At 45.2% G+C, this 144,179-nt stretch overlaps 6 protein-coding genes across 8 annotated transcripts; 4 read left to right on the top strand and 2 right to left on the bottom strand.

The window, feature by feature from the left end:
• The first annotated feature begins 5,524 nt into the window (after nt 1-5,524).
• On the top strand, nt 5,525-14,964 carry LOC306757869 (uncharacterized protein). Its single transcript, XM_079243042.1, has 6 exons — nt 5,525-6,151; nt 6,518-6,578; nt 6,704-7,425; nt 9,808-10,723; nt 11,190-11,247; nt 13,841-14,964. The coding sequence occupies exons 1-6, from the start codon at nt 5,756-5,758 to the stop codon at nt 13,872-13,874; spliced, it is 2,187 nt and encodes a 728-aa protein (XP_079099168.1). The 5' UTR covers nt 5,525-5,755; the 3' UTR covers nt 13,875-14,964.
• A 1,469-nt stretch (nt 14,965-16,433) lies between these two features.
• LOC306758579 (uncharacterized protein) lies at nt 16,434-19,113 on the bottom strand (the record flags this gene model as incomplete). Its single annotated transcript, XM_079243906.1, has 4 exons — nt 16,434-16,480; nt 16,672-16,813; nt 18,455-18,872; nt 19,106-19,113. 4 exons carry the CDS (start codon nt 19,111-19,113, stop codon nt 16,434-16,436), a joined length of 615 nt encoding a protein of 204 aa, XP_079100032.1.
• Nucleotides 19,114-25,622: 6,509 nt separating this feature from the next.
• On the top strand, nt 25,623-60,321 carry ano8a (anoctamin 8a; the record flags this gene model as incomplete). Its single annotated transcript, XM_079243905.1, has 18 exons — nt 25,623-25,797; nt 32,591-32,701; nt 34,437-34,569; nt 39,747-39,885; nt 39,968-40,064; nt 47,282-47,398; nt 49,044-49,171; nt 49,287-49,448; nt 50,568-50,720; nt 50,823-50,949; nt 53,828-53,883; nt 53,972-54,046; nt 55,049-55,519; nt 55,596-55,748; nt 56,863-57,054; nt 57,133-57,264; nt 58,510-58,620; nt 59,674-60,321. 18 exons carry the CDS (start codon nt 25,623-25,625, stop codon nt 60,319-60,321), a joined length of 3,180 nt encoding a protein of 1,059 aa, XP_079100031.1.
• A 738-nt stretch (nt 60,322-61,059) lies between these two features.
• LOC306758360 (DET1- and DDB1-associated protein 1-like) lies at nt 61,060-65,465 on the bottom strand. Of its 3 annotated transcripts, none has more exons than XR_013771379.1 (6): nt 64,576-65,465; nt 63,972-64,052; nt 63,840-63,891; nt 63,476-63,537; nt 61,946-63,401; nt 61,060-61,860 (listed from the first exon to the last, which is right to left on the bottom strand). XR_013771379.1 is itself a non-coding variant. In XM_079243673.1 (6 exons), the coding sequence occupies exons 2-6, from the start codon at nt 64,582-64,584 to the stop codon at nt 63,303-63,305; spliced, it is 303 nt and encodes a 100-aa protein (XP_079099799.1). In that variant the 5' UTR covers nt 64,585-65,234; nt 65,332-65,452; the 3' UTR covers nt 61,060-63,302. The 3 variants fall into 3 exon arrangements, 2 of the variants coding, with proteins under 2 accessions (XP_079099799.1, XP_079099798.1); XM_079243673.1 differs by having other exon boundaries at nt 61,060-63,401; nt 64,576-65,234; nt 65,332-65,452; XM_079243672.1 differs by having other exon boundaries at nt 61,060-63,401.
• Nucleotides 65,466-73,788: 8,323 nt separating this feature from the next.
• abhd8a (abhydrolase domain containing 8a) lies at nt 73,789-84,703 on the top strand (the record flags this gene model as incomplete). The annotated part of the gene is made up of 4 exons (XM_079243904.1): nt 73,789-74,579; nt 76,104-76,274; nt 76,391-76,607; nt 84,491-84,703. The coding sequence occupies 4 exons, from the start codon at nt 73,789-73,791 to the stop codon at nt 84,701-84,703; spliced, it is 1,392 nt and encodes a 463-aa protein (XP_079100030.1).
• A 4,721-nt stretch (nt 84,704-89,424) lies between these two features.
• Nucleotides 89,425-129,287, top strand: LOC306758576 (lysine-specific demethylase 4A-like). The gene is made up of 23 exons (XM_079243903.1): nt 89,425-89,559; nt 90,996-91,157; nt 91,241-91,416; nt 91,499-91,613; nt 93,400-93,593; nt 93,676-93,725; nt 93,793-93,896; nt 93,967-94,104; nt 94,191-94,414; nt 95,343-95,500; nt 97,892-98,520; nt 104,584-105,393; nt 105,479-105,596; nt 105,697-105,872; nt 106,359-106,566; nt 107,606-107,685; nt 112,926-112,981; nt 115,558-115,666; nt 125,612-125,803; nt 126,679-126,849; nt 126,951-127,070; nt 127,155-127,247; nt 128,419-129,287. The coding sequence occupies exons 2-23, from the start codon at nt 91,017-91,019 to the stop codon at nt 128,554-128,556; spliced, it is 4,200 nt and encodes a 1,399-aa protein (XP_079100029.1). The 5' UTR covers nt 89,425-89,559; nt 90,996-91,016; the 3' UTR covers nt 128,557-129,287.
• Nucleotides 129,288-144,179: the final 14,892 nt, after the last annotated feature.

Raw genomic sequence — 144,179 nt, 5'->3', positions numbered from 1 at the left:
AATATGTTGACTTATGAACAGTTTCCTGCACATTATGGTTTTCCAGTAACTCCTAAAGATTTTAACCTCTTACTGAAAGCTATTCCTCCTGGATTCATTTTAAAATTATTTATCCTTTGGATCTCATATAGCTATACAGCCCACATTACTTGTGAATGGTATAACTATAACAGACAGAAAGTGTAATAACAAACATATTTGTCAGACATTTAAAATGAAAAGAAAAATCACTCCATACGGTAAATTTCTTTGGGGATCTCACATTCCAGATGTTAACTGGGAGAAAGCTGATAAATACTGCATTTCCAACAAAACTAAAGAAATTCATTTTAAGATCCTCCATAATATTTACCGGGTTAACGCTGACATCTGCAAATATTTAATATAACCAATAAATGCTCCTTTTGCGAGGCAGAAGAGGAAACTGTAACACATTTATTATTTTATTGGGAAAGAAATAAATGTTTTTTAACTCTTCTCTAAAGTCACCTACCTACGAACCTTGTGTACTCCTTTAAACTAATAGATATAATTTTCTATTATGAAAACCCCAACAATAAACCTCTTGAACATGTAGATAACTATTTCAATTTACAAGCCAAATTTTTATTCATAAACAAAGATTTCTCAAACAGCTGCTGTTTCCCTGATTCCAAATGGAAATTAACTCATGTTTTAAATCTCTGAAACTCATTAAAACAATATGAAGAATATGAGGCTTCTTAATTTTTATGAAAATGTTTTTAATTGTGTAGATCCCTCCTCTTCATAATTTATACATTATATTTTATTGTCACATAAAATTGTATCTCTCATGTTTTTGTTCTTGCTTCAAGCTGAATTCTAATTAATTTGTATAAAACCTTGTTTGTCTTATCTGTATTGACTTATTGTACCTATTTTGTTCAATATTTTATGTATTTTTTGTGGCATCACTGAAGTTTTGTTGAAAAGAAATCATTAAATATAATCTATAAATGTATTTACTGCTGTGTTTGCCATCTTGTTTCTGTTTAAAGTGTAAAACTATGATATTTATCTCTCTACTGCTTCCAAAACTAAAGCTTTACTAAATTACATAGACAGAACAGTAATCAGTACATATAATTAGGCAATACTGAGGGAAAGTTGGGAGGAAAACGGATGTATTTGCACTGTTTCACACCAGAACCCATTCAAATCGACTGAAGTGTTGGGAACTTTTAAGGGCCACATTAACCGCGTGAAGTTCAGAGTGTCATAACTGTTTTATTAAATGGCACTGGGTGAAAGGTCAACTGGCTGCTCACAGCTGCTCGTTAGTTGTCATGACAACAGCCTCCATTGCTCATTCCATTTTAACTGACCACTTTGGAGGACAAGAGCAAGGCGTGCTGTACTGTGCCTCTACAAACCCCCTGAACTTCTCACCGCTGAGAGAAAACCATAAGACACACCCAAATAATTCTTTCACCGTGAGCGGCACAAAGCTTGGAGGAACACGAGGATGTCGTTTATGTCATCCTACTGTGAACAGAATTTAAACAGTGGCTAGATAAAAACAGTGGAGTGAAGGAATCCTGATGCTCTGTCTATAATGGAAGGCTAAAGGGAGAAAAAGTAGAATTTTAGTTGCTTTGAGGAGCATTGCTTAAAATCTGTAGGTCTCCGTTCAAATTAACCCAAGTTTAATTTGAAGCCAACAAGATTTTTGCTGTATAATATATGTCTGCAGGGAGAAAACATTCACACAATTGTTTACATGACAACTTGACAAAACACATTTTATGTGACAAAGCCACATAATGTTGTGTCGTCCCGTCCACATAACTGTGATAGCTGATGTTAAGGTCCTATAGTAATTGACCCAAAGGGAGCAGATACAAAAAGAACAGAAAAGGTTCAAGGACTGACCCCTGAGGTACTCCAAAGTGGCTAACTCCGGCAGTTAAAATGGAAGCCTATGTGGAAGTGCATAAAACTGCAGTTCCCCCTTCATCCTTCATTCATACAACATATTTAGGGGCGTGTCATTTTGATTGACAGGTACCTGATCTCCCGCTTCAAGTCAGAAAAACATAGAACAACCGCGGTTTTTAGCGGGTTAACAACTTGACTTAGCTTTAGCCCACTTACCTCCGTTAGCTGGTTAGCTCCTGTTATCTCCGGGTTAGCTCGGTTAGCTCTTAGCAACAGAAAGCTCAGAGTTCGCTTGACGTCAATCATCCACCATGACAATCACAGCCCCCCTCTCAGCTCCACCTCTTTGCTCATATTTGTATTTTCCGGGTCAGATGCCCCTGCCAAGATGGTGATGGTAGGAACCGCCCACCGAGCTTCAATTCAGCTCTTCAGAAACCTACGGGTGATATCACAGAGGCCCCGTCCATCTTTTTATATACAGTCTATGGGTACTCCACAATATACGGCCACTCGTTTAGGTTCAAAGTAAGCAGCAACCTTCGGCAGTAAAAAGTGAAGCCATCCGCCATGACACTCACAGACTCCCACCACCTACCCCTAAACTCCATGCCTGAACTTTGATTCAGCTCTACAGAAACCTAGGGGTGATGTCATGGAGGCTTTTTTTCACTCTGGGTGAAGTGGTTCCTCGTCCTGATAGTAGTCTATACATTTTGTAATCATGAACAATAAGAAATATAGTTAGACCCCTCAGTTTACTGTAAATGTGTAAAAACTCTGACCAATCCAAACGTTCAGACCCAAATGGAGATGTTCATTTCTTATATTTCGTGAGCTTCTTCTCCCGGTTCCCCTTCCCCCTCCAGCAGAACATACCTGAGAGCCACACCCTGCATATAAACAGCGTGTTAGGATGAAAATACAAAGTAGTGAAGAAGAAACACGGAAAGCAAACATGGCTGAGAAAATGCAGGAAGGATTTCCTGACCTGGCTCGGTCTATTTGCCTCCTCCTGCTAAACAGCCGTGAAAGAGAAAATCTTTGGTGGAAAAAGCTGCGAACTAGAAAAACACTCTGAGATCGCCAACCTCTGCCACTGTCTTAAAAAAACATAACTTTCTTGGTGAAGGTAAGAAAAAAGCCTTGGATCACGCAAGGAGCCAAACCAGAAGGGGAGGAGCCAAGACAAGGCGCTACTTTCACATCTTGCTAGCTCCCCAACATCACCTACCCCGGCTTTAAAAGGTCTTTTCTCAATAAATCAACATGTTAACTTTTAACTTATCCTGCTTTTTATTTAAGATCTTAGTCATTTGTTGCTTCACTTTAATCTTTCTTTACACCATCTGTTATGCTTTTAATGTTTTAAGTAAAACACTTTGAACTGTCTTGTACATGAAATGTGACCTACAGATAAACAATAATAATAATCAGCATCACTAAACTTTAAATTTGTTTTGCAAATGGACCCACTAACTGTGTGCTTTGTCAGGTTTCCAGGAGTCATTGTGTGTCCTCCTGAAAAAAACTAAACAAATCCAAATAGAGAAAAACAAGACACTTCAAGCTAAATAAACACTGTAATCATTTAAATCCTTTTATTTGTCTCTGATATCCTGCATTTGTTGGTGCCTTTTATCTATGATCTTGTGTAAAGACAGTGACAGGTTTGAACATCATTATTTCCACCATGACTTACTGCTTCCTGTCATGGTGGGACCTGGCACGCCAACAATACACGGCAGGAAAAGCTGCGAATGTTGCTGTCAGACCATTATATTTCACTTGAGACGGAGTGTCTGTGTACGGGATTGTCTGAAGTCACAGAGGAAACTTTCTGGATGTCATGACGTTGGACAGTTTTGCAGCATCAGACTCTGAAAGAAGAGAAACATCAGCTATTGTCTTTCCTCACAGCTTCACTCTGGAAAAAACACAGTTCATTTCCATAAAAAGTCGTTTTTGACAGGTTTATGGAAACAATGAGGGGTAAACTCCTACTGTAGGATGTTTTACAACTAAAGTTTCATATCAGTAAAACATGCAGCGTTTATTTGTCCGTCAGTCTCTAGGAAAGTTAAATGACATTCAAGAGAGAAAAAATGAAATTTCAGGAAAAATACAAGATTTTTAATAAAACATAACACCAAACTGAAAACTAAGAATTTCTTACATAAAAAAAACAAAACAAAATCCAGTAAAACCAAGAAAAGATTGTTTAAAATATATATTTTCTAAACATAAACTGGAAACACACAATTATTTTTTTAAAAAAATTGTGAATTTCGATTTTGCTCGTTTTTAGGACATTTTATGCTTTGTAAAATTTTTATTTAATATGTTTTGTCTTTTTTTGACACATCTTTATGTTTTCTAAAGAAAGAGTGACTGAAACGTGTGTGTGTGTATGTGTGTGTGTGTGGTTGTGTTCTGTGTTTTTCTGGCTTGATTTCTGTTTGTGTTGTACGATCGCATCGACGCTGGAATGTTACAGAAACTAAAATGTTTTTGGTGTTATTGTGTTTTCTGAAGTTCCATTTTTCCTGTTGTGGAAATCTATTTTCCTGTGTCGGCACTTTTTGCTTCGTTCTTTCATTGTCTCTGTGATACACAAAAAGGTTTTCTGAAAACAGTTAGTTTTCTTTTCTCTGTTTTTCTGAAACATCACTGGTTTTCCAGAAATCTACCTGTGTGTTTGGTTGTTTTAGTTTGTTTTATGTTTAATACTTTTGTCTTGTCATCTCTTAAATGTTTTTGCTTGTAAATATAAGTAATACAAGTGTCCATTTTTAGGTTTCAGAAAAAGCATCATGTTTTCTTCTGCTGTTTTAAACAGTTTTATTTCTGTCTTTTATGTTTTATATTGATAAACATGTTCCCTTTTGTACAAATATTCTATTTTTTCCTTTATGTTTAGTCGTTTAGTGTTTCAGTTGATTTTTTAAATTTTTTTTTATTGTGTATTAGGAGATTTGGGAATTTTTTTGTAGTTTATTTTATATGTAAAATTTCTTGTTTTGTTGTTTGTTTACTAATATTTTGTTTTTCTTTAGAGATATTGTGTCTTTATTTAGAGAACTTCCGTTCATGTGTTGAGATATGTGTTTGTTTAGAGATATGGTGTTGATTCTCCAAAACATTGTTAAAGTTATTGTGGTTTTTTTGTTTGGGTTTTTTTTTCTGACATGTTTTTGGGGAAATTTGTATTTTCTCTGTTCTTCTTTTTATTAGATGTTCTATGTTTGGTTTGTTACCTTTATTTGTTTTTAAATGTATTTGTTTCTTTGTTGCTTTGTCTTTTGTAAAATTCTTTTTGATGTATTTGTTGTGTTTACAGTGTTTTTTTATTATTAGATGTTCTGTTGAGGAATTTTTCAGTTGTCGTTTTAAAATGTTGTTTTCTGTTTGATGATTTTCTTCTTTCAGACCATAAACCAGTGAAAAAAGACAGAACACCAGTAAAGTGTAAAGGGGTGTGATTGTGTGTCTTTCTGCGAAGGGAGGTGCAGCTAACAGGGGGAGGAGGATGAAACCATAACCCTTCCCATCGAGGGAATGTGTGTCCAGAGGAGTTTATAAATTCTTGCTCATGTTTAGTCCTAATCCACAATCAGTTCTCTCGCTGTCAGCAGTGCGTGAGGAAACTTTTGGCCACGTTTGACATTTCAGAGGAAGGAGATTCATAAGACATGGACTGTTAAACCTGCAGGCTGCTCAGCTTCGTTATCTCTCTTCATTTGCCTTCTACATCGCTTGTGTTTGGACATAAACTTTGTGTTTGACCTCAGCTGAAGGTCCTTCGTCCATTCAAACCTTGGGCCAGACTGTACACTGTTCCTCTCCATCTGTAAACATGTACAGCAGCGGCTACTCCCAGGTCAGCAAATACAGCCCACAGTCCCAGAAAAAGATGCAGTACCGCTCAAAGGGCAAGAGTTGTGGCTACTACATGCGAATCATCTTCTTCTTTTCCTCACTCATCCAGTCTCTCATCATTGTCAGCCTTGTGCTCTTTCTGGTCTATGGAAATACACAAGATTCGGCCTCTGAAACGCGAATCCAGGGCCTGGAGGAGAGTTTCAGTCGGCTGTCGTTAGAAAACGTTGCCCTCAGACTGCAGAGGAAAAACCTGACCAACATCCTCAATGCCACCCTCATTGAAAAGGCTCAAAATGACTTCGACCTGGCTACGCTTCGTCGACTCTGCAACATTTCATTTCATCATATTGGAAACTTGGAGAGGAAGCTGGTAAGAAACTTTTTATCATAATTAACTGAATGAATTGTTAGGGTCTGCAGTTCACACTAAATCTCAAGATGCTGGACTTTTTACAACTTTAACAGAGATACAGCTGCATCGTTCCGGGGAAATATTCATTTTCTTTCTCTTGTGCTATGTCTCATTTTCATTTCTTCTCCAGTAACACATATTCTGTTTGCCAAGACCCGAGCAGTGTTCAGTAACACCTCGTGGCTCATTCTATTTTCATGATTACTCACAGGGTTAATAAAGGTTTAACACAATCAATACTGACCAAAAACCTGAAGCTGAAATGACAGATTTTCATTCTTTTCTTCAGTCAAAACTAATTTTTTTTTTCCATCATACAAACAGCAAATGTGCACCCTGGAAGTGGTGGCCTTAAAGTCCAGAATCACCACATGTATAGTAGATCGTAAGTATATTGTTTAAGACAAAAAACCTTGGATCCGTGTGTGAATGACACATTATTAATTTCTCCAAACATTTAAAAAAGCTGACAGTTATTAAGTAAATCTTTCTCTTTACATTTCTTAAAAGCACCAATAAATCCTGGTGGCTGTAACTGTGGGCCACTGTTTGCGGAGCTGAAAGCTCGCTATGACCTTCTGGAGACCAACTTCACCCAAACAGTACGGCGGATGACAATGGAAATGGATCAGATTGTCAAAGAGAGGGACAACCTCCACCTGGAGACCATCCGTCTGAGGAGAGACAAATCCATCCAAGAAAAGGAGTTAGATGAATACAAGAAGAATTCAAAGGAAGCCATTTCTAACAACTTTGGTTATGTCAAAAACGTCACTAGAGCTCTCCGAGAGAAGATTGAGTCTTTCTTTCCCAGACACATTGCCTTCCAGCTCACCTGTCCAAAGCAGAGGGAACACCTGGAGCAGATCCACACCAACTGCACCAACCTGTCCAACGAAGTGGAGGACAAGCTCCAGCGCTACCTGGACACTGTTGGAGAGCAGATGTCAACCATCTACTTTGACAACAACCACCTGAAGGCAGAAAACTGGCGACTAAATGACGACTACCGCTGGTGCAGCCAAAACCGCACAGCGATGGCGGAGCAGCACCGACGAAGCACCATGGAACTTCAGGCGAAATATGACAAGGAGAAGGAACAACTCCTGATGGACAAGATGAAACTCAACGGAGACAAAGAGGTCCTGCTGAAACAAGTCAAGTATTTGAACGCAGAGGTTGATCATCTCAAAGAAAAAGTCAGGCAGCTCAACATGTCCTGCATGATGAAGGTAAGGCTGAAATAAAAACAGTCATCTGAAAATGTCACCAACTCTCAAGTGGTTTCCATTGTTTTCCATTAACATGACTGGTCACACTGGTGTTGCTCCACATAGAGCAGGGATGTCAAAGTCAAATACACAGAGGGCCAAAAAAACAAATTGGCTATAAGCCGAGGGCCGGATTGGTTCAATGTTTATTAAAACATATTGAAATTATTGCACGTAGCCTATTGAACCAAGACCTAAAACAGTATATTATTTAATGATTAAATGAATAATCAGGAAAACATTTTTCAGCAGGCACACAGACAAGAACAAACTGCCTTCAAAGAAAAATCACATGTCCTGTACATTAAATGAATAAATATTTTCTTATGGCTCTGTCAGTAAGTTAAAGAGAAAACATTTTCAACAGGCAAACAGCAAAAAAGCAATTTTCCTTCAGAAACAAAATAAGTTCCTTATATCAAGATAAATGCATAAATGAAACTGCATGCATTATAAACTGAAAATGCAATATTATGCTGCTCTATTATCCTACCAATTACTGCTTCAAATAGTAAAATGAGAAAATATAGAATAAATCAAATCAGTTGTGTTCTTTCTCATGGCTCTTATCTGCAGTTCCCCCTGAGTCCATTAACTGAAAAATAAATATAAATAAATAAATAAAATACAATAAAATAAAATGCAAAAATATATGGCACACAGACAAAACAATACTTTCTGTGTGTTTCTTAGACGTTTCATGGTGCCTTCTTAGATTGTATTCTTTCATTACAGCCAAACTCTCTCCACACAGAAGACACACAGGTTTGCCATTTACCTCAGTGAACATGTACTCTGCCTCCCACCTAGCTTGAAACCCCCTGTTCTCAGCATCCACCTTCCGTTTAGCCATTTTTTGGGGAGGAGGTAGCTGAAAGTTGACATCTGCTCTGACTGCTAATGAATGATGAAGCCGAGGTCCGCTTGCTGCGCTGCAGTGAGTTCGCGGGTTACCGTTGCATTGTGGGAAATGTAGTATTGGTGCGTGCAAAACACCAGCGGGTGGCTACAGCCTGCGGGCCGGTTCTAATACTAATCAAATATCATCCCGGGGGCCATCGGGCCTTGACTTTGACATATGTGACATAGAGCTTCCCTTCCAGAAGTACCTGGAGGGAGCAGGAGGGACTGAAGTAAAGTACAGCCAGAGTTGAAGTTAGATGTTAGTTTTGTTTTCAGTGAAACTCTGCAGAGGCAGGGGTCCTACCTGTCTACACACCCTGACATATATATACCACAAAAACACCATGAAGCCCCCACTGCTGTTCGCGAGAAGCTTCTGTCTTACGTAAGATGGAGGCGATCAGGGCTGTTATTGGAAAAGATCCAAATTTAAGAGCAGAACACAAGAAAGAGACCAAATGGCTGGCAGGAGGGCAGAGGGATGGAACCATAGACTGTATATAGATATGGACGTAGCCTCCATGACGTCACCCGTAGGTTTCTGAAGAGCTGAATTGAAGCTCGGTGGGCGGTTCCTACAATCGACATCTTGGCAGGGGCATGCACGTCGTCTCGCCTGGAAAATACAAATGTGGGCAAAGAGGTGGAGCCGAGAGGGGAGCTGTGAGCGTCATGGTGGATGATTGACATCGAGCAAACTCTGAGCTTTCTGTAGCTAAGAGCTAACCGAGATAACAGGAGCTAACCAGCTAACGGAGGTAAGCGGTCTAAGGCTAAGTCACATTGCTAACTGGCTAAAAACTAGTTCTACGGTCTTCTTCCTTAAAGCGGAAGATCGGGTACCTGTCAATCAAAAGGACACGCCCCTAAATATGCCGAACTTCGAGATTAAATTACTTTTAAACAGACGAGTTAGAAAAAAATTCACTCCTCCCACAGTTGTAAAGGTAAAGCCGGGAGAAGAAGCTTACGCAGTTGAAGGTAAACCTGACCTATTAACCAAAAGTGGATTTTTGAACCAGGCTCCGCTGTAAACATGTGTATTTCTGCCGTGAAGTTGGTCTTTTTAACATGGGAGTCTATGGGGATTTGCTCTATTTTGCAGCCCCTAGTGGATGAAGGGGGAACTGCAGTTTTATGCACTTCCGCATAGGGTTCACTTTTAATCGCCGTAGTCTCCGTACAGCTTTCATATCTATGGGTAGAACTTGGCCAACATTTCTCTGTGTTTGCTGTTATGTAAGAACAATGACTCCAACCTGGATTATAAACTCTTTGAGGAGTCGGTCTGAAAGCAGGACATGTTTGCATCATGTCTTCGTGCATCTCATTAACACATGTTAATTATATTAATTGTTAATTATGTTAATTATACTGATTTTAATCCAAAGACAATGATTGCTGGATTCCTGCTCTAACATTGTTTTCTCTTCATTCCAGCCAGGAGGTGGGGGACTCCAGCCAAACACTAATGTTGGGTGGAAGGTAACGGGTGGTGGATCCAGTCCTTTCAGCTCTACTGGTTTTGGTCAGCAAGGTAGGACAGGGTCAGGTTCAAGCTTAGGCTCAAGCTTTTCTCTCAGTAAGCCAGGATCAACTGGAACCGGCTCATTGGCTTCATCATATTCATCCTCTGGGTCGAGCTCCAGCCAAAGTAATACTGGTTTTGGAATGAATAAGCCCGGATCAACTGGAACCGGCTCATTGGGTTCGTCATATTCATCCCCTGGGTCGAGCTCCAGCCAAAGTAATACTGGTTTTGGAATGAATAAGCCAGGATCAACTGGAACCGGCTCATTGGGTTCGTCATATTCATCCTCTGGGTCGAGCTCCAGCCAAAGTAATACTGGTTTTGGAATGAATAAGCCAGGATCAACTGGAACCGGCTCATTGGGTTCGTCATATTCATCCTCTGGGTCGAGCTCCAGCCAAAGTAATACTGGTTTTGGAATGAATAAGCCAGGATCAACTGGAACCGGCTCATTGGGTTCGTCATATTCATCCTCTGGGTCGAGCTCCAGCCAAAGTAATACTGGAGTGAATAAGCCAGGATCAACTGGAACCGGCTCATTGGGTTCGTCATATCCATCCTCTGGGTCGAGCTCCAGCCAAAGTAATACTGGAGTGAATAAGCCAGGATCAACTGGAACAGATTTTCTGAGTTCATTATTCCTGTCCTCTGGGTCGAGCTCCAGCCAAAGTAATACTGGGTTTGGAATGAATAAGCCAGGATCAGGAACCAGTAACTCAGGGCAAAGTAAGACAGGAAGCACAGCAGGGAAGACATCAAGCGGGAGCAGTTATGGAGGAACTGGATCTTATGGAGGACGGAGCAGTGGATTCGTAAGTGGTCCAGGTAAGAGCCATGCAGTGGATGAAGCTGTACATCAGCGCTTTATCATTCCCATTCTGCCATGTTTGAAGATAAATTTACTCTTTTCCCCTCATTCCTCTTCCATGCTGATATTTTTCCTTTCATAGCCTGAAATTTGAGACCTCTTCATTTTCTCTGGTTCTTGAGCAGGATCTGTTCAGGATTTCAGTTTTCTCTGGAAGCTTAGCCAACAAGAGTCTGACACTTGTAATAAAGTGTAAATATAAATAAAGATGTTTTCTACAAGCAGCTAGCCCTTTGCATCCAACCAGACATTACAACCAAACAGGTTTTAAAGTCTTGTTTTAATCCTTCATTTCATGTTTATGGATATAAATGTAGGTTTTAGTTCAAATTCGGACATGCTTTAATGTTACAGGATTAAAGATTGTCGTGATTGATTATCCTCAATGACAAACACCCGTTTCTCCCTGTGTTTGACCAACAGGCAGCGTCTCCCAGCACCTACAAGATCTGCAGCGCTACCTCAACCCTCCTGGTCCTCAGTGAGTCTTGACTTCTTTTTTTTTTTTTTTAGCTGGGACACCTTGAGACATGAACTTATCTGAAACTCATGTTTGCGCATGTGTGGAAAATATTTTCATTGCTGACTTACACATAGACCAAATTATATTCATAACCAACAGAGGAGGCGGACAAAACTGTCCGTTGTTCTGCATGTCCATCTTCAGAACAACTTTATAGTGCCAGAATTTTGTACATTAGACACACTACAGAACCTTTGCCATATTCCCGTCACGCACCTCCCATCGACAGCTAATCCAGCATCCATCTTTCATCCTACCTGACCTGTTAGCTCTCTCCAGCCAGCAGAAGACCATCTCACCATGACTCTTGATTTGTCTTTTGGTCTCTTTTAATCTTGTGTTTCTTTGCTGAATCAGCAATGTTGCGTGTTCAAAACAGCCAATTCTTTATTTTACTGTGAGGCGAAGCGTCACGTTGTGTCTCGGATGTAAACGTTGTATAGTGTCGGTTTCTCAGCCTCGGGACGCTCCTGGGCAGCAGCAGCTCTAGAAATACACGATAGATTTCATTGTGATATCAAACAAGTCCATTTTGCAGAGTTTTATGGTCAGAAAGTGACGTAATGCGTCTTTAAATCAAATAGCAGATCTATTCAACCGTCTTCCCTTGTTCTTTATTAACAAGCCTATTTCAGATCATACCTGTGATATCTACAGAGGTCAATAGTCCAGGTGCCATACAGTAAAAGTCCAGTCCGGCAGCAGTTCCAACCAGTCACTAAACCAGCTGAATGTAATCAGCTCAGCTCCACTCCTGTTGGTGAAAACACCAGTTCTGCATGCAGGTAGATCCAAAAACACGGCGGGACTTTGACTTTATGGTATCTGGATTGTACACATCTGGATATCTACATCACAATATTTGTATCTGCGACTAAATTCTCACTTTAGTTTTGTTCATGTGTTTCTTCAAACTGAGAATTTTGCTCTTTTCTGTGTTGAAAATCAAAGTCTTTAGTGGCAAAGTAACTTAAACATAATAGAAGCTGTTCGGGTCACTCTTGCAGGACGTGAGGTTTCTGACTCGTGACAAAAACGAAGCAAACTTAAACAAGCAGTTAAAAAAAAAACTTACGTGTTGCGTCCAGAAAACTACAGCAACTACTTTAACAAACAAAATATAAACAAAAATATTTTCTTCTATTTACGGTCAGAAACACTGGAGCTCTTCGCCCTGCTGTATTTACAAACCACTGAACGTGCGCTCTCTCCTCCCGGTCCTGATGCAGGACGTTAAAAGCAGCCTAAAATAGTCAATTTAACTATGACATATAGAGATAAAAATATTATTAAAACTATACAAAACCAAACAAAATTTTCCAAAGCAGGATAAATAAGACATTACTAATAAGAACAAAAATGGTTCCATTATGATGTTGTGTACAAAAACATACAAAATAAACAGAACTTTTACATGTTCTAACAGTCATTTACAACTACAACCTTATTCCAGTCCACATTTCTGTCGTTCCACATCCGTGTTATTATCAGCAGAAACCGCAAATTATTCATGGATCAGTCAGGAAAAAAGACACGAGTCAGCTGGGGGGTGGGATTACATTCTTTACTGGTTTTGGTCTCTTTAACAAACTTTCAGTCATACTTTAACCTTTGCAAAAAACTCAGGCATGTTGAGGAGAGATGTGGCCAAACTGGGCCTAACTGGGCCTAACTGGGCCACACTGGGCCAAACTGGGCCACACTGGGCCAAACTGGGCCACACTGGGCCTAACTGGGCCACACTGGGCCACACTGGGCCAAACTGGGCCTAACTGGGCCACACTGGGCCAAACTGGGCCACACTGGGCCTAACTGGGCCACACTGGGCCTAACTGGGCCACACTGGGCCTAACTGGGCCACACTGGGCCTAACTGGGCCACACTGGGCCTAACTGGGCCACACTGGGCCAACCTGAGACCTCTCTTATTTAGTTCTCTTTACTTCGTCAGAGTTGCTCTGTGCAGTGACGATGATCACATATTGATCTGTGATCTGAGGTTTAGAGCCACAGCTGCATTGTTCCACATATTCAGACTCAACGTCGGAGTTTGGCTTTTCAGCAAGCCTGAAACTTTTTTCATTTGTGTGTGTGTGTGTGTGTCTTCCTTTCTGCTCACACATAATGATTTCCACATGTGAAACTGTTCCCACAAACCATGCAGACAAAACCTATTCTATTCTATTCTATTCTATTCTACAGTCATTTAGACACTTTTATCCAAAGCGACTTCCATATGAGTGAGAACAACACAAGCAGGAAGTCAAACAGTAGAAACCTCACTTCATTACGGGTCAGAGGACAGAAAAATAAGACAGATTTATGTTTTTCGGTTTGTAATATTTCTGAGTAAGCTGCAGTTGGCACTTTTCACAGATGAAATGAGTGAAATCCATAAATGAATAAAGTAATTGTAAGAAACGATAAGAAATGAAACTTGTATAAACGGATCCACCGACAGCGGCAGCTCAGCCAGACGGAAGTTTAAACTGAGACGTGAAGCACATCTTTAATGCTCTTTCTGCCATTGTCTGTCTTTCTTTTCTTTCCAGGGAGAAGCAGGATCTCTCCAGAATGCTGGGTTAGATCAGCTTTTAGAGAAGAAGACATGACATAGAATAAAATAATCATGTTGTGTGTATGCATCACGTCACAGAAGACTGACATCCAGCCTTCACCATATAGTCTGTGGTTACCAGTAAGGTCTCTTCCAGTATACATGCATGAAGGAGTGAATTACGAAGTTTGTTCACACCATCTTCCAGCTGTCACCAATAAAGCACACGTTGTATTTTTACTCTGTAAATACATGAAAATTAAAGAACTTTGTTAACGTCAGCAGATCTATTGAACCGTCCCTCCTTGTTCTTTATAAACAAGCCTTCATACTCCTCTCAGACCTGGAAGCTGCTGTTTATCCTCTCGTGCGTCACCTATTGTGTAGCTAATTGTCTTGAAACGCCCCCCCCCCCCACCTCCTCCGTGACAATTTGCTGGCACCACCATTTAATTCTTCTTACATGTTTATGTTTACCTGCCAACCTGTCGGCGGACCAGAGGAGACACGGGAGGGGACTTCTTCACCCTGGAGAACACGGATATCCATCAGCTAAATAAAATCTGTACATGTCTGATGAAGATGAAGAGCTGCTTTTATCTGATGAAGATGTTTGGTGAATGTTGCAGATGTAACAGAAAAGGGAGTTTTACCGATAGATTAGGGAGGGAAAATGGTGCAGGGTGGAAAGAAAAAGGCACGATGAGAACAGACAAACATCCTGATGGCTGCGTGGCGACGGGATGGAGGCTCAAGCTATATCTGAGAAGCAGAAATGTTTTGTATTGATGCCAACAACTCGCTGTGCTCCAGTAACGGCAGTCTGAAGGATTTCCTTTGTTTAACATCAAGTGTTTTTCTACATTTGGGATGTGCAGCTTGTTGCAGGAGGAGCGGGGAGGATATTAAAGGTCAGCAGCTTGGATGCTTCAGGGAACCATTTTATTAATCCAACTGAGGCAGAGGGGAGCCATTAAAAGCCTTTTTCTGGAAAATAATTAACGATGCTGCTCTGAGAAAACGTATTTCCTTCCTACTCATCGCATTGTTCCAGCTCATGCCATGGCTGTACTCCCCATGTTCCTCACTTCCCCGCTGATCACTGCAACATTTCAACATGCCCACAATACAATTATGCTATAATTGTTCACTAATGAAATTCTACCAGTCCCAACATGGGGCGGAAATAAAAACAAGTATAATGAAACTGCTAAAAGTGAAGTTTTTCCAGCTGTTTCATGGCTCGAACACATTATCGTTTGTCCAAATTCATATTTCAAACAAAAGAAAAGTTTTTGTCCTAATTATCAGTCACTACATGTTGAATGAAGAGCTTCACGCTGTGCACACAGCGTTGACTTTCTGACAGTAAACACAACAGTTAAGAAGCTGCACCTGAGCTCAAAGTCAGGTTACACCGAATCACAAGCAGCATTGTCATAGTTTTACTCTCTTATTCGCTGTTTTTCACCGCATGCACCGCCGTCCATGTTTTAACTGTTCAGACGGCATTTAGGTGAGGAGTAAAGTCATTTGTCAGCCTGCAGAGGCTTGAACATATTGACCCTCACCACTGTTACGACCGCTGATGAAGAGTCGGGCCATTGTACTGCAGTCTGCTTCCCTACTCTTCCTTCAGCAGGAAATTGAACGGCTGGTTATGATTACAACCTCCTTCCTAATCAGGGTTTGCAGAACTGTCGCCTCTTCTGTGGGTGGCTTCTAATGTTCCCACTTCACTGTGCTCCTGATTGTGTTTCCTATCCTCTGGGCCTCCCTCAGCATCATGCTGCTGCCCGGTGTCCTAAAGACAGCTCAGAACAAAACCCTTTTTCTTCTTGTGGAGGAACAAAAGTGATGAGAGGGAAGTTAATTGTTGGAAACAGCTTGGGGTCCTTCAGTGCAACCATGACTTTCACCTTGACCTCGTTCGGCAAGATTGTTTTCCAAAGGAAAGCCATGGATCATTTTAATTGCTTAAAGAGGAAGTTTCTGTCTGAGAAACTACACTTTCACAGGTTTACAAACATAATTACACATAATAAAATTAGCCAAAAAATCCATTTTTTCCATTTTTATTGTAAATAGAATACTTTAACAGCTGCAGTTGTTACGTTAGGTCTTGCAAGTGCTCTCTGACACTGGGGCTCTAAAGCTCTCTGTCAATGAAATTAGGAAAAATAAAACCAAATAGAGATGTAAAGGACTGGGCTAACCACTGATAATGTCCATTCAGTTGGGTAAAACATGGGAACCGGGGGCATTTCATGGATTCTATCCATGAAAAGTGCTTTACAAGTAAATGCAACTCACTAAGAAACATCACAAACTGAAAAATAATTAACTCTGTCTTATTTTTTCAGTTCTCTGCTGCATAATAAAGAGGTTTCAGTTCAGGTGGTTCTGAAGAGGTCTTCCAGATGGCGATTTTGTTCCAGTTTGGCCACATCTATCCTCAGCGTCCCCCAGTTGTTAGCAAAGGTTAGAGTTAGTTAAAGACACCCAAGCCAGTAAAGAATTATTCTTACTAACCTTACTTACCAGATTTGTCATGAAGACCAAGCTTATTGGCTGAGTTGTGTCTTTTTTCAGAATAATCCATGAATTATTTTGGGTTTTTGCAGATATCTCAGATCTGGAACACAGAATATGTTCACAGATACAGATCACAAAGAAACTCAGTTTTACTGTCGGATGTTTGAGATATCATAGGTAGACATTTTATTTCATGTGAAAAGAAAGCTGAACACAGCAAAAGCATCTTCTGATTGGACAGTTTGAAATATGATGAAGCCAATGAGCCGGTTCCAGTTGATCCCGGCTTACTGAGAGAAAAGCTTGAGCCTAAGCTTGAACCTGACCCTGTCCTACCTTGCTGACCAAAACCAGTAGAGCTGAAAGGACTGGATCCACCACCCGTTACCTTCCACCCAACATTAGTGTTTGGCTGGAGTCCCCCACCTCCTGGCTGGAATGAAGAGAAAACAATGTTAGAGCAGGAATCCAGCAATCATTGTCTCTGGATTAAAATCAGTATAATTAACATGTTAATGAGATGCAGGAAGATGTCTGCATGATGCAAACATGTCCTGCTTTCAGACCGACTCCTCAAAAAGCCTACAATCCAGGTTGGAGTTATTGTTCTTACGTAACAGCAAACACAGAGAAATGTTGGCCAAGTTCCATCCCTCTGCCCTCCTGCCAGCCATTTGGTCTCTTTCTTGTGTTCTGCTCTTACATTTGGATCTTTTCCAATACCAGCCCTGATCGCCTCCATCTTACGTAAGACAGAAGCTTCTCGCGAACAGCAGTGGGGGCTTCATGGTGTTTTTGTGGTATATATATGTCAGGGTGTGTAGACAGGTAGGACCCCTGCCTCTGCAGAGTTTCACTGAAAACAAAACTAACATCTAACTTCAACTCTGGCTGTACTTTACTTCAGTCCCTCCTGCTCCCTCCAGGTACTTCTGGAAGGGAAGCTCTATGTCACATATGTCAAAGTCAAGGCCCGATGGCCCCCGGGATGATATTTGATTAGTATTAGAACCGGCCCGCAGGCTGTAGCCACCTGCTGGTGTTTTGCACGCACCAATACTACATTTCCCACAATGCAACGGTAACCCGCGAACTCACTGCAGCGCAGCAAGCGGACCTCGGCTTCATCATTCATTAGCAGTCAGAGCAGATGTCAACTTTCAGCTACCTCCTCCCCAAAAAATGGCTAAACGGAAGGTGGATGCTGAGAACAGGGGGTTTCAAGCTAGGTGGGAGGCAGAGTACATGTTCACTGAGGTAAATGGCAAACCTGTGTGTCTTCTGTGTGGAGAGAGTTTGGCTGTAATGAAAGAATACAATCTAAGAAGGCACCATGAAACGTCTAAGAAACACACAGAAAGTATTGTTTTGTCTGTGTGCCATATATTTTTGCATTTTATTTTATTGTATTTTATTTATTTATTTATATTTATTTTTCAGTTAATGGACTCAGGGGGAACTGCAGATAAGAGCCATGAGAAAGAACACAACTGATTTGATTTATTCTATATTTTCTCATTTTACTATTTGAAGCAGTAATTGGTAGGATAATAGAGCAGCATAATATTGCATTTTCAGTTTATAATGCATGCAGTTTCATTTATGCATTTATCTTGATATAAGGAACTTATTTTGTTTCTGAAGGAAAATTGCTTTTTTGCTGTTTGCCTGTTGAAAATGTTTTCTCTTTAACTTACTGACAGAGCCATAAGAAAATATTTATTCATTTAATGTACAGGACATGTGATTTTTCTTTGAAGGCAGTTTGTTCTTGTCTGTGTGCCTGCTGAAAAATGTTTTCCCGATTATTCATTTAATCATTAAATAATATACTGTGTTAGGTCTTGGTTCAATAGACTACGTGCAATCATTTCAATATGTTTTAATAAACATTGAACCAATCCGGCCCTCGGCTTATAGCCAATTTGTTTTTTTGGCCCTCTGTGTATTTGACTTTGACATCCCTGCTCTATGTGGAGCAACACCAGTGTGACCAGTCATGTTAATGGAAAACAATGGAAACCACTTGAGAGTTGGTGACATTTTCAGATGACTGTTTTTATTTCAGCCTTACCTTCATCATGCAGGACATGTTGAGCTGCCTGACTTTTTCTTTGAGATGATCAACCTCTGCGTTCAAATACTTGACTTGTTTCAGCAGGACCTCTTTGTCTCCGTTGAGTTTCATCTTGTCCATCAGGAGTTGTTCCTTCTCCTTGTCATATTTCGCCTGAAGTTCCATGGTGCTTCGTCGGTGCTGCTCCGCCATCACTGTGCGGTTTTGGCTGCACCAGCGGTAGTCGTCATTTAGTCGCCAGTTTTCTGCCTTCAGGTGGTTGTTGTCAAAGTAGATGGTTGACATCTGCTCTCCAACAGTGTCCAGGTAGCGCTGGAGCTTGTCCTCCACTTCGTTGGACAGGTTGGTGCAGTTGGTGTGGATCTGCTCCAGGTGTTCCCTCTGCTTTGGACAGGTGAGCTGGAAGGCAATGTGTCTGGGAAAGAAAGATCCTTGGCCTGCTATCAACTATCAGCTGCTTCCAACAGTCTCACAGGCCAATTAAATCCTAATAGGATGCGTTCTTCAGTTTGTTGGTGTCTACCAAAGAGTCCCAACAGGTGCCCACCACTTAATGGCCACGCCTCTCGTTGGCCGCCTCAGAAATAGAAGCAGAAAACAGACTCAGACTCATTTCTAAAACTCTAAAATCTGGTGTTTGTTCTGCACCGCACCATTTTTCCTGGAAACGAACTGGTCAGGACCCCCCACATCACGTCCGAGGAAACGTAAATACAAAAATAGTGTTTCCATTATACTTTTGCTATATATTTCTATGTAGAAATTTCTGAAGAACCACCTCATGAGAGCGTAATTTTTTTAGTGATATTTTACGCTTTTTTCAAAATGTGTTTCCATGTTTTTTTATTGCGATATCTAGTATTTTTTGCAATTCTAGGTGTGTTGGAAGCGCATTTGTGTCCCTCACCTCAGTCAGGACATGGTTCGAGTTTTCTCTTCAGTGGGAACTGAAAGTACTTCTGACTGGGGAGCAACAGACCCTCATGCATGTTTGGGGCAGACAGACATCCTCCCCCACCATCTGAGCCAACTCACCACCAGGTAGATGTCAGCTGGAACTCCGCCCCTCTCTACACCTGATGAATCCAGCCGCAAGTCCAATGATATGACTGCAAAGCTGATTCAACTGTAAGGGTGTTTTGACAAAACATAATTTGTGTACTGTTTTGAGGTGTGGTTCCTCCTAATTGCTCCCCTTCAGCCCTCACTGCCCACATGAGCATTGGAATCCCCAAACTGAAGGAAGGCATCCCAGCAGGATCACCCTCCAGCACCCATTCCCAGGATTCCAGCAAGGCTGGGCACTCTGAACTGCTGTTTGGGACAGAGGCACAACAACACCCCCACCCCAACTGGGGGCAGTAGGAGGGTACCCAGTGGCTTACTAGTGTAAACCCCAACAAACAAGCCCCATGCTGAGGGGCAATGTGTATTCCCATTGGCTCAGCACCACTCTCTGGGACAAACACCACAGTGGAAGAAAGTCCAGTGCTTCTTTTTTTTGTCCAGCATTAAAGTAAGCAGAATGATTATCTGGATGCTGTGTTTGTCATGAGGTTATGCTTTCCTGAATGGTTTCCTGTTTTATTTTGTATTTTGTTCCTGTTTTGCCTTTGTTTTTGTCTTGAGTTGCTGGTCCATTGTTGTGGCTTTTTGTGCTGGAGTTTAGTCCTCTGCAACAGCTGAATAAAATGAGAACCTCCACAGCATTCTGCCTCCGTTCTCTGCAATTGGGACCACCACCTCCCCATGACAGTGTTTTGCTGGGCAAATTTACTTTGCTTTCTTATTTTATTTTTCTATTTATTTTGCACAATCTTTTGTATTGCAAAGTTTGTATTGCTGCACTGGACCGGAGAGGATAGAAGAGCTTTCTGAAGAGCTGAATTGAAGCTCGGTGGGCGGTTCCTACCATCACCATCTTGGCAGGGGCATGCACGTCGTCTCACCCGGAAAATACAAATATGGGCAAAGAGGTGGAGCTGAGAGGGGGGCTGTGAGCGTCATGCTGGATGATTGACATCGAGCGAACTCTGAGCTTTCTGTAGCTAAGAGCTAACCCGGAGATAACAGGAGCTAACTACACAAGCACACTCCATCATACACACACCCATCACATTGTGCCCCCCAAACCCTTCCCCTTCCCCAGCCATCCTCATCTGCCCACCCCTCCTCCCCGTCCTATCACCCACCCACTTACCTTAATTATTCCCCAAACATTTAGATAGATAGTTTATGATTGAACAACAGTTTCCTCCCTCTAAGGACGCTCGAGTTGAGTCGACCATTTAACTTCCAGATACATTATCTCAGTGTTATTGATTGCACACCCACAAAGACAGAGGAATGGAAGAGAGATCAGTGGCTTATTGAGCTGAAAGTCAGAGTTTCCAGAATCACAAAGTTGGCTCTCCGACACTACTGATCGTCATGGTAACTGATAAAGAATAATTTTCTGCATATTTGTGTTTGTTTGCTGAGAAGGATCAAACCAGAGGCAAGCAGAGAGTCAACGTCTGTGAAACATCCTTAACTCATCTCAGAGTTCAGAGATCATTTTCCTAAACTGATAGTGTCCAGTTGGAAGGTTTTCTGCATGAATCATTAAAAGCAGGTTTCACAGAGGTCCATGTGAAACAAAGCAAGTCACTGATAACCCATCCATCCATCCATTTTCTGCCGCTTATCTGGGTTCGGGTCGTGGTGGCAGCAGTCTAAGTACACACTCAAAAGTAGAGGTACCAGCTTGTACCTAAAAAGGTACAAATGCTTGTCGCTGGGGGTGTACTCTTTTGAGAGACATTTCTGTACCCTTCAGTTCTGGTCTATTTTTGTACCTTATCAAGTTCAACCTCACCTTATCAAGTAATGTTTTTATGTTTCCACAGCATTAGGCCTGGTCCATTCCACCTAGCAATATTATTTTATCTTTAATCTAGAAATAATCTTCAAAAACTCAAAATACCGACCAGCCATACACTTAGTTTGCAGCATCTGACCTTCATTGTCTGGTGTAGTAAATGACTGTTAGTAGTACTACTGTCATCACTCAACTCTGCTCTAGTTTGTAACATTACAGCCATTAACTTTACATTTTTCAATGCTGCAGGTACCCTTATGGTCGAAATGGTACAAATTTGTACTTTATGTCACTTTGAACCCTTTTTCATACTCTGAAGGTGTTTCTGGTCTCTTAAAGACCAGTATTGTACTTTTGAGAGAACATTTCCTTAAAATGTACCTATAGGTACAGAAATGTCCTTATCTTGTACCTCTATTTTTGAGAGTGTAGGGAAGCTCAGACTTGAATCCCAAGGTGTTCCCAGGCTAGCCAAGAGATATAATCCCTCCAGCGTGTCCTGCGTCTTCCCCGGGGTCTCCTCCCACAGGGACATGCCCGGAACACCTCACCCATCCAGGAGGCATCCTGACCAGATGTCCGAGTCACCCCAACTGGCTCCCCTTCGACATAAATCGCATTTCAATGCCAGGAAATAAAAATAAGAATGCTTAAAGACAATGTGAACCTTGGCGATGGTAACGTGATGGGGTTTTTTTTATTAGGCATTATTAATTCAGAACAAAATAATTCAAATTACTAATTCTGCTACAAGTTTACATGGAACTAATAACTCTGAATGGAGGTTTACATAAAACACATTCCTACTTCATTCAGCTTTAGAGCGGTGGTTTGGGAAGGGTTCTGATTGGACGAGGCCGAACGTGTCATATGACGTATACCGGAAATAAACAAAGTTTGCTCCGTGCTTCTTGTCTTTTCTGTCCTAACTTGTAAAAACTACATAATAAGTATCAGTTTTGCCAATTGTAACAAAATAACTCCAGCCTTCTAAATAGGATCTGAACCAGTTATGGGTCGCTCCACAAAGTCCAACCCAGTTTTCCAGCCTGTGCAACAGAATCCTGTGATCTACAGTATCAAACACAGCACTGAGATCCAGGAGAACCAGAACTGATACTTGACCAGAATCCACCTAATGCCATTTAACACTTTGACCAGAACTGTTTCAGTGCTGTGATGAGTTTAAAAGCCTGACTGGAATTTATCAAGATTTCCACTTTCATTTAGGAAGTCATGAAGCTGGTTGAAAACAAATTTCTCACTTATCTTGGATATAAAAGATGTTAGCGACATGTTAGTTCAGTTAGTCCACATAAGTCCTATTTACAGTAATGCTGCTCAATATAAACAGCATTTCTATAAAGACAATAATTCAGCAGCAGTAATGAGAATTAAACGCACTTTGTCTCCATCTAGTGTCTGTTAGAGTCACTGCTGCTCACTGACATGAGTGGAATTCATCCCATCAATCTGTAGGTTAAAATCATCATTTCTCTTTTAAGAATTGATGTTCTAGATCTGAAAAATGATCAAGCATCAAAATATGGAGTTTTCACAAAAGAATATGTTAAATATGTAAATATTTCAACATATTGCATTCTGATTTGCAGTATTAAAGAACAATATGGTACTAACACTGGAACATTATTGACTTTCTAAACCAGAATGGCTCACTTCAGTTCTACCAAATCTGCAGTCCTACCAGGTCTGTAGTTACCAGATCTGCAGTTTTACCAGATCTGCAGTTTTACCAGGTCTGCAGTTATACCAGGTCTGCAGTCCTGCCAGGTCTGCAGTCCTACCAGGTCTGTAGTTACCAGATCTGCAGTTTTACCAGGTCTGCAGTTTTACCAGGTCTGCAGTTATACCAGGTCTGCAGTTCTACCAGGTCTGCAGTCCTGCCAGGTCTACAATTCTACCAGGTCTGTGGTCCTACCAGGTCTGCAGTTCGACCAGGTCTATTGTTCTATCAGGTCTGCAGTCTTACTAGGTCTGCAGTGTTTCCAACACACCTGAATAATGAGTCACTTTTGCACAACTTCATCAGCTATTGGAGGTCTCAGTGTGGTCCTGTCCCAACCTCATCCTGACCGTAGCAACCACACAGTCTAGATGGGGACCAGGTCTCAGTGTGGTCCAGTCAGAGTCCAAACTTCATCCTGACAGCAGGAACTGGACAGACTGGTATGGTCAGCTTCCACAGATTTCAGAGCAACATCTGCTCCCATCCAGAGAACATCTCTGTCAGGGAAGGTTTTGCAAATTTCAGCAACTTGAAGAGCACACTAACACGGAAAACGAAAATAATCATCACCCTGGAACTACTTTTTACACAGGCCGACAGCTGCTAGCAATGCTAAACATCACCCTGAAGCTACTTTTTATACACACTAGCTGCTGCTTATGATCCTAAACATCACTCTTTTTATCATAAAATGTATATAAAATATGCCTCCGTGACGTCACCCGTGGGTTTCTGAAAAGCTGAAGTGAAGCTCAATGGGCGGTTCCTACCATCGCCATCTTGGCAGGGGCAGGTATGTCATCGCTCCTGGAAAATACTAAAATTGACTGACTTCTATCAAAGCTTGACTTCTATAAACTAAGCCGAAGCGAAAGGAAGCTAACCAGTCAACAAAAGTAGACAGGCTAAAGCTAAGTTAAACTGTTAAACAGCTAAAAACGCCAGTAGTACCACAGTTTGCCTTCATGAAGCGGGATATTGGGTACCTGTCAATCAAAAGGACATTCCCCCCAATTATGCTGAATTTCAAGATTAAATTACTTAATGGGTGAGTTATAAACAAAAAAAAAAAAAAAAAAAAATCTAAGGCTGCAAATATGTTTATTTCTGCTGTGAGGTTAGCCTTTTTATATGGGAGTTTATGAGGATTTGCTCTATTTTGGAGCCCCTAGTGGATGATGGGTGACCTTCAAACTGCAAGTCTTCATACGGCAAGTTAAATCACTGCATTATCACTCTGTTAGGTGCATCACCATAGCAACACGTTAATAAACTGATTCAGATCAACTGGCTTTTAACAGGTGAAGGAGAGAAACAAGCTGTAGCTTGACAGCGGTTGTTTAGCAGAAAAACTACTTTGAAGGCAACATAAAATGGTTCCAATACTTTAGCAAATTTAGCAAGTTTTGTAGAAAGACAATAAATATTTTTTATGAAATGTATACCGTGTGGGACCATGGTATAAGTGTGATTTTCTAGACTCCCCGTCATGTATTATAACCGTTTATACCATGGTCTGGGTGAATACTCGATTCTGATCGGTTGTAGGGTGTCCGTTAAGTCATGGATAATGCCCGACGAAGTGTCCATTATCAGAAATTTATGGATGACACAGAGGCGTAAACCGTCTGACACAAAATTGTCTGTTAATTTCTGATGATGGACACCTCATCAAGCATTATCCATTACTTAACTATCATAAACATCACCCTGGAACTTTTTACCCAAGCTAACAGCTGCTGATGATGCTAAACCACCCTGAAATGACTGTTTACACACACTAGCAGCTAGTAAAGATGCTAAATATCACCCTGAAATGACCTTTTGCATGTTAACAGCTGCTAACAATGCTAAAAAATCACCCAGGGATGAATTTTTACACACACTAACACCTGCTAGTGATATTAAACATCACACTGGAATTTCTTTTTTGGAACTACTTTTTATACAAGCTAACAACTGCTAACATGGAACTACTTTTTACACATGCTAACAGCTACTAACCGTGCTAAGCATCAAAGTGGAATTAATATTCTGGAGCTTCTTTTTACACACACTTACGGCTGCTAATGAGGATAAACATAACCCTGGAAGAACTTTTGACACAAGCTAACAGCTGAAAAAAATGATAATCCCCTCCAGCAACTTTTTGTGTGAATAGTTACAAATGTATTTCTGCATCTGATTCATAATCAGCTCATATTTTCTATCAGGTAATAATAAAATGTCTCAGTTTCTTCAGTTTACTTTACACAAAGTCCCGACTTTAATGGAATTAGGGCTGCAACCCATCAGTCCTGTCTGGTCCACATAGTTTTATATGTGATGGAGCCTGTGTGTCGTTTTGTTTATGAACCTGTAGGTGTTCCATAAACTCTGTCGTCACACAGTCACGACTGGTGTACGTAACGTGTAGATGCCATGATCATGATCCTCCTCCTTCCTCTCATCCTACTCTGTTAGACACATTGGAGGATCGGCTCTTTGCCATCCACGTCCATGCATTAACAGCGTGCACTGCGGTCTTCCTCCACCGCCTGGAGCGTTCGTGCACCAGCATGCAGGCGGCTGCTGATCCCGACGCTGCCGTGGACGGTGGCAGCAGCGGCACCGCAGACGTCGACGGGACAGGAGAGAGGATGGAGAAGACGGTGCCAAGCGAGCAGCAGGACAGAAACGACACCCACCAGCAGCACCAGCAGCAAACGTCCTTAACACCGTCCGGAGTGCTCGGTGAGTTTTACTGAAAAAATGGTCTAATCTGTGATCAGAGGACGCTGGATGTTTGTTTACCCCCCCCCAAAAAAACGATCGGGATAGAGCCGCTGATAGGCCACCGTTCTCCAACAGCATGCAGCAGAGAGGCTCCATCCACAGGCTGAGAACACTGGAGGGTCAGTCATCTGTGAAGTGTGTCTCTGCAGCTGTCCCTGCATAAATTCCATGTCCGATAGCTCCAGGGACAACGTGGTCCACAGGGGCATGCAGGATGGTCCTGCGTGGACCGAATGGTCCTGCTTGGATCGGATGGTCCACAGGCGCATGCAGGATGGTCCTGCGTAGAAGGAATGGTCCACAGGTGCATGCAGGATGGTCCTGAGTGGGCAGAATGGTCCACAGGTGCATGCAGGATGGTCCTGCAGGGACAGAAATGTCCACAGGTGCATGCAGGATGGTCCTGAGTGGGCAGAATGGTTCACAGGTGCATGCAGGATGGTCCTGCGGGGACAGAAATGTCCACAGGTGCATGCAGGATGGTCCTGAGTGGGCAGAATGGTCCACAGGTGCATGCAGGATGGTCCTGCGGGGACAGAAATGTCCACAGGTGCATGCAGGATGGTCCTGCGTAGAAAGAATGGTCCACAGGCGCATGCAAGATGGTCCTGAGTGGGCAGAATGGTCCACAGGTGCATGCAGGATGGTCCTGCGGGGACAGAAATGTCCACAGGTGCATGCAGGACAGTCCCACGTGGACCGGATTGTTATGCGTGGACCGGATGGTCCTGTACAGACAGAGTGGTCCTGCTTCTCTGAACAGATTAAACAGACAGCACACTGGATGTCTTTGTTCCAGGTCTTTGGACTGAATAGAAGACTAGAGCAGTGATTCAGTAAATAACACGTTTCAGGATCTCTTTCATGCGTTTGTGGGTTTTTTCTGATCTTCTCTGTTTTCTGTATTATTCATGAATTTATCTCCAGAATCGCTAACTTTTCCAACAAATACCTTACCTGATCGTCTCATCATCCATTCAGACTCCAGTGAAAGATTTTTGAAACAAGGTGGTCATGAAGACACCTCAGGGAAGAGAGACCCATGTCACTCCATAAAACCTGTAAACACTGAACTAAAGGAGAAACAGCTGATCAGTCTGGGAAGTCAGCAGGTTCACGACCCTCCAGTGAGAAACAGACTGAACCAGTTTGACTTGTTGGGAAGGTTGCAGAAAAAACAAACCTTTTAGCATGGTGCAGGTTAGAAAAACTGCATCTGGACAAACCACAACATGTCTGGGACAATGTCTTCTGGACAGCAAGACAGTCTGGCTGCAGATCTCCACTGTGGGGACAGTTCCAGTGCAGGCTCCTCTCTTAGGCCAGCTACACCACAGGGCAGGAAGAGGCAAAGACTTTCAAAATAAGTTGCATAACAGAACTGAAGAAGATTTTTCTAAATAAAAGGCAGACAATGTGTTGGAACACCGTGTCTCTGCCTGGATCAGGATATAAGTAACATGAAGCTCACTGATCAAACAAGCGTACGATGGGACCACTAAGTACGATGGGACCACTAAGTTCGATGGGACCACTAAGTACGATGGAACTAGGGCTGGGCGATATATCGAGTATACTCGATATATCGCCCAGCCCTAGTTCCATCGTATACTCGATATATCGAGCGATATATCGAGTATACTCGGGCGATATATCGAGTATACTCGAGATATCGTGGCTAGTCCCCTGTACGATATAGAAAATGCCTATATTCGTCATATTTGAGTATCCTGTGGTCACGCAGGTGTTTTTAGCTGTGGGCGGGGTTTCCTCCCTCTTCCTCGACTCTCCACCGCTTTGCACAGAGAGTTAAAGCAAGCGCACCTCGTTACGTACATAACGTGAGCTACGTGCTACGTCATGAGAGGCAGCGTGGAGCCACTGTTGCCAACTTGATGACTTACTCGCTAAATCTGGCGACTTTTTTGTGAAAAGCGACTAGCGACAAATCTGGCGACTTTTACAGGAGTTATTAGAAACTTTCCTGGTGTTTTGGCGACTGACTTTAAAGCGCATATTGTAAAGTTATTATCAGAAGGAGAGTCTCTCCCCGTCCTAAAGCACTCAGTCGCTCCGGCTGCAGCTGCAGCCAGTCAGAGGAGCAGAGAGGACACCTGCACGACTCCACCTACAGTCACAATGAACAGCCAAATCCGCCACTGATCCCGCTCTGGATTACAGAGTGGGACATAAATTGCAAAGTTTTTCACGTCACGCAAAGATAATTCATTCTATTTGATTACATTCACAGCCTCTGTCACTTACTCACCTCATCCACTGTGTGTGACACAAGCATATTTATCTAGCTTGTCATGTCTCTAGAAAGTACAGAAAGCAGTGGGAATCAAATCCTGAATTAAAAGCTGGCTGAAGCCGTTTATTGGAGACGATACGAGGACATTCTGCGTCTAAAAAAACCCCCCGACAACTCAAAAACGTATCCATAAAGCAAAGCCTTATAATAGTTCATCATTTGAAAATCCACCCCCTAGAGCCCCTTTTTTCATATGTTGCATTTATTACATCATGCAAAGTCACTTTATTTTGTTTTAAAATGACATGTTTCTGCCACTGCTTTAACTGTTCAATAAATGCGGTTTTGATCAGTTTGCTTCGTTACAATTTCATCCTTTTGGCATAAATGTTTAAAATCAACATATCTTAATGCAGTATGAACAATTGTGTTTTAATGGAGACACAAAATCATCTTACGGATGTGATTGTATGCACCAAAGCATTCATTCAAGGCTGAGGTAAATATCGAGATATATATCGTATATCGTGACATGCCATAAAAATATTGGGATATTATTAAAAGGTCATATCGCCCAGCCCTAGATGGAACCACTAAGTACATTGGGACCAAGTACGATGGGACCACTAAGGACGATGGGACCACTAAGTACGTTGGGACCACTAAGGACGATGGGACCACTAAGTACGATGGGACCACTAAGTACGATGGGACCACTAAGTACATTGGGACCACTAAGTACGTTGGGACCACTAAGTATGATGGGACCACTAAGGATGATGGGACCACTGAGTACGATGGGACCACTAAGTACGATGGAACCACTAAGTACGATGGGACCACTAAGTACAATGGGACCACTAAGTACGATGGAACCACTAAGGAAGATGGGACCACTAAGTACAATGGGACCACTATGTACGATGGAACCACTAAGTACGTTGGGACCACTAAGGACGATGGGACCACTAAGTACGATGGGACCAAGTACGATGGGACCACTAAGGACGATGGGACCACTAAGTACGTTGGGACCACTAAGGACGATGGGACCACTAAGTACGATGGGACCACTAAGTACATTGGGACCACTAAGTACGTTGGGACCACTAAGTATGATGGGACCACTAAGGATGATGGGACCACTGAGTACGATGGGACCACTAAGTACGATGGAACCACTAAGTACGATGGGACCACTAAGTACAATGGGACCACTAAGTACGATGGAACCACTAAGGAAGATGGGACCACTAAGTACAATGGGACCACTATGTACGATGGAACCACTAAGTACGTTGGGACCACTAAGTACGATGGAACCACTAAGGACGATGGGACCACTGAGTACGATGGGACCACTAAGTACGATGGAACCACTAAGTACGATGGGACCACTAAGTACAATGGGACCACTAAGTACGATGGAACCACTAAGGAAGATGGGACCACTAAGTACAATGGGACCACTATGTACGATGGAACCACTAAGTACGTTGGGACCACTAAGTACGATGGAACCACTAAGGACGATGGGACCACTAAGGATGATGGAACCACTAAGGATGATGGGACCACTAAGTACGATGGGACCACTATGTACGATGGAACCACTAAGTATGATGGGACCACTAAGTACAATGGGACCACTAAGTACGATGGAACCACTAAGGAAGATGGGACCACTAAGGACGATGGGACCACTAAGGATGATGGAACCACTAAGGATGATGGGACCACTAAGTACGATGGGACCACTATGTACGATGGAACCACTAAGGACGATGGGACCACTAAGTACGATGGGACCACTAAGGATGATGGAACCACTAAGTACGTTGGGACCACTAAGTACGATGGGACCACTAAGGATGATGGGACCACTAAGTACGATGGAACCACTAAGTACGATGGGACCACTAAGTATGATGGGACCACTAAGTACGATGGAACCACTAAGTACGATGGGACCACTAAGTACGATGGGACCACTAAGTACGATGGGACCACTAAGTACATTGGGACCACTAAGTACGATGGGACCACTAAGTACGATGGGACCACTAAGTACGATGGGACCACTAAGTACAATGGGACCACTAAGTACGATGGAACCACTAAGTACGATGGAACCACTAAGTACGATGGGACCACTAAGTACATTGGGACCACTAAGTACGATGGGACCACTAAGGACGATGGGACCACTAAGGATTATGGAACCACTAAGTACGATGGGACCACTAAGTACGATGGGACCTCTAAGTACGATGGAACCACTATGTACGATGGAACCACTAAGTACGTGTACCTGAGCAGTAAGACTTGAGATCTTTTGCTGAATGTTCTGTTTATGTTTTTTACCAGTGACAACACAACATAGTTTTCTTTTTTATTGTTGCTTTCTTTTGTTTAGTTTCAGTTACCATGGTGACGTTCCGCTTATTGCAGTTTAGTTATTATTATATTTAACGTTACAGAAGCGTAGAGCTGTCACCAGGGTTGTGATTTTTTTGTAACCCTGCATTTTATAATGTTATATAAAAACCACTGGAACTGTCAACAGATGGCTGGAACAGCACAAGTTATGTTGCACTGCTGCCATGTTGCTAGCAGTGAACCTGCACTGATCTTACTACGTCATATGAACGCTTTAAGTAAGATTTGTGTCTGTATTAGAGTTATTCTTAATGCTTGTTTGCATTTTTTGTACCTGAGTAAATGTTTGATTCGGTCATGTTTAGTTTCCGACTGCTCGTACCGGAGTAGCCATGATGAAAATGGACGGGTTTCCACCTTCCACGTCGGCAGGTCGTAGATGAACAGCTGAAAGTTGTTTGTTTCCGTCGTTCCAGGACATGCGATGTGACGACTGCACACGTTGCGATGACGCAGCTCTAGCTGTCACCCAAATATAAAAGGGACCTTATCGCGTTATAAACTGATAGTTTTGTTGTTAAACGAGAAACTCATAACGTTTCCCGTTTTTACAGTAAAACTACCTGGTAAGGTCCCTTTTTGTTTTAACCTGGATGACAGAGCTCCACTTCTGTACAATGTCAGCTGTTTGCTGTATCTTCGTCTTTTTCTTCTTTTGCCTATGTTTTATTGGCGGTTGGCAAACCTTCTTCTTCATCTGATCGCCTGGGCAGGGGAGGGGTGGGTCCAGGAAAGTTTGTTTCTTCTTGCTCTGTGGTGCAGGTGGTCTGACTGTAGAGAACTGACAGCCAGAACCCACTGCTGGACAGACCACACCAAAGTGGACATGTTTGGTCCTTTAACACCTCATAGTGGAATAGGAACTCCTATGGATACCACAGGATTCTAGAGTCACATGTGATCCTGACTGGTGGACCAGGCAGAGTTTTCCAGGACCACTTCGCCAGCTGTGATGTAACTATCAGAGAGCATCGTCAGTATGAGATATTCTGTTTAACATCTTCAGGTCTAGGGATGAAAGACTGGAATTTATAACCGTCTGACAGGTGTCCATCATTCTGAGTGCAATGTTGGAGAACTTGCTACCAACGTGCACAAGACCACCCATGACCACGAGGCTAGCCTGTAAAGCTGCCATACTGGTCAGAGTTCATTCTGGGAAAGGTTGGATTTTTCTCTCATCACATTAGTCACAGTCCTGAACACAATAGCAGGGATTCGTTACTTGATTGATCGAGTTGATCAAGGTTTAATGGATGAATTACTGCTGCCTTGCTGAGATCTGCATGTTTAAAACATCTACATGTCTCATGGAGGATCTTTCATCCTTAATAACTCTAATTATGCCACTGGAGCGCAGAGAGACCACCACTCTGATGGACCCAGGAACTGTGAATGTAGGGCAGAGAAGAAGCAGAAATGTGCCGGAGGTTTGATTCCAGTTGCGCTATTGTGCCAAAGGCGAAGAAATTTGCAGAAATACTGAAGGTTTCCAAAACATTTCAGGATGAACAGACTGTGTGCTGCTCGGCCGCAGGATAACAGGCAGAGAGGAAAAGGTTTGCAGAGATGAGAGCAGCACAGATGGTCCTCAGTAAGAGGGATAATACGTGCTAAAAGCAGAGATTTGATAATGCACAATGTGAAATCCATGAACTGACAAAGTCACGTTATAATTCAGTGAAGAATGAGGAGCTGGGTCTGTTAGTCCAGCTTCTGTCAGCGTGGCACAGAGTGAGACGATGAGGACAAACGTGTGAATGAAGAGGAAGCAGAAATGATGACTTCAGTCACAGAGGCTGGTTGCTTTGCCTCTACGATGGCCGTACAGTTTACACATCAGTCATGTGACCACTGCAGCTCAGACAGCAGTCTCACTGAATGAATCAGTAAATAATGTCAGTGATACTGATGATCTGCCAGTCATCATGCTGAGATAATATCACCATCTCCTTTTAATGCACACACACATAAATACACACACGCTTCCCAGCCTCATTTTCTGCAGACTTGATTTATCACCATGAGCCTTACCCCCCCCCTCCCCTCTCATTTCAGATAAATTGTTTGGGAAGCGACTTCTGCTGGCCCGGCACTATATCATGTCTCGCAAGTCCTGGTTAAAGATGGTTCCCACCGAAAACTGTGACATCCTGATGACATTTCCAGGTACGACGTGCTCTCCTATGTTAATCTCTTCCTGTAGAGAGAATCCCGTTGCAGCTGAGAATATCTCTGGGGACAGTTTACAGTCCAGTTGGTAAACATTTCTGTTTTGCAGAGTAGATCCCTCTGCAGCAGCGTCCAACGGAGATGCATGCACAACAAGCCAGCCCACATCTATGCAGCAGGATTTGTTTTCATTGTCAGTAAAACCTGGTCTTCAGTGGTCTCGCAGTAAAATAGCCTACCTGTCCTAGTGAGTCAGACTGGTTCAGTAACATCGTACCAGTCCCAGAGGACTCAGTCATACAGAGTCTAGCAGACTATCCCGTCTCCCAGCTATAGAGCCTAGCGGACTATCCTGGCCCACAGTCATAGAGTCTAGCGGACTATCCCGTCCCCCAGCTATAGAGTCTAGCGGACTATCCCGTCCCCCAGCCATAGTTTAGCAGACTATCCTGACCCTCAGTCATAGAGTCTAGCAGACTATCCTGACACCCAGCCATAGTTTAGCAGACTATCCTGACCCTCAGTCATAGAGTCTAGCAGACTATCCTGACCCCCAGCCATAGTTTAGCAGACTATCCTGACCCTCAGTCATAGAGTCTAGCAGACTATCCCGTCCCCCAGCTATAGAGTCTAGCGGACTATCCCGTCCCCCAGCCATAGTTTAGCAGACTATCCTGACCCTCAGTCATAGAGTCTAGCAGACTATCCCGTCCCCCAGCTATAGAGTCTAGCGGACTATCCCGTCCCCCAGCTATAGAGTCTAGCGGACTATCCCGTCCGCCAGCTATAGAGTCTAGCGGACTATCCCGTCCCCCAGCCATAGTTTAGCAGACTATCCTGACCCTCAGTCATAGAGTCTAGCAGACTATCCTGACACCCAGCCATAGTTTAGCAGACTATCCTGACCCTCAGTCATAGAGTCTAGCAGACTATCCCGGCTCCCAGCCATAGTTTAGCAGACTATCCTGACCCCCAGCCATAGTTTAGCAGACTATCCTGACCCTCAGTCATAGAGTCTAGCAGACTATCCCGTCCCCCAGCTATAGAGTCTAGCGGACTATCCCGTCCCCCAGCCATAGTTTAGCAGACTATCCTGACCCTCAGTCATAGAGTCTAGCAGACTATCCCGTCCCCCAGCTATAGAGTCTAGCGGACTATCCCGTCCCCCAGCCATAGTTTAGCAGACTATCCTGACCCTCAGTCATAGAGTCTAGCAGACTATCCCGTCCCCCAGCTATAGAGTCTAGCGGACTATCCCGTCCCCCAGCTATAGAGTCTAGCGGACTATCCCGTCCCCCAGCTATAGAGTCTAGCGGACTATCCCGTCCCCCAGCCATAGTTTACCAGACTATCCTGACCCTCAATCATAGAGTCTAGCAGACTATCCCGGCTCCCAGCCATAGTTTAGCAGACTATCCTGACCCTCAGTCATAAAGGCTAGCTATCTAATTTATTTTCACAATGAGCTTCTTTCTTCTTTCACTCTTTACAGCTGAGCTACCAAAGCAGACAGGTGTGATTACGCTGCAGTTTGTTAATTAACAGGTAGAATACCTGGAATTAACCTGTAGATGAGCAGGTTGTTACCCACCCCTCCCCCGCATCATGGCTCTCTGACATGACAAGACATGTCAGAGAGCTACATGTCTTGTCTGACAAGACAACATGTAGTTTTAATGTTAATGACGATAAACATGCCATGAAAGTTGAAAGTATTTTTTTTCTTCCTCAGATACAATAGACGACCACACGCTGCTGTGGCTCCTAAATCAGATTCGTGTTGGAATCCCACAAGTCAGCATCCAGATCCGCCAGCATAAACACACCCAGGCTCACGCCTTCTTCATCACCACCTCCTTTGAGAAGTAAGGTCCACTCTCTCTTCCGGTCGCTGCAGTTCTTCTGCTCGCTGAGCTGATAGTTAAAGTCACAAATCCGACTGACTGCACATGTGTGTGGTGAAGGAACATAGTTTAAAATTATTATTTTTTTGATTTTGTGATAATGTCTTTCTGCTTTTTTTTTCTTATTCGAGGAAATTCCACATCAAAGGACAATATTGTGCTGATGCTGCAAAAGGAAAGAAATTAGAGGCACTGGGTTCATCCTGTTCTAGAAAAGAGAGGAGAACATGTTTGTTTCAGAAGCAGACACTTCACGATGGACTTTAGGACGTCCATGGGACAATATGAAGATCTGCTTCAGCAGCTAGCATTAGCATGGCATTCACTCTAAAAAAATATCCCCATGCAAATTATTCGGACAAAATATTCAGAGGTGTGTAAGGTGTATGTGGATGAATTAAAGGAATAGTTTTATATCATGGGAGATAACTTGAACTGCTAACTGATTGGATTAATTGCCTTTACTTTTTCCGGAAGAATAGAATCATGTTGAGTTGTTATGATTACTTTTTATTGTAAAGCGTCTATGGAATTATTTTCCTGATCCTGGTTCTGCTTGGGTTTCTATTCCCAATGTCAATTTCTAACAAATATGCTGCTATTTATAGCATCAAAATCCAGAAGCAATTTAAACAAAGATAAAAAATGTTTACATTTACAGAGTCCAGTCTGCTAACAACCTAGCATAGCGCTAGTTAGTTTATTTAGCATTTAAGTCATATATACATAGCAGCTTTCAACACAGATAAGGGAAAACACCAGGAAAATATAAAGGAATCATTGAATCATTTTCATTGAAAATAGTTTTAGAAAGTTATAAATATTCGCCATTGTTGGTGGGCATGGTCATGGTCAGTGTTGGCTAATGTTGCTAGCATTGCTAACATTCTGGCTACAGTGTTTGGTAGCTGTGGGAAGAAAATTCACAATCTTTTCATAAGTTTTTTCTTTCTGTCATGACTTTAGTCTGCAGAACATTTTGTCTCGGTTGTAGCTCCGTCCATGAATATGTGGTGAAAGAGAACTATTCACCACTTGCCAAAGTGTTCAGTCCATCTACAGCATCATCAGTGTCCTTCGTCTGTTTTTATTGATGAGGCTGCAAATCCAGACTCGACAAATTCCACAAAACTCACAAAAGTAATGGAAGCATGTCTTCAGCGTTCTGCTTTGAGATGAGGTCCAGTACTTCTTCACGTTTAGCAGTTGACTGCTGACATATAGGTAGACTTTCAGTTGGATGCTTCTCTCTCAAAAGTATGGTCATGGTAGAATTATGATATCTCATAGCCTTGCCTTAGTCACGCTTTAGTAGAACTGTGATACCGGCCAAACTTTGCTTTTCTTACAATAATGGGTCACTTTGCGTCATTGCCTGTAAAACCTTAAAACGTGACTTTGGCATTTATGCTAACAGGCTAACGCCATGCAAGCTGAACTGAATCTCATGTTTATTCGATTTTCTTGGATTAAGGATTTTTACCAGTTGTAGCTTTTTGCACGTTTTTTATATAGTTGTACTCATGGTGGTGGTAACATATTACTACAAGGTGCTGGTTAAACAATACTGTCATATATCAAGATAACAGTTATAAACTATTCTATTTCTTTCATCGGTGTCTATTTAAAATGTTGAAAATCATTACTCATCTTTGAAAGCAATTAACACACATCAGCACTGGAAAAATGGTAAATACAAAACCTTAGGGGTGCGTAGTCTTCTGAGAAACTCACCCAGCTTTCTGTTTATTGGGAAAAGGTACTTTAATCTTTCACTTAACCTCATTAGCAAATTCCAATAATGTGGCTGAAGCTAGCGGAGGTGGAGCAAAAGCAGATACATGTTTTTATCATCAGCATCAACATGTGAGTAACCAGTAGAGGCAGTGTAGGGACCAAGCGGCAACCTCCGGCGGTTAAAAGTGAAGCCTATGCGGAAGTGCATAAAACTGCAGTTCCCCCTTCATCCGCTAAGGACTTCAAAACAGAGCAAATCCCCATAGACTCCCATGTTAAAAAGACCAACTTCACGGCAGAAATAAACACGTTTACAGCCTGGTTCAAAAATCCATTTTCGGTTAATAGGTCAGGTTTACCTTTATGACAACTGTAGTGGGGGGGAGTGAATTTTTTTCTAACTCGCCCGTTTGAAAGTAATTTAATCTCGAAATTTGGCACATTTAGGGTTGTGTCCTTTTGATTGACAGGTACCCAATCCGGCTTCAAGTAAGAAGAGTGTAGAACAACCGCGGCTTTTAGCCGGTTAACAACGTGACTTCGCTTTAGCCCTCCTACCTCCGTTAGCTGGTTAGCTCCCGTTATCTTGGGGTTAGCTCGGTTAGCTCTTAGCTACAGAAAGCTCAGAGTTCGCTCGATGTCGATCATCCGCCATGACGCTCACAGCTCCCCTCTCAGCTCCACCTCTTTGCCCATATTTGTATTTTCCGGGCTAGACAACACGCATGACGCTGCCAAGACCAGCGCAGGGTCCACATTACTGCAGACACCGCACCGATCTGTCTGTCCATCTCACACTCCATCCTTCCCTCACTCGTGAACAAGATATTTAAACTCCTCCACTTGAGGCAGGACCTGACTCCCGACCCGGAGAGGGCAATCCACCCTATTCCGGCTGAGGACCATGGTCTCAGATTTGGAGGTGCTGATTCTCATCCCAGCCGCTTCACACTCGGCTGCGAATCGCTCAAGTGAGAGCTGGAGATCACGACCAGATGAAGCCAACAGGACCACGTCATCTGCAAAAAGCAGGAACCCAATTCTGAGGCCACCAAGTCGGATCCCCTCAACACCTCGGCTGCGCCTAGAAATTCTGTCCATATAAGTTATGAACAGAATTGGTGGTAAAGGGCAGCCTTGGCGGAGTCCAACTCTCACGGGAAACGAATCCGACCTACTACCAGCAATGCGGACCAAGCTCTGACACCTGTCGTACAGGGACCGGACAGCTTGTACAAGGGGGTCCGGTACCCCATACTCCCGGAGTACCCCCCACAGGAGCCCCCGGGGGACACGGTCGAATGCCTTCTTCAGGTCCACAAAGCACATGTAGACTGGTTGGGCAAATTCCCATGCCCCCTCCAGGACCCCAAAGAGGGTATAGAGCTGGTCCACTGTTCCGCGACCAGGACGAAAACCACACTGCTCCTCCTCAATCCGGGATTCGACTATCCGGCAGACCCTCCTCTCCAGGACCCCTGAATAGACCTTACCAGGGAGGCTGAGGAGTGTGATTCCCCTGTAATTGGAACACACCCTCCGGTCCCCCTTCTTAAAAAGGGGGACCACCACCCCAGTCTGCCAATCCAGCGGTACTGCCCCCGATGTCCACGCGATGCTGCAGAGGCGTGTCAGTACCCATCAGCTACCTCCAGAGTCTCACAGGCCAAGAAGGCCCGATAGGACTCCTTCTTCAGCTTGACAGCATCCCTCACTGCTGGTGTCCACCAACGAGTCCTGGGATTACCGCCACGACAGGCACCAACGACCTTACAGCCACAGCTCCGGCTAGCCGCCTCAACAATAGAGGTACGGAACACAGCCCATTCGGACTCAGTGTCCCCCACCTCACTCGGGACATGTTCGAAGCTCTGCTGAAGGTGGGAGTTGAGGCTCGCTCTGATGGGGGACTCAGCCAGACGTTCCCAGCAGACCCTCACAAAACGTTTGGGTCTGCCAGATCTGACTGGCTTCCTCCCCCACCATCTGAGCCAACTAACCATCAGGTGGTGATCAGTTCACAGCTCCGCCCCCCCCTCTTCACCTGAGTGTCCAAGGCATGTGGCCACAGGTCCAACGATACGACTACAAAATCGATCATCGAACTGCGGCCCAGGGAATCCTGATGCCAGGTGTACATATAGACACTCTTATGTTGGAACATGGTGTTCGTTATGGACAATCCATGACGAGCACAGAAGTCCAATAACAAAACACCATTTGGGTTCAGAGGGGGGGACCATGCCTCCCAATCACTCCCCTCCAGGTCTCACTGTCATTGCCCACGTGAGCATTGAAGTCCCTCCAAGGACTCCAGAAAGGGTGGGTACTCTGAACTGCTGTTCAGCGCATAAGCACAGACAACAGTCAGGACCCGTCCCCCCACCCGGAGGAGGAGGGAAACTACCCTTTCATCCACCGGGGTAAACCCCAACTTGCAGGCATCAAGGTGGGGGCTTATGAGAATGCCCACACCTGCTCGGCGCCTCTCACCATGAGCAACTCATGTTGCTCATGGTGAGAGGTCACCATGAGGACTTTCTTCCTCATGGTGGAAGAAAGTCCAGCCCCTCTCGAGGGTACTGGTTCCAGAGCCCAAGCCATGCGTCGAGGTGAGTCCAACTATATCTAGCTGGAACCGCTCAACCTCGCGCACAAGCTCAGGCTCCTTCCCCACCAGAGAGGTGACGTTACACGTCCCCAGGGCCAGCTTCTGCAGCTGGGGATCAGACCGCCAGGGTCCCCGCCCCTTGCTGCCGCCCAGCTCACATTGCACCCGACCCCTACGGCTCCTCCCGCAGATGGTGAGCCCATGGGCGGTGGGGCCCATGTAACCCTTTCAGGCTGAGCCCGACCGGGCCCTATGGGTGAAGGCCCGGCCACCAGACGCTCGCTCTCGTACCTTACCTCCAGGCCTGGCTCCAGAGGGGGGGGTCCCGGTAACCCGCATCCGGGCAAGAGAACATTTCTGCCCGAGTTTGTGTTTATCATAGGGGTCTTGTGAGCCGTACTTGGTCTGGTCCCTCCCCTAGACACCTGTTTGCCATGGGTGACCCTACCAGGGGCATAAAGCCCCAGACAACATAGTTTCTAGGATCTTTGGGACACACAAACCCCTCCACTACGATAAGGTGACGGCTCAGGGAGGGGATCAGTTAGTCACCTTCTGAATTTATTTATGCAAAGCAAATAACCACGCCAGGCTGATGTAAACCTTATTTCATTAATGGCAGGAAGTCAAACCAAGTTTTTCCTCCAAAAGGATGAAAAACTACAAGTGTAGAAACCTGAGTCAGAACTGTGTGTGTTGCAGTTTGTTGTGTAAAAGCTTTTAATCCGTCCAGCAGCCTCTGCACATCGAAGTGCTGCAAGTTGAAACCGCCTGTTCTGCTCGTCCACAGCTTACTGCGGGGAGCTGAGCAGATGGGCATGTACAAGACTGTTAAACCTCAGTTTGGTGGGGGGATGCGGCGCTTCTCCTGCGAAGAGGACAACATCTACGAGAACATAGAGAGCGAGCTCTGCTTTTTCACATCTCAGGTTAGCCATCAGCTGCACGTTTACCATGCTGTCGCCGCGGAAAGTTTGTCGCATTCATCTACCTGTCTGTGTTTGTGTTCAGGAGCGTCAGAGCATCATCAAGTACTGGCTGGACAACCTGCGCGCCAAGCAAGGGGAGGTGCTTCACAACCTCCACTTCCTGGAAGGGCAGCCAATCAGTATGCACCTGCTTTTTATTACAGACTTTTGTTTTCAGCTTTTATGTTTCGACTTTTTATATTAAAACTAACTTCTGACATGTTTCTAATGAAGACCTCAGTGTTTTCTGATTTGAGGGGACATTTGTTGGCTTGTCCACCTCCTGTTAACAAATGAACGCTTAACCCTCCATCAGTTACCTGAGGTTTACCTGTGATGGATATCTGACCCTTTAGTTGATCTATGGAAGTTTTCCAGCCTTCCTATCCAATCCAGGATGTCCACAATCCACATGTAGTGTTTATTCAGAGATGGTGAGTCCATATTGGTAGCATGATGGTGTTTGGTTTAGCCCTGTTGCCTCACAGCTGGTTGCTGGTTCAAGCCTCAGCTGGGGGGAAGTTTGAGCAGTAGCCTTTCTGTGTGGAGTTTACATCTTGTACATGTGTGGTTTCTACCTACAAGGTGTTTGGGTAGCCAATTCATACATATCCTATAATAGAAACCAACTGATTGCATTGAGTCATGACTTGGATCCAATCCCCCATCCTGGGCTGCACGTGGCGACAGTGGGAAGGAAAAAACTCCCCTTTAACAGGAAGAAACCCTCCTGCAGAACCCGGCTCAGGGAGGGCAGCCATCTGCCTCGACTGGTTGGGGTGGAGACGACAGGAAAGACAGAACAACATGTACAACTGCACTTATTCAGGAAGACCTGCGGAAAAAAGGAGAAATAAGTTAGAGACGGCAATATTGTCATATATTTATACATTAATACATTAGAGAAATAGAGCGATGTACTACTCAGTACTTCTCATTGCTACAAAAGTAATGGATGGCTAGACTACCCATAACTATAAGAGCAATGAGCATAACCTGAACAGTTGGGTTTCCGTACATGTAGACTCTAACTCAGGAGATGCTCATATCCTAACTATAAGAATCATGGAAAAGGAAGGTTTTCAGCTCCATCTTAAAGGTGTGGAGGGAGTCTGCCTCCCGAACCCACGGTGGGAGCTGGTTCCATAAGAGAGGAGCCTGATAGCTAAAGGCCCTTCCTCCCATAGTACTCTTTGAGACTCTGGGAACCACCAGTAAACCTGCAGTCTGAGAGCGAAGTGCTCTATTTGGAATATATGGAACTATAAGATCTTTTATGTACAATGGAGCTTGGTCATGGAGAGCTTCATATGTGAGGAGAAGAATTTTTAAACTCTATCCTGGAAATACAGAAATAGTTTCTACAGCTTCTACAGGATGTCTGAGATTAAAAAACAAAACAAAACTCTACTGACTTGTTGTACAAACTCTACAATTCAAACAATAATACAAAATAAATATAGAAATAAAATAAGGGGATCATTATATCTGTAAAGCTTCCCTTGGCAAAGAAAATTTGCTCAGCAGAACACAGCAACCAGACCATCATTCTGCTTGCCTAAATGCTGGACAAGACAAAAAAAAAAAAACGAAAAAAAAACCAAACAATCTGGTCAAAAACAGTAAACACCTGGAGTTTTGAGGAATTAAAGAGTTAATGTTCATTGTAAAGAAAAAAAAAGAATCTTTATTGCAGAATAATCATGAGTTCATGTTTCTAATGTCTGGTAGATTCACATCAACGTCATCAGGGTCTGATTATAGGCATCATCACTTCAAGCTGCTTCTCCGTGATCCAGTTCAGATCAATGAGTCCACTTTATAAGAACTTCATTCCCCCAGACAGATTCATGAAAAAATCCAGACAGATTCATGAAAAACAAGCGTCTCTCTGTGGAGGAGATGGAGATGGGTTGGTACAAACCAGGCAGAAGAAATAATGTTCTCCCCCTGCTCATCATGACCTGGTTGGATCACACCAGCTCTCACTGCATCACACCCTTCATCAGGCACCTCAGCAGCGACTGCAGCTCAGAACGAAGCTGCTCAGTTGATTGAACATGATCACATGACCTATTTGTACTGGCTTCCTGGCAGTTTCAGGACTCCGTACTGAATTTTATTCCTTATTTTTAAAGCCTTAAGCAGTTTGACTCCCTTAGAACTGATCCACTGGCACCATATTTTAACTGGCTGAAGCACCAGCAGGCTCCAGGAGCACCAGCACGCTCCAGGAGCACCAGCAGGCTCCCGGAGCACCAGCAGGCTCCAGGAACACCAGCAGGCTCCAGGAACACCAGCAGGCTCCAGGAACACCAGCAGGCTCCAGGAACACCAGCACGCTCCAGGAACACCAGCAGGCTCCAGGAACACCAGCACGCTCCAGGAACACCAGCAGGCTCCAGGAGCACCAGCACGCTCCAGGAACACCAGCAGGCTCCAGGAACACCAGCACGCTCCAGGAACACCAGCAGGCTCCAGGAACACCAGCAGGCTCCAGGAACACCAGCAGGCTCCAGGAGCACCAGCAGGCTCCAGGAGCACCAGCACGCTCCAGGAACACCAGCAGGCTCCAGGAGCACCAGCAGGCTCCAGGAACACCAGCAGGCTCCAGGAACACCAGCAGGAACACCAGCAGGCTCCAGGAGCACCAGCAGGCTCCAGGAGCACCAGCACGCTCCAGGAACACCAGCAGGCTCCAGGAGCACCAGCAGGCTCCAGGAACACCAGCAGGCTCCAGGAACACCAGCACGCTCCAGGAACACCAGCAGGCTCCAGGAACACCAGCACGCTCCAGGAACACCAGCAGGCTCCAGGAACACCAGCACGCTCCAGGAACACCAGCAGGCTCCAGGAACACCAGCAGGCTCCAGGAACACCAGCACGCTCCAGGAACACCAGCAGGCTCCAGGAACACCAGCACGCTCCAGGAACACCAGCAGGCTCCAGGAACACCAGCAGGCTCCAGGAGCACCAGCACGCTCCAGGAACACCAGCAGGCTCCAGGAACACCAGCACGCTCCCGGAGCACCAGCAGGCTCCAGGAGCACCAGCACGCTCCAGGAACACCAGCAGGCTCCAGGAGCACCAGCACGCTCCAGGAACACCAGCAGGCTCCAGGAGCACCAGCAGGCTCCAGGAGCACCAGCAGGCTCCAGGAGCACCAGCAGGCTCCAGGAGCACCAGCACGCTCCAGGAACACCAGCAGGCTCCAGGAACACCAGCACGCTCCAGGAACACCAGCACGCTCCAGGAACACCAGCAGGCTCCAGGAACACCAGCACGCTCCAGGAACACCAGCAGGCTCCAGGAGCACCAGCACGCTCCAGGAACACCAGCAGGCTCCAGGAGCACCAGCACGCTCCAGGAACACCAGCAGGCTCCAGGAGCACCAGCACGCTCCAGGAACACCAGCACGCTCCAGGAACACCAGCACGCTCCAGGAGCACCAGCACGCTCCAGGAGCACCAGCACGCTCCAGGAACACCAGCACGCTCCAGGAGCACCAGCACGCTCCAGGAACACCAGCACGCTCCAGGAGCACCAGCAGGCTCCAGGAACACCAGCACGCTCCAGGAACCCCAGCACGCTCCAGGAACACCAGCAGGCTCCAGGAACACCAGCAGGCTCCAGGAGCACCAGCAGGCTCCAGGAACACCAGCACGCTCCAGGAACACCAGCACGCTCCAGGAACACCAGCACGCTCCAGGAACCCCAGCACGCTCCAGGAACACCAGCAGGCTCCAGGAGCACCAGCAGGCTCCAGGAACACCAGCACGCTCCAGGAGCACCAGCACGCTCCAGGAGCACCAGCACGCTCCAGGAACACCAGCACGCTCCAGGAACACCAGCAGGCTCCAGGAACACCAGCACGCTCCAGGAACACCAGCAGGCTCCAGGAGCACCAGCACGCTCCAGGAACACCAGCACGCTCCAGGAGCACCAGCACGCTCCAGGAACCCCAGCAGGCTCCAGGAACACCAGCAGGCTCCAGGAGCACCAGCAGGCTCCAGGAACACCAGCAGGCTCCAGGAGCACCAGCAGGCTCCAGGAGCACCAGCACGCTCCAGGAACACCAGCAGGCTCCAGGAACACCAGCACGCTCCAGGAGCACCAGCAGGCTCCAGGAGCACCAGCACGCTCCAGGAACACCAGCAGGCTCCAGGAACACCAGCACGCTCCAGGAGCACCAGCACGCTCCAGGAGCACCAGCACGCTCCAGGAACCCCAGCAGGCTCCAGGAACACCAGCAGGAACACCAGCAGGCTCCAGGAGCACCAGCACGCTCCAGGAACACCAGCAGGCTCCAGGAACACCAGCAGGCTCCAGGAACACCAGCACGCTCCAGGAACACCAGCAGGCTCCAGGAACACCAGCAGGCTCCAGGAACACCAGCAGGCTCCAGGAACACCAGCAGGCTCCAGGAGCACCAGCAGGCTCCAGGAACACCAGCAGGCTCCAGGAACACCAGCAGGCTCCAGGAACACCAGCACGCTCCAGGAACACCAGCAGGCTCCAGGAACACCAGCAGGCTCCAGGAACACCAGCACGCTCCAGGAGCACCAGCAGGCTCCAGGAACACCAGCAGGCTCCAGGAACACCAGCACGCTCCAGGAACACCAGCAGGCTCCAGGAGCACCAGCAGGCTCCAGGAGCACCAGCAGGCTCCAGGAGCACCAGCAGGCTCCAGGAACACCAGCAGGCTCCAGGAACACCAGCACGCTCCAGGAGCACCAGCACGCTCCAGGAACACCAGCAGGCTCCAGGAACACCAGCAGGCTCCAGGAGCACCAGCACGCTCCAGGAACCCCAGCACGCTCCAGGAGCACCAGCAGGCTCCAGGAACACCAGCACGCTCCAGGAACACCAGCAGGCTCCAGGAGCACCAGCAGGCTCCAGGAACACCAGCAGGCTCCAGGAACCCCAGCAGGCTCCAGGAACACCAGCAGGCTCCAGGAACCCCAGCAGGCTCCAGGAACACCAGCAGGCTCCAAGAGCACCAGCAGGCTCCAGGAACACCAGCACGCTCCAGGAGCACCAGCAGGCTCCAGGAACACCAGCACGCTCCAGGAACACCAGCAGGCTCCAGGAACACCAGCAGGCTCCAGGAACACCAGCACGCTCCAGGAGCACCAGCACGCTCCAGGAACACCAGCAGGCTCCAGGAACACCAGCAGGCTCCAGGAGCACCAGCACGCTCCAGGAACCCCAGCACGCTCCAGGAGCACCAGCAGGCTCCAGGAACACCAGCACGCTCCAGGAACACCAGCAGGCTCCAGGAGCACCAGCAGGCTCCAGGAACACCAGCAGGCTCCAGGAACCCCAGCAGGCTCCAGGAACACCAGCAGGCTCCAGGAGCACCAGCAGGCTCCAGGAACACCAGCAGGCTCCAGGAACACCAGCAGGCTCCAGGAGCACCAGCAGGCTCCAGGAACACCAGCACGCTCCAGGAGCACCAGCACGCTCCAGGAACACCAGCAGGAACACCAGCAGGCTCCAGGAGCACCAGCACGCTCCAGGAACACCAGCACGCTCCAGGAGCACCAGCAGGCTCCAGGAGCACCAGCACGCTCCAGGAGCACCAGCAGGCTCCAGGAGCACCAGCACGCTCCAGGAACACCAGCACGCTCCAGGAGCACCAGCAGGCTCCAGGAACACCAGCAGGCTCCAGGAACACCAGCACGCTCCAGGAGCACCAGCACGCTCCAGGAACACCAGCAGGAACACCAGCAGGCTCCAGGAGCACCAGCACGCTCCAGGAGCACCAGCAGGCTCCAGGAGCACCAGCACGCTCCAGGAGCACCAGCAGGCTCCAGGAGCACCAGCAGGCTCCAGGAACACCAGCAGGCTCCAGGAGCACCAGCAGGCTCCAGGAACACCAGCAGGCTCCAGGAGCACCAGCAGGCTCCAGGAACACCAGCACGCTCCAGGAGCACCAGCAGGCTCCAGGAGCACCAGCACGCTCCAGGAACACCAGCACGCTCCAGGAGCACCAGCACGCTCCAGGAACACCAGCACGCTCCAGGAACACCAGCACGCTCCAGGAGCACCAGCAGGCTCCAGGAACACCAGCACGCTCCAGGAGCACCAGCAGGCTCCAGGAGCACCAGCACGCTCCAGGAACACCAGCACGCTCCAGGAGCACCAGCACGCTCCAGGAGCACCAGCACGCTCCAGGAACACCAGCACGCTCCAGGAGCACCAGCAGGCTCCAGGAACACCAGCAGGCTCCAGGAACACCAGCACGCTCCAGGAGCACCAGCACGCTCCAGGAACACCAGCAGGAACACCAGCAGGCTCCAGGAGCACCAGCACGCTCCAGGAGCACCAGCAGGCTCCAGGAGCACCAGCAGGCTCCAGGAGCACCAGCAGGCTCCAGGAACACCAGCAGGCTCCAGGAGCACCAGCAGGCTCCAGGAACACCAGCACGCTCCAGTCAGGGTTGAAGATCTTCCACCAGCTTCTTCTGAACATGCCTCCTTCAGGAACTGTACGGTTGCTGCTCTGAAGCTGTGGAACAGTTTGCTGCTCCACATTAGAGCGGCCCAGTCTGGTTCTGGTTTTGACTTCTTGCTTTGAACGCAGATGAGCTCATAGTGTCACTTTTTATGCCATTTTTGGAATTTACTCCCATCATGATGACTGTTCCTTGGCTCAGTGGCCTTTCTGTGTGGAGTTTCAATGTTCTCCCCGTGTATGCGTGGGTTCTCTCCAGGTAATCTGGCTTCCACCCACCATCTAAAGACATGCATGTAGGCTTAAATTGACCGTAGGAGTGAGTGTGAGTGGTTGTTTGTTTTTTTGTGTTGTTCCTGCAATGGACTGGCGACCTGTCCAGGTTGTACCCCACCTCTGACCCAGAGACCACTGGGATGGGCTCCAGCTCCCCCCCCCCACCGTTGATCAGACTTAGCGGAGCAGATAATGGATGGATGTGGAATTCTGCAGTACTTCTTGCTTGTGCGGTTCTAACAGCATCGTTGCTATATGTGTTTGGTTGGAACATTCGTCACCTCACCATGTTGAACATGTTGTCGGCTTTTGCTTTGCAGCTGCAGCTTTTACAAACTTTAAGCCAGCTCCACTGCAGCAGAAACTAACGGAGAAGGGCTATACCCAAACTTTACAAACCTTTAAGCAAGACTCAGCTTCAAGGCTTACAGGCTACTTGTGCTGATGTGAAATCCTCAGCTGGCTCTCCCTAAGCAGGACATCATAAGAAACACCAGCCAGTTTCAGGGCTTGAGACGTTTCTGTCCAGGCTCTGGTCCACTGTGAGCTTCATCCCCACTATGAGGACCAGAAATGTGACTGTTGTATTGTTAACGTGTGGAAACGTGTTATTTTGTCCCATTAGTTCCTGAGCTGGTGGCTCGGGGAGTGATCCATCAGATGTTTCCTCTCCATGAGCAGAGGATTCTCAATCAGCTGATGACGTCCTGGGTCCAGGCCGTGTGTGAAAGACAGCCGCTCGGTATGAAACGCTAAGATTTTACCTCACAAAAATACATCAAAAACACTGCAGAGGAAACTTTCCACCCACATGTGTGAAATTTGTACCGGGTCACCTGTCTGGTAACCCACCCAGTTCTCCGGTCCACACTTCCACTTTAACCAGTTGCACCAGTGTTATGTGACATGATTATTTGGCCAGGCTCGTCTTCCACCAGCGCAGAATTGTGATTGTCTTATTTCTGTGACGTCGATGATCAGTCAGACCATGTCCACACAGATCAGATGTGGATCTGGTTTAGGACCGCATATGAAAGGGACCTGGGTCGGATTTTAAAAAAAAAGTCTGATAGAACTCACATATGTGTAAAATAAACCTGACTTTTTGTCTACCACCAAACGGAACAGCAGCCTCCATGTTTGTGGTTTGTTTCTGCACCTAACTCCAGGAGAGGGTTTTGACCAAACGGCCAAAAGTGAAGCCTATGCAGAAGTCTATAAAACTGCAGTTCCCCCTTCATCCACTAGGGGCTGCAAAACAGAGCGAATCCCCATAGACTCCCATGTTAAAAAGACCAACTTCACAGCAGAAATAAACATGTTTACAGCAGAAATAAACATGTTTACAACCTGGTACAAAAATACTTCATGACCACTGTGGGGGGAGTGAATTTTTTTCTATCTCGCCCGTTCTCTCAAAAATCTCGAAGTTCGGCATATTTAGGGGCGTGTCCTTTTGATTGACAGGTACCCGATCTCCCACTTAAAGAACGTAGAACAACCGCGGTTTTTAGCCGGTTAACAACGTGACTTAGCTTTAGCCCACTTACCTCTGTTAGCTGGTTAGCTCCTGTTATCTCTGGGTTAGCTCATTTAGCTCGGTTAGCTCTTAGTTCGCTCGATGTCAATCATCCACCATGACGCTCACAGACCCCCTCTCAGCTCCACCTCTTTGCCCATATTTGTATTTGCTTGGCGAGATGACGCGCATGCCTCTGCCAAGATGGTGATGGTAGGAACGACCCACTGAGCTTCAATTCAGCTCTTGAGAAACCTACGGGTGACGTCACGGAAGCTCCGCCCATTTTTTTATAAACAGTCTATGGTCTTGGCTGCAGTATGGTGAATGAGGCGGGGCTGAATGTCAAACCCCGCCCCCTCAACATTTTGATTGGTGGACATTGCTAACCCCTAACACCCATTCCTGTTTAACCACGTCCATTTGACATCTAACGCCGCCCAACATCCAGCCCCGCCCCATTCTCCAGGCTGCATCTGGGGCTTATTGGACTCCAGCAGCTTTATGAGGTCTGAGTTCTCTAAGGTGCCCCCTGCTGGAATCCTCAGGTGCCAAACAGTACAAAAGCAGCTGTGTGGATGCGGGAGTGTAATCATCGGCCATTCGTCTTCCATTCGTCTTCTTTAACTGTTATAGGGCCCAATGGGGCATGGGTGAGGGAGGTGGTGGCTGTAAGGGGACTGTGGATGTATGTGAGTGTGTGTTTTATCTATTTGATGTAAATTGTTTTATTATGTGAAGCATTTGTATTTTTTAAGCACGAAATGCTATAGAAATAAAGTTTGATTTGCTTTGATTTGGTTTAATCTTAGCTTTAGACTTTTTCATCCTCACGGTGTGGGGTAAATGCTTTTCCTCTCCTCTCTAGATGATATCTGTGACTACTTCGGGGTGAAGATTGGGATGTATTTCGCCTGGCTGGGCTTCTACACCAACTCCATGCTCTACCCCGCTGTGATCGGCTTTCTGCTGTGGATCCTCGCTGAGGCTGACCAGGTGCTAAAACCTGTTCTCCACCTACCTCTAAAGGCCTCCTAGTATCTCTGAAACACTTTATTAAGAAGTGAACCATCGAGTTTGTGGTGTTGATCTTGATATTTTATCTGCACAGACCAGTCAGGATATCTGCTGTGTGGTTTTTGCCCTCTTCAACGTTGTGTGGGCAACTTTATTTCTGGAGCGCTGGAAGAGGCGAGAGGCAGAGCTGGCCTACCGGTGGGGCACTCTGGACACCCCCGCAGAGTCCTTGGAGGAGCCCAGGCCTCAGTTCAGGGTGAGGATTGCTGCAGATAGAAGCAGCGTCAGCTTGTCTGCATCGCTGCACGCAGCGGATTTCCTCACAGCAGCAGGAAACATCATCAGTGTGTTTACAGCAGACCATGTGCTCTCTGAGGGGGGTTGGTGTCAGTTTTACCCCTCCCCTGCAGAAAGTCTTCTTACAACAAGCCTGGCTAGCTCAGTCATGAGACTCTTAATCTCAGGGTCGTGGGTTCGAGCCCCACGTTGAGCGCAAAGCTTTTCAAGTGTAAAACTGATGGGACTTCATGACATAGCAGGGCCATGTGGGTTTGTACTGATAATCTATGATGGGATCAGCAAACAGTAGCAAGAAAGAAAACCTCCTATTCAAGTCTTGAAATAAACTTTCAGACCCACTGGACCAGGACTAATCAGACTCCAGGTTTTCTGTCTGGCTGGTAGACATTCCAGGACTAGAAAAGTGTTGGGTTTGGTTTGGTCCTGTTAACCCGGTCTGATTTGGTAAAGCCATTTTGGTCCAGTAAACAATATGGCATCAGAAGATGAGGTCTATGTTGTGGACCAGAACCATTCAGGGCCTTGGAACCCCTACAGCAACATTTCCCAGTGAAGTCCAGCATAGACAGAGAACTGGACCGATCTGGTGAGTTTTTAGAGAGACCTGTAAAAGTCCACTACATTGGTCCAGACTACTGAAACCCCCTTACTGAGTCATCGGTTTTATTCTGAATCTGTTCTTCAGGCTGATTTGGTTTCTGCTGGACGTTAAAATGGATCCTAGAGTCCAAGATCTCTGGATGCTTCCGTCAGTAATGTTAAAACTAAGAAACCATTGATTCCAAACACGCAGGTTTCAGACTCACCTGGATAAACTGCGAACAACATGCTCATATTGATGTGACTGAGACATGAACAGAAGCATTGTCAGCGACCGCAGTCCGCTGGTGAGTCTGTAACGTAGAGCTGAGTGTCATCTGCGTAGTTATGATCAGATATTTGCTTTGTTTACATGATCTGAGCTGCAAAGCAAACATTTGTAAAAGGATGAAAAATATTAAACTAGTGAAATGATAGTTATTGAATAAAAGTTTTGCACTAAGAAGGTGAATCCAGCAGGCATTCTGCTCCGCAGGGCGTGAAGCGCTGCAGCCCCATAACTGGCTGTGAGGAGTTCTACTACCCTCCCTGGAAGAGAGCTGTGTTCAGATGGCTGGTCAGCCTCCCCATCTGCCTCCTCTGCCTCTGCTTTGTCTTCCTCGCCATGCTGCTCTGCCTGGAATTGCAGGTATGGTGGAGAAAAGGGGCCGATAGTGTGAAGTTAGGGAGAAATACCAGCTTAGCCATGAAGTATGGCTGTAAAGACGATGCGTGTTATGTCACCTTGCAGGAGGTGGTGATGGACATCCAGGAGCTTCCTGGTGTGACCAGATTCATCCCTAAGATTCTGTTGGCCGTTACTGTAACTGTATGTGATGAAGTGTACAAGAAGATCGCCTACTGGCTCAATGACATGGGTAAGACACACAACCAGTTACCTGCTGGACTCGTCCAGAGGCTGCTGCAGGGATGTCCTCTGTTCTGTGAAGCTGAGACCTGCCCTGTCCTGTCTTGTCTTGTCTTGTCCTGTCTTGTCTTGTTCTGTCTTGTCTTGTCCTGTCTTGTCCTGGTTGTCCTGTCCTGTCCTGGTTGTCCTGTCCTGTCTTGTCTTGTCTTGTCCTGTCTTGTCTTGTTCTGTCTTGTCCTGTCTTGTCTTGTCTTGTCTTGTCCTGTCTTGTCTTGTCTTGTCTTGTCTTGTCCTGTCTTGTCCTGTCTTGTCTTGTCTTGTCCTGTCTTGTCCTGGTTGTCCTGTCCTGTCCTGTCTTGTCTTGTCCTGTCTTGTCTTGTCTTGTCTTGTCTTGTCTTGTCCTGTCTTGTCCTGGTTGTCCTGTCCTGTCCTGTCTTGTCTTGTCCTGTCTTGTCCTGGTTGTCCTGTCCTGTCCTGGTTGTCCTGTCCTGTCTTGTCTTGTTCTGTCTTGTCCTGTCTTGTCTTGTCTTGTCTTGTCTTGTCTTGTCTTGTCCTGTCTTGTCCTGGTTGTCCTGTCCTGTCCTGTCTTGTCTTGTCCTGTCTTGTCCTGGTTGTCCTGTCCTGTCCTGGTTGTCCTGTCCTGTCTTGTCTTGTTCTGTCTTGTCTTGTCTTGTCTTGTCTTGTCCTGTCTTGTCCTGGTTGTCCTGTCCTGTCCTGGTTGTCCTGTCCTGTCTTGTCTTGTCTTGTCCTGTCTTGTCTTGTCTTGTCCTGGTTGTCCTGTCCTGTCCTGGTTGTCCTGTCCTGTCTTGTCTTGTCCTGTCTTGTCTTGTCTTGTCCTGTCCTGTCCTGTCTTGTCTTGTCCTGTCTTGTCTTGTCTTGTCTTGTCTTGTCTTGTCTTGTCTTGTCCTGTCTTGTCCTGTCTTGTCCTGGTTGTCCTGTCCTGTCCTGTCCTGGTTGTCCTGTCTTGTCTTGTCCTGTCTTGTCTTGTTCTGTCTTGTCTTGTCTTGTCCTGTCCTGTCTTGTCCTGTCTTGTCCTGTCTTGTCTTGTCCTGTCTTGTCTTGTCTTGTCCTGTCTTGTCTTGTTCTGTCTTGTCTTGTATTGTCTTGTCCTGTCTTGTCTTGTCTTGTCTTGTCCTGTCTTGTCCTGTCTTGTCTTGTCTTGTCTTGTCCTGTCTTGTCTTGTCTTGTCTTGTCTTGTCCTGTCTTGTCTTGTCTTGTCTTGTCCTGTCCTGTCCTGCCTGTCTTGTCTTGTCCTGTCTTGTCCTGGTTGTCCTGTCCTGTCCTGGTTGTCCTGTCCTGTCTTGTCCTGTCTTGTCTTGTCTTGTCTTGTCCTGTCCTGTCTTGTCTTGTCCTGTCTTGTCTTGTCTTGTCTTGTCTTGTCCTGTCTTGTCTTGTCTTGTCTTGTCTTGTCCTGTCTTGTCTTGTCTTGTCTTGTCTTGTCTTGTCTTGTCTTGTCTTGTCTTGTCCTGTCTTGTCTTGTCTTGTCCTGGTTGTCCTGTCTTGTCTTGTCTTGTCTTGTCCTGTCTTGTCCTGTCTTGTCCTGTCTTGTCCTGGTTGTCCTGTCCTGTCCTGTCCTGGTTGTCCTGTCTTGTCTTGTCCTGTCTTGTCTTGTTCTGTCTTGTCTTGTCTTGTCCTGTCCTGTCTTGTCCTGTCTTGTCCTGTCTTGTCTTGTCCTGTCTTGTCTTGTCTTGTCTTGTCCTGTCTTGTCTTGTTCTGTCTTGTCTTGTATTGTCTTGTCTTGTCTTGTCCTGTCTTGTTCTGTCTTGTCTTGTATTGTCTTGTCCTGTCTTGTCTTGTCTTGTCTTGTCCTGTCTTGTCTTGTCTTGTCTTGTCTTGTCCTGTCTTGTCCTGTCTTGTCTTGTCTTGTCTTGTCTTGTCCTGTCTTGTCTTGTCTTGTCTTGTCTTGTCTTGTCCTGTCTTGTCTTGTCTTGTCTTGTCCTGTCCTGTCCTGTCTTGTCTTGTCTTGTCTTGTCTTGTCTTGTCCTGTCTTGTCTTGTCCTGTCTTGTCCTGGTTGTCCTGTCCTGTCCTGTCCTGTCTTGTCTTGTCCTGTCTTGTCTTGTCTTGTCTTGTCTTGTCTTGTCTTGTCCTGTCCTGTCCTGTCCTCTCCTGTCCTGTCTTGTCCTGTCTTGTTCTGTCTTGTCTTGTATTGTCTTGTCCTGTCTTGTCTTGTCTTGTCTTGTCCTGTCTTGTCTTGTCTTGTCTTGTCTTGTCCTGTCTTGTCCTGTCTTGTCTTGTCTTGTCTTGTCTTGTCCTGTCTTGTCTTGTCTTGTCTTGTCTTGTCTTGTCTTGTCCTGTCTTGTCTTGTCTTGTCTTGTCCTGTCCTGTCCTGTCTTGTCTTGTCTTGTCTTGTCTTGTCTTGTCCTGTCTTGTCTTGTCCTGTCTTGTCCTGGTTGTCCTGTCCTGTCCTGTCCTGTCTTGTCTTGTCCTGTCTTGTCTTGTCTTGTCCTGTCTTGTCTTGTCTTGTCCTGTCTTGTCCTGGTTGTCCTGTCCTGTCTTGTCCTGTCTTGTCTTGTCTTGTCTTGTCCTGTCCTGTCCTGTCTTGTCTTGTCTTGTCTTGTCTTGTCTTGTCTTGTCCTGTCTTGTCTTGTCCTGTCTTGTCCTGGTTGTCCTGTCCTGTCTTGTCCTGTCTTGTCTTGTCCTGTCTTGTCTTGTCTTGTCTTGTCCTGTCTTGTCTTGTTCTGTCTTGTCCTGGGTTGTCTTGTCTTGTCTTGTCTTGTCCTGGTTGTCCTGTTCTGTCTTGTCCTGTCCTGTCCTGTCTTGTCCTGTCCTGTCCTGTCCTGTCCTGTCCTGTCCTGTCTTGTCCTGTCCTGTCCTGTCCTCTCTTGTCATAAAACCGTAGACCTTGACATCATGTTCAGACCGTCTCATGGTTTCCTGTCTTTTCCAGAGAACTACAGACTTCAGAGTGCCTACGAGAACAATCTCATCATCAAGATGGTTTTTGTGAGTTGAGCTTCTTATCAGCCTCAAACACACACAAAGTCTGCCCTGAAGTTTTTAGTCCCCGCAACGGTTTTTCATTGTCTTGTAGTTTGAGTTCATCAACTCCTACCTGAGTCTTTTCTACATCGGGTTCTACCTTAAGGACATGGAGCGACTGAAGGAGGTAATGCAGCTGGGAACGGTGCTTCTATTAGACGTGTCCAACCTGCTTTACTGCAGCTTCATCACGAGCCTTTCAATACTTTCATGGTTTTTGGTTGTTCAGTCCAGTCCAGTCAAATCCAGTCCAGTCTAGTCCAGTCCAGTCAAATCCAGTCCAGTCCAGTCCAGTCCAGTCCAGTCCAGTCCAGTCAAATCCAGTCCGGTCTAGTCCAGTCCAGTCAAATCCAGTCCAGTCCAGTCCAGTCAAATCCAGTCCAGTCTAGTCCAGTCCAGTCAAATCCAGTCCAGTCCAGCCCAGTCCAGTCCAGTTTAGTCCAGTCCAGTCCAGTCCAGTCCAGTCCAGTTCAGTCCAGTCCAGTCAAATCCAGTCCAGTCCAGTCCAGTACAGTCTAGTCTATTCCAGTTTAGTCAAGTAGAGTCCAGTCCAGTTTAGTATAGCTCACTTCAGTCCAGTTTAGTCCAGTACACTACACTACAGTTCTGTATACTGCAGTCCAGAACAGTCTACTCCAGTCCAGTCGAGTTTAGTCCAGTAGAGTCCAATCCAGTTTAGTATAATCCACTTCATTCCAGTACAGTGCAGTTCAGTCCAATTCAGTCCAGTCCAGTCCAGACCAGTCCAGTCTAGTCTAATTCAGTTCAGTCCAGTCTAGTACAGTCCAGTCTAGTCTAATTCAGTTCAGTCCAGTCTAGTACAGTCCAGTCCAGTCCACAACTGGAAAAGAGTAAATTTGTTCTCACGGTGGTGGATTCATGGTCTCTCATGTTGCTCTTTTCTATTCATGAACTCTTGGATATACACTCATGTGTGCGGTTTTCTGCTGCTCTGGACCTGAATGTGTCCAACAGTAACATCCTGCAGGTTTATTTTATAGAAAACTCATTAAAACCAACCAGCTTTAACTGGTCCGAGCCGGGAGTGGACATTTTTTATCTGTGTGTGTGCAAACATGTGATGTGTGTTTTCATGCTATGTTACAAAAAATCCGTCTTTTCTTTACAGATGCTCGCTACTCTGCTGATTTTCCGCCAGTTTCTGCAGAACATCAAAGAAGTCCTTCAGCCTTACCTGTACGAGCAAAGCAAGCTGGGTGTCTTCACCCCTAAGGTGCTGTGGGAGCTCCTCCAGGCCATCATGCTGAAGTACGGCCGCCTCGCTCTGGGAAAGGCCCAGGCCTCAATCACGTCTTATTCCTTTTTGGGTCCCAGAGGTCAAGTCGGCGACTGTGACGCGGAGCCGAAGAGAAGAGGTGACCTGAAAGCCGGCTTTAGGCTGACGGAGGAAGAGTGGGACATGACTGACTGCGTCTTGAAGCAACGGAAAGTCAGCTTCACCGAGAAGGTGGACTACCAGGACGTCACACAGGGCGTGGACGAGACGTTCCTGGAGGACAGTCCCACGCTGGTGGAAGACGGGATGGACCCGTCCAGTATTTTTGACAGCTGCGATGAGGACAGTGATTGTGAATCATCAGTATGTAGTTTGATTCTCCATCACCAGTTTTCATTCCTCGCTTTGTATCTCGGAGTTTACAGGAATGTTTACTCAGCAGGACGCCGGCGTGTCCCTCCCAAACCACGACTCCAGTCTGGGAAGAAAAAACGCAGGAGAGGGGAAGAAGTCATGGATCGACCCACCAGAGGAGCCCAAAGCGGTCAGTCTGACCCAGGCAGAGATCGAGAGCTGCATGCAGACGTACGAGGTACGGAACTCAGTCCAACCTCCATGTTTATATCTAATGATCCTTTTATATACCATGGTAAACATCCAGAAACCACCTGATACTGGTCTACCACCTCCAGATCCCCTCTGATACTGGTCTACCACCTCCAGATCCCCTCTGATACTGGTCTACCACCTCCAGATCCCCTCTGATACTGGTCTACCACTTCCAGTCTCTCTATGATACTGGTCTACCACCTCCAGATCTCCTCTGATACTGGTCTACCACTTCCAGTCTCTCTATGATACTGGTCTACCACCTCCAGATCCCCTCTGATACTGGTCTACCACCTCCAGATCCCCTCTGATACTGGTCTACCACTTCCAGATCCCCTCTGATACTGGTCTACCACCTCCAGATCCCCTCTGATACTGGTCTACCACCTCCAGATCCCCTCTGATACTGGTCTACCACCTCCAGATCCCCTCTGATACTGGTCTACCACCTCCAGATCCCCTCTGATACTGGTCTACCACTTCCAGTCTCTCTATGATACTGGTCTACCACCTCCAGATCCCCTCTGATACTGGTCTACCACCTCCAGATCCCCTCTGATACTGGTCTACCACTTCCAGTCTCTCTATGATACTGGTCTAACACCTCCAGATCCCCTCTGATACTGGTCTACCACCTCCAGATCCCCTCTGATACTGGTCTACCACCTCCAGATCCCCTCTGATACTGGTCTACCACCTCCAGATCCCCTCTGATACTGGTCTACCACCTCCAGATCCCCTCTGATACTGGCCTGGAACCTCCAGCCCCTCTCTGATACTGGTCTGGAACTACCAGTGGACCAGCCGTATGACAGTGTAGCACGCTGCTGATTGGTGGAGAAGTCTTGTGGTCTGTTCTCTGTAAAGCAACGCTGTGCGGCCATGTTGTTTGTTCTGCTGCAGACCTTTGAAATTCTCAGCTTCAGTTTTTTTCTTGTTTTTTAGCATCTGACCTTTGGCCTTACTGGGGCACGCAGTTCTGGGAGGATCTCCGGCTGTTTTTCCCCCTCTGCAGAGGCGGATTTAGTTCTCCAGAGTTGTTTTACGGAGTGATATTTTATATGTATTGGTGGTATAATACCATCTGACCTCCTCAGGGAACCCTGCAGGACTACCAGGAGATGTTCATTCAGTTCGGCTACGTGGTGCTCTTCTCCTCGGCCTTCCCCCTAGCGGCCATGTGCGCCCTTATCAACAACATCATTGAGATCCGCAGCGATGCCCTGAAGCTGTGCACCGGCCTGCAGAGACCGTTTGGACAGCGGGTGGAGAACATCGGCCAGTGGCAGGTCTGCTTGCTTCTCGGTAGGAAACCTTCCAGTCTGCCTGGCTTGTAAATGTCTCCATCCATCTCTGTCTCACTCCAGACCGCCATGGAAGCCATGGGCTTAATCGCCATTATAGTAAACTGTTACCTGATTGGTCAGTGTGGACAGCTCCAGCGTCTGTTCCCGTGGCTGAGTCCTGAGATGACCATTATCTCCATCGTCTTATTGGAGGTACGCATGGTGCCATACATCTTTTATCCTATTATTTCTGACTCTTGGTTCATTATTGAACATATGTCACAGATCAGGGGAATCAGACTCATTTCGGATCAGAGCAATCTGGTCTCCAGTATGCCAACATAATACCCCAAAAAATAACACGTAAACAAGATGTTTATGTGTTATAAACCATCATTTATGATCATTATAGAGAAAATAAGTGAAGTTCTTGAAGTTCGTGTTGTTCTCACTCATATGTAAGTCGCTTTGGATAAAATGACTGTAGAATAGAATAGAATAAAAAGATTCAATAATATTTTGCTTCAGTTATACATTTATTTGATGTTTTTATTTAATTTACTCAATACATTTAAACAAAAAAAATATTTTACATTTATTTAATGTATTTGTAATTACAGATATAATTATAAAAACTGCTTTTCTTGAAATTTTGAATTTATCATCATTTAAAACATTTTATTCATAACATGAACTGAAGTTTAAATTCTTTATATACATTACATTTGATTACATATTTCATTCCAGGTTTATTCCAGCAGCTACATCATCAGTAAACATTTAATCCCAGGAAACGTCCAGCATTTCAGAGGACAGGTTCCAGATGTAGAGGTTACTTTACATCAGGGGTCACCAACTGCAGTCCTTGAGGGCAACCATCCTGCAGGTTTTAGTGTTTCCCTTGTACAACACATTTGATCCAAGTGAAAAGGTTCTCCAAGAACTTGTTGTCATCTTCTGCACCTGCCTGTTAATGAGCCATTGGTTTGGGTCAGGTGTGTTGTACCTGGAAAACAATAAAACCTGCAGGATGGTAGCCCTTCAGGACCGGAGTTGGTGACCCCTGCTTTACATACATGTACATTTCCATGTGTGTGTCGTAACCCTGAGCACCTGGTCCAACTCAGCTTATCGTAGGAACTATCGTCGGAAAGAAAAGATGGAACAAACTCGCCGCCTGACTTTAAATGGCTGCAGCCTCTAGTGGATGAGTTGGGAATGACATGCTTTTCATTAAAGCATCTGTTAGTATCTGTCATTTTCACATGTACTAAACTCATCCGTTAGGCCAGATTGGACCCTCCGGTGGGCCGGTTTTGGCCCCTGATGTGTGTTTGACACCCCTGATCTATTACATGTATCTGACCACAGAAATAGAAACAAGTATGATGTAATAGAAGTATGTGATTGTGCTTCAGTCTGTTGAGTTTGTCCCTTTGTGGTCTTGGTGGTTTTCAGCACTTTGCAATCCTCCTAAAGTACGTCATCCATGTTGCCATCCCTGATATCCCTGGCTGGGTAGCAGACGAGATGGCCAAGCTAGAGTACCGACGAAGGGAAGCTTTCAAGGTATAGCTACGTCATAGCTTGAAAGACCTTCTGCCAACATCCGACTTGCTGTTGGCTGCACGTTGTGTTATGGTAGTAAATGTGTGTTCATACGTGTCACGTGTTGTCTCTGGGTATGCATTAACCTGATGTGTTCCGTGTTGCAGACTTGTTCTGTTTCGGTCGTCTGCAGACAGTGTGATTGTGTTGTGTGGTGCCAGGTTAGACGAAAACAACCGTAAAAGCTGTTTAAAGAGTCAAATGCAATGATTTCTACTAGCAAAACTTGTCATAATGGTCCAGACAGATGCAGCCAAAGTGAACAGGTTCAGCATTTCATGCAGCTTCAGCCTAAAACTTTGAATTGCAAAAGAACAGCTGATGGCTGATGGCTGTTCCTGACCCAGTAAAGCTGTTACATGTCTGTATGTCAAACCTTGGACGAGCTGGCTTGAACCTTGAATTTGAAAGTATGAAAAAAGTATCTTTGATTTGATTTGATTTGATTCAACTGTTGCCGTCTCAGTTCCCAAACAGATGAGATGTAAGACAGGTAAACATAACTGTTCCAGCGTTACTGGAACCTGCTGCAGGCACAAAACATCAGGTTTCAGTTTAAACATTGCCGTGCAGTCAGCTGACGCTGCGGTTAGAAGCTGCATGAACAGCTGACTGGAAAACTCCGAAACGTTTCTACAGGAAGACAGAAAATGCTGTTGTGCTACTATTTTCTAACACATATATGGCTTAAACCAGGAGTCTGCAACCTGCAGGTCCACCAGGCAGGAGTCTGCAACCTGCAGGTCCACCAGGCAGGGGTCTGCAACCTGCAGGTCCACCAGGCAGGGGTCTGCAACCTGCAGGTCCACCAGGCAGGGGTCTGCAACCTGCAGGTCCACCAGGCAGGGGTCTGCAACCTGCTGCTCGCTGCAGGGTTCGGGCACTTTCCTGGAGCAGCAGGTTGCAGACCCAACCTGGATCAAGTGTTTGTGAACAGACAGCTTAGGATGTGTAGAAATGTGTTGTTTCATCTGTCTGTTTCTCTCTCTGACTCTGTTTGTCTGTATTTGTTAGAAGCATGAGCTGCAGGCCCAGCAGCACTTCCAGCAGCAGCTCAGGAGGCGACGTGAGGAAGAGGAGCTTCACCGTCAGGCTGAGCTGCAGGCCGAAGCCCGTCAGGAGAATGACTACCACAAGGCGGACCCCCAGCACCAGCACCACCACGACAAAGCGCAGGGCAGCAAGGCGGGGGACAAGCCCAAGAGGCCCAGCTCTCTGCTGGGGAACAACAACGTGATGAAGCTGAAGCAGATCATTCCTCTGCAGGGAAAGTTCTCCTCCAGCTCCTCCCGCTCGCCGGCACAGTCTCCAACAGGAGGCGAGGCCAAGCTCCCCGGGTTCCTCAAGTTCCTGAAGTCCCCCGAGGGGAAGAAAGAGCCGGCTGCTGCAGTCGGAGCGACGTCGGGATCAACGGCAACATGCTCAGCGCCCCCTGGTGGCCAGGAGAGGTCGCAGTCCCCCACCAGGACCTTCAGTCCAGGGAAACTCTTCAGTTTCAGTAAATCTGAGGGAAGCGTGGTGTGTGCTAACGGGACCCAGCAGCCAAACCAGACCACTACCACTCAGTCCAGCAGGGCGGATGTCAGCACATCCGCGGAGGAGTTGCCCTCTAACGAGCCCGATAAACAAGTACCCGATGCAGAAACCCCAAAGACTTTATAAACAGAATTAAATGAGCGCGCCGTACAGGTGCTAGGACGTGCTGACCACAGGGAGCATGTGCACGGTGATGCACATGACAACACTCCCACCTTCCATGTAGACCATGTACAGTAGGTGTAACACCTCCAGTAACCTGCATGACTGCCTGGTTCTGGACCTGGGATCATCGATGCTGATGGGTTTTCCTGTCAGCACCAGCTTCCGGGTCCTGGCTCGTCCCGCTACGGCGCCAGCACCAAATGCATGCTGTCATGTGCCTGCATGACACCTCACTCCTTTTATTTTACTGCATTTTAAAGCCATCGTATTCTCCTGCAATCGGTCAGATAAATTCACTGTGACCATGAAAAATATTCTATTTTTCCAAACTTTGATTTTCTATAAATTATTTTACTACATAAGTTAGTGAATGTTACTATGATGCAAATAAATCTCACTTGAATCAGCATCACCACCAGTTAATGTAGAGGAGTAAATACTGCTGAATGTCGGCTGGTTTGGCTCCTGGACACAGGGCAGGTATGAAAACACAATTCCTTATAAATAAATGTCAGAGTGGAGTTTCCTACAACTTGTATTCTGGAAACAAGTCGATATGCTGTTTAACATGTAAATAAAAACAGAATAAATTATTTATAAGCCTCATATAGTCATATTTTATTCCCAGCAGAAGATAAACAACATATCGGATGATGAAACTGAGACAGGGTGCGTACAGGGATTCCTCCAGAATCTTCTGATGATGTTCTACGTCGTAGATCATGGAGCTTCACGGTCTGAGGAACATTTTTCTGAATGTTTGTATCAGTTTGTCTCAGATTGGTGGGTCCATCCTCCATCCGAGAGACTTTTACTCCCAGTTACATCACTGACCTGATCCCAGTTAAACCAGTAAAAGCTCCTTCAGATGTTTCTACTGACAGATATAACCTGTTGAGATTCTGTTTAGGTTAATCCAACAAGTCCAGACTTATATATAGTTTGTGTTGTTCGTGTTATTGTGAGCTAGTTCATCACACGCTGCGACGCCGGAGGAATTTAAATTAACACATTTATTTTAGAATATTTATAATAATCTCAAAGCAAAAATAAACACATTCCAAACTTATTCTGGTGTCAGAAGATGAATAAACTATGAAAAGTCACAAAAAGAAGGTGGTTTGTCATTAAAAAGAGTTATTTCTTGCATTTGCATCAGCAGCTGAAATAAACGGTGACGAGTCCAGAACGCAGGTGAAGCTGCAGGTAGCTAAAGGCCTCCAACAGCAACATGGAGGTCCTGAGTGTTCGCTGATTACAGAAGAGTCGCAACATTAATAAATAAGTCCCATATGTGCAGGGTAGCGGTGAGCTGGACACGGAACATGCAGAACACATTCAGCAGTCAGTTAGCTAGAACACGCTCCCTTCAGTGGGACTCAGATTGTTGACGTGTTTAACCAGACATGACTGCTGGTTAGCAGCCAGCATATTCCTACAGTAACACACTGTTAACCGGATGCTAACCAGCTGTCGCCCTGATGTTAGCCCACATTTAACCTGACAACCCACTGTTAACTTGTGGTTAACCCCCCGTTAACCTGATGCTAACTATCTGTTAACCTGATGTCAACTTACATTTAACCTGATAACCCACTGTTAACTTGTGGTTAACCTCCTGTTAACCTGATGATACGCCACTATTACCAAATGTTAACCAGGCATTAACCTGATCCTAACCCATTGTGAACCTGCTGTGAACCCGATTAAATTCCTATTAACCTGATAACTTGCTGTTAACCATCTGTCAACCTGATGTTAACCCACATTTAACCTGATGACCCATTGTTAACTTGAGGTTAAACCCCTGTTAACCTGATGCTAACTTACTGTAACTTGGCACTAACCAGCTGTTAATGATCTTAACCTACTGTTAACCTGATGTCAACCCACTTTTAGCATGATAATACCCTGTTGTTAACCAAATGTTAACCTGCTGTTAACCTGATCCTATCCCATTATGAACCTTCTGTGAACCTGATAAATTCTTATTAACCTCCTAACCAACTGTTAACCTGATGTTAACTTGTCGATAACCTGATGATAACTTGCTATTAATCAGCAGCTAACCTGATACTAACTTGCTGTTAACCTGGTAACTTGCTGTTAAACTGATGTTAATGTGCCGAAACCAGTTGTTAACCTGATGATAACGTGCCGTTAACCAGCTGTTAACCTGATGGTAACTTGCTGTTAACTTGATGATAACTTGCTGTTAACAGCTGTTAACCTGATGATAAGCAGCTGTTAACCCAAAAACTTGCTGTTAACCTGATGATAACCAGCTGTTAACCTGACGGTAACTTGCTTTTAATAGCTGTTAACCTGATGGTAACTTGCTGTTAACCTGATGATAAGCAGCTGTCAACCCAATAACCAGCTGTTACCCTGATGCTAACTTGCTGATAACAGCTGTTAACCTGATGATAAGCAGCTGTTAACCCAAAAACTTGCTGTTAACCTGTTGATAACCCAATAACCAGCTGTTAACCTGATGCTAATTTGTTGTTAACCCGATGCTAACTTGCCGTTAACCAGCTGTTAACCTGTTGATAACTTGCTGTTAACCTGCAGGACAGACAGCATCAAACTTTGACGGCTACGGAACGCTGCTGGTTAGCTATTTCTGTAACTCAGCGTTTCTCTTCCTGGACATCATGCAACACGTCTGCTTCCATATCAGGCAATAAATGACAAATCCTCAACCAGCACCATGGTAACCACAGAAACCCCTGGTAGGCTAGGTTAACTAAAGCAGCAGGCGTGACGGGACGCTGTTTACAGGAGAATGAGACGGAGTGAGGAGGAAGATGGACGCTGCTTCCACACCCTCTGCAGAAGCATGGCTGCTTCATGGTACCGGACCTGCCATGTGACGGCAGCTCTGGAGTTAAAACAGTCCTCATGGAGCAGATCGGTCTCCACAACGACAGCCGGGATGTTTACGAATCCTCATCACAACCGTCCGTCCGGGCAACTTTTCGTGGAGGCGCCGTGTTTTCCCCTTCGGTTGAGTCCGGTTCTCGCTTCTTGGCTGCATTCTGGTGAAGAAAAGGAAGTTTACCAAAAACAACCGGTTTTTTCCTCCCCCGTTACCATGGCAACCACGAATTACCTTCTTATCCCACTGCTGGTGGAGATACCGCAGCAGGATGTTCGTCTTCTCGGTGACAATGACTGTGGAGAGACAGGAGAGACAACCATCAGGGACTGGACCGGGAGTGACAACCGTCAGGGACTGGACTGGGCCCGGGAGAGACCGGACCGTCAGAGACCGGACCGGGAGTGACAACCGTCAGGGACTGGACTGGGCCCGGGAGAGACCGGCCCGGACCTGGAGAGATGATAGTCAGGGACCAGACCGGGAGAGACTGGACCGTCAGAGACCGGACCAGGAGAGACCGGAGAAGACATGTTGGTAGCGGTCGTCTCCCTGAGTGAGACACCTCCACCGTCTCCAGGTGATGTTGAGGACTTACTCTGCTCAGAAGGAAACTCTCTGGTTGGAAGATACACAGATGGCCGTCGGTTCTGCAACAACATCATCAGTTTAGTTTCAGACAGAAGAGAAACTGAAGTATTAAACCAGACGAGTTCTTCTCTCTACTTACTGAAACTTTACAGACAGAGTCTGCATGGAACCTGCTGAAGTTGGTCTTATTGTAGACCGGCAGTCCCTTCAGGAAGTCTCCCTGTGAGCAGAACATGAGACTTAACTCTTCTCTATGTGTATTTCTCTAAACTCAGAAACATATCTGTAGTATAATAATCCTACATTCCTCACATGGAAACATATCTGTAGTTTAATAATCCTACATTCCTCACATGGAAACATATCTGTAGTTTAATAATCCTACATTCCTCACATGGAAACATATCTGTAGTATAATAATCCTACATTCCTCACATGGAAACATATCTGTAGTATAATAATCCTACATTCCTCACATGGAAACATATCTGTAGTATAATAATCCTACATTCCTCACATGGAAACATATCTGTAGTATAATAATCCTACATTCCTCACATGGAAACATATCTGTAGTATAATAATCCTACATTCCTCACATGGAAACATATCTGTAGTATAATAATCCTACATTCCTCACATGGAAACATATCTGTAGTATAATAATCCTACATTCCTCACATGGAAACATATCTGTAGTATAATAATCATGACACATGTAGCAGGCAGAACATAAAACCAACCTTCTCCATTTTCTGTCTGGTCCAGCTGGGTTCTTCTGGGTTCTGTGGACCAGCTGGTTCACTTGGGTTCTGTGGACCAGCTGGGTTCTGTTGGGTTCTGTCGGCCAGCTGGGTTCTGTTGGGTTCTGTAGGCCGACTGGGTTCTGTAGGCCAGCTGGGTTCTGCTGGGTTCTGTAGGCCGACTGGGTTCTGTAGGCCAGCTGGGTTCTGCTGGGTTCTGTGGAGCAGCTGGGTTCTGCTAGGTTATGCTTGTTCTTCTGGGTTAAGTGGACCAGCTGGTTCTGCTGGGTTCTGTTGGTCAGCTGGGATCTGCTGGGTTCAGTGGACCAGCTGGGTTCTGCTGGGTTCTGTGATCCAGCTGGGTTCTGTCGGCCAGCTGAGTTCTGTTGGGTTCTGTGAGCCAGCTGGTTCTGCTGGGTTCTGTAGGCCGGCTGAGTTCTGTTGGGTTCTGTGAGCCAGCTGGTTCTGCTGGGTTCTGTAGGCCGGCTGGGTTCTGCTGGGTTCTGTAGGCCGGCTGAGTTCTGTTGGGTTCTGTGAGCCAGCTGGTTCTGCTGGGTTCTGTAGGCCGGCTGGGTTCTGCTGGGTTTTGTGGACCAGCTGAGTTCTGTTGGGTTCTGTGAGCCAGCTGGTTCTGCTGGGTTCTGTAGGCCGGCTGGGTTCTGTTGGGTTCTGTGAAAGTAAAGCTGTTAGCCGCTAAGCTCCGTTGTTTTCGTCTTTCCCTGCAGCTTCTCGGGACGGATGTGAAACTCAGACTACCTCCGATATGTTCACATCACCTCCCTCCTTTATGTTCGAACCGGTTCCGTGGATTAGATGAGATCATAAGAGTGAAACTGGGTCTGAATGTCCCTGCGTGGCTAACGCGCTGCTCCTTCACGACTCCATCTTTGTTGTTTGTGAGTTTGGGGGTGATGACGGTTTATCTGCGCGCTCTCCTATTGGTTCATTTCTGACTGCGTCTGGAAAAGCGGCGTTCTGATTGGCCAAATATCCGTTACGTTTCATGGATAGGCGGGGCTATTCGGACCAAAGCTTTAAGACTTTAAAATTCTTCGTAAAATATAACCTGTAAATGTTATTATCTCCAACTACAGAGACATAAATACTGTTTGTTCCTTTTCTAATAACAGATGAAACGCTTAAACACCTCTTGCTTGATTGTGAGAAGACAGAAACATTTATTAATAGTTTAAATAATCACCTGTTAACTCATCTTACTCCCTTTACTGCAAAAGACTTTGTTTTAATATGAAAACCTGTTAATAAAGCAGTAGAACTCTTTCATTTGTTTACCCTGCAAGCTAAATGTTGTCTTCACAAACAAAAATGTCAAGGAATGATCCCATCTTTCCTTACCTTTAAGACTGAAACTAACTTTCTCCTCTCTTCTCTAAACCAGATTAAAAATAATAAAAAGAACAATAATATCTTATCTATCCTCCACACAGTTTTAAAAAGAAAAACTTCTTTCTTCCATAATTTCAAATTCTATTTCCCTGTTGTTGTTTTTTTTTATGTATGCTTTTTTTATGCATTTGTACTTGTGCTTTTTGTATAATTTAACTCACAAATCTTTGTGCTGTTTTATGTTCCATATGCTGTTACCTTCTTTGTTACTATACTGTTATATCAAGGTCTCTGTTGCTTTTGTTACCAGCTTTTGTTTTGTATTGCTGCTTCAAAGGTTCAATTAAAAAAAATAAATTTAAAAAAAAAAAAAAAGCTCTCAAGCTCGTCTGAGAACCAAGTGCAGGATTTTCTCACCACAGCAGACCCAGAGTCCCGAACCAGAACCTGAGCTGGGGAAAGTCTGGCTTTTCTGCTCCAGATTAAAATGCTGGTCTAACTCCAAGTCTGTTACCATGGTAACTGATTCCAGCTGGCAGGAAGGTTCACCATGAATAGACTTCATTTCTCCCCATCTTTTTCTATCCTCCTGGTTTTCTCCCGCGGGACTGAACCTCCATAAAACTAAGATTAAAGTCCATCCACCAATACTTTAACTCGCATGCTGCAGTTTGAATTAAGTTAAATCAGTTATTAAATCTAACCAGATGCAAATTTACTGGTGACCATCACCAACATCACCGTTACTGTACAGAAAATCTTGTGAAGAAACTAAAACTCAGATTGTCTTTTTTCTTTCTAAACAAATATTTTTCTTTTAAAGCTAAAAAACAGCTCATAGCTGCTACATGTTTATCTGTTTTACATTATAGTGATCTGGTGTATCGGACTGATTCAGCTCCATGTCTACATAAAGTCGACATGGTTTACGTGCATCTCTGAGGTTTATTACAAACTGTAAAAGCATGACCCATCATTTTGAAATATATCCTGAGTAGGACGGCCTTCGTTGTCCATCAGAACGGGGCATTGCTATATCTTTATTTATAAGGCCATGCTTGGGCTGCTGCCATCCAATATCTGTGATTTAATCACACAGAGATGTGTTGATTCTTATTTGATGCTTTCTGTTTCATTTGCCCACACAGAACTGGGAAAAAGGTCCTTTGTCTACTCCGCTCCGTCTACGTGGAACTCTTTGCAGAGAGGCTGGAAAGTATCACAACTTATTTCTTTGAACGGTTTAAAGTCCAGAGTCAGACATTTTGAGATGTCCTCCTTTAGTTGTAATTACTTTTAATTATTTGTTCTGTTTAAGTGGTAACATGTAAACTGCCTGTAACTCTTGCTGCCTCTTGGCCAGGACTCGCTGGAGAAAGAGGTTCTTAACCTGAATGGGACTTTCCTGCTGAAATAAAAGTTGAATAAAAAATAAGAAGTATGAAGCTTTGACAGTTTAATAAAGTTGTGAGACAACAACTATATTTAGATTAGCAAAAGAAAAAAATGTTTACATTTTAGTACAAACAAAACTGACTCCATTAAATCCTTTTTATTAGACCAGATGATCTTGATGCAGGTGGGTGAGACTGTCGGGTCACATGGCCAGAAGCCAGAACGGGTCAGCTGTCAGGTCTCAGCATCACCCGACACACACTTCCCTGCAGCATTCAGAGCAACATTTCCACCGCCAGCAGGATTTCTCGTCTCTAGAGGTCTCAGTGTGTGAGGGATTTCCGTCCTTTCAACATGCGGCGCAGAATCACCTCGATGCCGCCTTGGGAGCTGATCCTCTTGATCCAGCCATGCGTTCTTTTACGCTTGATGTTCTTGGGCTGATACTCGGTGCCTCTTTTCCGGGTCCGTACCTGCTGGTATTGCCAGGGAAGCTGCTGAAGCACTTCGGACCCCTCTGCTTGGGAAGAAAGCGACATGGGGAGTCTGGAAGTCTGAGGTTTTCCAGCTGTGCTGGACAAAATCCAGCTGCTAAACAATCTAAGATGCGAAGCTCCAGTTCCTGCAAGATCTCCAGTCAGGAGCCTGTTGAAAGAAGACATATTAAACATAACAAGTCTCCACGCAACAGCGTAAGTGTATTTATTGTGTATCTATTGTGCAGGATACATTACTTATGTATGAACTGGGATCACAGCTAACAATCAAATGATGAAATTCTTGTTTAGTTGGCGTTTCCTGACTTTTGTCCCAGTGGAAATGTCCTTAAGGCGACAGAAGAGGTGAAATACCTCGGACACCAGGTGACCTCTCGGATGATAGAGACGTGCACAGACCAGTGTTTTTCAACCTTTTATGAGCCAAGGCACACTTTTTTCCACTGAAAACTCACGAGGCACACCACAAACCGAAATGTTGTTTGTTTTTAAGGGTCATATTATTAATATAAAGTCATGTGTGTCTTAAATAGAAAGAAGATAAACACAAGAAAAAGGAATTTTATTATCTTTCACCTGGGCCTCTTTGGATGAACAAAGAGCTGCTTTTTAGACCAATCAGGTGAAATCTGATCATTTCTCAGGACACAGCAGTGTGCCACGGCACAGTGGTTGAAAAACACTTTTACAGCGATGTAATAATTACAGCTAATGTAATAATGTATTAGCTATTATTAATGTATTACTATTTATTGAATTTCCCTTTGGGGATAAATAAAGTATTTTTCATTTCATTTCATTAGCCCATAAATTCTACATGTGTTCCACCGATGTTAAAATGATGCTTTTCTAAACATTCTGCTCGCAGCTGCATTTATGGCGCAGCTACAAAGAGAAAAGCATGCAGTCCCTAACAGTAGCATACAATGACTCTCTGGGAATACTCTGGAAAATCCCAGCAGAGCCAGTCAGATGTTTGTCAGATCCTGTGCTGCTGTTGTCAGACATTGTACCTATTCATTCATTTGCAGAGCTCTGAAACTGTCCAAGCTCTGGTCTGTCCAAGGATCAGCTCTGTCAGGTTCACATCTAATATCTGAAAAAAAACTGGCCTATATTTATAATTCTTCTTGCATTGAACTTCTTCTTTTATTGTATCTACCTTCTTTTTTTCCCATTTGATTTAATTTATTTTATTTTTTCTGTTTCTATGGACCTCGATTCTGTGTCCTTAATAAAGCTTGAATTGAATTGTTTACATTTCAGTCAAATTAAATTAGATTTTTTCCAGAAAACGTGTCAATTTTGCTTTTGTTACGTTATTAAATCACTTTAAATGTACAGCTACATATATGTTTATACTATATACATAACGCTCTCAGATCACCAGATTAATATTGATTACTGATTATAAATAACTCAGATCACTCATTCATTTCTCAATTAAACACGTTAGCATCATGCTAAGCTAACTTCTTGCTTTTAGCATAACATAAAAAAGCTTCGTTTTTTTTTTCTCGTGTTTGATATAACTACGTGCACGCGCCTACCTGCTCGCGTGGGCTGTTCCACGAAGCCGAGAAAAAGTCCACAAAACAACGTTCATTTTAAAACATTTAATAAAAATAGAGTTGACACTGGAAGCGTGAATGTCACAGCGAGACCAGCCTACAAGAAGCAAGACCATTGGCTGACAGCTGAGCCAATGAACACGCTTCTTCCTGAACCATCGCTGTTTCTTCACATAAACATGAATAATTATGAGGGATTTTTTGTTTGTTTGTTTGTTTTTTATAATGAAACCAGTTAAATATTCGCAGGATTCAAAGTGTTTACTGTCATATACACAGTAAGGAAACAACTTTACCTGTACAATGAAAGTCGTACTTTGCCATACACATTGAAAGCCATAAATATTTAAATTAAAAAGAATAGACTAATTTAAGAAGAGCAAGCCAACAAAGTAAACAAAGTATAAGCTATAAGTAAAGTAAACTGTACATAAATGTGCTGCAGAAACTGTTGCAAAACATTTAGCATTGACTAACTGTGCATGACTGTCATGAAAGGCATGTTTGCAATACAGAAAAAAGAGCATAACACACTGGTACCAGTAGTGTTCACTGGCAGTACATTATTTATTTATTTATTATTTGAGGGTTGCAGTCACCCTACAACACGTGACCAGGTCTAAGTTTAATCGTAATTTGACACAATATGTCACAAATTTTCTCCGATATGAACAAGTCAGCAATCAGTGTGAAGATAAAATTACAGCAAATCCACATCAATTTATCTTTATTTACACGTCGCCATTTTAAAACGAAATGATCTCAAGATTTCTACAGACGCAATCCACATCAGTCCAGTTCAGATCCAGCAGATCCACATCAGTCCAGTTCAGATCCAGCAGATCCACATCAGTCCAGTTCAGATCCAGCAGATCCACATCAGTCCAGTTCAGATCCAGCAGATCCACATCAGTCCAGTTACCTGTGATCACACAAACTATTTAATAAAATAATGAGCAAGCTGAAAAACTAAATCAGAACCAGGACCAATAACTTTCATCAGAACCTGAACCGGGAAGATAAACCTCAGAACCAGAACCAGGTGAGGGAACAGGGACGTCCAGGGACAGTTTATGTCTTTACGGGCTCTGGAGGTCACCAGGATCCGGGAACATAGAGACACCAGGATCCGGAGGTCACCAGGATCCGGGAACATAGAGACACCAGGATCCGGGAACATAGAGACACCGGGATCCGGAGGTCACCAGGATCCGGGAACATAGAGACACCAGGATCCGGAGGTCACCAGGATCCGGGAACATAGAGACACCGGGATCCGGAGGTCACCAGGATCCGGGAACATAGAGACACCAGGATCCGGGAACATAGAGACACCGGGATCCGGAGGTCACCAGGATCCGGGAACATAGAGACACCGGGATCCGGAGGTCACCAGGATCCGGGAACATAGAGACACCGGGATCCGGAGGTCACCAGGATCCGGGAACATAGAGACACCAGGATCCGGGAACATAGAGACACCAGGATCCGGAGGTCACCAGGATCCGGGAACATAGAGACACCGGGATCCGGAGGTCACCAGGATCCGGGAACATAGAGACACCAGGATCCGGAGGTCACCAGGATCCGGGAACATAGAGACACCAGGATCCGGGAACATAGAGACACCGGGATCCGGAGGTCACCAGGATCCGGGAACATAGCGACACCAGGATCCGGAGGTCACCAGGATCCGGGGGCCACCCCCATCCGCCTGGGAGCAGGAGGGACCAGTGCTGCTGCTGGTTAGAGGTCATGTCTGTCCTGTGATTCAGAAGCTGCAGGGATTCCTTCTAGAAACGGGATGATGTAGTTATGGAGGATTAAAATCAGATTTGACTCATGTCATCACCTAAATATGATTTTCATCTGCAAGAATTGCTCCAGTTTCTGGACGCAAGCAACACCCACGCGCGCTTTCAGTGACCGTGTCAGCCTTGGTAACAGGGAAACGGCTTCTCCCATTGGCTCCCTCTCAGGTCTCTGCAGTCCTCCATTGGTCCTCCCCGCCGCCACTCAGCGAGGACTGCGCTGCGGATGAAGGGCAGCGGGGCTGGGTCGGGTTCGGTCCGGATGCGCAGTGGATGCTGAGGGGAGCAGAAACACTCTCCATCCTCCATCTCATCTCTCTGCCTGACAGCAGCTTTATGGATGAAGGCAAGACCCCCAGTCCGCTCTGGTTCCAGTCCAATGAGGCCAATCAGGCTCCGCTGCTCTGCGGCGTAAACACGTTGTTGCGCCAAATGCTTTTCTGCGTCTTGTTTTAGCGCAGACTCCGCGTCACCTTGATCCTCAGTGATTCTGCAGGTAAGGAGTCCATGTTTGTTTCATCTGGTGTTTGTGATGCAGGATGAAGCCTCCAGCATGCAGGGGGTGGATGCATGAAGGGCTCCATGTCTGGACCCCAAGAGACAGAATTTCAGGGTTTTTACTCGAGACTGACGGGTTGCAATTCTACAAATATTCATCTGTTCTGATCACTGGGGTCTGACTGGGATCTTACTGGGGTCTGACTGGGGTCTTACTGGGGTCTGACTGGGGTCTGCATCTGACTGGGATCTGACGGGGTGTTATGGGTTCTTATTCCAGCTATAGAACAGAAATGCAGCCTCCATGGTTCGTTGTTGTGAACGAGCTGTAGATCCACCAGCTGCACCACTTCAGATGTGTGTAACGAACAGAAAGTAGGTTAAAATGGTTTCTCTGTGCGCGTGCAGCTCAAACAATCACGCATGCTGCTGTTGGGAGGAATAAAAACTCAGCAACACTCCGTGAACTGCATGTATGTTACTGTGTAACACCTGGCAGACACATCAACATGTATGTTCTGCAATCAAACATGTAAACATGGTGCAGCAGTCTGCTCTCTGATTGGCTGCAGGGAAACCGGTCGATATTTTCACATGAGATAGATAGATAGATAGATAGATAGATAGATAGATAGATAGATAGATAGATAGATAGATAGATAGATAGATAGATAGATAGTTAGTTAGTTAGTTTTGGTGAGTGTGTGTGAATTGCAGCCTCAGCTTGCTGCTCTCAGCAGACAGGGTGGAACTGGTCTGGATGGTTGGGATGGTTTTAAGGCCACGTTCTGTCTGGTCCGCTTGATGTGAAATTGATCAGAGTTTCCACCAACATGCCTGTAAAGGTCCTGTGTTTATCAGCCGTGTGATTGGCTGGCTGGACAGCGAGCAGGTGAACAGGTGAACCTTCCACCGGCCTGATGAGACTTGTTCTGTTTCCTCCAGATACCCAGACTGTTTGTGTCTTAACTGACAGTCCAGCTGATTTTAACAGGAAGTCAGACTTTTTTAAACTCTTATCTGCAGTGTAGATGGAGAAGTTGGGGAAACTGGTATCATGCTGTCTCCAACTGGTCCGGTGACTGGCGGCTGCTGCTTCCGCATCCTGCTACTGGTCTTGTGAAGAGCTACTGGTAAAGGTTTTGTTTTGTTGAAACCAGTGCTTTAAGTGGAACAAAATAAGTGGTGGTACTCCCTTAATGACTTCATGCAAATATGGGACAAAAACATGGCTGGTACTGATATGTAGATCTATAAATTGATCAGTACATTAGTAGTTTTATAGAACAGAAATGACAGCATGTTCTAAATCAAATCCACATTTGCCAAATTCAAACCATGGAGACACTTTTATGAACTTCAAGCCTCATTGCTGGACATTAAAAATAACACTGAAAAGTAAATACACAAACTTAAAGTTCATTAACCCTTTCATGCATGAATTAATAATAAAATAATGCAACATTTTTCACATTTTTGTAACAAAAAAGAAAGAAAAACCCACTGTTTATTTACAGAAATACCCTCCTTATACATGAATATGAAGAAAAAAGCTTATAGATAGGTTTCCACTACAGGGTCACTCTGCATGAAAGGGTTAAAAACATAAAAAGTTCTGCATTTAGACTTATTTAGATTCTTACCAGACTAATTTAACCGTGTAGTACTATTATTACTATTATTATTATTATTGTAGTACTACTATTACTATTATTATTATTGCAGTACTATTACACTTTTCCTGTGTGAAACATGTTTTTCCAGCATCAGGTCTGGTCCATAACACTTAGTAATATTATCTTGCTAACCCCAGTACGCACCATACGCTGTAAAAAGTAGTCCCGGTACCGCTGCGTACCGGAGCGCGTGCATGCCCTCAGACTCCTCGTGTTTTAGGTGTTTTCTTTGTGCCAACATTTAGCAGTGGACTGATGGACTCTGAGGACCATTTCATTGTTGCTAGGAAACAGTTTGGATGCAGTCTGGGTGAAACCGGACCTCCTCTCCGTCACTGAAGCAGCTGATGGATGTCAGTGTGTTCACGTGTTGATTAACCCACGTTCTGATGGTTCTGTGTCCACGCAGGCAGCCGCCATGCTGACCAGCATTACAGACGGGATCCTCTGCTGCCTCACGGGGAAGACTGCCAACCTGGTCTTGCCTCTGGAGTCATCGGAGCCCTCAGACGGGTATGAGTTTGTGGAGGTGAAGCCTGGGAGGGTCCTGCGCGTGCGGCACATCGTCCCCGAGCGTCAGCCCGCAGACCCGGAGAAGCAGGATGCGGGGAGGGACAGCTGCAAGGATGAGGATGAGGATGGGAGCAGCACCAGCGTCCACTGCAAGAGGAAGATCACCGTGTACCGCAACGGCCAGCTGGTCATCGAGAACCTGGGGGATGTTCTGCACTCGGAGATCCTGCAGTGTCAGGACGGAGACCTGGAGCCCTGCAGCACCGTGGAGGTGGAGCTGGCCGACTACAAAGAGATAGCCTCTTCCCCCGAGCCTAACCCCCTTCCTCCGCACGCCCCCGTACCCCCCGGAGAGCAGAAGCCGGCGCCCCCTCCCCGCCGCCGCCGCCGGAAGCCCAAACGCACGGTGCTGATCGACTCCAAGCGCGTCATTTCCAGCTGCAAAGGGACGCACGCGGACGTGGCGCTGTTTTTTGTGCACGGCGTGGGGGGCTCTCTGGACATTTGGAGCAGCCAGCTGGACTTCTTCTCGCGGCTGGGCTACGAGGTGATCGCGCCGGACCTGGCGGGACACGGGGCCAGCACCGCCCCGCAGATCGCAGCGGCCTTCACCTTCTACGCGCTCGCGGAAGACCTGCGCGCCATCTTCAAGAGATACGCACGCAGACGCAACATCCTCATCGGACACTCATACGGGTCAGAACCGGGTCAAAACAGTTCAGAACCGGGTCTAACTGGGTCAAAACGAGTCAGAACCGGGTATAACCGGGTCTAACAGGGTCAGAACCGGGTCAAAACTGGGTCTAACTGGGTCAGAACCGGGTATAACTGGGTCAAAACAGGGTCTAACTGGGTCTAACTGGGTCAGAACCGGGTATAACTGGGTCAAAACAGGGTCTAACTGGGTCTAACTGGGTCAGAACCGGGTATAATTGGGTCAAAACAGGGTCTAACTGGGTCTAACTGGGTCAGAACCGGGTCTAACAGGGTCAGAACAGGGTCTAACTGGGTCAGAACCGGGTCTAACTGGGCCAAAAGCGGGTCAGAACCGGGGCAAAACTGGGTCAGAACAGGGTCAGAACCGGGTCCCATCGGCACAAAACTGGGTCAGAACCGGGACGCAGGTTACGGGGTAGATCTGAAACCAGGCTGTCACGCGCAGATAAACTTTAAAAACACTATACACAACCTGAAATGAATAATAATAATTTATAATAATAATAAATAATAATACATAAAATAAGTCAAGTTTCATCTTTAATTTGTTTACAGACATTTTATATATTATGTATCGTATAAAATATGTTTTTTTATAATTTATATTTAAAATATTCATCTTTTATATTTATGTAATATATATAAAAATATTATTAATATATGTAATTATTTTTAGATTATAAATTTAAGATAAATTTAGTCAATTTTACAAACCTAAAAAAATGTTATATTTTCAATTTTTTTCATAATATATTTCATTTAAACATTAATGCATTATTATTTTTATGAATTTACATGTTATTTATTCGATATATTTATACATTTACATATTTACTCTTTTCTAAGTTTATTACAGCTTCCAGATTATTTAATTCCAGAAAAAATAATTATTTCACATGATAAGAGGAACTTTTCTTCTCAAAGAGCTCCAGCTCCTTCTGTTTTCCAAAGAGATGGCGGGAGTACCTGAGAGAACTCACACATACATAATAATAATAATAATAATAATAATAATAATAAATAAATAAATGGAGCCTCTACTGGACACACAAGGAATTACAGATCCTATTATTATTATTTTATTTTATTTTATTTTATTTTTTGCATTTATTGTCTTTTTACTTCTGTTCCATTCACCAAGTCCATCCATATTGAACCTTCTAGATTTAGTATTTTTGACACCACTGCTTTAGGGGATCTACGTCCGTTTTCCAGATATTTAATCCCATCCAGTAGCTTTACAACTGACAATAAGACCAATATTTATCACATTTTCATAAGTATCACTACTTTCCACCAATCAGAGAGCTTAAATTCACAGTAACGTCTAATCAGGAGCAGCCACACCAATTGTGCATGTAGACTAGGATCAGAAGCTCCAGCTTCTACAGGATGGTCTAAAGTAGAAAGACATTAGATGGAGGAAAGGAAAACATATGTATTTGATTTTTGGGGGGTTATTATGTTGTTTTCTGTGCTTCATGCATCCTTTATCTCTTCCAGAGTGTCCTTTTGCACCTTTTTGGCCCATGAATATCCTGATCTGGTGCATAAGGTTGTGATGATCAATGGAGGGGGTCCAACAGCTCTGGAGCCCAGCCTCTGCTCCATCTTCCAGCTGCCATCCTGCGTCCTTCACTGCCTGTCTCCATGTCTGGCATGGAGCTTCCTAAAGTAAGACCTGCATCTTTAAACATAAGAGACCGAGTCATGATTGAATTTAACTCGGAGAGAAAAGAAATGCATGTAACATGAAATAAACTAACTGTTTATTTATAAACTGTGTTTAGAGCTGGATTTGCTCGTCAAGGTGCCAAAGAGAAGCAGCTGCTGAAGCAGGGCAATGCTTTCAACGTGTCTCCGTTTGTCCTGCGAGCCATGATGAGCGGACAGTACTGGCCTGAGGGAGATGAGGTCTACCATGCTGAGCTTACGGTGCCCATCCTGCTCGTTCATGGCATGTGTGATAAGTTTGTGCCCATGGACGAAGACCAGCGCATGGCAGAGGTAAAGCGCTTTTTCATACAAATACAAGCCTAACTCCATTAAAGTTGGCTCTCTGTGTAAAATGCTAATAAAAGTAAAACCTCATTAGCCATCTTTTCTTCCCAGTACCAGATAAATAACAGCTCAGATTAGGAAACAGATATTTTACAGTTTGATGTAAACTTTTAGCTTAATGCGAATCTGATGGACGCAAGAGATCTGTAAAAAGTAGTCCCAGTTTGATTTTTAGCATTTATTAGCAGCTGTTTGTGTGTGTAGTAATACCATAATGATATTTAGCATCATTAGCAGCTGTTAGTGTGTGTAGAAGTAGTTCCAGTGTGATTTTTAGCATCATTAGCAGCTGTTAGTGTGTGTAGAAGTAGTTCCAGTTTGATTTTTAGCATTTATTAGCAGCTGTTAGTGTGTGTAGAAGTAGTTCCAGTGTGATTTTTAGCATCATTAGCAGCTGTTAGTGTGTGTAGAAGTAGTTCCAGTGTGATTTTTAGCATCATTAGCAGCTGTTAGTGTGTGTAGAAGTAGTTCCAGTGTGATTTTTAGCATCATTAGCAGCTGTTAGTGTGTGTAGAAGTAGTTCCAGTTTGATTTTTAGCATTTATTAGCAGCTGTTAGTGTGTGTAAAAGTAGTTCCAGTGTGATTTTTAGCATCATTAGCAGCTGTTAGTGTGTGTAGAAGTAGTACCATAATGATATTTAGCATCATTAGCAGCTGTTAGTGTGTGTAGAAGTAGTTCCAGTGTGATTTTTAGCATCATTAGCAGCTGTTGGTGTGTGTAGAAGTAGTACCATAATGATATTTAGCATCATTAGCAGCTGTTAGTGTGTGTAAAAGTAGTTCCAGGATGATGTTTAGCATCATTAGCAGCTGTTAGTGTGTGTAGAAGTAGTACCATAATGATATTTAGCATCATTAGCAGTTGTTAATGTGTGTAGAAGTAGTTCCAGGATGATGTTTAGCATCATTAGCAGCTGTTAGTGTGTGTAGAAGTAGTTCCAGGATGATGTTTAGCATCATTAGCAGCTGTTAGTGTGTGTAGAAGTAGTACCATAATGATATTTAGCATCATTAGCAGCTGTTAATGTGTGTAGAAGTAGTTCCAGGATGATGTTTAGCATCATTAGCAGCTGTTAGTGTGTGTAGAAGTAGTTCCAGGATGATGTTTAGCATCATTAGCAGCTGTTAGTGTGTGTAGTAGTTCCAGGATGATGTTTGACATTGTAAGCAGCTGTTAGCGTATTTAAAAGTAGTTCCAGGTTTATGTTAAGCACTGTTAGCAATTATTACTTTGAGTAAAAAGTAGGTTCAGGGTGATGTTTGGTGTCTTTTGCAGCTGTTAGTGTGTGTAAAAATAGTTGCACGGTGATGTTTATGATCATTATTCTATTTTATTCTGCAGTCATTTAGCAGACACTTTTATCCAAAGCGACTTACATATGAGTGAGAACAACACAAGCAGGAAATCAAACAGTAGAGGACATCGTAGGAAGGTGCTAGTGGACTGTCCAGTTGGACACAGGTCCTTACATGAAGTGCTACAGGCTTTATTTATTTATTTATTTATTTAATCAGTGTGAATTTGATTCATGAAATTCAAGTATCAAACTTTTCAGCTCATTCATAAAACATGTGCTATGACTTTTGGTCTTTGTAACATTTAAACTTTTCAAGTTATTCAAGTTTTTCTCAATTTTTTCAAATCAATTCCTGTGATTGGACAAAATGGAATTCAGCTTAGCGATTAGCCCATTTTCTGCACCAGTACACAGGTATGCATTGGTATACAAGGGAATGGTTCAAATCCAGTGTTGAACATTGTGTGCCATGATGCCAGTTGTTGCACACAGAGTGCTGCGTACGGTTCCGTCAAATAGCTTTCACTTCTACTTCAGCTGCAAGCTGTGCAGTTAAAGTGTGGATGTTCTGCACAAATAGGATAAAGTCTGTGCAATGTCTGTCTTCAGAAGTTGTACAATTAACACAAAGTTTGTTTTTCAAGTTAAAAAAACAAACTGTGGAGAAATGACAGTTCAATATCAAATTTTTGTTGTTAAAATGCTTCAAATGAAACAAAGTTGTTCACGTTGAACAATAAAGTCTTTAACTGAATACACAAGCAGTTCTAAATGGTTTTCTGCAAAGATTTTCTGCAGTGATTACTGCATTTTCACGACTGACTTCAGAATTCAGTTGTATTTACAAACTATTTTGAAGTATCTTTAGCATCTTGACAGCAGTTCAACCTTTCACATCTTTTTGCAATTCTGCTGATTCCACGCTGGTGTAAATGACGTTCCATACCAATGACAAAAATGTTCACACTACTGCGTATGAGCTGTTGTGGCGTAGTGGTAAAATAAATAGCCTTCTGTTCAGAATGTTGTTGGTTCAAATCCAGGTGCTGGATTTTGCTAATTCATGACCGATGTTTGTACTTCTTCTCCTAATGCTCATGCTGAGAAAAGCAAGCTAATAAATCTTGTGTGCTTCTTCACCTATTTAAATCTTAAGCTATTCTGCTGATTATACAATGCTGGAAGTTTTAAAAAGGCATTTTTTATCCCAATGGTTAAAAAAAAAATTAAACCCTTCTGCCAGCACAAAGCTGAGAGCTGGGCTGGTGTAGTGGTTAAAGGGATAAGCTCCTGTTCACATGTCCATGGGGTCCAGCCTCAATGCAGTACCTTGATGCATCAAGTTGTGCTGCTTCTCCAAATGGTTGTGCAATCATTCAGCATAATAGGGCATTCATCTGCAAGAAGAGCAAACTTACTAGTTATTATTTTGGCACTTAACTACTCGTTAACCATTTGTGGCACTTCAGCCATTCAAATATTTAACTCTTCGGTACATTCAGGAGAATGCAGCTATGACTTTTGTCATGGCAAACCTTTGTAGATTTTGAGATATTTAGCATTTTGTAAAAAATAAATTCAGGCTTGTGATTGGCTGAAAGCCTTTCAGACCAAATGCAGTTTGGACACTGAAAAAATTCAACTCAGCCATTGGTCAGTTTTTGCATAATGAGCTGGACATTGCTTCAACGGGGTTCAGAGCTCTGCACCACTTTCCAGTGTCCAGTACATGGCAGCCCTATGAATGATGACAACTTCCATTTTACACCTGATTGGTGGAGTTTCACACCAGCCGTATTCAAATAGAGATTTTTCTCAATGTAAGTCTGCCATGTGCTACTTAAAAACTACAAGTTTTACATAAATTCATAGTGGAACTTTACTTTTTTTTTAAACTGTTTTCATTCAGTGTGTCAAATTAGATGATTGCTCCCAACTGTGTTCTTCAAGCAGCAGTGTTTGTGTGTTACTATCTAAATTAGCATAGTTAGTATCAACTCAAACTTTTTGCAATTTTTTTTATAAGGCGGCATAACCTTGTTTCATCAAGTCAACTTAGTACTTCTATTTTGTCATTTTGCTACTTTATCCATTCAAATTTTAAACTATTTACGTAATTCAGGAGATATGTGTAGCTTTTTTTTACTTTTAACCTTTTTAGTTATTCAGGTTTTTGTCAAATTTACAATTCTGTCTTGTGATTGGAGAAGTATAAATTCAACTCAGCAATTGGTTCATTTTGTGCATAATGAGCTGCAGACTGCTTCATCAGGGTGCACTGCAACACAAGTGTAAAGTGGTGTACAAGGCCCAGGTTCTCACCCAGTCTCTAACGTAGAACTTCTTGATGGTCAATGTCAGGATGTTATGAGGATCATATAAAGGCTTTTGACTGGTACTGTAGATTAACTGCCTCCAGCTATGTGCTGCACAGACTGTGCTGTTTAGAAATCAACAAGTTTTACATAAATTCATAGTGCAATTTGTTTAATTGATTTAGTTTATTTTCATTAAAATTACAGCCAACATATTTATCGTGCTGCAACCAATAAACTACAGACAAAATTGGAAATTAATCGACTAATGTAGCCTGTTAGACATTAGTGGTTGGCGCTTTCCAGCACACCTTGCTGGATCTCTTGCTGTTTGCACCAGTTTCCGGTGTCCAGTACATGGCAGCCCTATTAATACTGACAATGTTGTGATGAGTGGAGCTTCCCAGGATTCTTTGCTGCTGTTGTATGCACCAATTTCCAGTGTCTGGTACACAGCCTCTTTATTAATAATGAAAACTTTCCATGTTCAGCAACTTCAGTAGTGTCTCACAACAGCATGTGCATACAGAGATGCTCCTACATGTTACTCTGACATTTTTAAAAGCTATTAAGCTTTACATAAAGTCATTGTGGAACTTTATGTCATAATGAAGCTGCTTCTGTTCACACTGTGTGAAATTACTTGATTTCACGCATTGCTCCCAGCTCCGTGATGCAACCAGCAACGTCTGTTTGTTACTAACTTATTTAGCATTGTTAGTATCACCTAAGGCTCTTTTAAATTTATTTTTTTTTTCTTTTTTTTTTTTTTAAGGAGGGCATGTTATATAAAGTTAGCTCTGTACCTCTTAATAGTACCTATTTATAGCACCTAAAAAGAAAGTGGTCCTTTACATGGCCACTAGATGACACTCTAAGACGAGAAATTAAAAGAAACTGTGCTTTTTCAGTCTATGGTGCTCTTCAGTAGACCTACAGGTCAATGGCAAAACATAATTACTGCCAGAGTGCTGCTACGTCTTCTGGTGGTGTAGTGGTTTAGTAAAAGGACTGTTTGGAAGTTCATAGGTTTAAATTCTGGTACTGCATCATGTAAAATAGCAACGCTTCATCTCATAATTGTTACACTTATGCTCAGAAAACCATGGTTTCAACCTTCTACATCTGTTGTGTTACTTCACCCATTCAATTATTAAACTCTCCAGCTCATCTGATCTATGTGCTTTTGCACTATTTATAAATATCTTTAGCTTCTTCACAGCAGTTTAGTTCAACCTTTCCCTTTTATCAGCAGGATTGCTGATTACATGCTGATGGAAGTTCTAAAAAGGCATTCTTATGCCAATAGCAAAACTCTTCACTAGTTCTGCCAGTACCTTGAACATCCTCTTTTCAATAGAAATGTTTTACCTTTTTTATACACACATATATGTGGGCAGAATGGTGGCCGAGTGGTTATGAGAATGGGCCTTTGCGCTCCATGTTGTAGATTTGAATCCAGAAAGTAACATTTCACTGAATATTTCTGCACAATACAACTTATCACCTCCTTTCACATTTTATTTTTCAAGAAATTATTCCTCTCTCTCTTCATTTTCATCACTTCAAAAAATGTTTTCTTTGGATTTACTTTATCAGATTGGAAAAAATGCTGCACATCTGCTAGCTGCTGGAAAGTGCAGCCACTAATTTCAGTGACATCTTCAGCTTTTTTGCGTGATACATCAGTAATTACACATAATCGCATTCACACCTGCTTTTATGTAATAACAACAAAACATTTTTTTTTGTTTTGTTTTGTTTTTCTCCCTTCCCACCCCACAATATTACCTACGTTAAAATACAAAGAATTAATACCAAAATATTTGTTGCAAAGAACTGGACTAAGTTCTCCAATGCAGGAATCTAGCTGCTCTACAGTCCTAGATCTTGTTCCAGGATTTCTGCTTTCATGATGTTGTTTGCATTTTGAAATTCATATTAAATTTGTTTACATTTAATGGCAATATTCAGATGATGGTGGAGTTTCTGGATGCTGTTCATGCATGGCTTCTTCTCTGCATGATGGAGCTTTAACCTGCATTTGTGGATTTCAGGGTGAACTGTTTTCACAGACAGTGGTTTCTGGAATCTTCCTGAGTCCATGCAGTCATTTCCATGAGAGAATCATGTCTGCTTTTAATGAAGAAGATAACCAGCATCCACTGATGTGCAGTCAGGCTAGGCAGTGTCTACGTGGGGTAGAAATGTAATCATTCCATTTTAATAATTAGTTTGTATATGATTCACTTCCTTTTATAATTATTATCTTTAATATAATCTTTCAGATGTTAATTTCCTGCTTTTTGTAGCTCAATAAAAAAAAATAAAAAAAAGACTCAACAGCACCTCCTGCTGGCCAGAGAGAGAAGCTGCACAACCCATCCTGCGCTGTAGAAAGGGTCTTGGCTGCAGACCAAGCGGCAACTTTCGGCGGTTAAAAGTGAAGCCTATGCGAAAGTGCATAAAACTGCAGTTCCCCCTTCATCCACTAGGGGCTGCAAAACAGAGCAAATCCCCATAAACTCCCATGTTAAAAAGACCAACTTCACAGCAGGAATAAACATGTTTACAGCCTGGTACATAAATCCATTTTAGGTTTAATAGGTCAGGTTTACCTTCATGACAACTGTGGGGGGAGTGAATTTTTTTCTAAATCGCCCGTTTTAAAGTAATTTAGTCTCGAAGTTCGGCAAGTTTAGGGGCGTGTCATTTTGATTGACAGGTACCCAATCTCCCACTTCAAGTCAGAAGAACGTAGAACAACCGCGGCTTTTAGCTGGTTAACAACGTGACTTAGCTTTAGCCCGCTTACCTCCGTTAGCTGGTTAGCTCCTGTTATCTCCAGGTTAGCTCGGTTAGCTCTTAGCTACAGAAAGCTCGGAGTTCGCTCGCTGTCAATCATCCGCCATGACGCTCACAGCCCCCCTCTCAGCTCCACCTCTTTGCCCATATTTGTATTTTCTGAGCGAGACGATGCGCATGACGCTGCCAAGATGGTGATGGTAGGAACCGCCCGCCGAGCTTCATTTCAGCTCTTCAGAAACCTATGGGTGACGTCACAGAGGCTCCGCCCATCTTTTATGTACAGTTTATACTGCAGACTGGAGAATGAGGCGGGGCTGGATATTGGATAGGTCTGGATGTCCAACCCCGCCTCCTCAACATTTTGATTGGATCAACCATAACCCCAACACTCACCCTAACCACACCCATTTGTCATCCAACTCCGCCCCATTCTCCAGGCTGCAGCCGGGGGATATTGGCGCTGTACGGTCAAGGCCGTAGACACAGTCCTGCTCTGCCTTTTCATCTAATATCCACTCAACGCTGTGTGTTTGTACATGTGCAGTCCGTTCCCCCATATAAAATCATTTACATGAAAAGGCAGATTCCTACGTTGACTTTTTATGTTACAGCACTATGCTGACGGTCTACGTACATTCACAGAGAATCAGTGAATTGATGCTCCTAACATAGACGGACATTCTCACCAGACGGATGACCCTGCTAGAGACGCCTAAACAGTTTTCATGTCTTCTTTTTAGGAAAAGCATCAATGTATGCTTCTGGTTGTCGTGACAACGTTTTGAACGGTTTTAAGTCCAGAGTGAGAGATGTTTAGATGTCCTGCTTTAGTTGTAATTGCTTTTAATTATTTGTTCTGTTTAAGTGGTGACATGTAAATTGCCTGTAACTCTTGCTGCCTCTTGGCCAGGACTCCCTTAAGAAAGAGGTTCTTAACCTCCTGGTGAAATAAAGGTTAAATAAATAAAAAGTTAAAGAGTCAGGGAACGGCTACTGAAACATTTAGCTTTGCTAGGATTTAATGGTGTCTTACGATCTTGGCTGTGTTAGATTAAGCAGGTACTTACCTGCCTGCACCTTGAAATGATCGACCTACCGAACCTGAAAGCTCACGCCACGTGCCTGGCAGTACGTGCCTGCGCATACAGAGACTCCTCCTGATTCTCTGAAACTGTAGATGATATTCTAGATCCAGCTTATCTCAGAATGGTAAAACTCTGTCCATCTTCCCATCTGAGAGACTCTGAAATGTTTCTTCAATGCATAATGGCAGCGCCCCAACGTTTCTGTGACTGGGGTTGCTCATAACGAAGAGCTTGTTTGCTGCTTTTATCTGGTGTGTGTTTTCTTGTCCTTTCCTTATCATCTCAGCTGTAACAGCTTGTCTTCATTCTGCTTGGCTTCTAGATCCTGCTGTTTGCGTTCCTGAAAGTCATCGAGGAGGGAAGCCACATGGTGATGATGGAGTGTCCCGACACGGTCAACACGCTCCTGCACGAGTTCTTCCTCTGGGAGCCGGACATGTCCAGGAAAGACAACTCGAGGACGGATACAGAGAAGACAGTTTGTGTCTCTGACGCTATGAACATGCTGAGCATCAACAAAGCTCTGGAGAAATAACCCTGATGGAGACAACGTACACAGCAGCAGCAGCAAGCAGAAGGCCTTTTTTTTGGCATGTGTTGTCATGGCTCCCAGGCTGAGAGCGATTACGAGCGGGACCTCGTCTTCGGGATGCGGACGACCGCTGGTGCTCCGATATGAAGCAGAGAGGACATGGAAGGACGGGAATGGATGCAAACACACACTGTGTTCTTTAGGTTTAATGGCAGTTTGTCCTGGAGCCCAGATGGACTTTCCAGTCAGGATTTATGTGTGAAATGATGCAAACAGACTCAACAAGATGTAAAAAATCCTTCCAAAGATGTTCCTTCACCTTCAAATGGGGTCCTTTGCATTGAATCTGGGACAAAACTAAAGACCTACTCACCAGTGACTAGAGATGAAGGACAGCTGATTGCACGACCAGGAGTTCAGAATAAAAATAAGTTATTATCAATTACTGAGTGTAAAATGGTTAGAAATCAGTGGAAATTATTAATTATATCATTAATATGATAATAATATACTGATGTATATGCAAACTGTAACAAATACCTGCATCACGTACTAACAGTAATGACATTATTCCTGCAGACATCCCTGCTGCGCCTCGAACGGCACACACCAGCCACATTTACAGTTCACAGAAATCCAAAAGTTCCAGCATCAAACACAGTTGCATCAGCTGCATGATAATTGGGACTTTATGTCTGCCAGACGAGGAGGACAAGATTTCCTGCGTTATTTAATCAAAGCTACTTATTTTCCTCTTGTTGCTGGCATCGCCACTCAGCTTTGGTCCAGACCGTTTTCCTTTTAATGTGTGATTCTCAAAAAGAGAAACTTTTACCGAATCGATCGCTTCAAGCTTCTGCATATCTGAGCTGATAAAACACAAAGCGGTTATGTATCCTGGCGTCGTTCAGTCCATCCTGTCTGTCCAGGTCCTGCGTTACAGGCAGCGGGCTCAGTGAGGGAGATTTGTTCTTTGACGCAGTTTTGTCTCATAGTGGGACGGTATGGTGGGAATAAAAGCACAGTGTCCTGATGTTCCCTGTAGTTCTTGTACAATGACCAGCGGCTCTGCTTTTCTCAGCAGCAGAAGCTGGAAATAGTTGAGAAGCCGGCTGAACAGGAGAAAGACGTGCAACATGCCGGCCAGTTGAATATGCAGTCTGACAGAATGTGGATGCAACATGGCTCCTTTTATGCAACTGGAAAAAAACAAAGAGGGACGTAAACATTGTGAAACTCGTGGTCTCTGTGGACTTTCTCAAACCAGAAGTGCTGCTGATGTTTCCTTTGGTGTAAAAGGTGAGTAAACTGTATGGACTACAGGGTGCACACACTTCCTCTTATGCTAAAACTTACAAACTGTCATATGTGCTGAATCTCTTTGTGGTCCATGTTAATGTTACATGTATTAATGGGAATCATGGTGTATGCATTGCGTGAATGTAGATGCATATAATATTCTATAACCTATTGGGTTCAGTGTGTGAATGTGCCTTTCCTGGCATGAAATAAAGCAAATGTTCACATAGAAACCGTGTTTTTATTCAAGCAACTCATACATTTTTTGCCGCATCTGCTTGTGCCAGAGTCAGTTGGCTGAAACTATCCTTCACCCTGCTACGGCACAGGATAAGGGTCAAAATAAAGTCAGCTCTGTAGCGGTGGCTACACACTTGTTGCAGAAAGCATGATATCCGTTAGCATCTACAGTACTAAAGCCAGCAACTTTCCAATGCTAACGCCTAACGGACCGCAGAGGAAGAATGTAATGTAGGCACCGTTTCCACCACCATGCTGAGACACTAACGTGCTAGAGCTTAGTTGCTGTCTGGCCGCTTGTTTCCATGGTAACAGAGTTTTGTGTGGATGGAACTGCAAAGATTTGACAACAGATAGAAATTTTCATGCGACTCCTGTCAAAGTAAAGTGGAATATTTTGCCTATCATGACGTCTTTCACATGGTCAGACCCTGCTGAACCTGCAAAAAACACAACAACCTCCGTCCCATGTTCGCCCTCCTGCATCTTTTCATTTACCTGGTCTGTTAAAGTAAAACCTGTTTCCAGTGGAACATTTATACCATCAGCAGAGATGTGGAGGTCATATGCAGCAGGTACCCAGAACACCTCTGTACAGGTGGAGACGCCTCTGGGTGAGACCTGACAGGACATGTCGTTGGTGGGACACAATGCTATTACTGATGAATTTATCATGCAATGCCTCTGCTGCTGTACTTCCTGCTCCTGAGTCTGTGGTGCACACTTGGGTGTGTTGTTGCAAAGTTTCGCTGCCCATTAGCAGCCTGGCATAAACACCACATCCAGTCTTACCTGTACTTTTCATTCCAGTGTTGCAAAAATGCTTTTTTAAATCAAATATCCAAAGGGAGAAGTTTTACGTTTTGTGTGGAAATGTCCTGTAAACAGAGCCTTAATGGGTCCTAAAGAGAAGCTAGTTGTTAGCCTCTTTAATGCTAACAGTAACTATTGAATGTTAACGCCTGATGGAAAGCAGGGGGAGTTTTTGATCTATTGAGTTACCAGCAAAACAAAAGCTAGTTGTTAGCCTCTTTAATGCTAACAGTAATTGCTAATGCCTGATGGAAAGCAGGGGGAGTTTTTAATCTAGTGAATTATCAGCAAAACAAAAGCTAGTTGTTAGCCTCTTTAATGCTAACAGTAATTGCTAATGCCTGATGGAAAGCAGGGGGAGTTTTTAATCTAGTGAATTATCAGCAAAACAAAAGCTAGTTGTTAGCCTTTCCAACGGTAACTCGCATCTGGGACAACAGACACCAAAGAGTTTCTATGTTAAACTCTGAAATCACCACCTGTAAAAAATTATTTTCTCATTTACCTGAGTCGACTGCCCAGTTACTGGTTGTTGATCAGATCATTGATCTGATCGGAAGCACTCATCACTACAAAGATTTAGCTACAATCTAGTGCATATGAAAGTCATTATTTTGTCACTTGTTTTGTCTTTTGGAAATCTTTATTTAGTTTTATTTTTACCAGCAGAGGTAACATCAAACTTTAGCCAGACAAGGAGATGGACAAGATTTTCAGTTCAGTTAGATGAGGCTTGGTTCTGTGTTACGTGTCAGCAGGTAGGTACACACAGAACTGTAGATGTCTCTGGTCACGTGTAGCTTTGGCATGTTCACTCTGTTTTGTTCACACACTTTGACGTCTGGTTGTTCCTCCTTTATTTTTGATTCCACTATCATTCTCTGTCTCATCATTTCCAGAAGCTTCTGCAACGTCAGCAGATTTATTTGCGTCAGGTGTTGATTTAATGTTTGTCCAACATCTTGGATTGATGATGGAGAGTCCAATGACTGCACAGGGCCTTCCCCAGACCATCCCAAAGATCCTCCATGAGGTTTCCATCTGGACTCTGTGGTGAAAGTGATGTCTCCTGTTCTCTGAACCACTCTTTCACATCACTTTATCTGTCTCTCTTCTTCCCCTGATGTTCCATCACTCTGGTACAGGGTCAGTCTAGACTCATCAGACCACGTGAGGAGTCTGGTACAGGTTTGTTAGTGGTTTTCTTTTAGCTCCACAGCTGTTTAGTCGCTTGAGTTCTTTCACATTTTTCATATGGAAATGTTCTGAGTTTCACTAGTAAACATAGTCCTAAGTTCTACTGCTGTTTTTCTTCCATATGGTTGAAACCAGAAAATGTTTGATTTCAGAAGTCAGCAAACGTTTAAACATCATTTCTTTTCTTCCTGGAAAATGATGGTTCCCCACCATCCTTCCAATTATTGATAATGTTTCAGACATTTCTGAACCCAGTTTTTGTAGTTTCTGCATCAATATTTTTCTGCTTGATGTCAATGATCTGACCCATCTGAAACACACCAACATCTTTTCCACAAACAGGGGATGTGTCCTCTCATTCTGGTCTCCTCTCTGGTAACGTCTGAGGCCAGTGTTGTCCTCCAGGAGGACAGGGTTCAGGTCCAGGACCTGGTTTTGACAGAAATGAGTGGGTGTGTTGTTTCTGGACTCAAAGCCACCATTTACAAGGAAAATAACAGAATTTCCATTCTGAAAGAAAAAAAAGATCATTATATGTGACTTTAGGAACTAGAAATCTCAATAGCTATATTTCTGCTTTTATATTATTATTCAGTCTTTTATTATCATTTTTACTATTCAGCACCTTATCACCGAAACAAGTTCCTAGTCTGTGAATTGTTCAAAGACAATGGCAATAAAAGTCTTTCTAATTATGATTAATTGAATCTGTGTTCAATAAATAAATAAATAAACAGGTACATTTAAAAGAAAATTCTGCTAAAAAAAAAAAAAAGTGCTCTTCATTGTGGTTGTGATGATTTTTTCATTGATTTGGGTTTTGTTTTCATCAATAAAAAGGACTGGGTTCTTCTTTTTATTCCAGTTCCGTTTTGAAATAGAAAAAATGTCTCAAAGCTTGTTGTTTTGATATTTACACAAGTTGTTTTCACATTGTGACTCTAAAGAACAATAAGATCCTGAAAAGTAATATTTTTAATCTGAACAAGAGCCATTCGATTTTTTTATGATAATAAAACCATTTAAAATGCTTTTAATGAAATATTTACAGAAAGTTGTTTACGTCTGTCGTCACGCCGGTGTCAGACTTTCAGACTCTCTGATTGGCTGAGCGTACACCATGCGTGTGTGGTAAACAAGTAACGAGGCGCTTGCACATGCGCATCGGAGGTAATGGAGTAGAGAGCTCTATCCACAAGGGGCTTCGTTAGCAAGCTGCCGTTTCTCTGTTATGTTACCAGACGCCGTTTGGATTACCTGGGAATTATTTGAAACATAAAAACAACTCGACATCGAACCAAGAGCAGGTGGTAAGTGCATACACGTCCACACACCTCTGTCGCAGAATGCGAACTTCTGAGCTAACGATGCTAGCCTGGTAGCTAACTAGCCGGAAGAGCTAACCTAGCGGTTACTGTTGGATGTGGATTATTTCCTGACATCGTTGACATGGCGTCTGAACAGCAAACTATGTTTAAAGACGTACAGTAGGAGCGCTAAATTTATTTAATGTGGTTTTAGGTTGAGTAAAATTCAAACTATCCAGGCTTGCTAAGGGTACACTGAACGAATGAGCTGGTTAGGTTGCAATGTCTCCATGGTAGAAGCTGCAACACAGAGCATAGACATATCCCAGGCGTTCAAGGAGAAGTAAAAGATAAGTTAAGCCAAACTATCTTATCTCTCTAGATATTATCGGCAATATGCAAAATCTAGACATAAATTCCATGTTATTTTGGGCGAATAAACAAAAACATGAAATGCATCAAACGTGACCTGAACGTCACTGCTGTGCTAACAGTTTAGCCGACACTAGCGCTGTGCTAGCGGGTTAGCCGCCGCTAGCGCCGCGCTAGCAGGTTAGCTGACGCTAGCACTGTGCTAGCAGTGAAAGAAATTGGCTGACGGCAAGCCAAACTTTGCAATCTTTTTACAAGAACTTTTTTTAATACAGCACCATAATTGAATATTTTGAAAATCCTTAAAAATACGGGCATATTAGACGAATTCTTATTTCACTGATATAGTGTCACTATTTTGTATGATGAGTATAGACGTACACACAGGTGAAGATGCTCAAATTTTTTATGTATTGTCCATGGCCAGCATATTCTTTTAACCTATTTTCATTTAATTCTTGACTCCATGACTTATCAGTTTATGTTCTGTATTTTTGTTCAATTGTGTAATAATAAAAAAAGAGCACCGTGCTTGCAGGTTAGCCGACGCTAGCGCTGTGCTGAGCAGCGAAGACGCCCGCTGAATTAGCTCGTGTTTCTACAGCAGACTTAGCAATGAGTTAGCGCCAGCTGGCTGGGCTACAGCTAAATTAAAGAGACGTTTAAAGAGACCCTGGTTCAGCTTAGCGCTCATCCAGCAGCTCCCTCCTTAGCTTTTCACAGGTAACGTCATCCACCATGCTTACATTAGATACTGCTGTTTTCAGAGTTGTAGCCACGTTTTTTTTTTTTTTTTTTTAAATTAACATTTTAGATTTATTATATTCCCACGTGCGTTGTTGAAACACTACTTCTTGACACCTGCTGTGTGAATATGAATACTAATACTAACCACAGCATGTTGTTTTATGTGTTGTAAGCAGTAGTAGTGTTGCTTTTTGCTGTTTTCGTGTATCTCATGCTGTGAAGCCCAGGCAGTGAAGATCCAAATGAAGTTATAGAACATGTTATGTTGCACTGCGCAATCTTGACACATTATCCCATAACCATTTCTTCTCTGAATGCAGGAGCCATCTCTGAACTCCAGGATGGCGTTGGACATGGTTTCCCAAAATCATGCTTCCAGAGGGATCATGACTTTTTACCCCACTGTTGAGGAATTCAAGAATTTCAGCCGCTATATTGCCTACATAGAGTCCAAGGGAGCCCACAGGGCAGGCTTGGCTAAAGTAAGTACTGATGTAGAGTTTGGCCCTGAAGGAAAATGTCCTGAAGAAAGCAAATGAACTGGACGTCTGCTCACTTCTTCCAGATTGTGCCACCGAAGGAGTGGAAGCCTCGTGGATCTTATGACGATATAGATGACTTGGTGATACCGGCACCCATTCAGCAGGTGGTGACAGGCCAGTCGGGCCTTTTCACCCAGTACAACATACAGAAGAGGCCCATGACTGTCCGAGAGTTTCGCAAGATTGCCAACAGTGACAAGTGAGACTTGCATAATATGGACAGAATGGTGATGTGTGCTAATGTTAGAGCTGGCGGTCACCGCTCTGTTTGCCTCTCACAGGTTCTGCAGTCCACATTACGATGATTTTGAGGAGCTGGAAAGAAAATATTGGAAGAACGTAACGTTTAACCCTCCCATATACGGCGCAGATGTGAATGGAAGCTTGTACGATGTGGTGAGTGGATGTTACCTGCTTGCCGTTGCTATGGTGATTGGTAGTTAGCATTGGCTTTTGTTTTCTGAACATGAGGAATTTTTCCATTACATCGTAATAGACAGTAAGCCGTATTTATACTCTGAGCGCTATGAGTGCGTTTAATTGTGACTGATTGCCCTAAGACATGGCGTCCACAGTTGGTCCTCCTGGGACTGCGATCCTGCAGGTTTTAGATTGTTCCCTTTTGCAGCACACCCCATCAAGGTCAGTGGGTCATTAACAAGCTTGTGCAGAACGGCAGCTCATCATGACTGGACATAGTTCTGGACATGCCCAGTTAAATTTGGATATTTCATTTCCCAGCGCCGGATGTAAAACATGACAGCTGCAGCAGGAATCAGTAAACTGGACTTCTTCACAAGCTTTAGATTTATGCACAGAAAAAGCTAAAATAGAGGTGAAAGGTGATGTGTTTGAGGTTTCTGACGCGCTGACTGACAACTTCTGCTTTGAATCTGCAGAAAACAACCTTCTGATTTACTGACTGTTGGGCGATTTTTACAGGGTTTAACGTGACATAATCACAGCACACACTCTCTATGTGTAAGCAACTGCATCTTTGTTTTTTTGTTTTTTTTTCCCATTTTCTGAACTGCTCAGTCTGATTAAGGGTCACAGAGAAGCTGGGATCTATCCCAGCTGGGTGACAGGCAGGTACACCCCAGACAGGTCACCAGTCCATCACAGGGCCACACAGAGAGACAACCACTCACACCTAGAGACAAGTTGGAGCAGGAGTAGGCAACTCTGGTCCTTGAGTGCCACAGTCCTGCAAATGTTAGGAGTTTCTCTGCTGCAACACACTTGATTCAAATCAATGGCTAATTAGTAGACTTGTGCAGAGTTTGATGTAAACCTCTGCACAAGTCTGCTAATTAGGTCTGATGTGTGCCAGGTGTGTTGCAGCAGAGAAATTCCTAACACTTGCAGGACTGTGGCAATGGAGGACCGGAGTTGCCTACTCCTGATTTAGAGTAACCGACTAACCTAACATCATGTCTTTGGGCGGTGGGAGGAAGCCGGAGTATCTGGAGAGAATCCACATGGAGAACATGCAAACTCCACACAGAAAGGCCACCGTCTGAGTCGCCCCCTGAGCACCCCAGTGACCGTCTTACTGTAAGGCCACAGTGCCAACCACCACGCCACCCTGCAGCCCATGAAGTACGTCTGTAAAATAAAATGATCGAAACCAAAGTTCAGACGAGATGAATGACTGCTCTGATAAAAACAGTAAATACTAAAAGCAGCAGTTTGGTCCAGAAACTCAACAATGTGGATCTGGCACCAGGAAGTAGACCCGACCCTAACAATCTGGTTCATAACAAACCAGAAGATCCTGAATAGATGCTCGTCCTGAAGCAGGACTTTTAAACTCACTCCCGCAAGGGATGCAGTCCTGCAGTTTGTCAATGTTTACCTCCTCCAACATAAATGCTCCAGATTAACTGTATCAAACAGCCGACCAAGTTCCGGGTCTTAGTGAGGACTGGAGCAGCAGGGTTCTGGACTAACTGTGACTGTCTGGGCTTCAGGGAGACCTGTAAGGACTGGGTTCCAGTTAGGGAAACCACACGACTCTTGTCAGGCTACTGGTGCTTTTTGTGTGGTGTTGTGGGTGCTTTGTGTCCCATCAGTACCATGTGACTGATTCAGATGTCAGACTTCAGAGCAGCAGTGTCTGCAGCGTGTCATGGACGTGCGTTTGTAGACTGATCCCGTATTGTCTGCTAAACTCCAACAGGATGTCAGAGAGTGGAACATCTCCCATCTGGGCACCATCCTGGACACAGTGGAGAGTGACAGTGGTATCACCATTGAGGGTGTAAATACACCCTACTTGTATTTTGGCATGTGGAAGACCACCTTTGCGTGGCACACGGAGGACATGGACCTCTACAGCATCAATTACTTACACTTTGGAGAGCCCAAGTCATGGTACGCACACGTAAATGAAGCTGGCGTGGTTTTAATGAGTCTACGTGTAAATAACAATAATAAACATCCTGATTGTCTGCAGGTATTGTGTTTCTCCAGAGCACGGAAAGAGACTGGAGCGTCTGGCTAAAGGTAGGATACGTACAGCAGGAAAGTCCGCTAGGGAACGTTTGGATTCCATGTCTTCTTCCTGTTTCAGGGTTTTTTCCTGGGAGTGCTCAGAACTGTGAGGCATTCCTGAGGCACAAGATGACTCTCATCTCTCCGTCTATACTAAAGAAATACGGCATTCCATTTGAAAAGGTAGAAGAAGAGTTTGTCTACGCGACCGGTCGCTGCGATCAGCTGATCAGCCTACCTACCTCTTTCACAGATAACTCAGGAGGCGGGTGAGTTCATGATCACCTTCCCGTATGCCTATCATGCTGGGTTCAACCACGGCTTCAACTGCGCAGAGTCCACCAACTTCGCCACAGAGAGATGGATAGAGTACGGCAAGCAGGCAGTTCTGGTGAGGATCGGCAGTAACTGTTGTTGACGAGTGTTTTTATTGTTTTCTGCTCGTGTAAACCTCCATCTGTCCGTCTGCTGGGTCAGTGCTCGTGTCGCAAAGACATGGTGAAGATTTCCATGGATGTGTTTGTCAAGAAGTTCCAGCCAGATCGCTACCAGCAGTGGCTAGCGGGGCGAGACGTCGTACCCATAGACCACTCGCGTCCCACCCCAGAGGCCAAGGAGTTTTTGGGCGAGTCGTTTAACGACATCGGCAGCACCTGCAGCGCCGCTGAAAGCTGCGGCGAGGACAGCTGTGAGAGGAAGAGGTGTGTCAGGTTCACGTTTTGAGTTAGTTATGAAATATTTACTCATGAATGATTTACTGTCAGTTCAACTTTATTTATAAAACCCTTTGGCACAACAAAAGTCCACACAAAGTGCTCAAAACATCACCTTTAAAACTGCTGTAATTAGTAGGGCTGTGACGATATGCTTTTGTCCCGATTCGACTTCGAATTATTTTTTTTGGGGGGGGTGCCGATTCGACTGAAATTATGTTTCTCGTGATTCTTCAATATTACACTGCAGCTAGATCTTCTTTCTGCTGCTGTAATGCTCAAGAAGACAAGTAAAAAGATCAATAAAAACAATAAAAATGATAATAAAAAAAAATAGATTATTTAATATTTATTTGGGGAAAAAAATCAATTTGTAACAAAAAACTTTAAAATTATGAAGCAAAAAAAAAAAAAAAGATTTTTTTTTTTTTTTTTTTTAAAATTCGATTTCCCACCTCTAATAATTAGATATAATTCACATTCATTTTTATTTGGAACCATTTCTCTACCACACCTGGATGTGCAGGTGTAGGTGCAGTTATGGTAGAAACTTTGCTCAGAACCGTGTTGAACCTAATCCGATCCGTCTCTTCTACCTCCTAACAAAAAGGGGGAGGGGTTAAACTCTGTTCTAAAGGGGCCACTGTCCTGCAGGTTTTCCATGTATCCCTGCTCCAACACACCTGGCTCACACTAAATGGATCCATCAGCCAATGAAGTTCTGCACAAGGACTGATTCATTTGAATGAAGTGTGTTGAAGCAGGGATACATGGAAAACCTGCAGGATTCAGAGAGGATTCAGAGGCTGATTTTACATTATTGTTGTTTTATTTTTGCTGTTGGAAAAGATGTTTCCAGCTGTAAAATCATGAACAGAAAAGGTTTATAACCTCTCCCGTCTTCCTCTTGTCTCAGCACACAGAGAATAGAGACGAAGCGACACCGTGTGTGTCTGGAGGTTCCTGATGAGGTGGTTCCGAAGTGTGAAGATGATGACGAGCAGTACGGGAAGCGTCCCAGACTTAGTCTTATACCTCCTCGCGCTGCCGCACAAGAAGGCAAGAGGAGTAAAGGTACTACCCTCACCAGTTAACTCCAACTAACCCCATCTAGCTTGTTTTTAACCAGTTAACGCCTTCATCCAGCTTGTTTTTAACCATTTAACGCCAACTAACCCCATCCAGCTTGTTTTTAACCAGTTAACGCCAACTAACCCCATCTAGCTTGTTTTTAACCAGTTAACGCCTTCATCCAGCTTGTTTTGAACCATTTAACGCCAACTAACCCCATCCAGCTTGTTTTTAACCAGTTAACGCCAACTAACCCCATCTAGCTTGTTTTTAACCAGTTAACGCCTTCATCCAGCTTGTTTTTAACCAGTTAACGCCAACTAACCCCATCCAGCTTGTTTTTAACCAGTTAACGCCAACTAACCCCATCTAGCTTGTTTTTAACCAGTTAACGCCTTCATCCAGCTTGTTTTTAACCAGTTAACACCAACTAACCCCATCTAGCTTGTTTTTAACCAGTTAACGCCTTCATCCAGCTTGTTTTTAGCCAGTTAACACCAACTAACCCCATCTAGCTTGTTTTTAACCAGTTAACGCCTTCATCCAGCTTGTTTTTAGCCAGTTAACACCAACTAACCCCATCTAGCTTGTTTTTAACCAGTTAACGCCTTCATCCAGCTTGTTTTTAACCAGTTAACACCAGCTAACCCCATCTAGCTTGTTTTTAACCAGTTAACGCCTTCATCCAGCTTGTTTTTAACCAGTTAACACCAGCTAACCCCATCTAGCTTGTTTTTAACCAGTTAACGCCTTCATCCAGCTTGTTTTTAACCAGTTAACACCAACTAACCCCATCCAGCTTGTTTTTAACCAGTTAACACCAACTAACCCCATCTAGCTTGTTTTTAACCAGTTAACGCCTTCATCCAGCTTGTTTTTAACCAGTTAACACCAACTAACCCCATCCAGCTTGTTTTTAACCAGTTAACGCCAACTAACCCCATCCAGCTTGTTTTTAACCAGTTAACGCCAACTAACCCCATCTAGCTTGTTTTTAACCAGTTAACGCCTTCATCCAGCTTGTTTTTAGCCAGTTAACACCAACTAACCCCATCTAGCTTGTTTTTAACCAGTTAACGCCTTCATCCAGCTGGTTTTTAACCAGTTAACACCAGCTAACCCCATCTAGCTTGTTTTTAACCAGTTAACGCCTTCATCCAGCTTGTTTTTAACCAGTTAACACCAGCTAACCCCATCTAGCTTGTTTTTAACCAGTTAACGCCTTCATCCAGCTTGTTTTTAACCAGTTAACACCAACTAACCCCATCCAGCTTGTTTTTAACCAGTTAACACCAACTAACCCCATCTAGCTTGTTTTTAACCAGTTAACGCCTTCATCCAGCTTGTTTTTAACCAGTTAACACCAACTAACCCCATCTAGCTTGTTTTTAAACAGTTAACGCCTTCATCCAGCTTGTTTTTAGCCAGTTAACACCAGCTAACCCCATCTAGCTTGTTTTTAACCAGTTAACGCCTTCATCCAGCTTGTTTTTAACCAGTTAACACCAGCTAACCCCATCTAGCTTGTTTTTAACCAGTTAACGCCTTCATCCAGCTTGTTTTTAACCAGTTAACACCAACTAACCCCATCCAGCTTGTTTTTAACCAGTTAACACCAGCTAACCCCATCTAGCTTGTTTTTAACCAGTTAACGCCTTCATCCAGCTTGTTTTTAACCAGTTAACACCAACTAACCCCATCTAGCTTGTTTTTAAACAGTTAACGCCTTCATCCAGCTTGTTTTTAACCAGTTAACACCAGCTAACCCCATCTAGCTTGTTTTTAACCAGTTAACGCCTTCATCCAGCTTGTTTTTAACCAGTTAACACCAGCTAACCCCATCTAGCTTGTTTTTAACCAGTTAACGCCTTCATCCAGCTTGTTTTTAACCAGTTAACACCAACTAACCCCATCCAGCTTGTTTTTAACCAGTTAACACCAGCTAACCCCATCTAGCTTGTTTTTAACCAGTTAACGCCTTCATCCAGCTGGTTTTTAACCAGTTAACACCAGTTAACCCCATCTAGCTTGTTTTTAACCAGTTAACGCCTTCATCCAGCTTGTTTTTAACCAGTTAACGCCTTCATCCAGCTGGTTTTTAACCAGTTAATGCCTTCATCCAGCTGGTTTTTAACCAGTTAATGCCAACTAACCCCCATCCAGCTGGTTTTTAACCAGTTAACGCCTTCATCCAGCTGGTTTTTAACCAGTTAATGCCTTCATCCAGCTGGTTTTTAACCAGTTAATGCCAACTAACCCCCATCCAGCTGGTTTTTAACCAGTTAACGCCCCCTTCCTGCTGGTTTTTTAACGTTTAACGCCACCATCCAGCTGGTTTTGAGGTGAAAAGCTAGAAATTTATTCAGTTTTTATTTCCTGTGATTTGATTTGCAGGCCCACCAAAGCTGGTTGTCACGCCAACCAAACTGACTTTAATGGACCCACTTCACCGGAGTTTAAGCCAGAGTGGCGGCGACGGCAGTCGGCCTCCTCATTACGCCAAGACTCGTGCACCTGCCATCTCATCTCAGTCGAATGCCAGAAACGGCCATTTACCGGTGTCGGTGGCACCAGCGTGGACAGAGAGCGGCGCCCTGCCTGTCCGTAAAATGGGAGTGGCCAGCCTGTTGTTCCACCGGACTCTAAGCCCTAAAGACGCCCTTCAGGTGCACAGCTACACTATGGAGAAGCAGCAGCAGCATCGCACTCAGCTGCAGGTGCACAGCTACGCCAGGGAGCACCAGCCTCGCCATCCCCAGCACAAAGCCTGCACCGCCACACAGGCGCCGGTCTGCAACCAACCAGAACCACGACCCGAAGTCCGCCTTACCCAGCCTCCACCTAATCACCGAAAGGAAGAGGAGCTCCACATCCAAGAAGAGCAAAAACCTAAGATGCCAGTGGCGGTCCAGGTTCCAGCTGCAGTCAACCCCATCGGTGTGGCTCCCCCCATCCAGACTCAAACCCAGCTTCCAGATGGCAACAAGGTGGAGATGAGTTCTCCTAAAAGCAGCAAGCGGAAGGTCAGTGTTCTCATTGTTACCATATTAAAGATGCAGATCCAGAACTGGAAGATGTTTCATTTAACTGGCTGTATGCTTTAACAGCACCGGCGTGTTTCAGACGTTTTTATGCAGTTGCTCCTTCATGATCTGCACATTGTGCTGCATGTCGTCGCAGGTTTGTCTCCCTCATTTTACATAATGATGTGTACACACTTGGCTTTCCAGAAAAAGTTGTAAAGTGTTGATTTTGTAAAGCAGCGCAGTCTCTGGCCAACGCAGCCACTGGTTTTCTGACGGCGAAGTTTAAGCCCTGGATTTTGCCTGTTGAAATTTGACTGTCTGAATTTTTTCCTTTGATTTCCTTTTTCAATCTTTAAATTTTGAGTCTTGAAGTTTAAAACTCGGCTGCACGGTGGCGCAGTGGTTAGCACTGTGGCCTCACAGCAAGAAGGTCGCTGGTTCGATCCTTGGCTGGTTTGGTCGGTGGCCTTTCTGTGTGGAGTTTGCATGTTCTCCCCGTGTATGCGTGGGTTCTCTCCGGGTACTCCGGCTTCCTCCCACCATCCAAAAGACATGCATGATAGGTTAATTGGTCACTCTAAATTGCCCCTAGGAGTGAGTGTGAGCGTGAGTGTGGTTGTTTGTCTCTCTGTGTGGCCCTGCGATGGACTGGCAAGCTGTCCAGGGTGTACCCTGCCTGTCGCCCAAAGCCAGCTGGGATAGGCTCCAGCTTCCCCGCGACCCTGAATTGGAATAAGCGGTTCAGAAAATGAATGAATGAATGAAGTTTAAAACTCTGAAAACATAGAAGCAAAAGTAAACAATTAGAAAATGATATCTAAATTCAGATTAATACAATTCAGATATGTTAATTTGCTGTTTAAGATTTTGGGGCTTGAAATTTAAAAACTTATAAAATTCAAAATCTGGTGGAACATATTTACTTCCGTACAACAGATGAAGCAGTTTTTAGCTCTTTATTAACGTGAACCATGGGCGCCGTTCAGGTCACTTCAATCATTCAGATCATAAACTGTGCAGCTCCTTCAGGACACGTGTGCTACAACTTTTGTCATTTCAAATCTTTGTAGTTTTTGAGATATTTAGCATTTTGTAAAAATAAATTCAGCCTTGTGATTGGATTAAAGTTCTTCAAACCAAATTCAGATTGGACGTTGAAAAAATTCAGCTCTGCGATTGGTCGGTTTTTGCATAATGAGCTGTGAACTGCTTTGACAGAGTTTTGGAGATCTGCACTGGTTTGCAGTGTCCGGTTCATCAAGTTCCCAGTCTCCATTGTCTTTCCTGCAAAATGTTTGGAACTCTACTCCTTCTACACCTTTTGTCTCACTTTAGCCATTCAAGTATTAAACTCTTCAGCCCATTCAGGAGATATGTGCTAAGATTTTTGGTCTTTCTAATATTTAAACTTTTCAAGTTATTTAGGTTTTTGTCAAATGTGCAAATCCTTTCCTGTGATTGGACAAAACGGAAGTCAGCTCAACGATTCATGTTTTTTGCACCGGTACACGTATACAAGGCACAAGTTCAAATGTATTTAACATGCAGCATTGTCGTTTGGTGGCTGTTGCTTCTGTAAGCTGCTCAATGTGAACGAGTGGTTAAAGCTGCGCACTTCAAGGAGCAAAGGAATTTATTTGAAAATGTCACAGTTCAATATTAAGATTTAGTTTCTACAATGCTCCTTGCAACATTTTGACACTTCAAATAAACTTGAACACACTAATTTTTTTTTTTACAATTAATAAAGTCTTTCAGATCGTCACTGGAGTTTAATTCAACCTTGTACATGTTTTTGCAATCCCGCTGATTGCACACTGCTGGAAGAAGGAAAAAAAGCATTCCCATCCCAATTGGAAAAAATTATTATGCTTTTGCCAAGGTGCAAACGAGCGCAATGGTGGCATAATGAGTAAGTGAGAGTGCTTCAATACAGAAGTGCATGGGTTCAATCCCAGTGCGACACATTGAGAACTCATGTTGGTTAATAAATGGGCATTCACAGTTGCTCCTATTTCAATAATAGCTGTTTCTAGTCTGTTATAAAATCTTTATTTTGTAAAACTGTAAAACTAGGCAGCTGTACATGAAATACACCAGTATCTTACTGGGATACATGTATTGTCTCATGTAACGCTGCCCATCATAATGTTTAAAAAGCAATATTTTGATTTGAATTTTCCATTGACGTTAGCTGAAAGCTAACAACAGTGGAAAATATCATTGGTAGGCAAGCGGTTAGCTTGTGCAAAAAATATAAAGGGATTTAAACTACTTTGTCTATCAGCGAATGTTAACCTGAAAACTAGTCTGTGTTCAATTACAAATTGACTAGAATACCTGGAGGAAAAAATTTTCTGGGTATAAAAGATAACATGAAAAACGCCTGAACTTTCTCTATATTCTGACTAAACTGACTACGGAAAGTCTGAAGGGACAAAACACTACTTCAAAGCAAGAAATTTTATATGATGAAGTTAAAAATCAGATAATTGTTTACATATTTATTTTCTTTGTCAGTATCAGGCCAGTAAGCTCAACACAGGAAGTTAATAATTATCTGACTGCTTGTGTTCACTAGTGAAGAAAGTAACAATTTATAGTGACAAAAATAACAACACAACATGCCACACATAGTGATACATCATAATGCTTCGCTGAACTGAATTAAATTCAATTCAGCTTTATTTGTAGAGAGCTTGACTTCACAACAATGTTTTCATAGGGCACTTTACATACACAAATCAACATACATAAAATTTCAAGCCAATTCATACGTAGCCTTTAGTAGAAACCAACTGATTGCATTGAGTCATGACTTCAATCTAATTCCCCATCCCGAGCTGCACGAGGCGACAGTGGGAAGGAAAAAACAATCTTTTAACAGGAAGAAAACCTCCGGCAGAACGCGGCTCAGGGAGGGCAGCCATCTGCCTCGACTGGTTGGGGTGGAGACGACAGGAAAGACGGATCAACATGTACAACTGCACTTATTCAGAAACACCAGCGTAAAAAAGGAGAAATAAGTTAGAGTTGGTATTATTGGCATAAATTTATACATTTATACATTAGAGAAATCGAGCGAGAGGAGCCTGATGGCTAAAGGCCCTTCCTCCCCTAGTACTCCCATAGTCTGTCCATCAGACAGACTCTGGGAACCACAAGTAAACTTGTAGTCTGAGAGTGAAATGCTCTATTTGGAATATATGAAACTATAAGATCTTTTATGTACAATGGAGCTTGGTCATGGAGAGCTTTATATGTGAGGAGAAGAATTTTAAACTTTATCCTGAATTTGACAGGGAGCCAGTGTATAGAGGCTAAAACTTGTCAAATATGATCTCTCCTGCTAGTCCTCATCAGAACCCTCGCTGCAGCATTTTGGATCAGCTGAAGACTTTTCAGGGCATATTTGAGACAACCCATAAATAAGGAATTGCAGTAATCCAGCCTAATTTTTCTGCATCTTTCTGAGACAAGATACCCCAAATTTTTTGCAATATTACGCAGGTGGAAGAAGGCGGTTCTAGAAACCTGTTTTAAATGTGAGCTAAAAGACAAGTCCTGGTCAATAATGACTAAGATTTCTCACAGTGGTACTGGAGGCCAGATTAATGCCGTCCAGATTTTGTCCTTTGTTTTTAAGGCCCGAAGATAACGATCTCTGTCTTGTCTGAGTTTAAAAGGAGAAAATTCAGAGTCATCCAGGTCTTGATGTCTGTAAGACATCTATGTAATCTAAGAAACTGATTGGTTTCATCTGGCTTCATGGAGAGGTAGATCTGAGTATCATCTGCATAGCAATTAAAATTTATACCATGCTGCCTGATATTATTTCCTAAGGGAAGGATGTATAATGTGAAAAGTATTGGTCCGAGCCCAGAACCCTGAGGAACTCCATGACTTACCCTGGTGTGTGAGGAAGACTCATCATTTACACTTACAAACTGAAGTCTATCAGATAAATATGACTGGAACCAGTCTAATGCGGTGCCTTTAATCCCAATAACATGTTCCAGCCTCTGTAGCAGAATATTGTGTTTAATAGTGTCAAATGCAGCACTGAGATCTAAAAGAACGAGTCCAGACAGAAGTCCTTTATCTGAGGCCATGAGAAGATCATTAGTGATTTTCACCAGTGCTGTCTCTGTGCTATGGTGAGCTCTAAATCCTGACTGAAATTCTTCAGATTGTTTCTGCTCAGATAGGAACATAGTTGTGTTGAAACTGTTTTCTCAAGAATTTTAGACCAGAAGGGGAGATTAGATATTGGTCTATAATTAGCTAAAACTCCTGGAGTTGTTTTTTAAGCTAGTTTATTTACAGCTGTCTTAAAATATTGAGGTACATATCCTATTAATAGAAATGAATTGATCAGGTCCAGTACAGACGTATTGATTAGGAAACACATTTCCTTGAATAATCTGGTTGGGATGGGGTCTAAAACACAGGTTGAAGGTTTAGATGAAGCTATTATGTTGGTTAACTCGGAGAGCTGTACAGGCAAGAAACGGTCCAAATGATAATCAGCTTCTAAAGACGTCTCTAAGGCTGCTGCAGATGAAATAGTATTAGTGTTAAGGTTATTACTGATTTCCTTCCTGATAGAAACTATTTTGTTTACAAAGAAACTAATAAGTCATCACAGCTGAGGTTGAAAGGAATAGATGGCTCAACAGCACTATGGCTCTTCGTCAGTCTGGTTACAGTGCTGAAGAGAAACCTGGGGTTGTTCTTCTTCTCCTCTATCAATGATGAATAATAAACTGTTCTAGCCACACGCAAGGCTGTTTTGTACACTATTAAACTTTCTTTCCAGACTATGCGACACTCTTCAAGCCAGATGAACGCCATTTTCTTTCCAAACGTCTTGTCTGTTTTAAAGCTTTAGAGGAGCAACATTATCTAGTGTTGTACGCATTAAAGCTGTCATTCTAGCAACACATTCATCGACCTGTGTTGGAGTAAAGCTCGGATGGGTGTTTCCTGTCAGGTTAACACATGGTGTTGGAGGAAATACTGCTGAAATAGACTTCTTAAATTTGTTAACACTATCTGACAAACATCGACTATAATAAATTTTCTTCTCAGCCCTTGTGTAGTCAAGTAAAGTAAACTCAAAAGTTATTAAAAAATGATCAGACAGAACAGAGTTATGAGGAAAAACTGTTAGTTGATCACTTTTGATGCCACATGTCAGAACAAGATCCAGAGTGTGACGATGAGAATGAGTCGGTCTGTGGACATTTTGGGAAAATCCAATTGAATTTAATATAGAGTTAAAGGCAATGGTTAAACTGTCATGTTCATCATCAAGATGAATGTTAAAATCCCCCAGAACAATAACTTTATCAGTATTCAGCACTAAGTCTGATAAGAGGTCTGAGAAGTCAGTTAGGAACTGTGAGGAAGATCCAGGTGGACGGTAGACTACTACTAGGAGAAGTGGCTTCTCTGATTTCCATCTTGGGTGGGATAGAGTCAGGTTATCAAAGGTATAGTTACTTTTTTATGTCTAGGACTAATCAATAGCTCTGATTTAAAGATAGCTGCTACACTACCTCTTCGGCCTGTAGTTCTAGGAACATGGAAATTTAGACAATCTAGTGGAGTCTATTCATTAATACTAACATGATCTTCCTGCTGCAGCCAGGAGGATCATGGCTGCAGTCCAGGACTGCACTTAAAATATATTTGTTTTTAGAATTATCAATATAATGATCAAATTATCTATATGAATTTTATTCTAAATGATCTAGCCCTACTGTACAACATTAAAAACAGTGGATGCCTTCATCTGTGGAACCTTGATGAGCAGGCTGACTGGGGTTAAAAGCGTCTACAGACTGGTTTAGAACAAAACTCTGAATGGTCAGCAGTTTGTCTTAGCTCAGATTTAATAAAGTCAACTGGTGTGTGTGTGTCTGCAGACTGGTGTGTGTGTCTGCAGACTGGTGTGTCTGCACTCTGCGCGCAGCATCCTGCTCTGCCTTCTTAGTGACTTTCTGTTGGAGGAACCATCTGCTTACGATCTTTTGTTCATCTTGTTTTAAACTCCAGACGACCCAAAGTCCCCTGAAGGATAACAACATTGTCCTCCTGAAGGACACCAGTCCTGTCCTGCAGAGCACCGGTCCTGTCCTGAAGAGCACCGGTCCTGTCCTGAAGAGCACCGGTCCTGTCCTGCAGAGCACCGGTCCTGTCCTGCAGAGCACCGGTCCTGTCCTGAAGAGCACCGGTCCTGTCCTGAAGAGCACCGGTCCTGTCCTGAAGAGCACCGGTCCTGTCCTGAAGAGCACCGGTCCTGTCCTGCAGAGCACCGGTCCTGTCCTGCAGAGCACCGGTCCTGTCCTGCAGAGCACCGGTCCTGTCCTGCAGAGCACCGGTCCTGTCCTGAAGAGCACCGGTCCTGTCCTGAAGAGCACCGGTCCTGTCCTGCAGAGCACCGGTCCTGTCCTGCAGAGCACCGGTCCTGTCCTGAAGAGCACCGGTCCTGTCCTGCAGAGCACCGGTCCTGTCCTGAAGAGCACCGGTCCTGTCCTGCAGAGCACCGGTCCTGTCCTGAAGAGCACCGGTCCTGTCCTGCAGAGCACCGGTCCTGTCCTGCAGAGCACCGGTCCTGTCCTGCAGAGCACCGGTCCTGTCCTGAAGAGCACCGGTCCTGTCCTGAAGAGCACCGGTCCTGTCCTGCAGAGCACCGGTCCTGTCCTGAAGAGCACCGGTCCTGTCCTGCAGAGCACCGGTCCTGTCCTGCAGAGCACCGGTCCTGTCCTGCAGAGCACCGGTCCTGTCCTGCAGAGCACCGGTCCTGTCCTGCAGAGCACCGGTCCTGTCCTGCAGTGCACCGGTCATGATCCTGAGAATCATCATGTGAGTACAGCGTCGCGTCTGCAGAGGCCTGTGTGTGTCTCGTTCAGACTGAACGGTGTGGCTTTACTCCTTCCTCTTCCTCCAGCAGGTGTCAGCAGAGCAGTCGCTTTGCACGTCGCTGGTCAAAAGAGCGGAGCAGGAAGTTCGTCTGGCCAGGCTGCCTCGTCACCACCCTCTGTTCAGAGAAGTCCACAGTGATGATGGTGAAGATTTATTTATTATTATTGTTTTCTACTTGTGTTCATCAGCATTTCATCTCACCTCTGTTTTTACTCCCTGTCTGTTCTCTCATCCTGCTTTCAGACATTTATGTAGACATGGAGGTGGAGCAGGAGGAGAAGGAGGAGTGGGCCAAGTCTCTCACCCAGCTGTGGCAGTGTCGGCCATGTAACCCGCAGGCAGAGTGGGACTACAACAAAAGCCTGGGCCAGAGAGCCCCATACTGCTGCATCTGCCTGCTGTTCCACACCTACCAGCAGGTACCAGGTCCACCCCAACACTCCTTCATAAAACGCTGCTCTTCATCACCACACCCTGCTCTTCATCACCACACCCTGCTCTTCATCACCACACCCTGCTCTTCATCACCACACCCTGCTCTTCATCACCACACCCTGCTCTTCATCACCACACCCTGCTCTTTATCACCACACCCTGCTCTTCATCACCACACCCTGCTCTTCATCACCACACCCTGTTCTTCATCACCACACCCTGCTCTTCATCACCACACCCTGCTCTTCATCACCACACCCTGCTCTTCATCACCACACCCTGCTCTTCATCAGGAGCTTCTAGTACCGGGTCGGACCTCCTTTCGGTCGGACCGGATCAGAGTGTTTGGGACACTAAAAATGAAAATGAAAAGTTTCTTTGTTGATGGTTTGAGGAGTCGATGTGGGACTAGAAGGTCTGAACAAGTTCTCAACCAGTTATCTAATATCTGTCCTCCCTCCCACCTAAAGTCCGAGTCCAGCAGCGATGACGAGATCCTGGTGAACCGTCCAGATGGTCATCAGTGGTCCAGACCTCTCATCCCTGAGATGTGTTTCAACACCCAGTCCAGTAAGACCAGTGACAGCGTGGAGGGCCAGCTGTGTAATCCCCACATCTCGGAGGACGGGACGAGTCGTCTGGTCAGCTGTGCACAGTGCTGCGTCCGTGTGCACACAAGTAAGCTTTTCCTTCACGCTGCAGCTTGCATCTGGTCGAAGGACCTCTTTAGTGGAATTTTAGGAGTACATTTTATTCTTGAAACCCCCCGAGGTACCACTTGTCTACCTATAGGAACGGTTGTGTGTAACTCTGTGATGGTCATGTGACCCTCCAGCTGGTCTACGGAGGTTTTCCAGCGTTTCTATCCGTCCAGGAGGTTTACAATCCAGACACAACATGTAGTGTTTATTCAGAGACTCTAGATGGTAAATCCACCATTATTTATCACATCTTCATCACCATCACTACCATGTTGCTAAGAGACCTCTATTTTCACCTGGACATGATGATGAAGACACTTCCTGTCAGACTTTCCACCAATCAGAGAGCTTAAACTGACGGTAACATCCAATCAGGAGCAGCCAAAGATCAACAAGTGATGAGAAAAGCAGGAAAATAATGATCCTCTATGGCTGGAATAAAGCCAGGAAGGCGTTTGGGATGCAGCTGAGGTGGAGGTGCTGCAGTGAGGACAGCAGGTAGATAGTAGCAGGAAGAAGTGGAAATGAGGAAAAAGTGTAAATATGGAAATATTTTCTTAGAGTAAAATAAAGAAAATATTAGTAGAACCTGAATTTTAGCTTACTGACACAGTGGATAAAGGGGGAAGATGGAATCACTGAAAGATAGGCCTTGGTTATTTTTAGCATTAAAATGTACATTATATTTACAAAAAATATTCCCATACTGTCATGAAAATAGATTTTTAAAAAAAAGCCTCCAGGACAGATTCCTGGGGTATACTGGTGGTTTTACATAAGGTTAGCCATGGAGACATCGCGCCTGCATGGAGACATCGCGCCTGCATGGAGACATCGCGCCTGCATGGAGACTGGGATTAGGATTCAGTCAGTTTACAGTGGAAACAGCAGGCGCAGCAAACTAAATGTCTGGAGTTTTTAGGGTTAACAGAATACTGCAGAGAACTGACAATACAAACAACCGAGTTTGGATATAAAATAAGATTAAAGTCCTGTGTTTTTGTGTCTCTGTCCAGGTTGCTATGGCGTGTGTAGAGACGATGCGGAGCTGGACGACTGGTTGTGTTCGCGCTGTGAGGCTGGCGCTATCACTGAGGTAAGCCTGCCAGAACTGGACAGCTACGCCGCATCAGCAGGTCACATGACGCCAACATACAGATGTTCACACAGATGCTGCTGCAGTTCAACCTGAAAAGTTATCGTCAGATCCTGCAGGATCCGTTCCACCGCTTCCTTTCTATCAGATACAGTTGTAACATTTCCTTCCCAGAGGTTTCACCAAGTAGCTGAACCCTGAGGCACACCTGAATACAGAGTATACAGAGAATACAGAGACACTGAGACAGATGGGAGTTCTGGCTTCACTTGCTGCATCTTATTTTATTATTCAACAATAAAACACTTCTTACACTTAATGTGACGGCTTAACTTGATTGATTCAAGTAAAACTGATCTGTTTGAAGGAAAATCTCCTGCAATCTTCTAAAAAATGCACATTGAAATAGTTGCAAAAGTCCTTAAAACTGCTTTCACACCAGCATCGGCTAGAGAGGCTTTGATCATCTCGTAAAAAGGTCCAGCTGTCCTGGTAGGACAAGTCCCGCATTGTCCTGCTGCAGAGAGCATCCCCAGCAGTACGATGGTAAACTTGCATGACCTGTAGCAGGAGGATGGCACATCTACCACGTCCTGCTGCAAGAGGATGGTACATCTACCATGTCCTGCTGCAAGAGGATGGTACATCTACCATGTCCTGCTGCAAGAGGATGGTACATCTACCATGTCCTGCTGCAAGAGGATGGTACATCTACCATGTCCTGCTGCAAGAGGATGGTACATCTACCATGTCCTGCTGCAAGAGGATGGTACATCTACCATGTCCTGCTGCAAGAGGATGGTACATCTACCATGTCCTGCTGCAAGAGGATGGTACATCTACCATGTCCTGCTGCAGGAGGATGGTACATCTACCATGTCCTACTGCAAGAGGATGGTACATCTACCATGTCCTGCAGCAGGAGGATGGTACATCTACCATGTCCTGCTGCAAGAGGATGGTACATCTACCATGTCCTGCTGCAAGAGGATGGTACATCTACCATGTCCTGCAGCAGGAGGATGGTACATCTACCATGTCCTGCAGCAGGAGGATGGTACATCTACCATGTCCTGCAGCAGGAGGATGGTACATCTACCATGTCCTGCTGCAAGAGGATGGTACATCTACCATGTCCTACTGCAGGAGGATGGTACAACTACCATGTCCTGCAGCAGGAGGATGGTACATCTACCATGTCCTAGAGCAGGGGGATGGTACATCTACCATGTCCTGCAGCAGGAGGATAGTACATCTACCATGTCCTGCAGCAGGAGGATGGTACATCTACCATGTCCTAGAGCAGGGGGATGGTACATCTACCATGTCCTGCAGCAGGAGGATAGTACATCTACCATGTCCTGCTGCAAGAGGATGGTACATCTACCATGTCCTGCAGCAGGAGGATGGTACATCTACCATGTCCTACTGCAAGAGGATGGTACATCTACCATGTCCTGCAGCAGGAGGATGGTACATCTACCATGTCCTGCTGCAAGAGGATGGTACATCTACCATGTCCTACTGCAGGAGGATGGTACATCTACCATATCCTACTGCAGGAGGATGGTACATCTACCATGTCCTACTGCAGGAGGATGGTACATCTACCATGTCCTACTGCAGGAGGATGGTACATCTACCATGTCCTACTGCAGGAGGATGGTACAACTACCATGTCCTGCTGCAAGAGGATGGTACATCTACCATGTCCTGCTGCAAGAGGATGGTACATCTACCATGTCCTGCTGCAAGAGGATGGTACATCTACCATGTCCTGCAGCAAGAGGATGGTACATCTACCATGTCCTGCAGCAAGAGGATGGTACATCTACCATGTCCTGCAGCAGGAGGATGGTACATCTACCATGTCCTAGAGCAGGAGGATGGTACATCTACCATGTCCTGCAGCAGGAGGATGGTACATCTACCATGTCCTGCAGCAGGAGGATGGTACATCTACCATGTCCTGCAGCAGGAGGATGGTACATCTACCATGTCCTGCAGCAGGAGGATGGTACATCTACCATGTCCTGCTGCAAGAGGATGGTACATCTACCATGTCCTGCTGCAAGAGGATGGTACATCTACCATGTCCTACTGCAGGAGGATGGTACATCTACCATGTCCTGCAGCAAGAGGATGGTACATCTACCATGTCCTGCAGCAAGAGGATGGTACATCTACCATGTCCTGCAGCAGGAGGATAGTACATCTACCATGTCCTGCAGCAAGAGGATGGTACATCTACCATGTCCTGCAGCAGGAGGATAGTACATCTACCATGTCCTGCAGCAGGAGGATGGTACATCTACCATGTCCTGCAGCAGGAGGATAGTACATCTACCATGTCCTAGAGCAGGAGGATGGTACATCTACCATGTCCTAGAGCAGGAGGATGGTACATCTACCATGTCCTAGAGCAGGAGGATGGTGCATCTACCATGTCCTGCAGCAAGAGGATGGTACATCTACCATGTCCTGCAGCAAGAGGATGGTACATCTACCATGTCCTGCAGCAGGAGGATGGTACATCTACCATGTCCTGCAGCAGGAGGATGGTACATCTACCATGTCCTGCAGCAGGAGGATGGTACATCTACCATGTCCTGCTGCAAGAGGATGGTACATCTACCATGTCCTACTGCAGGAGGATGGTACCTCTACCATATCCTACTGCAGGAGGATGGTACATCTACCATGTCCTACTGCAGGAGGATGGTACATCTACCATGTCCTACTGCAGGAGGATGGTACATCTACCATGTCCTGCAGCAAGAGGATGGTACATCTACCATGTCCTGCAGCAAGAGGATGGTACATCTACCATGTCCTGCAGCAAGAGGATGGTACATCTACCATGTCCTACTGCAGGAGGATGGTACATCTACCATGTCCTGCTGCCAGAGGATGGTACATCTACCATGTCCTGCTGCAAGAGGATGGTACATCTACCATGTCCTGCTGCAAGAGGATGGTACATCTACCATGTCCTGCTGCAAGAGGATGGTACATCTACCATGTCCTGCAGCAAGAGGATGGTACATCTACCATGTCCTGCAGCAAGAGGATGGTACATCTACCATGTCCTGCAGCAAGAGGATGGTACATCTACCATGTCCTGCAGCAAGAGGATGGTACATCTACCATGTCCTGCAGCAGGAGGATGGTACATCTACCATGTCCTGCTGCAAGAGGATGGTACATCTACCATGTCCTACTGCAGGAGGATGGTACCTCTACCATATCCTACTGCAGGAGGATGGTACATCTACCATGTCCTACTGCAGGAGGATGGTACATCTACCATGTCCTACTGCAGGAGGATGGTACATCTACCATGTCCTGCAGCAAGAGGATGGTACATCTACCATGTCCTGCAGCAAGAGGATGGTACATCTACCATGTCCTGCTGCAAGAGGATGGTACATCTACCATGTCCTGCTGCAGGAGGATGGTACATCTACCATGTCCTGCAGCAAGAGGATGGTACATCTACCATGTCCTGCAGCAAGAGGATGGTACATCTACCATGTCCTGCAGCAAGAGGATGGTACAACTACCATGTCCTACTGCAGGAGGATGGTACAACTACCATGTCCTACTGCAGGAGGATGGTACATCTACCATGTCCTGCAGCAGGAGGATGGTACATCTACCATGTCCTGCAGCAGGAGGATGGTACATCTACCATGTCCTGCAGCAGGAGGATGGTACATCTACCATGTCCTGCAGCAGGAGGATGGTACATCTACCATGTCCTAGAGCAGGAGGATGGTACATCTACCATGTCCTAGAGCAGGAGGATGGTACATCTACCATGTCCTGCAGCAAGAGGATGGTACATCTACCATGTCCTGCAGCAAGAGGATGGTACATCTACCATGTCCTGCTGCAAGAGGATGGTACATCTACCATGTCCTGCTGCAAGAGGATGGTACATCTACCATGTCCTGCTGCAAGAGGATGGTACATCTACCATGTCCTACTGCAGGAGGATGGTACCTCTACCATGTCCTACTGCAGGAGGATGGTACATCTACCATGTCCTACTGCAGGAGGATGGTACATCTACCATGTCCTACTGCAGGAGGATGGTACATCTACCATGTCCTACTGCAGGAGGATGGTACATCTACCATGTCCTACTGCAGGAGGATGGTACATCTACCATGTCCTGCAGCAGGAGGATGGTACATCTACCATGTCCTGCAGCAGGAGGATGGTACATCTACCATGTCCTGCAGCAAGAGGATGGTACATCTACCATGTCCTGCAGCAGGAGGATGGTACATCTACCATGTCCTGCTGCAAGAGGATGGTACATCTACCATGTCCTGCTGCAAGAGGATGGTACATCTACCATGTCCTGCTGCAAGAGGATGGTACATCTACCATGTCCTGCTGCAAGAGGATGGTACATCTACCATGTCCTGCAGCAGGAGGATGGTACATCTACCATGTCCTGCAGCAGGAGGATGGTACATCTACCATGTCCTGCAGCAGGAGGATGGTACATCTACCATGTCCTGCAGCAGGAGGATGGTACATCTACCATGTTCTGCAGCAGGAGGATGGTACATCTACCATGTTCTGCAGCAGGAGGATGGTACATCTACCATGTCCTAGAGCAGGAGGAAGAAACAGTGGTGCACAATGCCCTCCTCGTAACTATGGTGTTGGAGATGGAAAACCATTCCGAGAAAGAAAAACATCTTCAGTCTAAACAAAAATATGCATCAATCTTTCTAAAAGGTGTGAAAATGTTCGACAGCAACTTTCTATCACCACTAGAGTAGCACATTCACTGTGAAGCATGGTGGCAGCAGCGTCATGCTGCGGGCTGCTCTTCAGCTGGCACCTCACGGTGGAGAAAGTGTCCATTACTTAATTTCCGCAGATATAACACAAAATGAATTGCCTATAAAGATTGCTCAGCATTGTCTCTCTCTATGTCTGAGTCATGGCAGCACATCACAGCAACATCCACACGCAACAAACACATCCATGTCGCTGTTCGTGTTGGTTTATGTTCCCTGTGCGCTGCAGAAGAGGCATGTTGTCCTGGGAAGTCATTTCCTCCCAACTAAAAACCTCCTACTGGGATGTCTCTGCTTTCATGTGCCCTTTTTTCACCTTCACCTGTCCCATTATTTACAAGCTAATTTCTTTAACGTGTTAAAAAGCTGGAATTGTATGAGGGTCGAGAGGTGGGTCATCTGCTGTTTTTCCTCCTGCAGGACTGCTGTCTATGTTCCCTGAGAGGTGGAGCTCTGCAGAGAGCCAACAACGACAAGTAAGCAGCTGAACATCTTTAGTTTTCTTCACACACCTGCCTTCTTATCAGAGATCCTCATTCATACTCCTGTGGAGTATGTATGGACCTGACGAAAAATATTTTTTTTCTTGCTGCCTCGAGAGCAAGAGCTTGGTTCTTGCTTTTCGTGGAGGATGTAACTGCAGAACAATATGTTCCCTGTAGTCAGTCGCTAAAACACCAGAAAAGTCTCCAATAACTCCAGTAAATGTTGCTAGATTTGTTGCTAGTCGCTTTGAAAAAAAAACGTTACCAAGGGGATTTGGAAAGTTGCCAGATTTAGCGAGAAAGTCGCCAAGTTGGCAACAGTGTCTGAATGAAAGCAAAGTGGCTGTGGGAGGAGTTTACAGCACAGCGCTGCAATGCCAGAGACGCTCGATTAGCAGCTGAAGACAGCAGGAGAGGAAACTGCAGAGAGAAAAATAATCACACCCTTTTATTTAAGGGTGGGAAAATTGCATCGAGAAATCTGGATTTTTTTTCTTCACAATTTTAAAATGGATTTCTTTTTGTTAAAAAAAATGATTTTTTTCAAATAAAATGAATGCACTATAAAATGTTTGTCATTTTTATTGTTTTTAATTGATCTTTATACTTGTTTTCTTGGGCATTATAGTAGCAGAATGATGGTCTGGCGACTGCTTTTTTTCCCCCTCATTGAAATGAAGAAAAATGACGAGCAAAAAAGTTTTATAGATTTTTTTTTTTTTTTGTTTTAATCTACAAAAATCTGCAAATCTCGGAGAGTTGTGAGAATCGTAATTTAAATTGAACTGACACCCAAAAAAATCATAATCGAATTGGGACAAAAGCATATCGTCACGCCCCTACTTTTATTTTCATGATTGTTGAAAACCAAGATTGAGATTAAAATCTGCCCTAGCTGGTTCCTGACACTAGGTTGAGGAACTGGAGCAGTGTTCTGCTGGCTCCTGACACTAGGCTGAGGAATCAGTGCGGTGTATTTCTGGTTCCTGACCACAAGGTTGAGGAATCAGCGCAGTGTCCTGCTGGTTCATGACACTAGGTTGAGGAATCAGTGCGGTGTCCTGCTGGTTCTTGACACTAGGTTGAGGAATCAGTGCGGTGTCCTGCTGGTTCCTGACACTAGGCTGAGGTACTGGCGCAGTGTTCTTCTGGCTCCTGACACTAGGTTGAGGAATCACTGCGGTGTCCTGCTGGTTCTTGACACTAACCTGAGGAATCATTGCGGTGTATTTCTGGTTCCTGACACTAGGTTGAGGAACTGGCGCAGTGTCCTGCTGGTTCCTGACACCAGGTTGAGGAATCAGTGCGGTGTCCTGCTGGTTCCTGACACTAGGTTGAGGAACTGGCGCGGTGTTCTGCTGGTTCCTGACACTAGGTTGAGGAACCGGCACCTGTCTTACTGGTTCCTGACACTACGTTGAGGATTCAGCGCAGTGTCCTGCTGGTTCCTGACGTTAGCTTGAAAAACTGGCGCAGTGTTCTGCTGGCTCCTGACACTAGGTTGAGGAATCAGTGCGGTGTCCTGCTGGTTCCTGACACTAGGCTGAGGAATCATTGCGGTGTCCTACTGGTTCCTGACACTAGGCTGAGGAATCAGTGCGGTGTCCTGCTGGTTCCTGACACTACGTTGAGGAATCAGTGCGGTGTCCTGCTGGTTCCTGACACTAGGTTGAGGAACTGGCGCAGTGTCCTGCTGGTTCCTGACACTACGTTGAGGAATCAGTGCGGTGTCCTGCTGGTTCCTGACACTAGGCTGAGGAACTGGCCCAGTGTCCTGATGGTTCCTGACACCAGGTTGAGGAATCAGTGCGGTGTCCTGCTGGTTCCTGACACTAGGTTGAGAAATCAGCGCAGTGTCCTGCTGGTTCCTGACACTAGGTTGAGGAATCAGTGTGGTGTCCTGCTGGTTCCTGACACTAGGTTGAGGAATCAGTGCGGTGTCCTGCTGGTTCCTGACACTAGGTTGAGGAACTGGCGCAGTGTCCTGCTGGTTCCTGACACCAGGTTGAGGAATCAGTGCAGTGTCCTGCTGGTTCCTGACACTAGGTTGAGGAACTGGCGCAGTGTTCTTCTGGCTCCTGACACTAGGTTGAGGAATCACTGCGGTGTCCTGCTGGTTCCTGACACTAGGCTGAGGAATCATTGCGGTGTCCTGCTGGTTCCTGACACTAGGTTGAGGAATCAGTGCGGTGTCCTGCTGGTTCCTGACACTAGGTTGAGGAACTGGCGCGGTGTTCTGCTGGTTCCTGACACTAGGTTGAGGAACCGGCACGTGTCCTACTGGTTCCTGACACTAGGTTGAGGAATCAGCGCAGTGTCCTGCTGGTTCCTGACGCTAGCTTGAAAAACTGGCGCGGTGTCCTACTGGTGTGTTCGTGGAGTTCAAGGAAATGTGTCTCAGCTGTTCCTGTGTTTAACATGTTAAACAGTTACGGGTGCTTAAACACTCATCAGTTGTAATTCTTATTTCTTGCCATTCCTCTGCGAATCAACTTGTTTATATGAGTACATGTTGCACCCTGCCCTCAGTCTGTCCACAATCCGCTTCATGTTTACCCTGTCCACAGATGGGTCCATGTCCTGTGTGCAATCACTGTGCTGGAAGCTCGCTTTGTCAACATCACTGAGCGGAACCCCATCGACCTATCAGCCATTCCCCTGCCACGGTTCAGACTGGTAAGTTGGGTCAGGTCAGTGTTTGGTGGACTTTGTTTGTTCCCATTTAGACAACTGTGGGCATATCAGGGAGCCTTTATCCCAGTATTTTTATCAGAATCCTGGTCCGCTGCTGGGAAAGTCGCTTTGTTTGGGGTCATGTCAATTAATTCTGGTTAGAATCAAAGAATTGGACCAAATACAGGAAGTGGATGACAAAACAAAGATCACTGTGAGTTCAGTGCAAAGCATTAGGGATATAAAAAAAAAACCAAAACATACATGTGTGGGATGATAGAACGGGCGGAATATCTTGTGGTTGAACGTGGAAGTGTTCAGTAATAGTTCTGATCCAGCTCCATGAAAACATGAGTTGATCAATTAATTAATCATCAATCATTTCACTTTATTGTCAGTGTACAGTGTTACCATAGTGATAATATATTGATGATTGTGGTCTCAATAAGTCCCCAAATTTCTGGTCAGAAAAGGGTGAATACCAGAGTTAGCAGGAAGCTGGCAGCTAGCCCTTAACTCATCAGGTCTGTAAGCTAGCGTTTGGAAACCATCTGGTTTTTATGGACCAGATGAGACTCGGTTCATAAGTACATAGAATTAACCGTAATACTACAAACGTGTCCATGACCAGGTTAGAGGAGTTGTTTGTTCCTAATTATTGCCAACACATTTTTCCTGTAGATTCCAGAGAAACATTTAATGACAACTTTTAAAAAATGTTTGTGTTGGATTCATTTCATATCATATCATGATGAGAATCTCCCGTTCCACCACATCATGAGAATCTCCCGTTCCACCTCATCATGATGAGAATCTCCCGTTCCACCACATCATGATGAGAATCTCCCGTTCCACCACATCGTGATGAGAATCTCCCGTTCCACCTCATCATGATGAGAATCTCCCGTTCCACCACATCATGATGAGAATCTCCCGTTCCACCACATCACCATGAGAATCTCCCGTTCCACCACATCGTGATGAGAATCTCCCGTTCCACCACATCGTGATGAGAATCTCCCGTTCCACCACATCGTGATGAGAATCTCCCGTTCCACCACATCGTGATGAGAATCTCCCGTTCCACCACATCACCATGAGAATCTCCCGTTCCACCTCATCACCATGAGAATCTCCCGTTCCACCTCATCACCATGAGAATCTCCCGTTCCACCTCATCACCATGAGAATCTCCCGTTCCACCACATCACCATGAGAATCTCCCGTTCCACCTCATCACCATGAGAATCTCCCGTTCCACCACATCACCATGAGAATCTCCCGTTCCACCACATCACCATGAGAATCTCCCGTTCCACCACATCACCATGAGAATCTCCCGTTCCACCTCATCACCATGAGAATCTCCCGTTCCACCACATCACCATGAGAATCTCCCGTTCCACCTCATCACCATGAGAATCTCCCGTTCCACCTCATCACCATGAGAATCTCCCGTGCCACCACATCACCATGAGAATCTCCCGTTCCACCACATCACCATGAGAATCTCCCGTTCCACCACATCACCATGAGAATCTCCCGTTCCACCTCATCACCATGAGAATCTCCCGTTCCACCTCATCACCATGAGAATCTCCCGTTCCACCTCATCACCATGAGAATCTCCCGTTCCACCACATCACCATGAGAATCTCCCGTTCCACCACATCACCATGAGAATCTCCCGTTCCACCACATCACCATGAGAATCTCCCGTTCCACCACATCACCATGAGAATCTCCCGTTCCACCACATCACCATGAGAATCTCCCGTTCCACCTCATCACCATGAGAATCTCCCGTTCCACCACATCAGGAGAATCTCCCGTTCCACCACATCAGGAGAATCTCCCGTTCCACCACATCATGAGAATCTCCCGTTCCACCACATCATGAGAATCTCCCGTTCCACCACATCATGAGAATCTCCCGTTCCACCACATCAGGAGAATCTCCCGTTCCACCACATCAGGAGAATCTCCCGTTCCACCACATCAGGAGAATCTCCCGTTCCACCTCATCACCATGAGAATCTCCCGTTCCACCTCATCACCATGAGAATCTCCCGTTCCACCTCATCACCATGAGAATCTCCCGTTCCACCTCATCACCATGAGAGTCTCCCGTTCCACCTCATCACCATGAGAATCTCCCGTTCCACCTCATCACCATGAGAATCTCCCGTTCCACCTCATCAGCATGAGAATCTCCCGTTCCACCTCATCATGAGAATCTCCCGTTCCACCACATCACCATGAGAATCTCCCGTTCCACCTCATCACCATGAGAATCTCCCGTTCCACCTCATCACCATGAGAATCTCCCGTTCCACCACATCGTGATGAGAATCTCCCGTTCCACCACATCGTGATGAGAATCTCCCGTTCCACCTCATCATGATGAGAATCTCCCGTTCCACCACATCATGATGAGAATCTCCCGTTCCACCACATCGTGATGAGAATCTCCCGTTCCACCACATCACCATGAGAATCTCCCGTTCCACCACACCACCATGAGAATCTCCCGTTCCACCACATCATGAGAATCTCCCGTTCCACCTCATCATGATGAGAATCTCCCGTTCCACCACATCACCATGAGAATCTCCCGTTCCACCTCATCACCATGAGAATCTCCCGTTCCACCACATCACCATGAGAATCTCCCGTTCCACCTCATCACCATGAGAATCTCCCGTTCCACCACATCACCATGAGAATCTCCCGTTCCACCTCATCACCATGAGAATCTCCCGTTCCACCACATCACCATGAGAATCTCCCGTTCCACCTCATCACCATGAGAATCTCCCGTTCCACCACATCACCATGAGAATCTCCCGTTCCACCACATCGTGATGAGAATCTCCCGTTCCACCACATCACCATGAGAATCTCCCGTTCCACCTCATCACCATGAGAATCTCCCGTTCCACCTCATCACCATGAGAATCTCCCGTTCCACCACATCACCATGAGAATCTCCCGTTCCACCTCATCACCATGAGAATCTCCCGTTCCACCACATCACCATGAGAATCTCCCGTTCCACCACATCACCATGAGAATCTCCCGTTCCACCTCATCACCATGAGAATCTCCCGTTCCACCACATCACCATGAGAATCTCCCGTTCCACCTCATCACCATGAGAATCTCCCGTTCCACCTCATCACCATGAGAATCTCCCGTGCCACCACATCACCATGAGAATCTCCCGTTCCACCACATCACCATGAGAATCTCCCGTTCCACCACATCACCATGAGAATCTCCCGTTCCACCACATCACCATGAGAATCTCCCGTTCCACCACATCACCATGAGAATCTCCCGTTCCACCACATCACCATGAGAATCTCCCGTTTCACCACATCGTGATGAGAATCTCCCGTTCCACCACATCGTGATGAGAATCTCCCGTTCCACCTCATCACCATGAGAATCTCCCGTTCCACCACATCACCATGAGAATCTCCCGTTCCACCACATCGTGATGAGAATCTCCCGTTCCACCACATCACCATGAGAATCTCCCGTTCCACCTCATCACCAGGAGAATCTCCCGTTCCACCTCATCACCATGAGAATCTCCCGTTCCACCACATCACCATGAGAATCTCCCGTTCCACCTCATCACCATGAGAATCTCCCGTTCCACCACATCACCATGAGAATCTCCCGGTCCACCACATCACCATGAGAATCTCCCGGTCCACCACATCACCATGAGAATCTCCCGGTCCACCACATCGTGATGAGAATCTCCCGTTCCACCACATCGTGATGAGAATCTCCCGTTCCACCACATCGTGATGAGAATCTCCCGTTCCACCTCATCACCATGAGAATCTCCCGTTCCACCACATCACCATGAGAATCTCCCGTTCCACCACATCACCATGAGAATCTCCCGTTCCACCACATCGTGATGAGAATCTCCCGTTCCACCACATCACCATGAGAATCTCCCGTTCCACCTCATCACCATGAGAATCTCCCGTTCCACCTCATCACCATGAGAATCTCCCGTTCCACCTCATCACCATGAGAATCTCCCGTTCCACCACATCACCATGAGAATCTCCCGTTCCACCACATCACCATGAGAATCTCCCGTTCCACCACATCACCATGAGAATCTCCCGTTCCACCACATCACCATGAGAATCTCCCGTTCCACCACATCACCATGAGAATCTCCCGTTCCACCTCATCACCATGAGAATCTCCCGTTCCACCACATCAGGAGAATCTCCCGTTCCACCACATCATGAGAATCTCCCGTTCCACCACATCATGAGAATCTCCCGTTCCACCACATCATGAGAATCTCCCGTTCCACCACATCATGAGAATCTCCCGTTCCACCACATCAGGAGAATCTCCCGTTCCACCACATCAGGAGAATCTCCCGTTCCACCACATCATGAGAATCTCCCGTTCCACCACATCATGAGAATCTCCCGTTCCACCACATCATGAGAATCTCCCGTTCCACCTCATCACCATGAGAATCTCCCGTTCCACCTCATCACCATGAGAATCTCCCGTTCCACCTCATCACCATGAGAATCTCCCGTTCCACATCATCACCATGAGAATCTCCCGTTCCACCTCATCACCATGAGAATCTCCCGTTCCACCTCATCAGCATGAGAATCTCCCGTTCCACCTCATCAGCATGAGAATCTCCCGTTCCACCTCATCATGAGAATCTCCCGTTCCACCACATCATGAGAATCTCCCGTTCCACCACATCACCATGAGAATCTCCCGTTCCACCTCATCACCATGAGAATCTCCCGTTCCACCTCATCATGAGAATCTCCCGTTCCACCACATCATGAGAATCTCCCGTTCCACCACATCGTGATGAGAATCTCCCGTTCCACCACATCGTGATGAGAATCTCCCGTTCCACCTCATCACCATGAGAATCTCCCGTTCCACCTCATCAGCATGAGAATCTCCCGTTCCACCTCATCATGAGAATCTCCCGTTCCACCACATCACCATGAGAATCTCCCGTTCCACCTCATCACCATGAGAATCTCCCGTTCCACCTCATCATGAGAATCTCCCGTTCCACCACATCATGAGAATCTCCCGTTCCACCTCATCACCATGAGAATCTCCCGTTCCACCACATCACCATGAGAATCTCCCGTTCCACCACATCACCATGAGAATCTCCCGTTCCACCACATCACCATGAGAATCTCCCGTTCCACCTCATCACCATGAGAATCTCCCGTTCCACCACATCACCATGAGAATCTCCCGTTCCACCACATCACCATGAGAATCTCCCGTTCCACCACATCACCATGAGAATCTCCCGTTCCACCACATCACCATGAGAATCTCCCGTTCCACCACATCACCATGAGAATCTCCCGTTCCACCTCATCACCATGAGAATCTCCCGTTCCACCACATCAGGAGAATCTCCCGTTCCACCACATCATGAGAATCTCCCGTTCCACCACATCATGAGAATCTCCCGTTCCACCACATCATGAGAATCTCCCGTTCCACCACATCATGAGAATCTCCCGTTCCACCACATCAGGAGAATCTCCCGTTCCACCACATCAGGAGAATCTCCCGTTCCACCACATCATGAGAATCTCCCGTTCCACCACATCATGAGAATCTCCCGTTCCACCACATCATGAGAATCTCCCGTTCCACCACATCATGAGAATCTCCCGTTCCACCTCATCACCATGAGAATCTCCCGTTCCACCTCATCACCATGAGAATCTCCCGTTCCACCTCATCACCATGAGAATCTCCCGTTCCACATCATCACCATGAGAATCTCCCGTTCCACCTCATCACCATGAGAATCTCCCGTTCCACCTCATCAGCATGAGAATCTCCCGTTCCACCTCATCAGCATGAGAATCTCCCGTTCCACCTCATCATGAGAATCTCCCGTTCCACCACATCATGAGAATCTCCCGTTCCACCACATCACCATGAGAATCTCCCGTTCCACCTCATCACCATGAGAATCTCCCGTTCCACCTCATCATGAGAATCTCCCGTTCCACCACATCATGAGAATCTCCCGTTCCACCACATCGTGATGAGAATCTCCCGTTCCACCACATCGTGATGAGAATCTCCCGTTCCACCTCATCACCATGAGAATCTCCCGTTCCACCTCATCAGCATGAGAATCTCCCGTTCCACCTCATCATGAGAATCTCCCGTTCCACCACATCACCATGAGAATCTCCCGTTCCACCTCATCACCATGAGAATCTCCCGTTCCACCTCATCATGAGAATCTCCCGTTCCACCACATCATGAGAATCTCCCGTTCCACCTCATCACCATGAGAATCTCCCGTTCCACCACATCACCATGAGAATCTCCCGTTCCACCACATCACCATGAGAATCTCCCGTTCCACCACATCACCATGAGAATCTCCCGTTCCACCACATCACCATGAGAATCTCCCGTTCCACCACATCACCATGAGAATCTCCCGTTCCACCACATCACCATGAGAATCTCCCGTTCCACCTCATCACCATGAGAATCTCCCGTTCCACCACATCAGGAGAATCTCCCGTTCCACCACATCATGAGAATCTCCCGTTCCACCACATCATGAGAATCTCCCGTTCCACCACATCATGAGAATCTCCCGTTCCACCACATCAGGAGAATCTCCCGTTCCACCACATCAGGAGAATCTCCCGTTCCACCACATCAGGAGAATCTCCCGTTCCACCTCATCACCATGAGAATCTCCCGTTCCACCTCATCACCATGAGAATCTCCCGTTCCACCTCATCACCATGAGAATCTCCCGTTCCACCTCATCACCATGAGAATCTCCCGTTCCACCTCATCACCATGAGAATCTCCCGTTCCACCTCATCACCATGAGAATCTCCCGTTCCACCTCATCAGCATGAGAATCTCCCGTTCCACCTCATCAGCATGAGAATCTCCCGTTCCACCTCATCATGAGAATCTCCCGTTCCACCACATCACCATGAGAATCTCCCGTTCCACCTCATCACCATGAGAATCTCCCGTTCCACCTCATCACCATGAGAATCTCCCGTTCCACCTCATCATGATGAGAATCTCCCGTTCCACCACATCGTGATGAGAATCTCCCGTTCCACCACATCGTGATGAGAATCTCCCGTTCCACCTCATCATGATGAGAATCTCCCGTTCCACCACATCATGATGAGAATCTCCCGTTCCACCACATCATGATGAGAATCTCCCGTTCCACCACATCGTGATGAGAATCTCCCGTTCCACCACATCGTGATGAGAATCTCCCGTTCCACCACACCACCATGAGAATCTCCCGTTCCACCACACCACCATGAGAATCTCCCGTTCCACCACATCATGAGAATCTCCCGTTCCACCTCATCATGATGAGAATCTCCCGTTCCACCACATCACCATGAGAATCTCCCGTTCCACCTCATCACCATGAGAATCTCCCGTTCCACCACATCACCATGAGAATCTCCCGTTCCACCTCATCACCATGAGAATCTCCCGTTCCACCACATCACCATGAGAATCTCCCGTTCCACCTCATCACCATGAGAATCTCCCGTTCCACCACATCACCATGAGAATCTCCCGTTCCACCTCATCACCATGAGAATCTCCCGTTCCACCACATCACCATGAGAATCTCCCGTTCCACCACATCGTGATGAGAATCTCCCGTTCCACCACATCACCATGAGAATCTCCCGTTCCACCACATCAGGAGAATCTCCCGTTCCACCACATCATGAGAATCTCCCGTTCCACCACATCATGAGAATCTCCCGTTCCACCACATCATGAGAATCTCCCGTTCCACCTCATCACCATGAGAATCTCCCGTTCCACCTCATCACCATGAGAATCTCCCGTTCCACCTCATCACCATGAGAATCTCCCGTTCCACCTCATCACCATGAGAATCTCCCGTTCCACCTCATCACCATGAGAATCTCCCGTTCCACCTCATCACCATGAGAATCTCCCGTTCCACCTCATCAGCATGAGAATCTCCCGTTCCACCTCATCATGAGAATCTCCCGTTCCACCACATCATGAGAATCTCCCGGTCCACCACATCACCATGAGAATCTCCCGTTCCACCTCATCACCATGAGAATCTCCCGTTCCACCTCATCATGAGAATCTCCCGTTCCACCACATCATGAGAATCTCCCGTTCCACCACATCGTGATGAGAATCTCCCGTTCCACCACATCGTGATGAGAATCTCCCGTTCCACCTCATCACCATGAGAATCTCCCGTTCCACCTCATCAGCATGAGAATCTCCCGTTCCACCACATCATGAGAATCTCCCGTTCCACCACATCACCATGAGAATCTCCCGTTCCACCTCATCACCATGAGAATCTCCCGTTCCACCTCATCATGAGAATCTCCCGTTCCACCACATCATGAGAATCTCCCGTTCCACCACATCGTGATGAGAATCTCCCGTTCCACCACATCGTGATGAGAATCTCCCGTTCCACCACATCACCATGAGAATCTCCCGTTCCACCACATCATGAGAATCTCCCGTTCCACCACATCGTGATGAGAATCTCCCGTTCCACCTCATCATGAGAATCTCCCGTTCCACCACATCGTGATGAGAATCTCCCGTTCCACCTCATCACCATGAGAATCTCCCGTTCCACCTCATCACCATGAGAATCTCCCGTTCCACCTCATCAGCATGAGAATCTCCCGTTCCACCTCATCAGCATGAGAATCTCCCGTTCCACCTCATCATGAGAATCTCCCGTTCCACCACATCATGAGAATCTCCCGTTCCACCACATCACCATGAGAATCTCCCGTTCCACCTCATCACCATGAGAATCTCCCGTTCCACCACATCGTGATGAGAATCTCCCGTTCCACCACATCACCATGAGAATCTCCCGTTCCACCACATCACCATGAGAATCTCCCGTTCCACCACATCGTGATGAGAATCTCCCGTTCCACCACATCACCATGAGAATCTCCCGTTCCACCTCATCACCATGAGAATCTCCCGTTCCACCTCATCACCATGAGAATCTCCCGTTCCACCTCATCACCATGAGAATCTCCCGTTCCACCACATCACCATGAGAATCTCCCGTTCCACCTCATCACCATGAGAATCTCCCGTTCCACCACATCACCATGAGAATCTCCCGTTCCACCACATCACCATGAGAATCTCCCGTTCCACCACATCACCATGAGAATCTCCCGTTTCACCATGAGAATCTCCCGTTCCACCACATCACGAGAATCTCCCGTTCCACCACATCACGAGAATCTCCCGTTCCACCACATCAGGAGAATCTCCCGTTCCACCACATCAGGAGAATCTCCCGTTCCACCACATCATGAGAATCTCCCGTTCCACCACATCATGAGAATCTCCCGTTCCACCACATCATGAGAATCTCCCGTTCCACCACATCATGAGAATCTCCCGTTCCACCACATCATGAGAATCTCCCGTTCCACCACATCATGAGAATCTCCCGTTCCACCACATCACCATGAGAATCTCCCGTTCCACCACATCATGAGAATCTCCTGTTCCACCACATCATGAGAATCTCCCGTTCCACCACATCACCATGAGAATCTCCCGTTCCACCTCATCAGCATGAGAATCTCCTATCTCATCTGGTGGTGAGGTGGAACGGGCCATGAGTTCCATGAGTTTTTTAGACCTACCAGGTCTAAGTAGGTCATTAGAAGGACAGCTTGTGGGTAAAATAAAAAAAAAAAAAATCAGAAAGTCTTAGTTTGTTTGAGTCATTTCCTGTTACACCATTTCTCACACTTCTAACTTCATCATGTTTCATCTTCACTCATTTCCTTCCTGCTTCTTGTTCTCTAATGTCCTTTGTCTTTTTGGCAGAAATGCGCCTACTGCAGGAAACGGATGAAGAGGGAAGTGAAGGGCTGCTGTGTGCAATGTTCCCACGGCCGCTGCTCCACAGCTTTCCACCCCACCTGTGCTCAGGCCGCCGGTATCCTCATGCACCCGGACGACTGGCCCTTCATAGTCTTCATCACCTGTCACAGACATAGAGCACCTGTCATACCAGAGGTAACGTTGCATCATTCAGATGATGACATCACTTCCAGAACAACAACTATACACACTGGTCTGACTGAGATGAAATGAAAACATAACACCTTAAAGTGGAGAAACACAAAAACCAAAGTGGGTTAAAAATGAAAAAAGAATGAGAAAGAATGAGAAAAATGAGAAAGAATTCTTCATCATCACCTACATCATCATTACCACCACTGTCAGTGTTCACACGGGGAACATCTTATTTACCTGTGGTGGAAATCAGGATCAGAAGATGGATGTTAAAATGGATCCTAGAGTCCAAGAGGACTCCAAGATCTCTGAATTCTTCAGTCAGCAATGTTACAACTAAAAAATCACGCAAAAACGTAACGCAAAAGAAGAAAAATGCGCTGCGGACAAAGAAACAAACTGCGAATACAGAAAAGCGATGCATAGTCAAAAACTACTGCAACAAAAAGGCACTGGATATTCAGTCTCGCAACGGAAACCGGCGAGTTTCTACCCGAGACAAACAAAGGGGACAAAAACAGCGATTCTGTAAGAAGGAATATTTAGGCCAGTAAAAAATACCATTGGCCGGTGAATATTTTCATCTCCCGGCCAACCGGGCCGGGAAGCCAAAAAGTTCATTTCGGACGCTGTTTTTCTTTGATGGTTCTGAACATGTTGTCGTAAAGAGCTGTCCTCAGCGATCTCGTCCTGAACTCTGCTTTGTTGTGGCATTTGAGTCATGCAACTACAAGTCTGAGCATATTAATCCTCTGATTTGTGTTGCTTCTCTGGAAAACTGTCAGTTTTGGTCGCAGAGTTCAGTTGATGTAAACGGTGTGTTTTCTGGCAGCAGGAGGAGAGTTGGTTGGTAACGTTCCCTCTGTTCTCTGCAGCGTAACAAGGCCTCCATGCGGGAGCTGTCGGTGGGTCAGAAGGTCATCTGCAAATACAAAAATGGCCGTTACTACCACAGTGAGGTGGTGGAGCTGACCACAGCCACCTTTTACGAAGTGGTGTTTGACGACGGCTCGTACAGTGACAATCTCTTCCCAGAGGACATTGAGGTTGGTAAATTGATGTCTGGAAAACAGCTGTTTCCCTTTCTGAGCATGCTGCAAGTTTCCTTTCTTACCTGAGTCTGACTTTTCCTTTGACGTATCTGCAGAATCGGGACTGCGTCCGCCTTGGCCCACCTTCCGAAGGCGAAGCCGTTCAGGTCAGATGGACGGATGGGTTGATATACGGAGCCAAGTTTATCACATCACACTCCATCCCCATGTACCTGGTAAACCTCGGCTCCCTTCCTCTGACCTCGCCGTCAAACCGAACCAGGTCCCGGCCTCACCGCTGTGTTTGTGTCTGGATTCAGGTGGAGTTTGAAGATGGATCCCAGATCTCCGTGAAGAGAGAAGACATCTACAGTCTCGACGAGGATTTACCCAAACGAGTCAAGTCCCGTTTGGTAAGCCCGACTTCCACCCTCACACAGACGCCCTACGTTAAAGCAATGCTTGCCTCAAAGTCCACCTTAAAAGCTGCGAGAAATCATTTGGACTTTACTGACGTGATGATGTCATTTGTTTACACAGTCGAGGCTCATTAATGTACAAGATGGAAGACGTTGATGTAGCTCTAAACACAGGAACCTGTCATGTTAGCATTTCCTCTAGAGTCAGGGTTTACCAGGGATACGTAGTAGGGCTGCACAATTAATCAGATTTTGATCGTGATCAAGATTTTGGTGGCCACAATTAAATAAACCTGATCGTCTACGACATTTAAATTCAAAACGCATCTCTCTCTGATCACTCAGGTTATCTACCAGTAGTCTGCCGACCCCCAGGGGGCGCACGCGTGGTAAAGGCTTCATTAAGCTGCCTAAATACCAAGCGCGCACACCTTTTACCAGCAGCCAGTTAAGTATCGTGTGATGGGTTGGACAGTTGAGGTCCGCATTTTTCCTGTTGCACGTAAAACAGATTGTTTTGATTAAACAGCTGATCGAGGTGGTAAAAATATAAACATTTTTCAATGTGTAAAATTAAAATACACAAACCCCGCCGCGTGCACGACCCGCCCTGCCGCGGACAAAGTTGCTCATTAAATATGAAATAAGCAGCTTCATTGAACAAAAAGCAGACATCGAGGCCCACATTGATTCCCCCCCCCCCCGGCTTCAGACGAGCTTTTAGACTGATGAGAGCAGGTCATGTCGAGAATGGAAAATACAGTTGTGTATGTATGTATATGTATATATATATGTGTGTGTGTGTGTGTGTGTATATATATATATATGTATATATATATATATATATGTATATATATATATATATATATATATATATATATATATATATAAATAAATAATACATTTATTAATAATGTAGAGTTGCCAGGTAGGTTGTTTACAAGTGGTATATAAAGAATGCATGTTTTTCCAGACACAATGAATCATCATGATTAATCGTGTTTACAATATTGCTCTAAATAATCGTGATTATTATTTTGGCCATAATCGTGCAGCCCTAATACGTAGGAATTAGGGTATGCCAGCCAGCGGTAGGATGCTCTGAGCAGGTGTTTATGATCACATGAATGTGAAGGAGTGAAAACATGGCGTGTTGTGTTTGCAGTCTGTGGCGTCGGACATGCGCTTTGAGCTCTTCACGCAGAACGACGTCAAGCAGAACTCCAAGCGTCAGCGGGTAATCAACTCGCGCTACAGAGAGGACTTCATCGAGCCCGTCATCTACAGGACCATCATGGAGTGACGGCGTTACCGCGGAGACTCTGGCTGGCAGGAAGCCCCTCCCACCTCCTCCCTGTTCTTCCGAAGCTTTTCAGGCTCCATGTTTTTAAACTACGGCTGGGACTTGAGTGCGTTAAATCTTCTCCTGCTTCCCTTTACTCAGGACGAAGTCATCATAGACTTAAACCAGCGTCATGGTCTGTCTGGTCCATCTGAACCCCAAAGAATCCACATCTTTCTGAGCAAACAGGATGGTTTTCGCTGGATTCGAGACGTTTTCCAGGTCTGAGCCGCACCATTCACAGGGCCGCACAGACTTCCTCTCTCCTGCTTCACTCCAACTATTGTAAATAAAACAGTTAATTTATGCAAGCGGACGGAGTTTCCCCGACCTGTAGAGAAGCTCAGATGTATTTATATTTATTATCAGGGTAGGCTGTTTTCCTTTGCTGGGAATGTGAGACGATCAAACTCCAGAAAAGCACTTACTGGTTCCTCCACGCGAGATGCTTTGTGTTTCCAGTGAAGGAAAGATCTAGAAAAGATGGTTTCAGGTCAGTGTCTCCTCCTTTAGTCTCGCTGTGTTTTAAAACAGTCTTGTGTTCATGACCCCGGTCTCTTCATAGATCCAGTCTCCGCTTTCGCTTTTTCTTTTTATGCTTCTGGATTTATCTTGGTCTCCATGGCAACAGTAAATCCATGCACTATTTGTAAACATCAACTCTTTGAGTAAAGTTTGGTTTAAGAAAAAGAGTCTCCCTGCATTTTTTCTTTTTTTTGTTTGTTTTCTCTAATTGGACCTCGTCAGACCAGAATCTGGTTTTAGTCTGGACCTGCAGACCAGAATCTGGGTGTAGTCTGCACCTGCAGACCAGAATCTGGGTGTAGTCTGCACCTGCAGACCAGAATCTGGGTGTAGTCTGCACCTGCAGACCAGAATCTGGTTTTAGTCTGGACCTGCAGACCAGAATCTGGACCTGCAGACCAGAATCTGGGTGTAGTCTGGACCTGCAGACCAGAATCTGGGTGTAGTCTGGACCTGCAGACCAGAATCTGGGTGTAGTCTGGACCTGCAGACCAGAATCTGGACCTGCAGACCAGAATCTGGGTGTAGTCTGGACCTGCAGACCAGAATCTGGACCTGCAGACCAGAATCTGGGTGTAGTCTGGACCTGCAGACCAGAATCTGGGTGTAGTCTGGACCTGCAGACCAGAATCTGGGTGTAGTCTGGACCTGCAGACCAGAATCTGGTTTTAGTCTGGACCTGCAGACCAGAATCTGGTTTTAGTCTGGACCTGCAGACCAGAATCTGGGTGTAGTCTGGACCTGCAGACCAGAATCTGGGTGTAGTCTGGACCTGCAGACCAGAATCTGGGTGTAGTCTGGACCTGCAGACCAGAATCTGGGTGTAGTCTGGACCTGCAGACCAGAATCTGGTTTTAGTCTGGACCTGCAGACCAGAATCTGGACCTGCAGACCAGAATCTGGGTGTAGTCTGGACCTGCAGACCAGAATCTGGGTGTAGTCTGGACCTGCAGACCAGAATCTGGTTTTAGTCTGGACCTGCAGACCAGAATCTGGTTTTAGTCTGGACCTGCAGACCAGAATCTGGGTGTAGTCTGCACCTGCAGACCAGAATCTGGACCTGCAGACCAGAATCTGGTTTTAGTCTGGACCTGCAGACCAGAATCTGGGTGTAGTCTGGACCTGCAGACCAGAATCTGGGTGTAGTCTGCACCTGCAGACCAGAATCTGGACCTGCAGACCAGAATCTGGACCTGCAGACCAGAATCTGGGTTTAGTCTGGACCTGCAGACCAGAATCTGGGTGTAGTCTGCACCTGCAGACCAGAATCTGGGTGTAGTCTGCACCTGCAGACCAGAATCTGGGTTTAGTCTGGACCTGCAGACCAGAATCTGGGTGTAGTCTGGACCTGCAGACCAGAATCTGGGTTTAGTCTGGACCTGCAGACCAGAATCTGGGTGTAGTCTGGACCTGCAGACCAGAATCTGGGTGTAGTCTGCACCTGCAGACCAGAATCTGGACCTGCAGACCAGAATCTGGACCTGCAGACCAGAATCTGGGTTTAGTCTGGACCTGCAGACCAGAATCTGGGTGTAGTCTGCACCTGCAGACCAGAATCTGGACCTGCAGACCAGAATCTGGTTTTAGTCTGGACCTGCAGACCAGAATCTGGGTGTAGTCTGGACCTGCAGACCAGAATCTGGGTGTAGTCTGCACCTGCAGACCAGAATCTGGGTGTAGTCTGCACCTGCAGACCAGAATCTGGGTGTAGTCTGCACCTGCAGACCAGAATCTGGGTGTAGTCTGCACCTGCAGACCAGAATCTGGGTGTAGTCTGGACCTGCAGACCAGAATCTGGGTTTAGTCTGGACCTGCAGACCAGAATCTGGACCTGCAGACCAGAATCTGGGTGTAGTCTGGACCTGCAGACCAGAATCTGGGTGTAGTCTGGACCTGCAGACCAGAATCTGGTTTTAGTCTGGACCTGCAGACCAGAATCTGGTTTTAGTCTGGACCTGCAGACCAGAATCTGGGTGTAGTCTGGACCTGCACCGGACCAGCCTGCAGGACCCGTTTTTTCTCTGCCTTGCTTGAACCAGATTGAGGTTTTGGGGATTTTCTGTGGGATCCGCAGCATGTTCAGTGTGTGTTGGTGTCCTCGCTGGTGAAGAAACTCCACATGGTGACGACAGGTCTGTGGACTGGGGTACATATATGAAGGCTTGGTGGGGCCGAACTGGCCTGGTGACCGATCGGGGAGGCTGAACAAGCTGCAGGAAGACAGAAAGTTGACGACCTCCATTGTTTTATTCCTCCAGAGATGCCAACACGAAGCACGAGAAAGAAACGTTTTCTTATTGCAATGATGTCATTTAGACTCAGAATCTTTCCATCGTGGTTCTTCTGGATCTTTGTGCCGCCTTTCATTCAGTAGACCATCAGATTTTATCAGACTGGAAGGTCTGGTGGGTCTCTCAGGTTCTGTCTTCCTGTCCCACAGGCCCACAGGTTTTAGTAAGTATGGATACATGCTCCTTAAGGAACCGTGGAATAAATGTGGGGTTCCCCAAGGATCAGCTTTAGGTCCAATACTTCTTCATTTGTACATGCTGCGTCTTGGGGATGTCATCAGGAGACACGGCGCTGCTTTTCACCGCTATGCTGACGATACACAGCTTTACATCGCTGTGTCTCTGATGAACCCATTAAAACCCTTTTAAACTGAGTTTTAGACATGAAGTCACGGATGGCAGAGACTTTCTTACAACCAGGACTGAGCTGAGCTTTTAAATATCTGATCTGAAGACGAGAGAGATCATTTCACTTTAAACTTTAAACCTGTGTGAGAAATCTGGGTGTTTTATTTGACTCTGAGCTGAATTTTATTCCACGCATCAGAAACATCACAAAGAGGATTTTATCATCTAGAAAACATCGCCAGAGTCGACCATTTCTCTCTCCTGCCATCACAGAGGTGATTTTATATCTACTAGATTAGATTATTGTAACTCGCTGCTCTCTGGTCTTCCTAAAAAGTCCATTTCAAGCTTACGACTCCAGAACTCAGCGGCGTGCGTTCTGACGAGGACCGGAGGGCGGGAACACACCACAACAGACATTAAATGGCTGCATTGGCTTCCTGTGCGTTTCAGGGTTGATTTTAAGATTCTTTTAGTCTTTTATAAATGTCTTAATGATCTTGGGCTTTCTTATTTATCTGGACCTGCAGCCGGGCCCTGAGGTTGTGGCCCTGGCGGACCCTGAGGTCCTCTGGTTCTGGCCCTTTGCGGTGAGGCCTCTTTCCATTGCTGTGGTCCCCGTCTGTGGAGCAGCCTGCCGGAGGTCCTCAGGGCTGCAGAGACTGTTGATGTTTTTAAAAGAGGCTCAAGGGCTTTTTATTTGAGCTCTTAGATGATCTTCTCCGGTTTTTAAACCATGCAAGGATTATCTATATATTGTTTTTTTTTTTCTTGGTTTATTTCTATTTACTTGTTTATTTGTACCTTTTTTTTACTTGTTTATTCTTTGCTGGTCTCTTTAAGCTTTGTCATTCCAGTGTTCTCCTCATGTGGATCCTCCACGCTGGGCGCTGTACCTGCTCAGCTTGCCAGGTCGTTGCTATGGCGATGGCCTTTAACAGGTGTATTGTAGCCATTTGGCTGTGGTGCAGATCTGGGCCTACCTGAGCTGTGGCTGATCCAGTGGTGACGTGCTCCATGGTTACGGGTGAACTGGCCCCTGGTGCGAAACGATTGCCACGATGTTTCCTCGCAGTTTGCCGAGCCAGATGTTTCATCTTTTTTCTTTTTGGGTTAAAGAGACAGAAGATCATTTCAGAGTTTTGCCATGCATCATGGGATTGGGGGATGTGTTCAGCATGTGTGTGTGAATTATGTGTTTATTTTCCTTGTTGTTTTCGTACATGTAAAGTACTTTGCGTTGCTTCATGTATGAAAGGTGCTCTACAAATACATTTTGATTTGATAAACGTCAACAGTTCAAGCTTTTCTCCAACATTAATAGAAAATCAGGACGTTTGAACGTGTCTCCATCAATCTTCATCTGAAACGTCCCATAGAGACGCTTTCACACGTCAAAGTGATGACGAAGAATCTGATTCCAGGTTGATCCTGAGGCGCGTGCAGACCTTCTGTTCCTACTCCACTCTCACGCCCTCTCATGCCTTCATGATGGCTGCTGGGTTTCATGTCCTCTGAATGTTGTCCAGCCATTTTCATGTCTCACTTTTACTGCTCCGTCAGTCTTCTGGAGTCTTTGCATGGAAGCGAAACATCAGTGTGCAGCAGAAGCTGGATGAAGTATCTCCCCCACTGCAGAAACGGCTTGTTTTACAGGAGGAGGGAAGATGGTGCGCATCTGCAGCAGATGGCCCGTCCTTATATATATATATTTATTTGTGTGTATTCATTTACTTTCCTGATGCTATTAGATGTCGGACAGTATACTGTGCGTGACTGTTGTACAATTTGACTTGTAAACATCTCCACTGATACTGCAGCCTCGTCACCTCTGTTTTTCATACGGTTTTTATCTTGATGAAGTAGAGTACCTGGAACAGTTGACCTTTAGAAGAGAGTGCAAAATGTTTACTGTATCTGGTACTCTACTTCTTCAAGATAAAACCCAACGTATTCTCATTACTGCTTCGTATAATATCTACGAAAAACTATGCTCCAAGTTACGTAGGATTTGCTACGTATTTCTAGCTACCAGTGCGCCTGTGCAAGCAGAGCAACCAGTGCGCCTGCGCACAGCAAATAAACGCCATGACTAGTTTTTACACCCACTCTGAAACTAGGGTTTGGAAAACACGTATATGCTTTAACTAGTGGGTATCCAACGTATAAATGATATGTGTTGATAAAGGCAAATATGATGGCTTATCTGAGATATATAAACAATTATAACATCAAGTGGATGTGGCCTGGTCAATCTTCCACAATTTCATTGGAAATAGGTTCGTATTATGACGCTTTTTCTTCATATTTCAAATATAAGTGACAGCCAGGCTAGTATTTATTAAGTAACGAAATGATCTGTGATGTGAAACAGAAAATATGTGCCTGAAATGAAGATACTGTAGCCCAACCATCCATAAAAATACAGCTTTAGCGGGAAGTAAATGATTGACACCCAGTGCAGCCAATAGGAAGGGGAGAAAATAAGAAAAAAAAAACCCCACAAGGAGCATTAAACACGTTGAAGTCTGAGTAAAATGCATCGTGTCTCGCTGATTATGACTGTAAAGCTCTTGAGTTTATCGGTATCAGCTGCATTGCTAGATGTTTAAAATAAAACAAACTGTAAATAATTGTTTAGCAGCACAACTTGATATGAACGTATAAAGTACACTGCTGTCCGCACCACATGACCACTGCAGTCCAATCACGGCTGTCTTATGGGGCCAGTTTTCCAAATCTGGGAGAAAATCAGACCTTTTTCTCTCTCTTTATCTTAATTACAATTAATCCGTTGTATGGGATAATGATACATGAATATTTGTCTTTAAAAATAAATGGATGCCGTCTGTATTGAGTGACATTATCCATATAGTATATGATCAATATTGGAATTCAGAACCTGAATCCAAGCTGAAAGCATAAATATTTTTCTTTTACTTGGGCAAAATTAGCAGATCCAAAATAATATCACAGTTTGGTTTCAAGCATTGAACTACAGCCATTCTGATGAGTTGTGGATGTGGATGTACATCACACTTCCTTTATTTTCAGTGGAAATATTTAGAACTGCCCACAAGCAGTAAATTTTAATTAATAATTTAATAATTTTTAGATGTATGAATTAATTTGCACTTTCTTTGAATGTCGAGATTTTTTTTCTAAAAACAATACCGTTCACCCAGATATACTGTCGACACCCTGGGTTTTCCTCTGTCGTCTTCCAACGTAAGTAGATATTTATTATAATTTTATGTAAATAAAATACATGATGCAGAAGTTGTTAAAGTACTAACTAGCACTTTTAAAAACCCTAACTTTTTCAAATTTGTGACAGGTAATTTATTACATGTTGTGTAATTACATTCACTAATTTATTTATTTTCACAGATAATTTCCAAATCAAAGAGCAGCAGCCTGGATTTCCTTATAAACCGAATCATCCTGAAGGTAATGAGCAAATTAGTCAACCTCAGAACTGACTGATTTATTTTTTTTTTTTTTTTTTTTTTTTTTTTTTTTTTTTTTTTTTTTTTTTTTTTTTTTTTTTTTTTTTTTTTTTTTTTTTGTCTTGTCCAGCATTTAAGCAAGCAGACTGATGTTCTGGATGCTGTGTTCTGCTGAGCAAATTTATTTTGCCAAGGGGAACTTTTGTAGATGTAATGATCCCCTTGTATTTCTTGATTCTTATTTTATTTTTCAATTTGTTTTGGATAATAGCTTGTATTACAGAGTTTATGCTACTGGACCCGACCGGAAAGGACAGGAAAGGGGCAGAAAGAGAACAGAAAAAAAAACAAAAAAACAAAAAACAAAAGAAAGAGATCAATGCATACATGTATATGCACATACATACCCACCTACATATATGTGTATATACACTCGCACATACATTATATATATACATATATACATACATACATACATATACACATACATACACACATATACACATACATACACATGCATACACACACATGTACACATACATGCATACATAAAGATAGATATACATACATACATATACACATACATACACACACATATATATATATATATATATACATATATACACATATACATACTCACATACATACACATACATATACACATACACATACACACACATACACATACACTCACACATATGCATACATATATACATATCCATACACATACATACATACACATACACATACACATAAGTACACACACATACCCACCCACACACATAAATATATACACCCACACAAGCCAACTCTAGATTCGTGGAGAACAAAACCGTTGACAATCATGAAGACCAGAAACTAGCAAGTTAAGTCAAAAAGACAGAAAGAGAGGTACCTGCTGTTAGTGAATAAACTTGCTGGATGACTCAGTGACTGTGACACATGCAGAACATTCATGCAGAACATTCAGAGTGGAACGTGTTTAGAGAAGAGTGATCATGCCAATGTGACCCCGCCCGCCTACAGCTAGAGGAAGGCCAGGAGAACCCAGAGACCCGGGTAACCGACAGTCACCCCCAGGTACAGATCCCAACCCCCCCACTCCAGAGCCAGCCATGCATCTGCCCAGGAGGTGGCGAAGGAGGTGCCCAACCAGAGTCCCCCGCAGTCAGGGGGAACAGGCCCCAGCAGGCCCAGGCCGGCAAGGGCCGATCCCGCCGGGCACCGGCCACCTAGGGCAGACAGAGCGCAGGCCCCAGGGCCCCAAGAGCCCGTGAGCAGCCCCCCGCCCCCGCAGGCAGAGGGCACAGCCCACACCGACGGAGGACCAGGATCCCCAGACCGCCACCCAGCGGCAGCCAGGTCGCACCCCAGCGCACCAGCTGCGCCCCCGGGTACAGGACACCACCCCCCAACCACCAAACCACACACACATATACATGCATACCCCGCCCCCCCCCCCCAACACGCACTCCCCTCACACATATACATGCATACCCCCCCCCCCCCCCCCAAACACGCACTCCCCTCTCAACCCCCATCCACACAACCCTCTGCAATCCATGCACATCATCCATAACATATACAACCCCACCCCACCTCTACTCACTCACCCATACCAAGTCACACGAACCCCAATCGCCCCCGCCCCCACACACGCTCACCCCCCCCCCCACACACACACGCTCACACCCCGCCACCCCATCCCTCTACTTCTACCCAACCACACATGCCCCACCAAACACCCCTCCACCACCCATAGCCCCCCTCCAAACTTCACCCTCACTCACACATCCCATTCCGCATATACACCCCCCCCTACACACACACACACACACACACACATACCCTCACTCCTCCAACACAGGCACACCCCAATACAACCCACGCGCCAACATACCCCTCCACACACACATCTACTCATCCTCACACATCCCTATCCCCTACCCACCTATATCCCTAACCCTAATCCCCCCCCCAGCCATCCCACCATCCATCTGTAACCCCATACACCCACTCCCACACATCCTCACCTCACCCCTCCATCATGTCCCATGTGAGATACCTCAGAGGGGGCAGAGGACAGGATGGCCCCGATCAGGGCCCCCATAATTACCGCCCACCACTCCCAGCGTCCCCCCCACCACCCCACAGATGCAGCCGACCCAGCACCCCCCCAGGGCCGGCGACAACCCTCCTACAGCCAGGCCAGCCCAGACTTAGGCCTAATGGACGGCACTCTTCCCCCACCCGTACCCCCCCCCCAGTAAAGCCCCGAGAGCAGGGGCATGAGAAGACCCTATCGTCCCTGCCTCCCCCCCGCTTATGACTGATTGTGAAGTATGTATTAGTTGCAATTAAAACTGAGGGAATTGCCACGCGGTGTTGGGAGAGGGACCACCTAAGCAGCCCCGCCCACCATACACCGCATGCTCTTCCCCCTAATCATGTGAGTCGTCAGTGTTTTGGTGTTTGGTGTCTAAGTGTAATTAAAACTGGGAGGTGAGCCGAGGCTGGGTGCAGCGATCAAGACCACCTTGATGGCCTTTCTCACCACCCAGCGCCACGTGCACACCTCCCAATACCCTGCCTGTGTGTGATGGGGAGCGGGGAGGAAGAGGGGTTGAGGGATTTAAGTCTGGAGGAAAGTGAGCTTTCCTCCAGAAGGTGAGCCGCCAGCGGCACTGGGCATGCCCCCTACTCCCAGGGCCCCCCAAGGACCAGGACAAGCCGGGGACAGCCATCCCCGTAACCAGAGCCTTCGGCGACTCTAACCAGAGAGTCATCACCGACCCAAGAGGGGACCAACTCACCACATGCAGAAGGGGGGCACGAGGACAAAGAGGAGGCGGGGCGGCAGAAGGGGAATCCCAGACCGATTGTCCACCGCCCCCTCACTCACAGAGGACACCCCCACCTGGGGACATGAAGTCCCCACCTTGTCCACACATCGGCACCTCACACTGTCTCAGCACAAACCTACAGCCACACACACACACACACACTTCCGGACACATTCAGGTCCACCCAGCCACCCGTTCAGCCCACCCTTAAAACCATCCTCCTGACCCCCACGTCACATCCAAATCTCCCCCACTCCCATCCATCATATCTACACTTATCCACCAACCTACCACACACATGCACCACCCACTCCCCCATACATACACCCCTGCCCCCCCCACACACACACAGACAGCACGCCCCCCCTCCCCCCTCCTCCCCCCCCATACACACACCCGTATACATGCACCACCGCCACTCCCCACATACACGCATCACCCCACTCCCCTACACACACGGCACTACCCCCCCCACAGACACCACGACACCCCCCCCACACACGCATCATCACACTTCCCCACCCACACACATCCACATACCTATGTACCGCCACCAGTCCTCAACGCACACCCCCTACACACATCCCTCCATACACACTCACATCCCATCCACACTATCAAACACCCCCCACTCAACAAGTCCCAGGGTCGCAACCAGGCACCAGAGCATGTACCTGCCCGCCGCCGCAGCGGCAGGTCCAGGTCAGCCCAGCCCCCCCCCGGCACAAGCCGACCCCCCACCCCCAAGAGACAGGGGACAACCCCGGGCACCGGAGCCCGGGACCCCGCCCAGCCCACCCCACGGCGGCACAGGCGCCCGTTACGGAGTCACGCCCGCCAACCCATCCCCCGCCAGCGACCTCGCCCCGCCGCTGCGCGGCAACTCCAGCCGCTGGCCCATCCAGGTCCACAGTAGGGCTAGAAACCTAGCCACTCCAGCAATGGAGCAGTCAAAATCCCCCCCCCAGGAGCCCACCACAGACCCACAGCCCCCAGAGAACCCCAACCGGCCACCAACCCCGAGCGCAATAAGGTCACATTCTCCCCCCATACTAAGTGATGGAGCTGATCACAGGGGACCAGAGGGAATAAAGTTCAGCCGACTGATCTCTTGAGGAGGCAGACATCATCTCGACACTGATGTGATCTAATAAGAGATTTCTGAACTGCTGGATACACAGACTTTGTTTGCTTTTCCAGTTTAGAAGGATAGTTTTCTTTGCGATACATAAACTGGTGAGGATTAAGTTTGCAGAATTAAATTCTATGTTAATTTCACCCAAGTAACCCAGTAGGCCCAGTTTGGGGTTTGTAGGGATGTTACATTTGAAGCAATTTGACAGATCTTTACATACCTGAAACCAGAATTCCTGGACAGGTGGGCAAGACCACAAAGCATGGTAGTAGCTGTCAATTGTGTTGCCAGTGCAGTGTGGACAGATGTTTGATTGTGACAGACCCATCCTGAACATCCTGTGTCCTGTATAATGAGTTCTATGCAGAATTTTAAATTGTATTAGTTGCATGTTTGAATTCTTAGTCATTGTAAATGTATTTGAACAGATTTGTGACCATTCATTTTGGTCAAAGTTACTGGATAAGTCTGCTTCCCATTTAGAAGTTGGGAGACATATGGAATCGTCTAGCTTTGATAGTAATCTATATATTTTGGATAACAGTTTCGGGGCATTGAGATTTAAGAATTCTGCAGCCCTGATAGGTAGCTGCAAGTTTAATTGATCAGGGGTGTATTTCTTACCTATAATAGATTTAAGTTGGTGGTATTCTAAGAATTTTGTGCTGCTGATTTCATATCGTGAAGTAATTGTATCAAAAGGGAGAAAGTTCCCATTTTCTATTAAATGTTCTAACTGTTTTATTCCTTTATTCTTCCACTGAGGGAAGTTTATCATTTTCCGGTTTTGCTGGATGTCGGGATTGTTCCAAATAGGTGTAAGTTTGCATGGAATAAGCAAGGATTTGGTTAGTTTAAGAAATTCCCACCAGGCCATTAGTGAGGAGCTGATATTAATGCTTTTAAAGCATTTTTGGCGTTTGACAGCTGTGCTGATAAATGGCAGGTCTGAAATTGCCATATCCTCACACATAGCTTCTTCTATATTAAGCCATGGTTCATCTAGATAGCTAGGTTTAAGCCATTTAGAGATGTATTGTAGTCTATTGCTTATAAAGTAATTTTGGAAATTAGGCAAGTCTAAGCCACCGCTATCTTTAGTCTTCTGGAGTGTTTTTAGACTAATCCGTGGTGGTTTGTCTTTCCAGAGAAATCTAGTAACATTAGAGTCCAGTGATTTAAACCAGGTGGAGGGAGGTTTAATGGGGATCATTGAAAACAGATAATTGATTTTAGGTAGAATCATCATTTTTATAGTTGCAACTCTTCCCATTAGTGATATGGGTAAAGATTTCCACCGTGTGAGATCGTCCTCAATTGTTTTTAGTAGAGGGACATAATTTAGCTTTATAAGGTCTGACAGTCTGGGTGAGATGTTTATTCCCAAGTATCTAATATCTCCTGACTGTAAAGCAGTGTCAGGAGTATTATGGAAGGAACAGTTGATGGGTAGAACGGTGGTTTTAGACCAATTAATGGAATATTCAGAAATTGATGAGAATTTATTGATGAGTGCGATTGTCTGACAGATGGATGATTGTGAATTTTGAAGGAAAAGTAATACATCATCAGCATAAAGACTGGTCTTATGCTCCATATTTCTACAGTTAATGCCTTTAATGTCTTTGTTTTGTCTAATGCTAGCTGCTAAGGGTTCAATAAAGATTGCAAAAAGTGAGGGGGAGAGTGGACAGCCTTGTCTGGTGCCTCTCTGCAATCTGAAGCTGTGAGAAGTTTGATCATTTGTCCTGACGCATGCATTTGGATTGCTATACAGTATCTTTATCCAGTCGATAAACGATGAGCCAAACCCGAATTTTCTTAATGTTGCAAATAAGAATTTCCAGTTCACCCTGTCAAATGCTTTTTCAGCATCTAGAGAGATTATTGTAGTTTCCAGGTTATGTATGGTGGCATAATCAATTAGATTTATTAGTCTGCGCGTATTAGTGGTGGAATGTCGTCCCTTGATAAATCCTGTTTGATCAGGATGTATGATAAGTGGAGTTATTTTTTCTAGTCTTGTAGCAAGCACTTTACTGATTATTTTAAGATCTACGTTCATTAGTGATATTGGACGATAACTAGATGGGAGTTTGGGGTCTTTTCCTGGTTTTAGTATTACTGTAATACTAGCCAAATTCATGTTTTGAGATATTTGGCCTTTTTCCTTAATTTCTAAAACCATTTTATAAAAAGTGGGTGCTAGTATAGACCAAAATTCTTTATAATATTCAACTGGAAAACCGTCTGGTCCTGGAGCTTTATTGCTGGGCATGTGTTTTAAAGCTTCATGTAGTTCCCCTACTGAAATGGGTGCGTCCAAAACCATTTCCTGATCCTGTTGTAACTTTGGAAGATTGAGGTAGCTGAGAAATTCCTCAATGTTGTTGTCTGATGGATCTGTTTCTGAGGAATATAATGTTTTATAGAAATCCCTAAACGTGTCATTTATTCCATCAAGGTCATGGAGGATATTTCCTATTGAATCTTTAACAGAGGAGATGGTTGTTTTCTCCTTGTTTGCTTTTAATTGATTTGCGAGAAATCTTCCAGATTTGTTGCTATGTTCAAAATTCTCTAAGCGAAGTCTTTGTAGCAAAAACTGGGTTTTTTGGTTAATTATTTCATTCAGCTCTAGTTTAGCCTTTCTTATGTGATTCAGCACTTGCTCTTCTGGAGAAGCCTTGTAGGCATCTTCTAGTGATTTTATTTTAAGCTCTAGTTCAGATATTTTTGAACGCTCCTTCTTTTTCTCATGTGATGAAAATGAAATTATTTTCCCTCTCATTACTGCTTTTCCTGCCTCCCAAAGAACACATGCTGATGTTCCTGGTATGTCATTGTTTTCTATATACAAAGACCACTCCCGTTTGAAGTAACTGATAAAATCAGGATCTTTAAGTAATGATGTATTAAGTCTCCATTTGCTATAAGATGGTTTAGTTTTCTTATTCATTAGGGTAAATGATACTGGTGCGTGATCACTGATAGTGATTGAATGGATTTTAGTTTCTGAGATATTGTTCATCATAGAGCTGTTAGTGAGGAAGTAGTCTATTCTGGAGTATGAGTGGTGGACAGATGAAAAGTAAGTGTACTCTCTAGCAGTGAGGTGTTGTGAGCGCCAGACATCACAAAGACCAAAATCCTCCATATATTGTTTAACAACTCTTGCTGACTGCCAGACCCTATGTTTCCCTGCTCCGCCCCCCTTGTCCATCCCAGAGTTTAAGGTCATGTTGAGGTCGCCCCCAATGATAAGTGTATTATCAAGGTGATCATATAGTAAGGAGAAGAAGGAATGAAAAAAGGAGGGGTCATCAGTGTTTGGGCCATAAATATTTGCAATGCATAACTTCATGTTTAGGATAGATAATGTCATTATTATGAATCTTCCACCTGGGTCTAAAATTATATTATTAGCAGTAAAATGAATTTTCCTGTTTATCAGAATGGCTACTCCTCTTTGTCTTGAGTTGAAGCAGGCCGAGTACACGTGAGGGAACTGTACTGTAGAGAGTACGTTAGCTGTTGTTTTTAATAAATGAGTCTCCTGTAGCAGGACAATGTCTGCCTGTAGATCATTCAATCTGCTAAACACCTTCAACCTCTTCTCCCTGGAACCAGCTCCTCGTATATTCCACGTAACAAACCTCAGGGTGGTCATGCTCAAGCTACTGAAGTGTTTCTATAAAAGTATGTGTGTGTTTGTGTGTGTGCAAGCCCACATTAATGCATGCATGCTGTGTGTAGATTGTGTGCGTATATAAATTCATCTGTGTGTACAATGTTCCTATATGTCTGTCCACATGCTTAGAGTGTGTGTGAGAGTTGGGGGTGAGTGTTGATGTGATTAAACGTGCTCTGTGTTGTAGGTGTGTTATGTGCATGACATTTAGTGTCTGTGTCATGTGGATGTACGTGCGTACCCTACCTATTATTGTTGTTATGGCATAATAGAATGAAAGAGCAGCTAGAAAGGAAAGGAGTGAGAAAAGCAAACAACTACAACTACACATAAAAAGAAATAGCACAAACAAAAGAGCAAAAACAAAAGCCCTAAAGGGGGGGGGGGGCAAAAAACAAAAACAGAACAAAACGAAAGCAACAACAACAGCAAATTTACAAAGACTGGCAGTAAATGTACAGTTCTGAATTACCATAATTAATGTGCTTATAGCAGATTAACATGTAAATTGAACAATAATTAGCTGTATGAGTGATAGATATTACCTGAGGTTAGTAGAGCCAGGGGGTGGTATTTTTGTCACGGTAAAGCTGTCCATTGACGAACAATTTGTCCACCGCGATGACTGCACGGGATCCTTCGTCTCTGAGCTTCTTCCGGATGGGAAACAGGACCCTGCGTCTCTCCAGAATCTCTTTGGGAAACTGATTATTTACACTAAAATCGGTCCCGCGGAGTTCCGGACCTCGATCCCTCACCTGCTCTTTCTGCTTGTAGCTCACGAACTTGGCTACAATCGGTCTGGGTCTGCGGCTGTCCGGTCTTTTCCCACCTAAGCGATGAACTCGGTGAAATGAGATGTTCCTCACCGCGTCTTCGGGTAGCTTCAGCTTGGTTTGGATAAAGGATCTGATTGTTTGCTCTGGATCCTCTTCTTGTTGCTCCGGGATTCCTGCAAAGACCAGGTTGTCCCTCATGCTGCGCGCCTGGAGATCGATCACAGTTTCCTTTATTTTTTTATTTTCCTCTGTGAGTCGAGTCATTCCCTCGTTGAGAGAAGTCACCGTCTCCCTGAGGCTGGCGTTCTCTGCGGCCAGAGACTCCACCTGCTTCTGGCTGAATTCCAGCGACTCCCGCAGCGACTGAAACTCCCGGTGGAGAACTTCCAACAGGCCCAGACGAGCGTCGAAGCTGGCGAGATTTTTGTCAATGGACATCAGGATGTCCGAGGTGTCGTCCCCGTTAGAGGACGTCGCTCCGGGTGAGTCTTCTTTCCGGCTTCTCTTGGAGGTTGAAGCGGAT

Source organism: Telmatherina bonti (genome assembly GCF_933228915.1).
Source record: "Telmatherina bonti genome assembly, chromosome: 7".
In the NCBI taxonomy this organism is placed as follows: domain Eukaryota; kingdom Metazoa; phylum Chordata; class Actinopteri; order Atheriniformes; family Telmatherinidae; genus Telmatherina; species Telmatherina bonti.
Note: the sequence above shows the minus strand (reverse complement) of the source record. Positions and strands in the feature narration are given on the sequence as shown.

Excerpts from the sequence above, each read along its gene's own strand:
- LOC306758360 (XM_079243672.1), bottom strand. Across the intron at positions 63,892-63,971 it reads ACTCTGTCTGTAAAGTTTCA|AACCGACGGCCATCTGTGTA; the intron begins GTAAGTAGAGAG and ends ATGTTGTTGCAG. Across the intron at positions 63,538-63,839 it reads AGAGTTTCCTTCTGAGCAGA|TCATTGTCACCGAGAAGACG; the intron begins GTAAGTCCTCAA and ends GTCTCTCCACAG.
- LOC306757869 (XM_079243042.1), top strand. The coding sequence starts at position 5,756 with ATGTACAGCAGCGGCTACTCCCAGGTCAGCAAATACAGCCCACAGTCC. Across the intron at positions 10,724-11,189 it reads TGGATTCGTAAGTGGTCCAG|GCAGCGTCTCCCAGCACCTA; the intron begins GTAAGAGCCATG and ends TTTGACCAACAG. Across the intron at positions 11,248-13,840 it reads CTCAACCCTCCTGGTCCTCA|GGAGAAGCAGGATCTCTCCA; the intron begins GTGAGTCTTGAC and ends TTTTCTTTCCAG.
- LOC306758576 (XM_079243903.1), top strand. The coding sequence starts at position 91,017 with ATGGCGTTGGACATGGTTTCCCAAAATCATGCTTCCAGAGGGATCATG. Across the intron at positions 91,417-91,498 it reads AAGATTGCCAACAGTGACAA|GTTCTGCAGTCCACATTACG; the intron begins GTGAGACTTGCA and ends TGCCTCTCACAG. Across the intron at positions 127,248-128,418 it reads AACGAGTCAAGTCCCGTTTG|TCTGTGGCGTCGGACATGCG; the intron begins GTAAGCCCGACT and ends TTGTGTTTGCAG.